General features: G+C 40.8%; 5 protein-coding genes across 16 annotated transcripts; 2 read left to right on the top strand and 3 right to left on the bottom strand.

Annotated features, from left to right (window-relative positions):
* Window positions 1-1,243: 1,243 nt before the first annotated feature.
* On the bottom strand, window positions 1,244-15,636 carry immp1l (inner mitochondrial membrane peptidase subunit 1). Of its 3 annotated transcripts, XR_009925358.1 has the most exons (7): window positions 12,865-12,891; window positions 7,347-7,457; window positions 7,159-7,247; window positions 6,852-6,978; window positions 2,287-2,524; window positions 2,031-2,141; window positions 1,361-1,371 (listed from the first exon to the last, which is right to left on the bottom strand). XR_009925358.1 is itself a non-coding variant. In XM_062421733.1 (6 exons), the coding sequence occupies exons 2-6, from the start codon at window positions 7,449-7,451 to the stop codon at window positions 1,285-1,287; spliced, it is 519 nt and encodes a 172-aa protein (XP_062277717.1). In that variant the 5' UTR covers window positions 7,452-7,457; window positions 15,578-15,636; the 3' UTR covers window positions 1,244-1,284. The 3 variants fall into 3 exon arrangements, 2 of the variants coding, with proteins under 2 accessions (XP_062277717.1, XP_062277709.1); XM_062421733.1 differs by lacking the exons at window positions 2,287-2,524; window positions 12,865-12,891 and adding an exon at window positions 15,578-15,636 and having other exon boundaries at window positions 1,244-1,371; XM_062421725.1 differs by lacking the exon at window positions 2,287-2,524 and having other exon boundaries at window positions 1,244-1,371; window positions 12,865-12,883.
* A 116-nt stretch (window positions 15,637-15,752) lies between these two features.
* Window positions 15,753-68,064, top strand: elp4 (elongator acetyltransferase complex subunit 4). Its single transcript, XM_062421750.1, has 10 exons — window positions 15,753-15,941; window positions 17,357-17,392; window positions 21,863-21,984; window positions 24,365-24,499; window positions 25,945-26,081; window positions 28,652-28,736; window positions 31,970-32,158; window positions 36,010-36,118; window positions 38,498-38,604; window positions 67,278-68,064. The coding sequence occupies exons 1-10, from the start codon at window positions 15,764-15,766 to the stop codon at window positions 67,404-67,406; spliced, it is 1,227 nt and encodes a 408-aa protein (XP_062277734.1). The 5' UTR covers window positions 15,753-15,763; the 3' UTR covers window positions 67,407-68,064.
* Window positions 68,065-72,911: 4,847 nt separating this feature from the next.
* Window positions 72,912-86,637, bottom strand: pax6b (paired box 6b). Of its 7 annotated transcripts, XM_062444731.1 has the most exons (13): window positions 86,625-86,637; window positions 83,764-83,817; window positions 82,822-82,845; window positions 80,269-80,399; window positions 79,917-79,952; window positions 79,601-79,831; window positions 79,040-79,205; window positions 75,685-75,843; window positions 74,955-75,037; window positions 74,715-74,865; window positions 74,159-74,271; window positions 73,724-73,865; window positions 72,912-72,997 (listed from the first exon to the last, which is right to left on the bottom strand). In XM_062444731.1, exons 1-13 carry the CDS (start codon window positions 86,635-86,637, stop codon window positions 72,912-72,914), a joined length of 1,389 nt encoding a protein of 462 aa, XP_062300715.1. The 7 variants fall into 7 exon arrangements, with proteins under 7 accessions (XP_062300715.1, XP_062300556.1, XP_062300867.1 ...); XM_062444572.1 differs by lacking the exon at window positions 86,625-86,637 and having other exon boundaries at window positions 79,616-79,831; window positions 83,764-83,788; XM_062444883.1 differs by lacking the exons at window positions 79,917-79,952; window positions 82,822-82,845; window positions 86,625-86,637 and adding an exon at window positions 77,220-77,229 and having other exon boundaries at window positions 79,062-79,205; window positions 79,616-79,831; window positions 83,764-83,788.
* A 23,853-nt stretch (window positions 86,638-110,490) lies between these two features.
* Window positions 110,491-117,441, top strand: rcn1 (reticulocalbin 1, EF-hand calcium binding domain). Of its 2 annotated transcripts, none has more exons than XR_009925359.1 (7): window positions 110,491-110,954; window positions 111,873-112,066; window positions 112,167-112,345; window positions 114,887-114,947; window positions 115,403-115,602; window positions 115,919-116,079; window positions 116,208-117,441. XR_009925359.1 is itself a non-coding variant. In XM_062421762.1 (7 exons), exons 1-6 carry the CDS (start codon window positions 110,734-110,736, stop codon window positions 116,024-116,026), a joined length of 963 nt encoding a protein of 320 aa, XP_062277746.1. In that variant the 5' UTR covers window positions 110,491-110,733; the 3' UTR covers window positions 116,027-116,071; window positions 116,208-117,441. The 2 variants fall into 2 exon arrangements, 1 of the variants encoding a protein (XP_062277746.1); XM_062421762.1 differs by having other exon boundaries at window positions 115,919-116,071.
* A 7,721-nt stretch (window positions 117,442-125,162) lies between these two features.
* wt1b (WT1 transcription factor b) lies at window positions 125,163-132,785 on the bottom strand. 3 transcript variants are annotated; one of them, XM_062421778.1, is made up of 9 exons: window positions 132,110-132,785; window positions 130,083-130,205; window positions 129,448-129,547; window positions 127,889-127,969; window positions 127,466-127,574; window positions 127,189-127,336; window positions 126,596-126,685; window positions 126,121-126,213; window positions 125,163-125,952 (listed from the first exon to the last, which is right to left on the bottom strand). In XM_062421778.1, exons 1-9 carry the CDS (start codon window positions 132,516-132,518, stop codon window positions 125,831-125,833), a joined length of 1,275 nt encoding a protein of 424 aa, XP_062277762.1. In that variant the 5' UTR covers window positions 132,519-132,785; the 3' UTR covers window positions 125,163-125,830. The 3 variants fall into 3 exon arrangements, with proteins under 3 accessions (XP_062277762.1, XP_062277781.1, XP_062277771.1); XM_062421797.1 differs by lacking the exon at window positions 127,889-127,969 and having other exon boundaries at window positions 127,466-127,571; XM_062421787.1 differs by lacking the exon at window positions 127,889-127,969.
* Between the last annotated feature and the right edge of the window lie 8,915 nt (window positions 132,786-141,700).

A 141,700-nucleotide genomic window follows, 5' to 3' on the forward strand; every position in this document is an offset into this window, starting at 1 on the left:
AGGGCTTTTTTGTGGGAGTCAGCAGGCTGATGAAAGACTATATCACAACCTGCATGGTTTTTCCCTCTGGTCAGATTTCTATAAAGTTTCAAACAAAACTGATTTCAATTCTGCTCAAGGCTTTGTAGCAAATGCGTGCAGTTGTTTTTGAAATTGTGTAAGCATTAGGTTTTGCAGTTCACTAGCTATGTAAAGTGCATTATTTGGCCTAATTAATATCAGTTTTACTCAGATTGTTGATTGAATTATTTTGGACACAAAACAAGGACGAGCCTTTTCATCCCTCCACACAACTGCTACATTACATTTCCTCTCGTCTTTACCATGCACCTGCAGTCTTGGAAAAATCATGTTACAAACCTGGTTAAATGTAAATATGACTTAGGAAGGTTTCTTGGGCAGAAATTGAGCTGTGTAAAGCGGTTTTCTCTTAATACTTCACCCTGATTACAAAAACATGATGTCTGGTAGGTACAGAAAGCTGACAATAACTCTGTGTCTTCAGTACACGTAAACGTACTGAGTGTGAGATTCAGGTTTAGTTCCACACACACAATGTATTCAGTGGTGAGTGTGGTCCTTACTAAGTGCTTATTAATATTGTATGTTTAAATGGGAAATGTTAACATTTTTTCAATTGCCTTGGCAGCCTAATGAAATATTAAACAATATGGGAGCTTTTGTTTTACCATTATACTAAGAAAGGGTAAACATGAAATTAATAACATCTTTTTTAAAGAATGAGACACATACCTTCTGAGGTTATAGTCTGTACACTGAGACAGTTATCCATGTTTAAAGCACAACGACAGACATCCTGAATTATGTGGTTCAGGTTAACATTTACATTCAACCTCAATAACTAGTAATAAACCAAGTAGCCATCCATGTGTATGAACTTTTAGATATGATTTGGTCTTTAATTAATTTATCTGAAGTTTAATTATTTGTGTGTCTCATTACCCCATTTATCCCCAACATAAACCATGTCATCTTTTCCTTTGCCCACTCACTGCCATTAGCAGTTCCACAGAGACACAGCTTTATTCGCCGCTCATGCAATGCTCTTCCTGTAGTGCTACACAGTTACAGCCAACACACCATAAGACACAGACCAAAAGGCCATGTCAGTCAACAGGAAACAGGAAAAATTAACCAAGGCATATTGTGTTGTTTTTCTCAAAAAAACAAAAAACAACTTTTACTACTACTTTTTTAAATAAATATTTTTATTTAAAAATGATTGAAATCCAAGTAACAAATGGTACATACAAACTGGATGAGTCAATCTGAGTCTGAGTCATTCTGAGTTTTAATGATCCGTCTGGTTGGGCTTTCGCTGAGGGTCCCAAAACTATGTGGTGGCCAGAGCTGTACAAAGGACAAAGGGCACAGAGAAAGAAACAGTTAAAAGAAAGACACTGTAGGAGTCACATATAAAAATAAATAAATAAAGGACCTCCATTCATTATGCAAGACACTTCATCATTGTTACTGTGACAACTTTACTTCCTGGACACATTTGCTAATATGGCTTTTAATGATGTGTTTGACTTCATAAAAGATCTTGTTATTTCATCAGCTGTCGTAATAGGGCCTCCAGTGGAGTGCCGCTGTCCAATCAGATGGACAGAAGGTTGGTTGACCTGTTTCCAGGGTCGTGGTTGCTATGACATCCAGTGACATGACAACACAGCAGAATGAAAAGCTAGACAATATGTTGTCCAGGCTTTGGTCAATCAGACACACTTGCTTTGAACTTCCAACTGACTCATTTCTTTCAAACTGTGCTTCAAATGGCCATACTGGACTATTCAAAAATCAGTCTAAGAAAAAAAAACAAAAATCATGAGTGGCTTGATCAGTAGCTCAACACCTACGATTACAGTATCCATATTGGAGGAACTTAATCAAAACTAGTTTCCTGATTTTGCAGAACACATCTTAAATTCCATAATGTGAATGCACTCAGTCTTTATGTAGGTTTGAGGACTTAAGATGCATGACATATAGTCCACCTCGTAAGTTACCTTTAAGCAAACACGCCCTCGGATGAGGGCATAGGGAATTGGGCCATAGCTCCTTGAGTCAGTGGAATTTCTAAGGTTATCTCCTTCAAGCCATACGTGGCCTTTTGGAACCTAGAAAGGGAAAAAAAAAACCACAGACATGTAGAACGATTGAACGACAAAGGAGTCAAACAGAGAGAGAATCTCTAAAATTATACCACAACTTAACCTTTTTAACATGTAAAGAAATTTGATCTATTATGAAGTGAGAATCTACCTTAACCCCACCTCCAAACCCCCAGCAAGTTGCCACAGCCATCCATCCCTCCTCAGCCTATCTTAACGTCAACCTGCCTGTCCCTCTTTAACCCCATACCGTCTTAGGAGAAGGGTCATGGGTAACAGGCAGGGTCGGAGGGATTTAGAACAACTTCAAACGGGGTCATTAGGCTGTTGGCTGAGATCTGCGCCCCTCTTACCCAGGGAGGGCAAAGCCAGAGAGGGGCCTGAGATAGCTGGGTAGAGAGAGAGGGATAGAGAGACAGAGACATGGTGAGGGAGAGAGAGAGAGAGAGAGACAGAGAGAGAGAGAGAGAGAGAGACAGAGAGAGATTGAAAGAGAGAGAGAGAGATTGAAAGAGAGAGAAAGAGAGAGAGAGGGCTAAGCCGCGGCTAGCAGCAGTGTCCAAGGGTCTCCACCGCGGTCCGACCTGCCAGTGGGGCGGTCATCCAAGCAGGGTCTAATTCACAGTGACACCAATTATGATTAATCTCATCACTTTAGGAGAGTAGGCTTGTCAAGGCCCTAATTAAGTGCGCTGTCCCCCCTATATGTGCAGACAGGATCAACAACACATTATATTGTCATAATGGGCATCACAATCCGCGAGTCTATTTTTGTGTTGCCTAACTTTTTAACGGCAAAAGTCCTCTGGAAGAAAGAGGAGAACGTGAAAAAGATAGAATATTATCAACACTGAGGTGACGTCACTTCTTCGCCTCTGCTTGTACTCCTTATTCCCATCACCCGGCTTCTCTGATTGGAGTCTTCAGTCCTACTGTGGGATGCTGCGTTTCGTTTCATATTCGATAATTGAGACAGATGATGTGACATAATCAGGAGCCAGTGACATGTTGACCTAACATGAGGTAAACAACTCACTGAATAACGACGACACAAATGAATATCATTAAAGGAGTCATCTGAGAACCATATGTCAGCATGCTGGATTCCCACCATTACACCTCATTAACATGGTAACATATGCTGGCTCCCAAGCACAGGAAAAAGAAACACCACCGTTTGTCATCTGCCAAACCAGAACCCCTGTTTCTCCTCATCTTCCATTTAAAAACAACAACATCTTCCCTGTACTTATCGAGGAAACCTAGAGGTTTGATTAAGAAATTTCAAGAATTCTGTTCTGAATTTGGTGAAACCGCCAAAAAAGGGACAACCTCAACACACACCTAATTTCTTAAAAAGGAAGAAACTTTTCATTGGCTGCCTTAACATCTCTTCGGTTCCGTTTATGATCTGGCCACAGTGAAATCCCTAAGAGAGCCAATAAATCTCATCGACAACAGAATAAGAAGGGCACTTTGATTGAACTCTTATTAAACCCAAGCCTGACCAAGGGCAATATTACTTTAAGGATATGTCAATATTACTTTCAACCAGGCGGTGGTAAGTGAGAAAGTGAAGAGGTCTGAAACCTGACCAGTAATACTGTGGCCAGCACGAGGATGAAAGCTTATGCATATCACCTTGCAAGTCGCAGGTGTGTGAACAAAAAAAACCCCACAGTAAGTCAAAGGCAAAGCTAAGAATTAAACCCAGATCACCGTGAAGCAGAGGTGTAACCAGCTAATGCACCATCCCCAATTCTGCTTTTCTTTTCCAAAGACAACTGCTATTTCAAGCACCTGACGCAAACAGCAGCAACACACAGATTTCCAAACACACATAGACCCAACACTGTGTGGTAATATTTAGATTTGCAGTCACTTTGATCAGCTCTGCTGGCAGCTCTGGTATTATGAAAGGCAGAGACTGCACTTGTCCTGTGGATGTAGGCTGAGATGACATCAGGCATTGTGTACCTGTCAGAGACATGTTGACAAGCACTGAAACTGGAGCTCTCCTCACTATGGAGGTGTGTTGTTTAACAGCTACACTATTATGGTGTTCATTATGTTAACATGATTGAGGTGGTGAATAATGTTCAGCATAAATAGATTCAGGCTTATTGACTTTGTTAGATTAGGTGACTTTGTGTCACATGTATCTGACATTCAATACGGTGTTCCTCAAGGAAGCATTCTAGGAAACTAGAAACTAGAAACATAATTAGACACCGTAATGTAAAATATCAGTTATGCTGATGATACACAACTATATGTTTCTCTGTTTCACCAGACACCCCCAGTTCTTTAAACATTGTTTTTTTCCTGTCTCACAGATATCAACATTTGGTAAAACTTTTTTTTTTCAAAAGAAATGACCAGAAAACAGATCCCACTCATAGGTCCAAAAGCAGAAAGGCCAAAAGTAAAGTCAGTGTTTGTTAGTCTGTCTAAGCAAATTAAAACACGTTACAGATTTGGGAGGGATTTTAGACTCTGATCTTAATTTTATTTGCCATTTTAACATGGTAAACATTATTTTTTTCATCTAAGGAAAAATGTGAATGTTTTAACTCAAAATGAAATATTGATACAAGCTTTTATTACAAACTACTGCTTGATTGTAAAGACTCTCTCTCTCTCTCTCTCTCTCTCTCTCTCTCTCTCTCTCTCTCTCTCTCTCTCTCTCTCTCTCTCTCTCTCTCTCTCTCTCTCTCTCTCTCTCTCTCTCTCTCTCTCTCTCTCTCTCTCTCTCTCTCTCTCTCTCTCTCTCTCTCTCTCATCTCTCTCTCTCTCTCTCTCTCTCTATATTAGGGATCAGGTGTCACTGTTTTGACACAATAGCTCAGACACAGAAATGATTCCTAAAAGGTGACAGGGTAAAAAAAGGAGGTGATGACAGACCGCCTTCTAAAATTCATCTTTACAGGTCCATCCCATAATGCCTCACACCATCCTAATAGTTAGACACAAACATACACATCCTCAGGGGGAAAAAAATCCCTGAGAGTGGACAAACATTTATGTGAGCAGCGGGTATTTTCTCAGTTACCTCAAATGTTGTCACGCAAAGCCAGCGATTTTGCTCCTGGGTGTAAAAAAAATTACTGGGGCAAAGCACACAGTATATTAGGCCATATGAAATTTAAAAAACATGCTTTGTGACAATTAGCTTAGTAAACAGTAGCTTGCTATCTGTTTTTTGTCAAGCTGACAACAGTAACAGTTTCAACAACCAATCCCAAGTATAGCCATATGTCCCAAAATGTTATTTGAATCTTTAAAATAACCAATTTAGGTACTTTTTCAGCAGTATGTTTGACAAAAATCACGTTGAACTGTTCCATCTACAATGTCTAAATGCCTAAATGTTGATTAGCTGCAATCCAAAAATAGTGATACATTTATCAGTTTTATTCATTAAATGAGATGAAGCCTCTCTTATATTTAACAAAATGAAAGTTTTTACTTTTGGATTAAGCTACATGGTTTAAAACCAGAGAAGCAGATCCCTGTGATACTGAATGGTACTAAGTGGACATTAAAAAAAGGATGTAGGAGTGGAAAGTTTTGAAGATTTGTAAAGTGACCTGAATCATATTACCACTACTACCAAGATATTGCCATCTATTGACCAGCATGAGCAGCAGCCAAATATAAGTGAATGACAGTAAAAGAGTATCCAAAATGAGTGGAAGTCAATGAGCATTATGCTAAAATTGATGACCAACCTAAATTTAGTAGTTCACCACCTAGTGGCAAGCTGCATCCTGCCACTATGGTCTGAGATTATGAATCACAACACAAATGATGTCACCTATTACAAGTTCAGTTCTCTATATGTCGAGGTGAATCTAGTAGAACAGAAAACCCCTTTATTTCCCATTTCATTTGCTGAATGACACTTTCTGGCCTTATGCTATGCTTCGCTGAACCCATCCAACAGTCTGCCCATAGTCTATAAAATACACAATCAATTCAAAAACATGCAACATAAACGCAACCTTTGGTTTGCAGATGTACACACACACACACACACACACACACACACACACACACACACACACACACACACACACACACACACACACACACACACACACACACACACACACACACACACACACACACACACACACTTCCGCCCACCCATCAGTCTGTCCACTCGGCTGGCACTAACTCTAACAGGCTTCAGAGAGATTGCAGGCCTGAGCTGTGGGCGTTGGGGAGAGTAGTAATAGAAAAGCAATGACAGTGGTTTCACCAGCAGAACCCCTGCTCACTCTCTGGTTTTATCACTGTTCTGAGGAAATATAGGTGTTGTCAAAAGCTGATATTTTGACCAATGACACAAAATGGATGTGTGCAGTTGAAAATGTAAACAACTATGAAAGTCTATAGACTGCGGTACACACACAAAGAAAACCAACAACAAACTGGGAGACAGTTTTTCATTATACAAAGAGATTCTTTTTGTCATTTTAGGGTGAAACAAACTATCAAGTGTTTTGTTGTGAACAAATTCTTCATTCATTTGGTATTTCCCTGTATCCTTTTAACCTTCTTTTCTTCCAAAGAGACTCTCCGAATTGAGGTTATTGAAAGCCAAACAGTAGAACTACCTGACTTGGTAAAACAGGTAATCACAGAATGTATAAGAAAAGCAGCTGAAAAGCAGCAACAAATATAGGTATTGTATGACGTAAACATACTCACGTATGTGTGGGTCTTGAAAAGATCCAATGGGCCACTTGTGCAGATCTTGTCACCCTCCAACCCAATTACTCTTTTACAAACGTTCATATTTGGGTCAAATGGACTTTTTGCAATGACTATATCACCCCTGAAAGAAAATATAAACACAAACACTTAATCTGTAACATTTCAGGGTGCATTGATTCTCAGACAATACAAAACACCTTGCAGTGGATCAAAAAAGTGAAATATAAATTGTGTATACATATTCCAACATGGCTGCTATGTCTTCTTTTTGCTTGCAGCATATGAATGTACTGGGACCCACTTTTGTATTTTGCAAAGATGACGACTCATCCGCTCAGAGAAAACTACATCATGGTTGACAATAGTGGGTTCCATAGATGGACCAGAACACTGAAAAACAAACAAAGAAAAAAACAATTATGTCATATACAGACGAGTTCATATAATTTGAGAAAAATGTAATCAGCCTATGAACTTAATAACACCAACCACCACAAATTCTCCAATGTATTCAAAGGCACAATGTGCAATGCAGCCATACTGGACAGTATAGCCCACAAACCCCAACGTCTTCCCAAGCACACGGCGGAACATCTCCGTCTGCAGTGCACAACAGAGCCATAGGTTAGGGCACAACAACAATATACAGACAGTAATTGTCAAATGCTTCACACATTGGGATGAGGAAATGATTCAGCATTACATCCATTTATGGTAGGCTTATGTCCTTTGCAGGATTTCTAAAAACAAAAAGATATTCAGGGTTTAATTTTTAAAGGTGTGGACAAGGTTGTCACAGTTGGCCTACTACTCAGATGGCACTCTCCCTGGTGTTTCATTCTCAGAGGCTCAGCGGCCAGTTCACACCAGAAAAACTGCCCTGAACTTTGATCCTTTGTAGGATGGACCAATCAACACCTCACTCTCAGGTGACGGACAAACACAGAAGCTGTGACACTTTCAGCCAAGCAGCCCTGAACTGTCTACAGCTAGTCACTGACACTGCGATGCCTCCACTACCACCACAATCATTAGAGCGTTTATCAACTTCTGTCAGCACCATAGAAACACAAAGACACCATCAGCACCCATCCACCTGCCCTGCAAACACTCCGTCCCACAAACACACACAAGGGCTATCCATGTGTCTTCTGAGCAAACATCCCTGCCACACTCAGGTTATTGACTTTCACTCACACTGCAACCCTTATGGATGGACAGAAGAAAGTAAGTCAATCTTTACACACTGTCACGCACAGTGCGTACGCACTGCGCAGGCACACCTGCACACACACATGCATATTAACTAATAGATTGAAACTGTATGTTTAGAAAAGAATAGATGCTGCTTCGCTTGGAGGTTAGACTGCACTTCAAACATTTTTAGCTTTGCCTGCTGTCTGGCCAGTCCACCACAGGGTAAAGAAATCTATTTTCTCCATCTCCTCTATTCCTTCTGTGTCTTTCCCCCTTTCTCTCTCCATGTCTTCTCTCCCTCCCAGGGTATTATTAACCAAAGCAAGCAGAGCGGAAACCAAAACCCCAAATCCTCAGAGCTCTGGGAATGACTTCCCAAAGATGGACACGGATTAGACCCCCAATTTCTCCCTTGCACCACCACCTCCATCCCCTTCTCTCCCCAGGTCCCCAACAGACCGGGTGTCAGGTGGCTCTCCCAGCCCTGCCAAAGGTGTTACCCCTAATCCCATTATCCCCCTCCACTCTTCACACACACACACACACACACACACACACACACACACACACACACACACACACACACACACACACACACACACACACACACACACACACACACACACACACTCTTTCTCATTCATGCCAACTATATTCCACCTATTAAACCTTCTATCTATTCCTTCATCCCTAGCATGATTTGTCTCTCTGGCCCATTCACCATCCTTTCTGATCCAAAAACACCAACTCCATCCTTTCACCTCCCTGTGCGCTGCTACTGTGCTCTTCCCTCTGTTCCCTGATCACCCCTGGCAACCCTGTGCTTTTTGCTGTCACATCGAATGACAGCACTCAAACAGGTGAAGGGGGGCACATATATTCTCAGCACAGGGCCCAAATGAAGTGCCCCTTTCCAGCCGCAGCTTGCTCCGATGTCTTGTTCTGTTCCACAGGAACTATAAACTCAGTCCTCCCCCAGCTGGTACAATAACACCTCTGGCCCTATAATTCCTCTGTTGGGAAGCAAGTGGTCTAAAGGTTAATGTGAATCTCAGGTCTGCACTAAAGCGTCATGTTCAGCTCTATTTGTCTTGTGCTCAGCTTCCTCCACCAGTGTCCCTCTCATTGCAGTACTGTAATGCACTCTCAGACATGATCTCACATGTGCTCCTTCTTCTACTAGGCTGGGGATCAGGAATCTTTGCTAGCACTCATTCGCAAAGCACAGTGGACAGCCTCCCGTACAGCTGACTTCATATCTCTGTTTCAACCCCCCTCCATTCCAGTGTGCATTCATCATAGGTAGGGATTAAGGGACTTTGCATAACAAGATCACACGGCCAGTGACTGATATCAAGAGAGTCCATATGCAGCCGCCTGGTTTTCTGAGGCACCCTCTGTCATTGATAGTGTGTGTTTGTGTGTGCGCATGTGGTGTGAATGTGCACAGACAATAGCATTACCTATGTGTTTCATATAAAAGTGTATATGTGAGCTGCAGTGACTCCTTTGTGATTCAGTATGAGGTGGACATCCACAGAGACATCTGATTGGATCTCTATTACCTCTAATTCCCCCGAGCAAAGAGTCAGACAGCACACACTATCTCTTGTCCCTAATACCCAGTGCATGTGTGCGTTGGGGAGTACCAACATTAATTGAATGCTGTATTACAGCTGTAAATTAACACAAAGTCTCTCTGTTAATCCAGGATTACAGGCCAAATATGTTCATGGGAAAACAAAGAAAGTCAGCGCAGCCCTCTCAGAACCATCTGTGGCCACCGGCCTCCCATGGTCACAACACAGTGCTACAGTGGGGAAAAAAAGGGGATCCCAAATGAATAACTGCTGATAGAAACACCTCATTGTGTGTTTAACTCTGTGATCCTCTTACTGTGGGGGTACCATTCCCTCAGAGCACAGCAATCGCAAGGAGATGAATGAGAAAAAAAATTGTTTCAGTCATGAGCATAAAATACAGCAGTAGCATGATTGCCTATCAACTGCGTCCACCCAGCTGTCAAAAGCATTTTCAGTGCACAATTTGAGATAAAAAAAAACCTGAATGAGGTATATTTCTGTCATCTGCAGGGTTGACATGAATAAAGAGGCTTCCTCAACAACACTATGACAGTCAAATCCATGAGAAAATGGTCTCTCAAAAGCACTGCATAAGCATGGAGAAGCATTGGGAAAGTTGTAATTGTTCTTTGTTGTAAGCAAATGGGATGCTTCCTCAGGATCAAAACAATTAAATTACTTTGGCAATATTTTATGTGTTAAAGACATTGCCATATAATTAGGATTGGTGGCCAGTGCGACAAGACATAACATGTTTAAGGTCGTAGAAGAAAGATAACTATTGCTCATGTTAATCATTGACTTCATAAAACTTCATTACTAATGTAGTGTAAGCTATATACTGACCAACATTCTGCTTCAAATAAGAATTAAAAATTGTAATTTGCCATTCCTGAGTTTTGCTGACTTCATATCGGAGTGGAAACTCAGCTAACAAAAAAACAAACAAACAAACAAACAAAAAAACATTAAGTGAAAGTGAAGACAATACAAGCAGACCAAAGTTGTAACTTATTGAGTCTATAAGGAAATATTCAAATAAGAATTATAGCTACTGGTCTCTGGAGATTTGAATCTGCCATTGGCTGAGTAGTGTTAATTGATATACATGGCCAGTCTATTAGACCCACAAAGAGAATCTCAATCCAAACAGCACACAAGGGCCTTGCAGTGGACTCCTTACACAACTAAATTAGGAAAACATGGGCTGAGAGAGAGCTGGGCAACAGGGGGGCTAAGAGGCTTACAAGCCCCATGTCAGATATTCTTCTTCTCCCAGAGGATCCCAGATGGAAGGGAGTCTGGAGGAGCAGGCAGCACCAGCGAGGGGACGAATCCCACCTCTGATGTCTTCTTCTGGGCAGCAGAAGGCAGAGGAGGGTGGGGTTTAAGTCCTGTTGCGCATAGCTTGATTTGATCTTAATGTGAGCTATAAAAAGGAGCAGGTTTGGCAACTGGGGGGGTCTGTTTCAACTATCAGTCCAATCAGAGATAATCCTGCTGATTTAAACACAGACACCTGGCTGGATGGAGAGTGACAGATGTAAAAGTCTCAGTCACAGAGATGTATGTCTAGCCCCAGTCTATCTTAGGTCTCCCTTCTATCAGAGGCTTAATTGAAGCGACTGATCTCCATATTGCTCTTTTCAATGTTGCTAACGGCAACACAGCCGTGAAACAGCTGAGCGAGGTTACTATTTGAGAAGCTGAGGTTTTAAACCTACAATCAATGGGTCAGCCGGAGTAAATAATAGCCAAGTGATATGAATACAACTGCTATGAATTGAAAGGAAGTGTGGGTTGACAGAGTCCCCAGCCAATTACATAGAATGGAAAAACTTGCCACTAAGCCTTATTGTACTGACCACATGCGTATATGTGGTGCTGGCCTGGTGCTGAGAGAGTTGAGAGATCTTATCTGATGTTGTATCAGATTCACAAAGGAGTCAGTGTTCTGCTTTGACCAGCTCATGACAAAGCCTGATATATTTTAATATTAGCTTATGACAGACACCTCAACCTAAATGTAAACCTATGATTTTTAAGAAAGGGATGTCTTTATTTGAAATGAGCATGTATTATGTAATTTGTATTATATTTACCCTGTAGGTCAAGCTAAATATGGCCTTCTGAATTTTAGCAACATGTGACAAAAAAATATCAGGCAACCATAGCAATCCAAACAATATGGGATGTTGAGACAAAATTAGCTGTGTACAAAGCCCATCTTAAGCTTATTGTTCTTTTTCCCTTGGAATATTACTTTGTTTTCAATGCTAACAAAACAAATATGGGGCATGCTGATGATAATCTTGCATCCCCCGGACACAAGAAGTCTACCTCTTCTCGGAGCTCCACACTGATGGCAGAGTTAGAGTGAAGAAACCAAAACAGTCTAACCAGGAAAGGTCTGACATGTTATGACTGCTGCCATTATATAGTTCAATCAGATACAATGCCTGATAAAACTGACAAAAACACAGCATAAAAACACACATGCACAGATGACACATTGAAAAAGAAGGGAAATTATGTTATTTTTGTAAAATTAGGCTGCTCTGTTTATACTGCCTCAAACTGAATTGTGCTACAAAGTCCAAAGGTTAAATTGGGATTCAAGAGAATTGGAAATTAGGTGACTGGCACAGTGCAGAGGATGTGGAGAAGTTTCCACAGCAATGTACTAACACACCCTGCACGTTGCACAGCTGAAGCAGGCCCTCTTCCTTTCTGAGATGCAGGTCAGTCAGTGCATCTTATTTGTCTCATATAGGCTTTCCACAATGCCCAGTGTTGTCAGTCATGATATATTCCCTTGGTCTCCTGTCAGGACATATAAATCTCAACAGTGCTGTCAAAACAGCAGGACTGCCTCTGCTGAGAGCATTTGTAAAGTGAGCAGTTGGGCGATTGCTTCCTCTGGAGCCTTACAGTATCCTGTGATCTTGTGCTGCCTCTGGCCTCTCTCTGCCACAGAGAGCTTTTTTTTTTTTCTTTTTTTTTTTACAGCTGTCTTAAGAATTACACTGATCACTCAGCAGTCAACCAGTTTTAATAGTGGACATTCTCCAAAAGAAACTGGCCTCTCCCCTACCAGTTCTTTACCTAATCTGATACTGATACCATGTTCTCAAAAAATGTGCATGAGGTTTTCATCGTCAATAGACCTTTTAAACAGCAGGCATTTTGACATGTCATGGTAGGGAGAGCACAGGTGTTACTAATACCATTATCGATGGCTCAGTTCCATTCTAGTGTCTCACGACAGTGCTGCAGTGATCCAGTATCCAGTATACCAGGACCCTAAAATTAAAGCAACAAAATAGAATTCAGACATAATTAATTTTATGATGTAATTCTGTGCTTATGATATGTCAAAATGTCTTCTGTGAAAAGGCCTATTAGCTGCTGACCAGAGTCCAGCATTGCATTCAGCGTTAAAGTACCTAACCTCCTTTTACAAATTCACATATGTATTCAAAGCATTGTGCTTTTGTTACTGTTACAGATCACAGAAAGGCAGTCACAATGTGCTCAACTATTTTCAATAGATTCTATTGTTGTAATACTTGATACAGTGTTTGCATTTTGCCAACTGCAAATTCAATATTTCCAATATTCTTAACAACATATACTAAATACAATAGTATGTTTGCTATAATTATTTCTGGACTGCTTTTCCCCCAAATGATACAGTATCAACCATTATATAAAATGCAGAACATTTTCATTTTAAACAATGGTATTGTGTGTTGTATGTTTAAAATAGGAAAATCAATGTTCTTTTAACCATTTCAAGAGGACTCAACTTAACCTAGTTTAAATCTACTGAATTTCAGGGAAAAAGTCTTAGCCATATGAACATATTTCAGTTTAAAAATAAAGATAAGGAAAATTCATCATTAGGCTACACTCAGCAGAATTTGTATAAAGATGGCTCACTGAACGCTGGAATAAACTGTGTTGGTGTTATTGAATCAAGAGTAGTCTGATTAGGCAGTGATCATTACTCACAACTTTAAAACTTTAAATGAAAATCATAAAGTGCTCAAGCTCACCACAAGATGTTTCTATAGCTATTTCTAAACTGCAGTGGCTTCAGACCTACACTTACAGTGCTGGGAGAATTTCTCCCCTCACGTTTACACCTGCCGAGCTCTCCAAGCTGAATGTGATTGGGGGAAGTGACACATAGGGCTCCACAGTGACATTCAGTGTCAGCTTATGAACGACTAAAGTGTATACAACCACAACATACATACTATGTATTGACTTGTAGAACAGACACATGAAGCCGCCCCATATTATGATGCAACTGAGATCCATGACCTATTTATCGCATTACATTACATGACATAAGACTTACTATTACCTTAGGATATAAGTTATGAGATAGACTTTGACAGATTAATTTGTTCTTTCTTTACAAAGGCCATGCCTTGGCAAAGATTGAATAAAATAGATATGGAAAGAATAAAAAGAGAACAAATTGTCAATGCAGCTATACTGTATAGTGTATTTAACCCTGTTTCATGTCTCTGCACTTTCCACTATCAAATAAAGGTAAAAATGCCAAAAATAATCTGTAGTATATTGTGATAACTTGATATTTCAAGGAGTGTTAAGATTTAATTTGGACATCCCATGAAGTATAAATATAACCTTGCTTTACTCACATAGAATTAAAGGCTAACTTATGTACAACAACTTAATACACTAGTTCAAATAAAAATACATTAGATAAGTGAGATAGAGATAGAGATGTAGTAAGGTGCAGGACTGTCCATGGATGTTAAGTGTGGATGGATAGTGTGCATTCATTTGACAGGTTTAGTTACTTTTCAGAATAAACATTTAAATAAAATACCACATGATGAGTGTATAAACACTGTATTGTTAAAGATTCAACCAGTAGTTCCGAACCTTTTTGTCTTGTGAGCTCTTCTATAAAATCAGTGTGTTGTTCTACCTCAGGTTTCAGACATTATGAGTTGTTAACAGTTCCTACAAAGAGGCATTTCTCCTCTATGTCTCACATGGTTTCATTTTATTCAAGGCCCAAAATATACAATTCTCCAATATTCTGAATTCTGAAACAGAAATCCAAATGTATAGCAGGACTGAGTTTCTTCTTCTTCTTTCATCTCCCACTAATCATCTCACGATCCTGCATATTCAGCAAGGGACCCTCTGGTGACTGGTGGGGCCTGACCCCTAAGTTGGGAAAAACTGGACTAAACTAGCTAAGTGTATACAAGGTTGTTCAAACTAACCAATAAAATGCTGGTTAGTTTGATTCATTTCTAATTCATTGATTCATTAGTATTAATAATGCACTTTAATAAACATATTTAATACAATAGTCACTGTGGTGGATTTTCTACACAACTATTAATGTTACTTTTAATACCTTAAGCAAACTTTGATAATTATACTTGTAAATGCAGGGCTTTTAATTATAATAGAGGGGCTTTTTTACGTTGTGGTATTTCAGCTTTTATTTGTGTAAAGGATCTAAGTACTATGTTCTCCTCATTTACACCCACAATAAGGGTTCTAGTCTATCACAGCAGTACAAGAATAGAATAGCCTCCCATTAGATCAGTCATTAGCATTAGGTACGTAAGGTTAGTGACCAATCATTATGTCATGTGTCATGCATAGATAAACAGATTTGATTAGCCAATTCTATTCTGCTAACTAAAATAAACATGTGCTGTGACTGCAGTGATTGGAAAAGAAAGAGCAGATTTTGTCAAACAATACTCAGGTTCTGTCATGTTATGCAATGAAAACCGACAAGGTCACACAGCTGCACAAAGCCAAGCATCGAATAACTTCTGGTTATTGTTGAACGTACAAGCGCTGTTTGCAGACGGCAGGAGATATAACTATCAGGCGACAGCAGCTAACTTAGATGATCAGGAGAGTTTTACTCACCTGCTGAATGAGGGATTCAATGCTCCGACCATGCAGTTATCACAACAACTGGACCTTCCACCTGACAGCTTCGACAGCTGGCTCCGTAACAATCGCTTCCCTCATTGGTCGAGGTTTAACAAAGTCCTCTCTGATTGGACGACACGCTCCAAAACATTAATGAGCGTCACACGCGTCACAGCCAGTATGGCAGCTCCCGCGAACCGTGTGTCTAAACCCTCCGGTGAACGTTTACCCTTCAATACTACGAGTTTTCAGAAGAAAACAAGGAGCAAGTTGTTATCCATACCCGGCACCAGACCTTCGGTTCAAAATGGACAGCTCTTAGTTTCCACCGGTGTCACGTCACTCGACTATCTACTCGGTCAGTTTAATGGTAGCTGCACATGCTAACAGTGTTTTCAGTGTGACGTTAACGAGAAACACTGATTTTAGTTACAAAATATGTGTGTAACGGATTCATATAAGCACAGGGATGAACTCGTGATAGAGCTGCTAAACTTAATATGTGATGTTTGTCTGTATAAAAGAACCAGTGTGGTGTCTTTTCGAATATCAGGAAACAGTAGAAAAAGATTAGACGGTCATTTGGCTATTCAAAGAGATTGTGAATATCTCTCTACTGTCAGAGACACCACAAAGACAAATTTGAGCACAATGAACTCTTAGAATAATAGAAAAATACTCCTAGGAGAAGGAGATAGGGCATATCTTGCTGCCCAGTGTGTATCAACATGACACATGCCTGAGGGACATTGAATTACCTACACACACACACACACTTGTACAAATACATGCTTAGGACATACTTTATATCATTAATATACACCTACTGGCCACTTCATTAGGAATACAATCTAATGCAATCCAATACAATAGTTTTTTTCACATGGTGTTGTGACCACCAGATTGCAAACAATCAAATTGTTTAGATGACAAAACACATTGGGCATCTTGTAAAATTATGCGAAACACATTATCCCAATACTGACCCCCTGTGCACATTTAAAGGGATGATGATACTCTTTCTGGCTTTCTGGCCATATTTTAATGCAGGCACATTGCAGGTGTCAATTAACATTGTAAAGCCAATTTGGGCTTTTCGTCTTAAACCTTGCATATTTTGCTAGTTATGATATTGCAGATTCTCATACAATATATAACTTTTTAACATATATCTGGCATATTTCTTCTGGTGATAAAAATTGAATTACCCTAATAATCTATAAGTGATATGTTAAGTTGATATGGAGCTCTGACGGAAATGTAACATAACTTCAATGGATGCATTGTGACATGCCTCAATTCTTTTTTCTTTGATCTGTAAATCCTAAAAGGTTTTATACAACTTATTGTGTTGTAACTAAGAAAATCAGCAGGTGTGGCAACAGCTAAGATGCCATCTTTCCTGTAGCTCAAACCTAATACAACCAGTGTAGTCTCCTGCCTCCAGCCTTACCCTCATGTACTGGGATAAAGGAACATGGTCTAACAGAACCCAGTGACACTCTGGGTTAAAGAGAGTCATTGGAAAATGCTATTCAACTTTTGAAAAGGTTAAATGGAGCTCAATGTGAAAACACAACATGTCAGGTGTCTTCAGATTTCTTATGAAGGAGATGAAGAGACAGCAGTGGAGGCTGGGGGGTAGAGCAAACAAAACAGCAGTTGATCAAAGGGAGGCTCAGCGTGTTTCACATAGATTCACAGTAAGACAGTCTGTTTAACGTGTCACACTGATATTATTGTTTGTTGTTGTTTTTTTGCTCTCACAAACAGGTGGCGGGCTAGCAGTTGGAACAGTGCTTCTAATAGGTGAGCCTATCATTTGACAAATTGCACAGTTGATGGTTTACAAGTCCTATGAAATGGTAGTAGTTCTTCCTTAATGTGATGCATTTCCTGTTGAAACAAGTTGTGTGGGCAGACAAACCACAGTGTGAAGGCAATCTTAAATTACAATCAATCATATATCAGTTATGAAGAGAAAGGCACTGTGGTTGGACATCCTTAAAGCCTAGAAGGCATGATTGTTAAGAAAAGATTGTGGTGACTTTAGTTTGACTTTTGAGTTACCCTCACTAGTGCAGGATTAGATCATCGCTGAAGACAGGCTATTTTCCAGGAAGTTCAAATACACATTTTATTTGTTACTTAATAACACATATTTGTAGATAATCTATGTATATTTCCTGATTAGTCATGTTGCAGATACTTTCCTACATATTTATCAGATGCCAAATTCTTAAGTTGTAGTTTATTATAAATGAGATTAACTTTGAGCAAATAATACACTTCAGGATGTTACACAACCCGTGGTGAATAAAGTGTGTGTGAATCCATCGTACACAGCATACAGGAACACTTAACTCTTACTGAACTAGCATTTTTGGTCTTTTGACATCATAAAGTAGTTTAATGTGTATTTATCATATTTGTGAAAGGATTGTCCCAATATCTGAAGCCATGGCATATCAAGTCAGATCAAGTACATCTTTATTTATAAAGGCCAATATCACAAACCTCAAATTTGCCTAAGGGGGCTCGAGGCAACACAAACTGGTTTACAGGGGGATAGATCATACAATTACAGTCCTCAATTCTTTTGTAACTCTTTAACTGGTTGTATAGATTAGAAATGAAAATGCATTAACCTGTCAGTGAAATATAGCTTAGCCTACTATTCATATTCAAACCAAAACAATAATGTATTGCTGCAGATGAATTTAGTCAGACGTTTCAGCGTCTCACAATGAATGATGCTATCGTCTGTCTGTTCTATGGCTCTTTGTGGCTACAGCACAACACTGTCTAGCAGAATGGCAAATAGACTAATGACCTCAAGGTCCCTAGTTAGAATCCCAGGTGTTCACACTTCTGCTGTGATCCTTAATTAATATGCTTCTCTGCAGATGTGTTGTTGAAGTTTTCAGAATTATATTCAAAGCAAGTGTTTGCTTTTTTTTGGTTTGTTTTTTCTCTCTGGACATAAATGTCTTCCACTGTAATATTATTATTATTATCATTCATCATAGGCTAGGCTGTATGCACTGGTAGACAGTAAGGTTAAGGTAGTCCTGTTTCCCCTTGAAGCTGTAATTTGTGTGTAGCCAAGGCCTATACCAACTGATGATATTGCTTTGCCCTTTAATTCATCCCCCCAATCGATGCAGGAGTCAGTGATTACACACTAATGCGTTCTTCCCTTCCATTTTGTGAATCAATGTACGGTTGGTTTCATCTGGTAATGAGAGACACAGTAAAGGTGAAATGCGTGTGTGCTCTTGTGTTTGTCTCTGAAAGAGTGGTGTGTGTGAGTGCGTGTGTGGGTGGGTGGGATGGAGGGGGGTTTGGAGTGTGTGTTTGTTTGTGTTTGTTTCAGGCAGTCGTCTCCTACAGTCTGCCCCTTTAGTCGTGATGGCCTGTTTGTGAGACACAGACATAAAATTATCAGACTGGTCGTTGTCTGCCTTTGAAGTGTCTTGAGCTGTCCATCCTGATTTGTCAACCAGAGGGGGATCAGGCTCAGTATGGCTTCTGTCTGAAGATCTCTCATCTCTCGTGTTTTTGTAAGAGAAGGAACAACGCTTCTCGGGTCTTATTATGTTGACCATGTATGGTTTCGTTCCATTAGTGTAAATTCATGTGTTTTTACTTTTATGCACCCAATATAATCACTATAAATTTAAGCTTAATTGTTTACATTTATATTTCACAGCTTTTTAAGTTAAATATATTAAGTCTTGAGCATCATTTTCATTTTCATGAATACCATTTTGAAATCAGTCCATTCTGACAAACCAAGTAGGCCTTTAGTGTAAAACATGTTTAAGAATAGCAAGCATATTTAAGAGACATATTGAGAATGAATAACACAAAATGATTTCAACATGAAAAGTTCTGCTCTTTAACATGAAATGAAAAACACATGAACCCTGAAGTTACTTAATCACAATTATAAACACTACTATAAAGATGGATTATATTACATGATTACATGCACCATGTACCACAGACTCAAGAGGAAAACCTGCATAAAACATTAACACAATAATAACATGATAATAAATGAAACTGCAACAATAATGATATGGATAATTAGCAATATTTAGCTGTGGAATAAACTATTATATCTGAGTTCTCGAGGTAACATCACACACCTAACACATCATCGAAGACGTCTCAGTTGTCTGCTCTGAAGTGACAGGTGCATTGATCAAAAGCACTGAACACTTTGTGCCAGACACTGACAAACTGTTTTGTTGAAGAGGAACAGCAGTCCCAATTTGAAGCTTAACAGGAGAGATTTAACAGAAATATGGGGTATATGTTTCAAATTGGCATTAAACCTGATATAACCACCTTTTGTATCATGGTTTATTGCAAATCTCAGCTCCTTTTTCATTAAGTGACTATTAATTAACCTGCCGTGTAGCCTAAATACAGTTTGGCTGCTCTGTAGGAATAATAATACTTCATAGACTAAAGTCTCATACAAGGGGGAAAACACTGACCTAGATATTTTGTCTCCTCCCCCAGCAGCTTTAGCAGATATGATTCAGGACTCTCGCACTCACACTCCCCTGTTTGAAAGCAAATGAACCAGAGGCGTTTCCCCCTTCACCAAACTTAAGTCAGAATAAGCAAAAAAAGAAGAAAAAAAATCATCCCATGACTGTCTAGAGTGACTGATCTACCTCAAAGATATGACCGTCCCCCACCCCCTGTTGCTCCTATGCCCCACCACCTCCCGCCTCCTCCCCTTACCCCCCGCCTCAACAGCCTAATGACTCCTAGAGGTTCCATTTGTAAGGCTCCCATAGAAACACAGCCACAATAGGTCCCATCTTGAGAGGGCCCATCTGGGAGTCTTTGTGGGGCCTGCTGAAAGCCACAAAGGCCTGCTGACCTAGAAACCCATCAATAAGAGAACAGGGAGCCCCACCGACAACAAATTGAAGAGCCATGGAATTTCCTGGGCCATCCTAAGTCCGTAGGTGAGGACATAGTCCAGGAACGTGGGAGGGGTGAATTCTCCAAATGTTCGAGGATGACATGTCAGGATGTCATTCCGAAGCTGTCGACTATGTGTCTGTTACCTTAAACTGTCACTGCTGCCTTTGTCCTTGTGCCCACTGTTTGTCATTGTGTGGAGAGGCCTATGAAATCTTTACAAAATGGTGATGGTGACAGGAAGCAGCAGTAGCATGCTGGGTAGAGTTATGTGTCCTGCTCGGGGGGGTCTCATGGTGATGATGCTAGCTTTTTTTTGTGGGTTTGGGGTGTGGAATGGCCGGGTGGCCGCTTTGTGTTTACTGAGAAAGGCTACCTTTGGGAAAATGTGTTTGATGTTTAGAATCATTTGCAAGACCATCCAATTCCTGAAACATTCCTCAAGATGAGACTACATTCTCCATTTGCATTTAAAAGTCTATAACTAAACTATTTTTTTTTTTAACCTACTTTTATGTTAATGATTCTCTTGAATAACACTAGACAAACAATAGTGAAATGATGTTATTGCCATCAGAGTTCAGGCAAAAGGCAGATAGATTCATGTGAGCCAGATGTCAGGGAGCATTTTGAGGACAGACACAATCTTTACATCCTTCTGTCTCCCTCTGTCAGTTGGCCCGGCAGCTTGGGGTACCTTTGCATTCAGTGGGACGGGTCAGGTGAATTCTTAAGACAGGTGTCTCCCTCATACCTCTGCTGCTGGTTGGGGGTATGATAGGTGAAAATGGACAGAAATACTGTGAGACCTTCACATGAGAGCTGAAGATGTCATCCGCAGTTTGATAGTCCAATCATTCAGTAACATCTATGTCCATGTGCCATGTCGATTGCCATTTCATCTGTTCCCTACAAAAGGTAGCCAGAACGTGGTCCTTACATCAATTACAGTCAGCCACTGTGATGTGGTCATGAACTGCTGGACCTGTGGTGTCTCAATGAATGGTCAGAATAGACAGACAAGTCCAATATACAGTATGATGGACTTGTTGATGCTTGTTAAAATTATGTGACCAGATGGTGATATATAGGAAAGATGTTGTAGCTGTTTGATTAGTTAATCCTTTCCTTAGCCCCTCTAGACATTAGATATATTTCCCTGAATGACTATTTTTTCTGGTATGTTTGTGTTTGAATTTTACACTTTAATCCTGTAAAGTCCTTTTTTGTTTGCTTTGTTTGTCTGAAAATTGCAACAGACAGAAAATGAATTTTTGAAAGGATAACAAACAAAACTAACACACTTTTGTTGTCCCTTGTTTCTTATTTTAGAGGAGGACCGATATGATAGCTACTCTCGCATGATCTTAAAATACTTCTTGGCAGAAGGAGTGGTGTGTCGACACGAACTCTTCGTCGCAGCAGCTCAAGATAACCCAACTGACATCTTACAGGTATGAGAGGAGGGGGTGTCTGCTTCTGTATGCTTTTTGCATGGAAAGTTGTTGTTTTTCAAGGTACAGATCTAACACACAAACAATCCACATGAAAGCTCATATGGCCTCAATATGTCTACTTTAACAGAATGCTCACTGCTTTGTAGGGCTGTACCCAACTCAGAATGTTGTCAGTTGAATCATATGTGGCTGTACAATACAAAGATTTGATTTTTCATTAGATAAGATACATATTATCTGGCATTTTGAAAATGCATTGGTATGAGTTTCAGTGATGATTTCAACCACATTCAAAGAGTCAAATGCAACACAGTCATGGCGACATAGTTTTGAGTATTTGAAAATCAATAAAAGACAGCTGCATATGATGCAAGATTTGAAATGCAGGGTATTTGATTGCTGTCGGGCTACAACATGGATTTGTAGGAATGAGACACGAAAAAATGAGGCAAAACACATGTATTTCTGTTTTAAATCCAGCACTTGTAGCCAGTGTTTATCAATTTCACCTTAAACAATAAGACCAATGGAAAATACAAAAAAGAAACAGTTTCAAATAAATTCAAGTCATTGTCCGTTATGACGTATTTTCTTCAACAGCACAGGCCTACTTTTTGATTTCTCTTTAAACATAAAAAACTAATGAATAAATCTAAACAAGAATAAATCAACAAATGAAATTTTAAAGATTGGATTGGATTATTTTTAGATAAACGTAAAAACAGTAGGCCTGAAAATGTATAATATAATAATAATAATAATAATAAAACATATAATAAAATTACAGCATTGTCAGCTTTGAAATAATAACTTCTTGTCTTCAACAGGATTAAGCAACTGTATATCTCTTTGAACATAAAAGAAATAAACAAATTAAATACTTGCGATTTAAGATTTGACTGACAAGAAAAAAGACTGCTCTTAATCGATTGTGAGGCCTCTGACAGATGATTAGACTTGTCAACATTAACAGGGCAGCCCTACTGCTTTATTAGATTTTTTATTGTTTCAAGTAGTACTGATTTATAAATGAAATATACTGAAATCCACAAACATTTCCTTCAAGCAAACTATACAACTGATGTGCTGTTACTCCACGACAAAGAAGACGTTTTGAAAAAAAGAAAAAATGTTGTTAACCTTTTAGTCATCAGTAAACAGGAAATGTTGCCAACAGCTTTTTTTAGAAGTCTTTGTCACAATATATTCATCCACTATCACTGTACAATATTGTTTTACACTGATCACACCCATGATATAGCTGGTATTGTAGGTGCACAGCTTTCCCCAAGATGTGTCAGGGTCAGTGGGGGTATCGTAGGGGTCGAGGGTGGCATGGTTGTGGCATTGTTGAAATGTTTCCCGATGCATCACTCTGTGAAGAGGACCGTAGCCCCAGAAGCTGACTGCCACCCAGCATACAGGAGGTTGGGCCCTCTCCCACTGATTGATAGTGGGAGGGGTCACAGCCTCACCCTCTCTTTACATATCAAAGGTTTATTAAGAGAGGGGGACTCCCAATGGGGATATATCACATCATTTAGTGTTTTCACAGCTACATTCACAGTATGCTAATCTTTAAATGCAAAGGTTGTAGTTTATGCATTACGTTAACACGGACACAAGAAACCAGCTTATTGGAGGAAATCAGGTTAAAGCAGGAAATTGGAGAATGCATTCACATGCGCTGCAATAATGTGGTGGCTTGAAAACCCACATTTACTTGCATCAGCTAATAAATCAGGTTATCCAGCCACCCCTACCTTGGTTGAATTAAGTCTTGTAAGAATGTCTTTTTTGTTTGAAACCTGTTGTTGCTGGTTGCACAGTGAAAGAACAATTATCTTATTAGTGAGTTCTGAGTTTTCTCTTATTAAACATATGGGTCTCAATTTTACAAATCTTGCCTAAGGTTCAGCCGTAGAATCACGTTAAGTTTGACTTATTTCAGTCCCAGTTTTAGTCAAACTTTAGATCTAATTAATTTTGATACAAGGACACACTGTTACAAGTGGTCTTTGATGCCTCAGCACTGCTGCCATGGCAATACTTTTCCTGAAGTCTTTATTATGCACGTGTTCTTCAAAAAACACCCATTAGGAAGTTTATACATGGCCAAGAAATCAAGATTCTTCAAGAAAAATCTATTTGTTTTATTGTGGTTGCTTTTCGTTTACCTAACATTTTGTTAATATATCATTTAAGAAATCAGGTTCCTGCTGAAAGCTAACGCTTAAGTGCATGTCCGTTATGCACTGATGGATAAGATGGTACTTTCTTGTAACACTGACAAATTGCATGATATTACACAGCAATAAGGATAATTAAAATGCCTTTCAAAATCAGCATATTATGTTCACTGTATCATTTTGTGTAGGAACTCCCTGATCCAATCTTGGACGATGTTGCTATCCACAAACCAGTGGAGCAGCCCAGGCTGTCTTGTGAACCTCATGATAGTTTGGATGCCATGAAGATTGCCTGGCGTTATCAGAATCTTCCAAAAGTGCAGGTAATCAGGTGTACTCATTTGTCACTTGCATATGTCTGTTATTATATTGATTGCATTACATATATACAGTATACATATACAGTAGACTACAGGTAAAAGCGCTATCATTCTCATTTTATTTAAATTGTAACGTGTGTCTCTGTTAATGACGGTATGAGAAAGAACAGCACTGGCTCTCTGGATTTAGTGGTTTGGCAATTGTCTCCACCACTAAATCCATCAGCTTCCAAACTCCTTTGTGGAGTGAATGAGGCCTCAGCCTCTCTTTTCAGAGCTGGACCAGATTACTCACACTTAGCTGGCAATAGGTAGTCTTTTCACTGGTCCCCAACCCACATATACACACACGCCTGCACCCCTGCTTAGCCTGGGAAACAAGACTACTTTGCAGCCTGTGCATTGACATGTCTGCTCGTTCAACCCTATGACCCAGACCTGCGCCTCTGTCTTCCCCCAAATCCCTGCCTTTCCCCCTGCCAGGGTCGGCAGCCCTACACTCTTTCTTCCGCTTTGAGGAGAGTTGACCCTCCCCTTCTACTTCTCTGCAGTCTCCCCCCTTCGGTCTATAATCCATATCGCTATGTGGATTAACAGCACACAGTGTGTCCCTGGGGATCCTCTCCCTCTTTCTCTCTCCCTGGAAACTTCTTTATATCTGTGTCCTTTCCTCACCTCTCCCCCTTCCCCTGTAAAATCGTCTTTACAAACCACTAGTAAGCCCCACCAGAGGATTTGCATCCCAAATTCACCCCCAGAGTCAACGCTTACTTTCCCCTTACACACACCTCTCCTGGCATAGCCCACTGTGTCACTCTCCCGATGAAGACATCAGATCAAAGGTGAGGCCGTCAAGGCGGGGATGGAACGCTAAGCGGGTTGCCCAGCTCACAAAGAGAAGATGAGCCCCTGACCCCCCTGCCCTGCTGACCCCCTCGTCCCGCCAGGAGAGGGACACACCGGGGGCCCTAATCCAGATTAAGAGTAGATTAAGGGCCCCTCTAACAATGGAATCCCTGGTTTCACCGGGATAGAAGAGGTATAACTCTCTCTTTCAGCTGCAGGAAAACATCCGCCTTCCCCTGCGTCCCTGACACGTTTGCTTTCACAGCCAGAAGTGGACATTTATGTGAAGAAATGATTAAGAGCGTGGTCGTAGTGGTTATTTAACTTCTCTGCTGTAGGAATGTTGAGGAATGACCCATAAACAATGCAATTGCATTGCCATAGTATTGTGAAGCACATGCATTTAACATATTAGAAAGACAAATAAGATTATTTTCCTAATGAATTGCTCAGTTCTCACCCACAATCCTCAATCCACATTGTTTGCTGTAAAAAGTTGAAAGCAAGCCAAAATTATTTTTAAATGCTCTTTAATTCTCTGGCTTTAGTGTTATATATGTAGTATATGCTTCAATGTGAGCTTGACTTGTTGACCTCCTCAGAGTGCCCTGGCATCCTCGTCCCGGTTCGGGCACTACTATGACGTCTCCAAGACGATGGAACCAGAAATTCGCCAGGCAGCCAAGTGCCACCCCTTTTACCTTCCAGAACATCCCACCCAGTCATCACCCACACACAGGTAAAACGACAAGACATCATCCACAGAACGCATGGAAACCAATGAGACACCTTCTGCAGAACACAGATACACAAACACGACATCGTCCACAAAACACAGTTGCACAAATAAGACACCATCAACAGAACACAGGTGAGCAAACACGGCATTGTTCACAGAACAGAGGAAAACCAACAATGTAGGCAGACCAACATAATCTAAAAAGCGCATATTAAGCCTTAAACAAGCATGTGCATTAGAGAAAAGTTAACCCAAGAGGTTTGAGCTCTACATTAACTTTACTAGTATTATGTGAAGCCCTCTGCATTAGATAGTTAAGAATTTAATAAACTGTGTGCATTAATTAGCGTAGCAGAAAATAATTAGCTAATTAGTTTTGTACAAATGGTGACTGAGGCTCATTAAATTGTTCAAGAAAAAATATTTTTAAAAATCCGTCATTACAGCTAAAATCATCCAAAATCACTGTGTTAATTTTGCTGCTATTAAAACAAGAGCGTAAAGCCTCTCCAGGTTTCAACATATTCAGATACAAATATAAGAAAGCCTGGTTTTTAACCAGTTACATTTATATATATTGCATTATTATTGCCCTTTAATCAGCTGATACAAGTGAATGATCCACCTTCTATGCTGAGTAGCTTGCCATTGGCCAAAGACATTCACCCTCTTGGAAAGGTTGCGTATGTCTATTCAAATAGGGGTCTTGTTTGCTCAGCGTCTGTTTGATTTCTCCAGGGTTGAGTGTACTTAGGGTTCAGAGGTCATGCAGGCTCTTTACTTAGAGAGTGCTGCTGAACACACAAGGGCACACGAAGGCGCACTCACACACACTGGGTAAATACAGCAATCTGGACCACAGAGGATGTGGAGGAGGCTTTATAGAATCTCTCTTCCTTTATTTCAGCAAACAGACTGTTTAACAGAGCGCCAACGCAAACACATTAAATATTGTAGATCAAAGCATCCATTTTCACTGGAGTGCGCAACATTAGTTAAAACTGTACTAAATATTGGGTCAGAACTTAATGTATATTCCCAAGGAACAAATAAAATAATGAGAAATCTTCTCTGTTTATGTATGTAGTGCACAGCGTTGCACTGTAGTCAAGTGAGTAATAGTGACTTGGTGGTACTGCCATGCTGTTCGGGGATCTGAGTGGGTTATAGATCTTACAGACATTTTGACAGCAGGAAACTACACCTGCACTGCACCATTGTGCCCCCATCCCCGCCCCAACACTGTCACACACGCACACAAACACACACTCAGCACATTACACATGCACATGTGCCACACAAACTCTGAAGTAGGCTACTCCCCCATGCACGTGTCCACAGCCCCATGTTGATACCCTAGCTGTTAAATTGCTCCGTTTCACTTGAAGGCATAATTGGCACAAATTGCTCTCTAGGTGATACATATCCTGTTGTTTAAGACCAAGCATCCCCCTTCTCTCCTCCTTTCTTCCCTCAATGAAAGAGGAACATTGAGATAAAGAAGCTTCCCTGTGTATGATCCTAATTAGCCAACGCACTAGCCCCTGTAGCTAAGCACCTAGACCTTATTGGTACCTGAATGAGGGGTGCTCAGTAGGGGAAGCTGAAACACAATACCGTCCTGCACAGCCTCTTGCTCAACTGCATGTCAAACCATCCCAGCCCCCTACCTCCGAACAGGGGCACGGGCAGAGAGGCTAAGGAGGGTAGGTGTCCCTCTTTCACCAAACCAGCTCTATCATTAGCCCCAGCGGGGTCAGGAGGCACCATTGTTGGGCTGAATAACTGAAATGGACTACATGGATATACTTGGCAAAAGTGTAATCAACACAAGTGCGTATTACTGTTCTTTATGCAGGGCTATTGGCGTGTGACCAATCTATGTGTATTAGCTTTTGTAGCCCGCAGGTCGAATTGACAACTGACATAGCAGCCTACTGTGACTCACTACAGAGTGGTCATTACAATAGTGGAGCGTTCTTAAGTGGTGGGTCTTGTGTAAAAAGATGGGGTTAACATTCCTATTGGCCATCCTATAGGCACAAAGTGGGCTCAGCAGTAATCCATCCCTTGACTGATGCTAAATGTTGCTCCGATAGTACTGTATGTCCTTTGTCAGTGGTGCACATCTTACCCCTGATTAAACACCAAAATGCTGTTCCCTGTTAATTTTAGATATCAGCCCATTAACACCCCCCTCCTCCTCCTCTTCACTTATCATCTTTGTGCATATGTGCGTCTCATCTGTCTGTCTGTCTGTCTGTCTCGGCACAATCAGATCCTCAGGGAGCTGACAGAGAACCAGTCATGTTGTAATTTAATCAACCAAATAAATTAATTGGATCTCTTGATATGGATCATCTGTCTGCTTCAGTGGCTCCAGAAAAGCACAGTCAGGAGGAACATGCTGCAGTCATAGAGGATTAAGCTACTGCGGTGATAGGCTTGGCCCAGATTTATCAAAATGGTTTCAATTACAGTTTACACGTCCTAAGTAACCCTTTTGTTTTCTCTTTCTGGTTGTCTCCTCCACTATGTCCACATTCTCCTCGATCCTGGGTTCTTTCCAGTCCCATGCTTGAGTCCTACTCTGCATTGCTGAAGTCTCTTGAGGACGTCATACACAGGGAAGGCTTTGATGTAGCAACACCCATGGTAAGAGCTGGAAATGAATGGCTGCTTTGAACTTATTTCTTTCAGCTTGGTTTTGAGATATTTTACAACTACTATTTCTAATCATAGTTAAACACATCCTTTTTACAAACAACAATCATCCTGGGATTTGTTGCAGTAAAAGGGGAGATAAAGCAGCTTAACAGAAAAAATGGCCTCTCCACTATTAACATTTATTACCCCTGCAACACACTCAACCAACTGGGTTAAAGTGGAGTGTTCAGTTTCATAAAAGATGGCATATATTTTGTTTATTTATTTCACTCTATCGCACTTATCAGTCCAATTTGAGTACAAGTGTCAGTTTCCATTATCAATACACAGTCTGTCAATCAGGTCCCTTCTTAGTATTTGTGGACTGATTTTTGGTTTTGGAATGAAGATTGAAAAATTGCACTGCAAAAATGCAAAGAAAAAAAAATTGCCCCGCATTCACTGAATATCAGTGATGGTAAACTCTATGACATGCTGGTACCAGTGTGTTTAGGTCTCAAATGTAAGTATGTAAAATAACTGCTATTAAAGGTGCAGTGTGTATAATTTAGCAGCATCTAGCAGAATGGACCTTGGAGAAACAGAATACAATATTCATTAATATACTTCAATTAGTGTATAATCACCTGAAAATAAGAATCATGTTTTTGTTACCTTAGAATGAGACATTTATATCAATATGGGGAGCGGTTCCTCTTCAATGCCAGTAGCCCAGAATGAACAAACCAAACGGACTAACCAAACACCGGATCTAAAGAGCCTTTCGAGTTTTTTGCAGCTACTGGAGCTTCTTCCACCTGCTTGGAAGGGGGGAGGGTATTCAGTTTGTGGCAATCTGCAACCTCACTTCTAGATGCCACTAAATGCTACACACTGCGCCTTTAAGCCTAGTCAATTTATTATGTGCTAAAATTATTATGTGTGATATGCATTAAGGGAGAATTTAAAAAAGAGGCCCTAGAACAGCATCTGTGACCCCAAGCTCTTCTGTCACATTCCAACCACCACTTCACTCGTGTCTGTTTACCTCTCTCTCACCTGCGCAGGTTGGCCTCACCTGTGTGTCCCAGCTGTGTGTGTCTTACCTTTGACATACATGTTTTTAATAACCCTCAGTCCTCTACAGAATGCCAGAAACATCCACGGTCCTGTCTGTCTCTCCTGACTTTCTTTTTTATGTTTTCCACATGGCCAAATGTACTTCTGTTAACATTATGTGATGTGTGTATACATACATACATAGCATATAAAAATACAGTAATGTAATGTAATTACATATATACTGTGTGTTTGTGTGTGAGTGTGAGTGTGAGTGTGAGTGTGAGTGTGAGTGTGTGTTTGTGTGTGTGTGTGTGTGTGTGTGTGTGTGTGTGTGTGTGTGTGTGTGTGTGTGTGTGTGTGTGTGTGTGTGTGTGTGTGTGTGTGTGTGTGTGTGTATGTGTGTACGTACGTACATTCAATGACCCCTCTGCTCGTCACCTGGAGCCACCTCTCCCCCTGTCACTCACATACAGGATTTACCTCCAGTACCCCCCACCCTCCCTCCCCAAGCGCTGTCACTCACACGCCAGATTAACTGCTGACATCATTAAAGCAGTGTGGCTGCCTGACATGCTGTTGGCACAGTCCAGGAATGCAGACCGGCACAGAGCGACATGGGCACTGGCACAAGAATGCCCAGTATGGGTGATAGTCAGTGTGTGTGCGTTTATTTGTTATTTGTGCAATCTGCCATCATGGGCTGCTAACTGGATGCCGATTTAATATAAGATTGTTTTGTGTAAATAACAGATTTGAATGAGAATTAATCTCCCTAAGCATATTTTTGGAGTCTTTTGAGATGAGCGGGACAGAGGGTGGCAGCCGGACTGTGAGTCTCTGCAGAGATTATGTGGTGATTACGTCGTGGTCCCAGTCTGGCTGTAGTCTATACGGTCAGCCTCTGGTCCTTGGCTGGACTCTACTGGCACTGTTCCCCGATTTTTCTATAGGCTAAACTATAGGAGTTAAATTTGGCCTCTCTTGCTGATGTTGCCACAGCAACAGTCATGTTACCACGCCCCCCCCCCCCCCCCCCCCCCCCCCCCCCCCCCCCCCCCCCCCACTGGGCTCCAGTCATAGAAATAAATTCTAATTTGGTGGCCCCCTAGACCTGTGTTTGCAGAGCCTGGTAAACAAAGAAAGTGTATATCTAATAATGACAAAGACACGTACACACACACACACACATCAACTAATACTTAAGTGTAGTAAGGTATGAGATGCAACAGTGTCGCAAAGGAAGATAAATGTAGAGTACAGTTTGAGAGTCCTCTCTTGGGAAACTATGAGCCAACTGTGAAAAACTCAGAAACAATGGGGTTTATTTTTCTTACATGCCTTTGTTTCTGATGCAGATCCAAACGAAGCTTAGGTCATTCTGTTGGGAGAGGAAGTGATGGGGAGTGGGTCAGAGGACATTTTGGGAGGGTTGAGATAATGGAGGGGGAGAGATAAAGTGGGCAAGGAGAGGAGAGGTTGGAAAGAAGGAAAAGTGAGCAGATTTTAGGCCAGAGCTTTGTTAATTACTCTTGGCTCTCACCTTAGTAATCAGGAGCCATCCAGAAGAAACTGCAAATAAAAGGCAATTGTAGTAAAGGTTAAAAACCTCTCACAGTTTTGGACAGGTCCTCCATTCTCTCAGTTTCAGTGATATATATCCCACCGCTATTTGGCCGCTTTTTCTCTGTCTTCATGAGAGTGGGTTACCGTTGATCTCTTGCGGTGGGGTGGGGTGTTTCAAGGGAAGGCACTCCACCCTTACCCAGGCCCCTTTGGCCGCAGAGAATCGCTGTGGTGCCAAGAATGTGTTGGGGTTTCTGGGTGGCGGCCATATTGGAAGCCTGTCTGACAGGTCCATTGTGCCTGTGTCAGATGGCCTCTGTGATTGGGCAGTTGTGTCCAGTCACGTTTGGGCACTGTGTTACGATCGTCTGTGCTGGTGAGCAGACTGTCCAGTCGCTCTCTCCCAGAGTTTGGGAATACTATCCAAAACAGCAGCAGAAATAATTCAAAAACAGCAATCTGTTAATCTTTATATGCACTGCATGAAGTTGAAATTAAATCAAATTACTGTATGTCATTGTGTTTGTAGATTTGTGTGTTTTAGTAGAAAATGACATGTGTTTTCACACAATTTTAGTGTTCCTGAATCCTCCTTAGCGTCTTTTTCTGTGTTGCAGTCAAACTCGCGTAACATCCTACGCATTGGGCTCCACTCTCTCGGCTCGGCTCTGTGGGGTGATGACCTGTGTTGTCATGACAACCCAAGACATGGCCACGCCCTCGCCACCTTTCTCTATGGACTGCGAGCTTTGCTGAGGTCATCACTGGCAGTTGCAGTAGTTACTGTGCCTTCACATCTTATCCAGGTAAGATGATATTTGAAACATAGGCGACAAGTTTATGAGTATCAGTGTACTAAGAAAACAACTCATCAGCAACTACTGACTGGCCTGAGATAAATAGTGATAAATGCACTTTTATGTGTTAGTGTGAAACAGTTGAAAAAAGTTTGTCAGTAGTTTCTTATTAGTATTTATGTGTATTATATTAGTATGGGACTTGACATGCAAGAGTTACAAGTCATAACTGAAGAGTATTCTGCCCTCTTACCTTAAATTGCCCCCAGATGGATAAAGTTAAAAAAAAGTTTCCAAAAAAGTTTTTAAAAATAAATCTAAATGAACTTGAATTCATCAATAGCTGACATGATTAGAATTTTGTGTGTGAGTTTATGTTTGGCGAATGTGCATTTACTTTGCATCATTAATTAATGGGGCACAAAGTTTGAGGTCTTCTGTAATGGGGCCTCCTCTTGACTGTGTGGTTTTGTGTCACCCTAGTATGACTCAGGCCTGCGAGTGGACTCGTCCTCCATGCATCACTCCCCCAACAGACCCATTCGAGTGCACACTTCACTGAAAGGCCTCTAATCTATGTTTATTTGTTTGGGCTTTAATTACTTGAAACTACACAATGAGAGTGTGTGCCTGTGTATGCATTTTATTTTCTTATGAATACCCCTCATGGTTGTCGTGTGTGTCACTGGGTGTGTGTGTGAGTGTGTGTGTCTTTGGGAGGGGGGCTATGAGTCCGTGTGCATGCGTCTGTGTCCAGTCTGGCCTCTCAGTGTGAAGGTGGAGTCATCTGCTGAGGCATATGGCAAACCACAGCCCTCCCCCAGACAGAAGACCCTTGAAGCACACTCACCAGAAAAGCCATCTGAGACTTTTTACCAAAATGTTTTTCTCACCTATACTTCAAACATCCTACTTCTTTAAAGTCCTCGTTCACACGAACATGGAAGCTGCACTATTAATGGTCCCTTTATGCAAAGATATAGGTCGAAGCTTAACTTTCAGAACAGCTGTGTTGTCACAACATGCTCTGGCTCCAGGCCTATATGCTGAGCGCACTGCGGCCTTGGCCTAGTCAAAAAAGGTAGAGTGGCTAACTAGCAGATGTCAGCTGTGGTGGGAGCGGTCCCCCTTTCCCTCTCTGGTCTGGCCTCCAAACCCTTAATCTGTCTCCTCCCCCTTCTCCACCCTGGGGAGAGAAGTGAATGAGCGGGGGAAGAAGAGGAGAGGGGGAAATTTTGGACTGAGTCAGGTGTTTGGTGACTACGCCAACATGGAGGTAATGGAAGGGCTGTTAAGATGGGTATCTATGAAATGACCTTGTGAATAGTTTAATATGACATTATTGTTAAAAGAATAGATTCTACCTTATAAACTTGATAAACTGATGTTTGAAGTAAATGACAAGTTTGTCTGGTATTTTAAGAACTGACATGTTAGTAAAAGCTTCTTTCGGCTTAGATAATTAGCGTAGTTAGCTGAGTGTGGCCCTTGGAAGACTGTCTAGACTAGTGGCAGTGGGCAAGCTGGCCGAGACTGCACTGGACTCACTATCCATTATTGAGCAGCTTGGGAAGCTGAGCAACTCACTGAAAGCCTCCTCACAGCAGCCCAGTGCCACAGTCCATCTGAAACATTAATTAGGCTTGTCCTACCCTGGTCCTCCTCCATCATAATATCTCCTGCTACCACACCCATCCCCACAAGTAAACACCCACACAAACATGAAAAACACTGTTTTCCCTAAAATGCATCTGCATATACACCTCACCTGCTGCTCAGACTAAGTGGTGTCCTGACCTGCGTATATATTTTGACTGAGGGTTTGAAGTGGTCAGGCTGAGTTTTTTAGGCCTGTAGTGGGGATACTATAGACAGCCTATTCACAACTATCAATATTCAGTTGAACTTTTGACCTTACATCTAATGAGATCATTCTTAACCTTTGGCTATGGTTTTTAATATTTTATATTTCACAGCAGTTGTAAATGTAAAATAACAAACTTGAGAATACTTGTATTATATGTTCTGTAAGGTTATATTTCTGAAAACAAGGTTTATTAGCTTATTACCTTCTTTCACTGTTGTTTTGTGGCTGTTTATTTCCAACTTTAGTTTTTCCATGGCTGTCACATTGTTTAGATATTGTAAATGTTTTTTGCAATATGCATCCAGACCCAAGACATATAACCAAGTCAAGGCAATCATCCTAGAAACTACAACTGTCACATCCTCCTCTAAAAAATGGAGAAACTGTGTCTTTATTCCCACATGAAATCAATTTTTTGGAGAAACTTGTGCTTCAATTTCTAGACACAGAAGTGAGGTGCATTTATTTTGTCTCATATATAGTTTTTGCAATCCCAAGACATTAGATTGACAGAAAAATCATCCCTGCTTTGCTCAAACATGTATATGATATATTAAGTTTCGGGTTGACTCTGGGAGCATTGTTGAATCCCACATATGCCACCCAATTGTTGAGCATTTGCACACACAGTTACATACACGAATACAACATTGACCCAAACAGCCAAACAAAACCCACTGAGCCAAACTACTCTGATCAAACTTGGGTTAATCAGTAATTGGTTATATGAGCTTACCCAGCCAGGATAAGATATTGCTGGGCTCTCCCTATGAACTGTCAGTCAGTGGTATTCAGCTGATGCTCAGGGCATTCAGAGGATTTATATTGATGAAATAAGAGCCAATTGAGTCAGAAAGGAATTTCGTTGAAAAACTGAAACAACTCTTGTTTGAGCATCTTATCAATGACAGATTAGACTAAAAGATGATGTACAGTCGAGGTTAGTGTATCCCTGATCACCTCCTTAAACTGAAGTAGCTGTGGGTCACAGGCAAGTGTACTGAGCAGCTCTATGTGGACACTTTGGATTCCTCTGACTTTTAAACTTTTGAGTCTTTGCCAAGGAGTCTCATCTTTGTATTTAGGTAAGCAGAGAAGAGTCATTATGGCCTGGACACAGATTAAGTTTTAGTTAACCGTGTCACTCACACAGCTGCCATTTGCCACACTGGACCATTAGGGTTTTGAATAATTTGTTGTAGACAAACTCTTACACTGACTTTAATTGCTGCATGTGAGTGACCTCGAATACCCTGTAAGTGCTGGTAGTCCTGACTGGTGGGATATGCATACTTTAAAAGTAGGACAAAAATCAAAAGGGAGAAGAAAGAGTGGGGAAAAGACATGAAGGCATGAAAACTGCATTAGGCAGTGGCAGCCAACACAGAGAGAAGGATGTGAATGATTCAAGAGGCAAAGGGATTAATAATGCAGGACTCCCTCTCTCCATCCCAATGTCCCTTTCTCTCCCTCCCCACCACTCTGTCTTCACTCTTTTGTATATTTTTCCTTCACTCTTTCCACCTACTGTATTCGCCCCTGATTTGTCCTCTCTGTGGTCATGTCACTCACCTAACCAGTAGGGGGAGCTCTCTTCATCAAGCCTCTGCTGCTTTCTCCCACTTCCCCTCTATCCTCCCCTGCTGTGTGCAGGTTTGACAATGTGCACCAACTCTGAACCTCTTTCCAAAAAAATTGTTGGATGAAGTAAAATCATTTCAGTCTGTTGTTCATTGGCTTTTTCAGTGAAACTTTTTTAGATGTGTGTCGAAGATGTATGTCCATTTGCATGACCTGACATCACCTGTGTAACCCTTAAACATGCCCTCTCCTCTCTATACCTCATCACCCTCACCCAAGCCATGGGCAGAAATGACCTGGCCACGGGAATGATGACCTAATTTAATTGCAACACTGATGGCCCGTCAGGAGGCTTTTAATTACCTGCTCATGTTTCTTTCTCTCTCTCTCACTCACTCTCTTGATCCTGCAGAACAGAGCTCTAATGGGCAGCATAACCAGGCTATGTGACAATGCCATAGCCCTAGAATCATTCAAAGGCTCTGAGAGAGAGACCAACCCACTCTACAAAGATTACCATGGTAAGAACACACACACTCGCTTATCTTTCTGTCTCTTTTCCATCTAATACGCACACACATACACACAGGCAGTGCATTAAGGCTGGGGCTGGGCTGTGGATGGAGGCAGGGCAGCCCCCTTGCAGGCCAGGCTGTCAGTGCGCGTTAGTGTGCTGCTGCTCAATCAGACGTGCTCCTCAGTAGACAGGCCGGGGGGGATTCAGCTGCCACGCTGTACCCCCTCTCCCTCGCACCCTCACCCACTCCTTCCCTGCCTCCCTCCCGCCAGCAGAGCCTCTCTCCCTCTCTCCCTCTCTCCCTCTCGCCTCGCCCCCTCTCCATCCCCAGTCCCATACCCCTGAGGCTCTGGAGCAGAGCAGACCAACACTGGGGAATCGATATTCTCACCATCACTCTCTCTTCCCCTCTGCCTCTATCTCTCTATCCCTCGCTCAATGTCTCCATGGCCAGCATGCTCTGCTAATAAATGGAGGGCAAGGCTTTCAGTAGGGGAGGAGGACATCGGTAAGGGACGATGAAGAAAATGGAAAAGAAGAAAAAGGAGGGGAGGGGATTGTAGTTTGTGTCTGCTCTCCTGGTCCTCCCCATCACTTTTCCGTTATGGTTTTACCATTTCCTCTTTCTCCTGCTTGCTTCCCTCTTTTCTATCACTCTATCACACTCTCCACGCATAAAGGTCAGTTTAAGCGAGTGAGGTATTTTTAGCTGTGCCTTTCGAACTCTCCCACTCACTCTTGCGCTTTTCGTCTCATTTCCCCCCTCCCTCCTCTCCTCGGGTTAGACAGCCCTGGTTGTGACAGATGAGGGGATGAGGAGTAAAAACATTCAATGGCAGATTTTGGTTTCATCCAACAGCATGTTTTATTTAGATAACACATCCCATAGTGATCACATTCCTCTGCAGTGTAAAGGCAGGTGTCATTTAAAGCCATTCAACATAGTAATATTGCAGCGTTTTCATTTAAAATAAATGATTTTATATGACAAAAATGTTCTTCAGAAATTGCAGTTAATATTATTTGAATGTTTTGTTCAAAAATATATTTACTCTGTGTTTTACCAGCCAGGGAAACTCTGGTTGGGTTATGAAATACATTTATGTGTATGATTGTTTTGATGTGTGTTCATGAGTGCAAATGCATCTGGTACGAGTGTGACAGTGCGTGCGGATGCGCGTGCGTGCGTGTTTGCGGCAGCAGTTCAGGGCTGCTCAAAGCATGCTGGGAAGCCTGTCACTGCAAATCAGGCAAGGGGAAATCACCCAAGTGCACAGAGGAGAGAACCCACCATCCCCCACTTTCTCTGTCTGTGTCCCTTTCTCCATTACTCCCTCGATCTCTCCTTTTTTCTCTCACGCTCATTTATACCACCCCACTTGTACAGTACTCTTCCAGTTATATGAAAATGTAACTCTGTGGTAATAAAAGGAAATGAGGAACAAAGAGTATAAACAAAGCAGAGCTTCCTCCGTTTGTAAGAAGCTCTAACTTGTATGTTTATTTGTTGTCCGCTTTTGATGTGTCCCAGGAATAGGTGGCACATTTTCTTTACTGACAAAAGAAGAGAGCAGCAATGCTAATGTAGAAATGTTCACATATATCCGGTAACAATTAATTTCTGTGGTAGTGTTGCCTCATACACAGATACTTTTCATTTCAGTGCAATATCACCACGCATAGTTTTTCGCTAGTGGAAACTAAAAAAGTGGGAACTTCATCTACTGAGATGAGCACAGTTTGCTTAAAATTAAAAAATTAAAAACATGTAACACTGATTTAAGGACAATATTTTCAAAGATTTTGCATTGTGTCATTATCAGGTGGATCTTTAAACAATTCCTTGTAAGGTGCAAACTATACTTTTGTCAAGTGAAAACTAGTTTAAGTAAATAAGTGCTCCCTTCAGTCATCATTACATTTCTTTTTAATGAAATTTAGATCTTAATTTCTTCTTTTGAATTTTTTTGCAAAGTAATAAACAGATAAATCATTCATTTATCAAATTTAAAGAAGATGTCAGACATTATTCGAAATCTTTTGTCATTTTTTAAACAGTTGTCCCAGTACAGATGAGAGCATCTTTCTGTCAGAAAAGATGTATGGAGCATTAATAAAGTTTTACTGCTGAATTTTGCGTGTAATTTGGACAGAGGAAAAAAATGTCCTGACGACCTAGTCTTCTGTAGGATGCTGTTAACAGGATTTTACACTCACACAAGAAAGCCCAACTCAGTCTAGCATAAGGTTGCTTGTTATTGTCACAGTATAATGTACTAGAAGCACATTGTTGATAAGACAGGAATGTCTTACTTGCACTTTTATTGTAGTTTTAATGTGCTTAACCCTTTCAACTTGAATCTGCTTTCTCTGTCCTTCACAGGCCTGTTACATGTGCGCCAGGTACCTCACCTGAACTGTCTGGTGAGTCAACTCCCTGACCACAAGGACCTGGCTTTTAAGCTCAAGAGGAAACAGTTCAGCATTGAGGTATGTTGTCAAGGTTACTCAGCACAGTCAGGGTTTCTTCATAAACAATACATAGTTGTCAGTGGTTGTACCCTCTTGTTGTATTTTTAATGCTATCTCTCACTCAGATTTTTTTTGTTTTGTTTTGTTGCCCCAATTTTATTCCTCTAATGTATTTTTCCTAACTTGCCATGTAACCATTAACCTAAAATAAGAGCTCAATTTAGATGCAAAGCAATTATTTATTAAGAAAGCCATTACATTTGTTACCTCAGCGTTTGCTCTGCTCAGAACATAACAGCACTGAAATTAAGTGCTGATGGTAATGAGGAGTCTCTCATGTTAGCCAGGCTCTGCCAACCTGTGTTTACTTTTTTCTGCTATTGGGTGCAAAAAAGAAAGGTGAAGTTATTGATTGTACACTGTTGCGGCCACACTTACCGCAGTGTAACGTCAACAGCCAACAGAGAGACACAAATTTCCATCTATATTGATGAATATGAAATGAAAAAATACGGCAGTTTAAGTGATAGCATTTTTGATAGAAATAAGTATGAAGTAAGTTGTTGTATAATAGCTTGTGTAATAGCAACAGCAACAAACAGCGTCATGTTAAACATTTTAAACCATTTTAAGCTATCAAGGAAAAAGGCTATGTAGATATTGCTCACTTTTTCTGGCAGGTCACCTTATATTCAATCCTCAGCTGGCAACAGTCATGACCTGTGGGGAAAGAACAAGTATCAAACAACTTGTTACTGTAATTAGTTTCAATGACAGTATGATATCCAAGGGGCCTCCACTGAGATATCTTAGATCCACCGGAGTTAGGACTGAATCAAGAATGGGCGATGCACCAAATATGCCTTCTCCTCAGAATGGTTAAAATAGTTTTTGTATCCTAGCTTAAAATCTTTCTATAAGCTTGACCGTTTTGAGGCTGAGGCGCATAGGGCATATACGGTACATGGCACATGATTGTATGGCCTCTCCATTTCTTCATTCATTTTGTTTTAGGATTTCTCATCCTCTGTCTCTTTTTCTTCCTGTCAGAGATGCATCCATTTTGCCCATGTCACATCATCACTCTCACTCAGAGTAATCAATCTGTCACTGAACTACCACTCTAGAGACAAATTAAGGGGCCCTCCTCTTAGCTCAGGCTCATGATTGGTCCTCATTACATTATCATTACCTTATCACACCCTCTGGTCCTTGGCGCTTAGTGAGTCCTATTGTCTCAGGCAGGAGGTGAGGGGGAGGAGAGTAATGCCCCACCCCCCCTTAAATCTTCCCTGCATCCTACAATCAACCCCTTCCTATTTTCTGCCAGCCTTCACCATCCTTCAAACCCTTTCTCCTGCTTGCATCGGCCTTCTCCCCCTCCTTCCTCTGACCCCATGAATAGGCCACTCTAGTTTAGATTTATAAGGTCCATAAAAGTCAAGGTGGTTACTCTCAATGGTCTTTTAATTAGGCCTCTGTGTTGGGCAGGCCAGGGGGCCGAGGCCTAGAGCATCCCTGTAGTTCTGTGGGGCCTGGATACTGTGCCATATATCCCAGCAGTACATTGTTAGGACCAAGTTTTGTCTGCCTCCCTTGTTTAAGGAGCTTTATTGGAGGTTTTTTTTTGTAGAATTGGATCAATATTCTTGCATTACCCCCAAAATAAGTTAGCATTCAAAAGAAATGTCCAGAGAAGACTTTTCAGAAAATGGGTGTGATTGTTGAGATAAGAGAATAGATAATATGAAATGTCAATCAAATTCCTTGGCCATGACACAGTATTGTGTCAGGGAATTTCCCAGAGAACATTGTATCGTATCACTAGTCATGCATCAAATCAATCAAAACACAGATTAGTCATTGTAATACGCTAATACATTCTCGTGGGGTGATTGGATGTCATTCATTTGTATATCACCTGAGATGCAGCTGTCATAAAGGTATGAGTGCATGTTGGCACTGTTTTCTCGTTTGCAGAGACATTAATTTAACTTTGTATACCTGCATATAAGATTGCGCTCAGATCTACCGCTGAGCTCTGACTACAAGGTTCAACGTATACTGTGTTTGACCCATTGGTCAACCACCTCGGTGGGCTGCTGATTGACACATGAGATAGTGATTGGATTCGAAACCCAGTGTCTGACGTGTGACAGCCCACATCGTCCCTGCTAATCACCTCATTTACTCAAGCTACAGGACTCCTCTGCCTGGGGCCACATAATAGACCATTCTCTCACAGTTTCTCCTCCTCAGTCTGTCTTCTTCTACACATCAATTGGGGTTGTTCTAGACCATCTCTCCTGCTGCATTCAACTCTTAACCCCTTCCATATTTTGAATCTGAATCTGGACTAATTTGTGATTTGCTGGTGATGAATGACAGCTGATTGACAGCGCTGGCTTCCCACCATTTGGTTCAGGCCGCTACATGTCACCCCACCAAAGAATATAGAGTCATGCTGTTAACTAATTTCTTAACTGCTGATTGACTCACACTTCCAACACCTCAAGAATGCGGAAAAGTATTTGTTTGCCAGCACACAGAGTACAAGTTTTGTTAATAAAGACACACTCTCGTATTTATTTGTAATAATTAAAATGTTCTTAATTTGACCACTTTTAATGCATTCATACCCAAGAACACACACACTCAGCACAATCACTAAGATTCTGCTGTTTCTCTGCTAAGGTTACCATGGTAACTTCTGACAATTCAGAGAGTTCAAGCCACGGTTGATGAGCAGTTATTAGCCATGATGCCTGAAGCCAGCATTAACCCATGGCCCTGTCTGAGCAGGTAGAGGAGTGTTAGGTGTTTGACAAGATTAACACATACACATAGACACATACACAAACATTTCTTACTCCCACACACATAAAGATATTGACATTCAAAAGGTGGCACGGCCACATACTTACTGAGAAACGTACACACGCACATAAGTGACAGACTCTTTCTCAATATGCATAAGTATGAGCACTTTGCTGTTCACTTATATTAGGCCAGCACAGGCTTCTGTCACTAGTTTAACAATGTAAGATGCTTTGAGGATGAAGCTCTGAAGAATGTAGATGGTATGCAGTTACATTCTTCTTACCTTTGTTTGACCCTTTAAACTGACAGGCAATGTGCCTGTGGGGTACTGGGGTGCCAGAGGCAGGTCACAGTGTCAAATACAGTATAAGATGGGGATTTGTGTCAAATTAGTCTTCTGGTAGAGGCAATTTGGAGGTGTCTGTAGCACTGACAACCTCACTCTGGCTGTTCTGTACACATATATAGGCTTTGACGTGAACTTTTGTACTCCTTGAAAATGTTGATTTTTATGTTAATGGTTTTTGGTTTGATAGTTTTTGGCAGTTTAAAATTATCATTGAAGAGAAATATAAATGGAATGATGGGAGTATGGGGGACATGATGTGATAAAGGTTCAGGGCCATGTTTTTAAATCTAAGATCTTGCAGTGCCTTCATGCTGGATCCAGTTTTTGATTTGTAAATACTGTTCACTAAATATTACAGAAGAATTACAACTAAGAAATTCTGGTAAATAAAGAAAAGCTTCTTTAATTGATATAAAGACAGGTGACAAATTTAAGTAAAACACAACACAAAGTTACTTAATAAGGAGTTGGGCCACCGCGTGCTGCCAGAACAGCTTCAGTGCACCTTGGCATTGTTTCTACAAATCTCTGAACTCTACTGGAGGGATGAACACCATTTTTCCAAAAGATGGTGTTTTGATGATGGTGGAGTGCTGTTGGTCCAAAATCTTCATTAGGTATTCAGTTGGGTTGAGATCTGGTCACTGCGAAGGCCATAGCAAATGATTTGTATCATTTCCATACTCGTCAACCCATTCTTTGACACTTGTGCCCTGTGGATGGGGGCATTGTCATCCTGGAAGATAACACTGCCATCAGAATAGACATGTTGCATCATAGGATAAAGGTGATTACCCAGAACAACTTTTTAATGATTTTCAGTGACCCTTCCCTCTAAGTGGACAAGTGGACCCAAACCATCCCAACAAAATGCCCCCGACAGCATAACGGTGCTGCGGGTTCCCCTCGCTGAAGGGGTCAAGCATTAAGACCTCTACTGGTTTTTCCTTTAATTTGTCACTGTCTGTGGTGCGCTGTTGTATTTTTAAACCCTCACACATCCAACTGAGCACTCAAGTGTCTTGAGTTGACTAATGACAGGAACACTCAACAAACTGTATGCATGATAATCTCTTCATTGCCACCTTTCATCCGACATGATTTGAGCTCAACATTAGCCAACAGAGCATATTTTTAAACTGAATTAAGGGAAAGCAAAGAGGGAGCAGAAAAGGCGATGAAGATGATGATGGCGCTGAGGAGAAGAAGAGTTAAGGAGAAGAGGAAGTCTAACTCAAGTCCGAGGGAGGTGTGTAGAGTAGGTTAATGTTTCTTGGCATGTCCTCAAAACGTCTTTAAGACAGCGCATGTGTCTGCCCCCTGTTGAAGCCTGTGGGTGCCGAGGGAAGGGTGTTAATGGACCTACGTGAGGAACAGAGCGAAGGCTCTGTGAGGAGGGGGGAGGCATAAGCGGAGAGGAGCAGTTAAGTGATTCTCAGGTCAGGTCTAATTAAAATGAGGGCTATTCCTCAGAGGCACCAAACCGTCTTATTGAGAGAGAAATAAAAAGAGAGGGAATGAAAGAATTGTGGAATGCAGAATGAGTTAGACAGAGACTCAGTCCTCAGGGCTTGTTTGTGTATTTGTGTATATGTTTGTTTATATTCCATGCCTGGATATATCTGCCTCCCCATGTCTCAAACAATGCGTGGTACTAAAGATCATAGAAAAGCTGATGTTGAAAAGAACTCATATGGAGAAAGAACTGAACTGGGTCATTCAATATTTACTTCCAATAGAGGATCACAATGATTATTCACAGCCTAAGAGTAAACTAAATACAAACAATTTCCTTACTGGATGTCCTGAACCTATTAGTAGGCTGCAAAAAATCCTACGGTTCTCTGTACATCAGCCTGTGTTTCCTCTGTCTGCCCTGGGAATCACAATCAGTTGGGAATGGACCTTTTGGAATAATATTTCCTGTGAATAATTTATACGTCCTCTCTTGGTGCACACCAGCCTCTGTTGCATATTGGAATGAGGTGTTCTTATGGTTTGTGCATGTATTAGAAGAGAGAGAGAGAGCTCAGTGCAGGCCAGTCAGTGGCACGCGATCGGACGCCTCAGCCGAACAATATTCACAACATACATCAGATTTGAATCTATTATTTAACAGGGTTTTTTATCTATTCGGCAAATGTGCTTGTGTGTTTGAAAAGGCCCAGCTTGTACGGACTCTGTGCTGTTTATTGGGTGGGTGGGTGGCTGGGTGTGGAAATGTGTAAATCTGTGCATGTTTTTTGGGTTAGTTTGTTGTGGCATGATCCAAGTGATTCGGATTTGCTGCATAGACTTTTTAATTCTGATCTTTATTAAATCTGTTAATTGATAACATCCAATACTCTTCCCCTGATGCCAGATTTCACAAGTTTTATGGCTGGAAGTTTAAATATGGTCGCTACAGTAGTATAGGTCCGCAGACATGAAGTCAAAGTAGCAGGTGCATAGAATATGTGCTTGTCCTGACAAGGTCAAGGTTTGCAAATCACTATGGGCACTGACTGAAAACAGTCCAAAAGGAGTTTTTTATTGTCAAATGCCTACAGAGAAAAAGCAGTAGCAGTTGTGTTTGCTGTAGTTGAGTCAAAGCTTTGTAGGAGAATGGGATTTGGGACTTGGCCAAATGTGCCGCCCTCTATCCTACATCAACACAATGCTGAAACATTGTTCCTTGCTAACGGACAGTATTAAAACAAAACAAAACAGGGCATATGTGCTGCTCCTGCCAGACTGAGTAAGAGTGTGGTCTGCCTGAACTCGTCCTGGAAGTGAAGCTGTTTCATCAGTGAGCAGTGAACCCTTAACATGGTCCATGCACCACTCAGCCCCCATCAGACTAGACCAGCCACACTGGACTCAGACCTGATTAAAGTAGCCATAGTTGTCTTCAGCTCCCATTAGGGAGAGGGAGGGAGAGACTGTAACTTGCATGCCACCCTACATCCATGGGGTCTTGTGGTACTATAGGGTATGTGTAAGTGTGTTCAGAGAAGGCTGCCATTACCATAATGGTAGTGACTGCAGAACCATAGCCCCCCTGGTGCTTATAAACTGGGTCTTCACTGTATCCTTGGCTTCTGTTTCATTGTGTTGTTATTTTCTAGGCTTTAGAAAACACTGTCTAATTTTGCCTTAGGTCTGTGCACTTTTTGTGCAAGATGTAAAACACTGTTAAAACTGGTAAATGTGTTCACTGTGATTCCTCTGCAAAACATCTAATGTTTTCCTCACAAGCATAATTCATGCATCAGTAGTTTCTTTTGATTCTTGGTTGTGTAACACTAATACTTGGACTAGCATTTTAATAGAAACAGTTTAATAAACATGCAGCAATGTAAATGAATAGATTTGTTGAGTATTTAATTTGAGACATTCGTATAATTATTCACCGTGCACTTGATAGGATATCTTAGAAATTGCAATCACATATAAAAATGTTACATATCAGTATTTGAAAGGTCAAACACTCAGTGCTGAATAATCCAGATAGTCAGTGATCTAAACCGTTGTTTCTAAAATTGCGCTTAAAAGCAGTGTTGATATTATCATTCAGACTTGTGTAAATGGTGGCGAGAGGCAGAGGTTTTCTTGTTTTGAATGAAACAGTCTGCTCACTGCTGTTGGTCTACAGAGAAAGTTAAAATTGCCGTCCTGGGCACAAACAGTTCCATGGTCGGAGTGGTTCAAAGGTGGAATGTTGATCCGGAGTAGGAGCATCAAACTCAGCTTCAGTCCTAAAAATAACTTTCCCACACTCTCACCGTGCTGTGTCCTGGGGGGTCAGGAGAAGTGTGTGTGTGTGTGTGTGTGTGTGTGTGTGTGTGTGTGTGTGTGTGTGTGTGTGTGTGTGTGTGTGTGTGTGTGTGTGTGTGTGTGTGTGTGTGTGTGTGTGTGTGTGTGTGTGTGTGTCGCTGCTCTGTAGTTGTTTATGTAGTTATTCTGTTGTAATATGACTACAATACTGTTTAACTTGTCAAATGTGATTCTGTCCACACTAGAATTTCATATTGTTTTCTAAAGATGTGTTTTCTGAAATGGTGAGGTCTCCTCTTCTTTCTCTTCAATAGTTTGGAAGGCTATAAAATTGTGCATTTTTCATCATGAGGTTATCATCATCATTGGAGTTAGATGGATTGACAAGTTTTCATAGATATGACCAGATGCCTTATTGACAAATCGTTCTGTTTCTGTTGTCAGAGGAGAAGTGATTGATTGCTAACAGTACACTACTGTTGCATTTTGACGCTCAATGAAATCACCATTTTATACAGTTCAGTCAGCTGAAATCATAAACATCATATGTCATCAACAACAGCAAACTCCTTTATGACTCACCGAATTTTGATCACAGAGAGATATAGCGGCAGAAAGGGGGATCCTTAACAATAGTTCAGTTCTCAGTCATGCCTATGACAATCAAAACTAAACATTTCAGAAGCTTGTTTTTCCTGTTATCACTACAAAGTGGGTCCAGTGTCTTTGAAAAGTTTACCCACATTAGGAGATAGTCTTGGAGTCCATCATTTCTAGACTCCTCACGACAGAATATACATGATGTGCTTATTTCATTCATCAGTTTGCCTCACAAAAAGCAGGCTTAGTGATTCGTGTTCTGTTTGACACTTAGCTTTTTTCTAAATGCCTTCTCAGTCAGCAATCCCTGAATGAGTCCTTGCTTGACGAAAACAAATTGGGACTCTTGATCCCCTTTTTTTTTCTCTTTATCTCCAAGCACACCATAAAAGCATTTGTTTCAGCTAATCATGGGAGCTACTTAACCCCTGCTACTGTGAATATGGTTGTATTTAAAAAGGATTCACCCAACAGTCAACACAGAGTTGTTTAAAGTGGTGTTGGCCATTGAGAGATGTTGGCTGGCAGCTGAATGTTGCAGTGCTCATGAATTTTATGAGGGCAAGTGTCCATGTCCTTCAGAGTTCACAGGTGGCTATTGAAAGGCCTGGCTAGATGATGGAGGATAGTTAGGACACATATAGAGCCCTGAATAGACTTTAATTACGCTCTGTAGATGAGTCAGAGGGCCATTTGACGGACAAGTCTGCACTTCAAAAGGCAAGTTAGAGGGCAAGGTGATGGCACCTTATCGAAAAGTTTGCAACCTGATCCTTTAGTTGAGGTCACATAAGTCAGTGGTCTTGTGTTTATGTAGCAAAAAAATAATTACTTTTTTTGTGCATTTGTGAAGTGTGTGTGTGTGACTACCAAACACACATACGTGAATGTGTGAAGGTGGGGGAGGCTTTGGGTGGGAGAATACTCCAGTGTGTGGCTTAACCAAACTCTCCTTTTGTCCCTAACAATGATGAGTGATGATGAGTGACAGGGGTGTTAGGAGTGGGATCTGGGGAACAGAATGCGCCTAAGCACCCAAACTCAAACAAAAGGCAGCAAAAGGTCAAATCTGAGTCAAGCTTCTTATGTACTTGCATATAATATTTTATTAACTGTTGTTGAGGATCACTAAAATTCCTAAAAACAGTATTTTTTGATGCATTACAGTCTTGTTCATGATTTTTTTTTATGGTTTTATAATAAAAAATACAATTGAGTTCTGTAAGTTATTGGTTATAAAAAACTGGTAGTCTCTCACACTGAGCTTCTGATACACCTCCTGCCTTTTCTTTGCCCTCATTTCAAACTTTGATAACAAGAGCTGCCGCAAGACGCTCTCTGTTAGCATCCTTTCCTTCTATTAACCCAACCAAAATACACATCAGTATATCTCCTCTATCTAAAGCAAGAAAAAAACATGCACAGTTGTCCTTTTGTTACACAAAAATCTATACATTCTGCTTAAACAGCCCAACTACACACACACATACACGCACATGCACACTTACACACGCACCCACACACACACACATACACACACACCTCCTCTCATCCCCCCACACACACATTATGCCCTACTGCTAGCTAGGGATGAGGAGGACTTGCGTGCAAGTGTTTCCCAAGAGGCAATTGTAGACTGAGGGTTCTGAGGCCTGGGGATGGCTCTAGATGGCGGTTAGCGAGGAACCAGTTTTTTTTTGCCTGCGCTCCTCCTTCCCCTCCCCCTTTCTGAGTTCAGGCAGTGATCATAATGGGGGGTGACAGCTCACCTCTCCCTAGCGTGCCTACGGTGCCTCGGAGCGTTAGACACCCCCCCCCACCCCCCCCATAACCCCACCACCACCCCCCAAGTCCCGGAAGGCCACAAAGGTTACTCCATATGTTAGTCTGAGGATTCTTATGAATCTTTTTTTATTTTATTTTTTTCCTCAGACAAGTATATTTATTGTCAACTCTATAAAGGTTTGTCTGAATCAAATCAAATCCAGGGACATTTCTGTTTTCTCCCCTCATCATGAATGTATTTATCCTGGATGGAGTGTCTTTCATTGTTTTATTTTTTTATTTTTTTATTTATTTTTTTTTTGCTCTGTCATCCTCTGCCCTCTGTTCTTCTGTATGAGTTGCGACTCAGTGGTGTGAAAAGATCCAGGGCCTGGAGTTTCACATCTATTAAAGGCTTCATGTTTGGAGAGGGAAGTGATCTGATGGCCTGATGTTCTACGCTCACTTACACAGACTGTTTGTATGGGGACGTCATGTACGCTCGCTTCATCATCCTCTGTGAATGTGTGTGTGCGCGTGCATTAAGTGTGTGTATTTGTGTGCCTAAGTTTAGCATGCATTTAATCCTGGCCATGTATCCTTAAATGCCATTGACATTTTGTAACAGTAGTTTTGTTTAAGTGTCCTGAGTATTCTTTTCAAAATCATTTTTAGTTAATTTTATTTGACAAAAAGTACAACAAAAACACCTGAGCTTAACTGCTAAGTTGAAAAAGTTTGAGGGAATTAAGTACTGTTTGTTCAATTGAAGGTGTGAAGGAAATATTTTACATCAAGGATTTTACTTACTGGGAGACTTCATTTACTCATCAGAAATAACCTGCTTACCTCAACAAGACAAAAGATGTCAATGAACGTCCCTGCAGATAAATCTCAGGACATGAAAGTCAACAGCCTTCTTTGATGCACATCCACACACAACACTCTGACATTCAGCAGTCATCGCTTGAGCTTTCGGCATCAACCAAAGTCCTCAAAGGAGATAGAAGATGTAATGCACAAGATTATAATTAAATCAGGACTGTGAATTTCTTGCACCATGCAATAGATTGCACATCTTGGTGTGTGTGTGGGGGGGGGGGGGTGAGTTGTTGTAACAGTGTTGATGCTTTTGCAAGTCTTGGATAACTCGCTAGTGGAAATGTATAATGAGTACTGTGGGTATTGAGAGGAGGGTTTGCGTGCTTAGATGGGTAAGGAATAGAGCACAAAAGCATGTGTAGTGGTGAATATTAGAGTAGGTAGAGTGTTAGCAAGGTCACTCTGTGTACAGAAAGAAGTGCTTTTCCTTCTCAAACTCACTTGCCTTCTCCCTCTTTCTGTCTCCCTCTCACTTTGTTTTTTTATTTTTATTTTTTTATTTTTGCCAGACTCACCCTCCCTCCACTCCTCTTTTTTTAATCATAGTCAGCTTTTTAAGAGTGTTGCTCTGTCTACATTCAGGGCCTTTTTTCCAACTTAACAGCCTTCACATTCACCCTTTTCACCTCATTTGCTGCCAGACACAAAGTCAACTTGACATCCTATAAACTGGTGCCTGTTTTAAGATGTTGTAATCATTGTGAACATTCAAGCTAAATTCAATTGCTGAACCTCATTTGCCCCCGCCTTCCTCCACAAAAAAAAAGAAAAAGAAAAATAGGCAATCTCATTTCGATGGTCAGATAGAAGTGCACAGGCACTGCTGTGGGAATCAATTTGCAAGGTTAGAATATGCGAGATAAGTGCCAAAGGGGGTGTGTGCAGCTTCCCGGCATCCTTTCAAAACACCCTGCAGGCTAAAGTGGTATCCCAGCCACGCCCCACATATCACCCCATGTTATGTTTTTGGACCCATCCTGCATCTACTGTACCCTGGACATGCAACATTTTTTAGTCTTTTCTGTTTTTTTAACCACAGCACCCCCCGATCTTTTCTCCATGTACAAGCCTTTTAACACTTCTGGCCTTAATGGCAGCCTACACATCAGAGAGGAGGCACTGGCCTGGTGTAATCTGACTTGTCTTAATTACAGGCAGTATCCAGTAATAGGCTGCTTCCATAGATATCAGCCATTAGAGCAGTGTCTCCGACAGGAGAGGCCTGATTGGCTACGAGGTAGGTGATAAAGAAGCCATGCCTCATTTACCTCCAATTTTTTTGTTCACACATCCCTGTATTAAAGTCAAGCGTGAAGATGGCAAAGGACTGTGTTAAACTGATTTATGTGCTCTCCTATGTGTTGGTAGCTAATCTGCTCCTCCTGATTGCATTGTCAGCAATCTGCTCTACAAGTAAATGATTTCACTGGATGGAAGTTGTTCCAGCAAAGTTTGAATGTTGAAGTTTTCATTAAATGCTCGCTTTTCTTGAGTCATTTAAATTGTTATGAATATTGCATTCCTTTGTTGTGAGTTTATAGGATCCAGCCCAGGCCTTAGGCTTGCCTGTGTAGTTCAGCTCCAAAACCTCAAACCAGCAGCTCTAGTCAGCTAATTAAACCAAACCACAACAAGTGTCCTTAAATAGACTTTACAAACGTGAACAAATAGTTCTTCATTCAGTGAGCTTTTATTGTTCACTTGACTATCTATACCTGACTTATTTTCTTCCTTGCCCACAAGTATATACACGCCCTTTCACTGACTTATCACTGTCCTGTGTCCTTTAGGAAGAGCTTGGATACTAGGATGTACACTGAAATGATGACCAGAAGGATATTGATGATACATTCACAATCGTCCCATCTCACTCATTCACTTTACCTTTGTTAGTACCAGAGCAGCATGTGACCTGATGGCATGATATGTTTGAGTAATTCCACATATCGCTTCACCATCCATTTCAAATGCCATAAAACAAAGTGAAACCATTAAAGATAATATACCCATTATTAGTATGGAAATTAGAAATGGAATGCCATAGAGTATTGAAAGCTTGTCATTTGAGTGACAGTTAAAGACACTCCTGGTTCAGTGCACTGTATTTAAGATATGTTTGATGTTTTTCAAACTCCATATTTGGCACATTATCCTTGGGTGGCAGCTCACACCTTGTTGGTATTTAAGACAGATTTCAACGAATATTACTGGATTGTGGTGGCGGTTGCATTTAAGGGTGCAGCTCACTCATAACAGGGAGGTGTCGTCTGCTGACAGATCACTGTCTGGATGAGAGAGCACAGCAGCATCCCACCTCATTACCGTAGCAACACACCAACCGAGGGACCGACACACTGCTCGCTGTGATTAAGATGTAAATTTCCTCTAATTGGAATGTAAATTCATACATTTATATGAAGACGTCAGCTGTCAGATTGCAATATTGTGTCCTTTTTTCTCCCTCTCCCCTGTTCCCTAGGCAGGGACTAGGTGCCTGTAATCTGTATCATACTCCCGCAGCCCATCCTGGGATTTGCCGTTTGTTTAATGGCAGGCCCATTGTCTTTCATCCAGCCCGTCATTGTAATGCTTCCCATTCATGTTTCTGTGTTTTGTTGCAGTCTGATTTGCTCTCGCTACCTGTGTTTGTTTCCCCATGCATGGCTGAGCCGTCAGGCCTTTGGGGACGGGGAGGGACTTTGAGACGGGACTGGGGTCATTGGGTGGCCGTATTTTGTGTGTGCATCGATTACTTCTGCTGAATGTTCCTCAATGCAAATAAGTCTGCCACTTTGAGAGGAAGCACATGTATCTGAAGTAATTAATTTTACCCTTGAATGCCAGCTGTGGTGTTGGTGTGACGTGTTCCAAATTGAGCTTTCTCACCAAAAAGGTGTTAATTTAGGGATTTGGCAGATGAAGTAAGTGTGTTTGCCAATGGAAAAGGCCCATATAAAAGGGATGTGTCGTTTTTGTCCCTGCTAATTCTGAGATTGTGTCATCATGTGGGATTGTGTGATTACATTGTGATACAGGACATTGAGACTGTCACTTTTAAATCAACACCATACAAAATACTTAAACAGGGATGAATTTTATTGTTCCTGGGTCTCATCAGTGTCAACTTTAAGATCTGATGATAGAATACTTACGCAAGTATTTTAAAACTACCCTTTCAAATGTCCTTTTGTGTGCATGTTTTCCAGATAAAAAGCTAGATAAAAAAGCAGATAAAAAGTTTCGCAGACTAGGTGGGACACACAGTCTGCACTACCATTGCATTTGAGAATGAACAAAAAAATTGAAGACATTGAACAATTCGGGAAATTTCTACTACTAATTGGGAGAAAAAATAGATGGTAAAGAAACAAATAATGCAAATATTGTTAAACTATTTGGAGTTTATTATATTATATATGCAGTAGGCTTACAGTTCAAACACTTAAGTAGACTTTAGAAAGGATACTAATCCTACCTTTACACAACAACTTGTACCGATACCTGTTTGAACAAGTCATGCTCCTGAACTGATCACGAGTAAACGAACAATAACAAAATGTCCCATCATGCTCATACAGGAATAAACAAAGTCATGTGCAGAAGGAAGTGATGGAGGGAGAATATTTTGGTTATTATCTTTCCTTATTGGCACCACTGTTATTTACATTAGACCACTAATGTAAAATCATGATTAACCTTGCACTGAAATGATTTTAAGGTCACATGTATAGCAAAACTTGTGATATAAATGTTCAGATGGTAATCACAGTGCTGCAAGTCTGATATGTATCAGATTTACGGAGCATTCAGGTTGAAAACAGCACTGTTTAAAGAAAATGGAAGGGGCTGAGTTGGTGATGCTTCAAGTAAAGAGGAGACAGTGAAAGTTATTTCATCAAGTTAGTTTGCAGAGCATACTGTACAGTAAGCTAAATATTCTCACAATATTAGACAGCAGCCACATTATTATCACATTTCTTAATGGTTTCAGAGCTTCAGTCACTGGAACTGTAGACTCACAAACCACAAACACACGGTTGTGAGTTTGTAAAGTCATTTTCATTTGTTGTGTAAAAAACAGACCTGGATGGCGTGCCAGATCCTTCCCACTGAACATGTTGTGATGAATACAAACAAAAGCAGGAAGATTTCTTTTTGTTTGTATGTTTGTGGACTGCACAGATCATCAGGCATCTTTGGGTGTGTCCTCGAGGATCCTGCATATCTCCTGTACATTCCTCTTAGGCACAGGTAGTGTGTGAAATCTCACAGGTCACGCAAACCTTTCCGTACAAGAGGCTCAGATGCTGGAGTTCGTTGTTGGCATGTTTCCCAGGGCATTTCCTCTGTTTTTCACACGCTCTCTGGGAAAGCGTTTGTGCTGATATATTGAAATGTGTGTTCATCTGTATGTATGTGTGTGGGTGTGCCTTACAGACCTTAATCAAATAAAAACATAAACCTTAAAGACAATGTGATGTGTTCACAGTATATCAGTGTGCATGAAGGGTGCTGCAGGATTTGACAACAGCATGTGTAGGTGTTACAAGGAGCAGGAAATTAAAATCATTGGAGCTCCCAGTAGGAACCTCCAGGCCGCGTCAAGCAGGGAAGAAGCAGAGAGAGGGACCCTCTCACATTGTTATAAGGGCTGCAGGGCACACTAGCTGAACCTGTATAAAAGACACAGCAGTTATTGAAAGGCCACATGGTTTTCACAGACCATGCAGTGACAGAGCTTAGAATTCCCATGAAGTCTAATTTCAGCTAAGGGGGGGGTTGAGCTGTACACTAGGAATCCTGACTATGTTGCCACAGCATGTCGACACTACTCCACCCACCTGTGGCACCAAAACTACTCGGCATGCCCTTCCTCAATTAGTCCTCCGTCAGTAAGGAATCTTAATAAACCTGCTCTTTTCACTTCCATTCCATCCATCACCTTCTGTTTATTACACAGAATCAACGGCGTGGAAAACTGACACGTTCCCAGCCGTTGTTTCTGATAACCAAGAATCTGCCTCTGGTCAGGTGAACTGGCCGCCTCTCGTCATGTGGGTTATTTTCAAGTTCGGGATGTGTTTATAGCCTTTCAGGGATTACATGATGAACCCCCCCCCCCCCCCCCCTATACAGATGCTTATACAAATCTACCCATCACCTGACTATTGAGGTGTTAGCGGAGGAAGTGAATCATTCTCCTGTTTTGCCTTTGGGTGTTATAAAAGTTTATTTAAGTTTATTTATTGTACAAGTTGCTTCTTCATTGAGATTTAGTAACGCATAATTAATGACTTTCAGCATTTTAATCTTTGTAAAACATTATCAGTGTTGATAATATTGGATGAAGAATATCATTCCCTAACCAGGCTTGGCTCACCATGATCCAGACTCAACGCTCTCTTCCTCTGTAGGACTATAGACACGGCACAGACACATGAGAGGAGTGGTAAAAAAAAAAGGAACTGGGGCAGAGGGAGAGACAGTCAGAGAAAGAGAGAGAGACCATTTTGTCCCCCAGGTATGACAGAGTCACTCATGCAGAAAGATCCCACATGGAGGGAGGTGGGAGCAAGGGGGGGATGAAGGAACTCTTGGCTTCCTCTCCTCGCTTATACCCCCCTTCCCTGAAAACACATCTGTCTTCCTGTCTCTGCCACACACCTTTTCTACATCCTTCGCTCACCTTCTCACTCCTGTAACAGAAACTTTGAACTTTTGACTGCTGAAATAGTTTTCTCATATTTGTGGGTGGCCATAAACTGTATTTCTTGAGTGTTTCTGGTCAAATTGTATGCCACCTGCCATATTTAGTCAAACTTTTGAGGGATCGAGCTCTTTGGCCACGAGTGCTAGTTCGTTCTCTTTTTAGCCAATGTTCTTTGGCCTTTGGACACACTGCTTACCGTTACCCCAAGCGGTCCGTCTTACATGCAAATGTGTCGGCTCAACAGCGATCACCATTTTAGTCCGAGGCAGAGCTATCTCATGGCTGCATGCATTAAAACAATTAAACTTTTCCCCTCCCCCGCCACAACAATCATTTGCAGATGTGTTGGGTGAAATTTAGCAAGAAATTATCATTTTCTGAATCACTTCACTCTGCTTGCTCTGTGTTTTTTTCATTCTTTCTCTTTCTCCGTTTTGTCTTTGAGCTCTTTAAAAGACTTGGAGCCCCCTGCATGTTCTTCTTTTTGCTTCCTTTCTCTGTACTTTTTTTTCATCATTATCCAACAGCACTTTTCTGTGCGTGCAAATGCTTTCTGAACGGCGTCCTTTCTTCCCTTTCAGGCTGGATGTCATTGTTGCTGCCTGTGGGCTGGGTGTATTTATTTAGGGGTAATTGGTGTGTGGATGAGTGAGGTAATGAGGTGCATCCACACTTGGCTGCTCCCCTCCCTGAGAGCCTGAGACAGACGTAGCCTAGCTGGGCTTCGGCTTGGGCTGTACCACACTGCTGTCTCCTCCACACAAGCCAGAATGGCTCTTTCATACCCAGGTGGACAAACACAATCGCTGGGGCTGATACCTCAATGAGGCGTCTGCAGTTTGAAGTGGTGTGTGTGTACATGTGCATGTGTCCATGTGCTTGCATGTGTGTGTTCATGTGGATGTATTTGTGGGTGGAGAGGGAAAAAAAACATTGCTTGGTTGTTTGCCTGTGTCTGTCTTGAGTCCTTGTTTGTCTTGCGGCTTGTGTTTGTATAAGTGATTTTCCCTGTGTGTTTGCAAGTGCATGTATATCAGGCTGAGTGGGTGTTCAATGGAGCTCAAGGAGGACCTTTGGCTCTCATAGCCCCCTGCCAACCTCAAACTGCCCCTAATGTCCTGCAGAGTTACCTAATGATTTCACTTACACCTCCCTTATCTGTCTGGCCCGTGTGGCAGCAACCGTCTGACGCTTCAGCCTTTACATGCCATTTGCTGCCTCATATCCTGTGAAATTCAATTGCACAGCACCAACTGTAGCCAGAGTAGGGGGATCTCCCTTTCTCTCTCTCTCTCTCTCTCTCTCTCTCTCTCTCCCTCTCTCTCCCTCTCTCTCTCTCTGTGTCTGTCTGTCTGTCTCACTCTCTCGCTCTCTCTGTTGTACTCTCCCCCTCTGTCCGTATTTGTAAATACAAACGTTTCAAACAGTTTCACCATCACACTTTTTTTCACATTATCTCAGAGCAACCTTGAGTTTTAGTGTTTTAGCACTCTAAAGTGACACTTTACTTCGCCACTGTGTGGCACATTTTGAATGAACCATAGAAGTTTTAAACCAGAACGCTTGGATGTTTGAGGCCGCCCACAGGTGTTCAGTGGATAATATTATGCATAGATTGTTTTGTTGTTATCAGGGTAATTGGTGTAGACCTGCCAGCCTTTGATAGACACACAATTACTGTATGTGATGCATAAGTGGACTCATTTTAGGGCAGGATTTTGAGTTGCTAATGGTGCATTATTCAGCTTTTGGTCTGTCCCCAAAAGTGCTGGGCCAAATCAAACACGCCGCTCCAGGGTAATTGAGGCCCACTCCGCACCCCCTGCAGTGAGCAAGGCAGAACTGTAATCCCCTGACAACTCTGACTTGGCCCCAATCTGGCAGGCCGCCCATTTCCCAGCAAAACGCCTAACTCTGCATCGGGAAGAATGAAGAAGCTGATGGTCACATTTGGAACGCTTTCCAATTTTGTTATTCTTTTCAGCTCGCCAGCCTTCTGTAGCCATCTCTGAACTTCTCCTTACTTTTTATTTTAAACTATAGTTCACAGAACATAATTGGACAGTAATTACACGCCATCAAATTAATATGCTTACTCATTAGTCTCTTCAAGGTTTTGTGGTTTTATGATCAAAGGTTTTTGACAAATACATCTAATCACTGAAAAAGTTTCTCTTGTCTTTTATAACAGTTGTACCTTACGGGTTTTCCTGAAGCCACACCACAAAATCAAAGGCTACAATAGTTAAAGAGATTTTCAGCTACATTTTTAAATGAATTTTGGACTTAAATCCAACCATTCTGTTAATGTTGTCAGATGTAGTTCTATGAAGTAAAAAAAAAAAAAAAAAGGTTCTTATTTTTCTTTTGATTGATTACTTCACCAATCAACCTGCGTGTTACCTGCAGATGCACTCCGTTCTGGCATATAGCTCCTCAATCCTGCTCCAGTCGGCTCGGTGTTGCCCTTCATTCCAAAATGTTGGAGCAGTGGTGGTGAAAGATTTTGCATAACACGTACTGTTTTGTGTCATTTTGCAAGGCAATAGAATGCAAATAATGTATTTAATGTTCAATGCTTGCACCCTCAGGGAAAATTGAAGTATTAAATAAATCTATTAAAGCACATGGACTGTGATATTTCACAAAAGTCTATTTCAGACATTTAATATTAAATATTACATTTTATAATAGCACTTGTGATGGAAATTCAACATTCTTAATTGTTTTTTAACAAATCTTTAATGGAGAAATTAAAGATCCTTTCTTAATTGTGTTGTAAATTCATTGCTACAATTATTGTGAATTTTTTTGTATCATAATTTATGTTTTTTGCCGTTGTTTTAAAATCCAAACAATGTCTCCCGTGCCACCTCCTATAGGGGTCATCACATGCATTTAACACTGTCTCTCTGATTTTTAACTTTAGCATGCATTCTCCCCAGGCCCTGGCTCACTGTTTTAATGGCTTTAGTAATGCGTCACAATTAACACTCAGCCTGCGCTCTAGGTTAGGTAATGGCTGGTGTGTTTCAGGCTAAATTAGAAAACACAAAACAAAAATCTCCATCACCCATGGTGCTTCTAGGACCTAGGGGTAATGGGGAAAATGGAAGGTGGTGAATTTTTTGACAGGGCAGCCGAGGTGATGTCTCATTCCCTCTGACATCTTGAACACCCTAAAGGTGGCTTTGCCAACAGTCTACCCAGGAAGCACCTCACCTAGCTGTGGCTAAATTTACACAACCACCTGCCCACAGGGGAGTGTACTGGAGATGAGAGCAGAGGTGGAGGTGGAGGTGGGGTGGGGGTGGAGGGCAAACAGGATGAAGGAGAAGGAGGGGGCAGGAGGCTGAAGTGTGTCTGTGTGTCAGTGGTTAAATTCATATTATGTTTAAGTAACTGGTTCTTTGAGATTTTAGATTTTCATCCAAAAAGTTTTGCTGTGTCAACATTTATATTAACTATTTTGTCCCTCTTGTTCCTCTGTACTGCTGAACATTTGCATCAAAGAGGAGACAGTGAATAGGTCTGATTTGGGTTAAGAGTTCAGTAGATTAGTGTCCACAGAGAGCACATCAGCTTTCCTCTTATACCGGTCCACTGTGTAACTGTGAAAGTATGTGTCAAAAATGTGCACCAGAAGTTCCTGTGTGTCTCATCTTACTTAACAGTTCCCCTTGCAACTTCCCACATACTCTGTTGGAACAGGTTTTTAAGTTTAGGGCCTTGACTGGGTAAATACTGAACCATTTGCTTCAGTAAATATTTTTTAATGGCACATGCACTTGTGTAAAGTCTGTTGGGTACACCTAGCCAAACTAATACAGTCTAATACAACAGCCCTGATATAATGTCAAACCTAAAAACGATCTACTTTTGTTTAAATATTTTTTTTCTACTTTATGTTCATTTTGAAGGCTATAGTTTTGGAGGCTGTAGTTTATGATTCTGTTGAATTGCATTCATTGAACAGAAGTTATATACAGTTATATATACACTTGTTTGTTTGTTTATTAGGATCCCCATTAGCAATTGCAATAGCAATAGCTACTCTTCCTGGGGTCCACACATGTATGAGAAAGTATGTTCAAACTTTATGTTCAAAAGTATGTTCAAACTTCTGAGTGTATATTGCCAATTATTTTGATATTGCCACATCAAATTTTTCCCTTTAAAACTATATATTCACGCTTTTGTATAAATGTACTCAATGGCTGCATATATTGAAGCTCTCAAGATGGACAGTCAAATAGAATAGTAACAATTCTAGATGCTCCCGAGTGGCAGAGTTCAGGCGTTGTGCCTGTGGGCTGATGTGGAGTGAATGGCCTTAGAGGCTCTAGGCTGGTCTATGTGTGGCCTGGCTGGTCCAAGTCAGCAGTAATGACTGGCTTTGGCCAGCATGCCTGTTAATGTGAATGGGGTTACTCTGGGCAACACCTTTTCAGCTGGGTCCTATGAAGTCCCCAGTCTGGTGGTCTTTGTCCGCACAAGGGCTGTCCTCTCAGCAAAAAGGGCTCCTTTTTTGTGAGGACTATCAACTGGTGATGGATTATACCCACCCCCCTTTATTCATCCGGGCAGACAAACAGACACGGATGCATGCAAACATACATACACTCTCACACATGCGGGCACCCACAAAGACACCACAAGTGTTACAAGCACATCAGTACATTATCTTACAGACTGGGTCATACAGTAGATAGTCAAGATGCATGCATGCAGATGCACGCACCTTTCTTACATTGTCATAACATTGAGTGCTTTTACCTTTAATTTACTGTCCCCTTTACACAACGTAGACATAATGGGGAATTTTCTTTCTATCTTAAATCACAGAGAAAGTGTAGATTTTCTTGTCATTGTTAATGCTCGCTTCTTTAAAATTATCACATAGTTTCTGTCTACTCTCTTCATACAGTAGTAGATGATCCTGCACAGGCAAGTCCCAGTGAAAAGCAATGGCCTGAGTGCAGTGGCACAAATGTATCTGTGTTCTAATATCTGTTTCATCTCCTTTACTGAGTTAAATGTTCTATATGTAAGAATCAGACATTCCTTCTCATTAGTGACTGTTAAGTGATCTGCTGTCAGCATCCTGTTACTCATGCTTGCATGCATGCTGTCATGTTTTTCCTCCCTCACACTTCTCATAATAATATAAAAGATCTTTAACATTGTTCTGCTTCAGCAAAGTATCTCTCAGTCCCAGTCAGTCAGCCCCTGATCTGCTTACGTTAAAGCACAAAAACAACTTGGTTAAGGTAAGGGGAAGATCATGGTTTACATTAAAATGTTCACTTGAAATGTGGTTGCTACTTCCTTACATTTAGGCATCCTTCATCATCATGGCAACAGTAAATACCACCTCATGGTTGGTACAAAAAAAAAGCCCAGACTCACAGTTGGAAATAGGAAGCAAAACGGTAAGAAAATAGCAGTCTCCTGCAGTTATGTTCAGTTTTACCACTTTTTGCCATCTAAATAACTATCTAACCAGTCATCCTGCCTCCTCCTAATGAGGAAGAAGTCATCTGAACTCTCCAGGTCATAATCACTACTTTGTTTCTCAAATCTTGTTTTTGATGACTGAATTTACGAGCTATTGGGTTTGTTTCTTTGGGAGGACACGCTCCAATTCTTACACATAAAACCTTAAACTGAAAATATATTTTTTGGCTTCTCCTGGTGTCATCGAGCAGGGAATAAAGCAGACAGCTATGTCTTCCATTTGGTTCCATACAATGCAATAAAAAACTAGGTGCAGGAGTGTTACTAGTAAATAAGTGGCTAGAGATGAGGTTTAGTCTTGTAATGAGAGCTCTATTATCATCCTGTATGACACTTGAAATATATTTAAAACAGTGGATAATATTTTGTCATAATGTTTTGGCTCTCATACTCTTTCCAGTTCTGATGTGTTCCATTCAATTCTGGTCTTCTGCTTGCACAACAACAGACTATTCGTCTGTGAGAATGATCACCCCCACCCCTCCCAAGGGGTCAGCCACTTACCAGGGATGACACAGTAACCTCCAAACGACCTTTCGCTTTGCCAAATGTTATGCCTGTAAACTGTGTGAACTCATCACACTGCACAAGACAAGAGAGAAGTAGGGTTTTCTGTCAGAGGGATGACTGTGTTTTGGAAAGCTTAGTTGCACTAGCTTGCTTTGTGCGCTTGTGTTGTACCCCTGTGTGACACATGCATAGGCAAGTGGCACTGTGTGTCTGTCTGTCTGTTTTTGTACATGGGTGTGTGCGCTTGTAGACTGAGTGCAACACAGAAAAAAACATGAATAATACATGATAAAATATCCTTGGTAATGCTTTTGTTTTTTGGTGACTGATGTAAAAGAGACAGTTAGTTGCAGGGATCGCAGAGGATTAGTTTGACATTGTAGGAAATAAGTATACGCTTATTTTTTTGTTGTTACCATGAGTAACTCCAGGAAGGCACTGCATTGTGCACATAAATTCACATTAAACCACAACTTCTCATTTTTATACTTCAGTTTTGTATCAGACAGGATATAATATCTTGATTAATGAACTTTAGATGTGCTTCTAAGTTGATGATGACCTGGTGCGTTTCCAGTCTTTATGCTAAGCTAAACTAAGTTTCTTGGGTATACGTGATAGTGTTATCAATCTTCTCACCTAAATATTGGTAGGAAAGTGATTAAACATATTTCCATATCCAAAAGGTCTAACTATTCCTTTAAGCCATTATCTAACATTGTAGTAGTATTTACACAGCATTTATAATTTGTTTGATTTCTCATACTGTTCTGCATTGTGGTATGATCATTTTGTTAAAATGTAAAACCTCCAAAGCGACCTAAAATCTTTATTATAATGAAGAAATTTGATACTTTGCCAATAGACTATTGAATTGTGTGTTAAACTATATCCTTCACTTCAAGTTGTTGTTTAGCTGAGTGCTGTTTTTTGAAATGAGAGATTTTTCCAAAGTGTGATTATTATAGCGGGGCATCTATATAGCACTAGAAAACCTGCTCCGACCAAATGTGTCAGTGATGTTTTAACCTGAGGACGTTTATATCATAGTCATGGTTTGAGGGGTAAAATGTGTGTTTGAGGGGTGGACAGTACAAGAGGTCCCCCAGATATGCTGTCATAACCCATGCAGCCGCACTCTTTGCTATGGGCCTATCAGTAGTGAAAGCAGCACTTAGACATGTTTGTACTCTACGCCCTCTATCCCTCTCCCTTTCTCCCCAGGCACTATGTCACTCCAGGGGTGCACCAGCACTGCCTGGCTGTGCCCAAGTCCATAACACCAACTAAACCCCCCTTACTACCCACTACTAGTAGGGTCAATGTGCCCTCGCCCCCTCACCCTGCAATGCCCACGGTCCATACCAACACTGCCCTCCAAAGAGAAACAAAACCGAACTGAAAAGAGACGGAATGGCCCCACGCTGCTTCCCCTGTCAAAGCTCTTGACAGGCCTGAGCAGAGGCCCCCAGAGGAGGGCTCAGTTGAAGATGATGACGACGGAGATAACAAGTCAAGTTGTTGTGTTACGGCGCAGTTACACTTTGGCCCTTGTTTGTCCATTTGGTTATTCAGAAGCATCGCAGAGCAAACTGATTCCCATGCATGTCATGTTTAGTAACATGACAGATACTATCAAATGCTGTTTTACATCAGCCCATGGAGCGTGAAGGGTAAGTGAGGAGCTAGCTATTCAAGAGAGCAGGAATAAGCATTCCATTAGGTATTAAAAAACCTTGAAATATTGTCAGCTAGTCAATTTCCTGTTTGGACATGCTCACTTTTTAATGAAATTCAGTCAGTTATTAGTCCCTTCCCATTATTTCAGTGTTTGGGAATAATTACACTCAAAATGCTTACTCATCCTTCTGCCTGCCTGCTGCCTACTCTGTCAGATGCATTAGCCATGAAGCAGAAGAGGTGATGTGCCTCTGTCTGCATCTGTCTATTTGTCAGTCCGTCTGACTGTCTCTATGTCTGCCTCTCAGATTATCTTGGATCAGGCAGCAGGTGACATGGCAAGCAGGTGACCATCACCCAATTACCAAAAAGAAACCTGAGACTTAGTTCTCTCTTTCACTCTTTTTATGCCACTCTTTCATTCACACAACACTCAAATATACACTATTTTCAAACAGAAAGCATGACAACAAGGCCATGTAAAAGCTGCAGATGTACATGAGGGATGCACCCATCCTTACATTTTATATCTAAATGTAAATGTATTTTTTAAGAATTTGGCTAATGCTGTATTGGTTGTATTGTTTTAAATTCCTTGATTGTCAACATCACAAATTAACAAAACAGAGGGCTGCAAGGAGCCGGCCCAAAATACTAATATTTGACAATAAAACCCATCAAAAGTGAGAAATAATGGGGAATATAAATTAAATAGGATAAAGGATTTTCAACTTCAGAAATGGCAAACTGTGGGATGAAAACTTCCCCAGTCAACGGGTTATTCTTAGGGCAAGGCCAGGGATCGTGTTGCACTCTTTGTTACCACCAAAGAAGAGGAAGGTAGAGCTTCTTCTCAGCTTTTGTTTGGTGCAGGTAGGCTAGAATTACCAAAGTGATGGGATTTATGCTGGGTTGTTTCTGCATTTTTTTCTTTTCCTTTTTTATTTTGGCTTGGTAGCAGAAGTGTTCTCTGAAATTGCCAGTGTAAATGTGATGATGGTTTGCTTCTCAAATAGAAAAGCACATCACCTTATTATGTGGGTTTTGGTGTGCTGAAGTTAATACTAGTTCCTATAGATTCAGCAAATGATTTCCCACACAATGCAGTGTAATTTTATCGGTGTGGGGGATTATGGCACTGGGAGGTGATTTAGCTTGGTTTAGCGACTGGATAGACCAGCAACTCTGGGAAATTTCTACCAATTTCAGCTGTGAAACGTTCTACTACCATTTTGACCCTCGGTCGGTTGTAGAAATGGGACTGGAAATGGAGGACATTGACCTGGTGTCATGGACAGACGTACACATTAGTTTACAGTGGCTGCACTGCAGCTGTGCTGCTCAGGGAAATGGAATTGGCAAAAGGTATCACCTCTAATGTGACCACTGTCCATGAATACTGGACATGTGGTATATAAATCCATTCAAATTATGTTTAAAAAAATCTTATTGTGCTCTTCTGCATCAATAGAAAAATTGAAATGTGTTATTCGTGCATGACAGCATATAGCCAGATTGCTTAGTTGTCATTTCTCCTGTGATTGTAATGACTTCAGCTTAGTGATACAATGTTCAGTTTCTCTCATTTCACTGACTTAATAGAGCTTATAATATGCTGACCAAATTACAACAATGATTGTGTTAAGTCGGTGTTTATGGTAAATATCGTGTCACTTCCATGAGCATGTTCCAACATCAGCTAATCTGATTTGAACAGCCAGACCAGTCGTCATGTGTTCCAACAAGGTGTTGGGTTTCCCATAGTTCTAAGCTGTACAGTGACACGGCCATTTGAAAGTGTGGCTAAAACTCTATGGAAGAAATGACTCGTTAAATTAGCACCTAATACTCCAGTCATTAGCAAGCCGTTACCACCAGTGGAATGCCTTTGATGGTGCTGCTTTGTGTGAGCGGGTCCGTTTTAAGCTCCAGTTGGAAACATTTGCCCATTTAGATCTTGGAATATTATACACTTACATTACACTGGAATACTCATAACCAAAGCCTAAAAGAAATATTTAAAAACAGTGATTTGGTGCCTTTTCTGACCAATGAAACACTGGTTTGATCTCCATGAACAACTGCTGCTGTATGTGGAGATTGTGAACAGCTAGCAGCATGAAACACTGTATTCCTTAAGAACAGGGTCTTTGGGGTGTTTGGTAAGCTGAGGGGAATTGTCCATTGTGGGGTGATATTAGTAACCCTCTTAGGCAAAGCTAGTCTGTGGGCCGGCCCTGAGGGCTCATTTCAAGTGCTTAGCGCTCGTTTGGAGATTTGTCACCCCTCACCCTGTTGCCAGCATGGCCCCAGCCCCTCTGGCTGTGGAGCGGAGCAGAACCACAGACCTTTACCCCTGCCCGCCACCAGGGAGGGAACACTGACATCACAGCTCCAACACACATACACACATACTCGCACTAACATTGTGGCACACATCCATTTTCACAACCCCCCCACAGCCAATGGTCTATTTTCCCGCCGTCCACTCCCATCCAACACCCCTCCCACCCCTTCTTATTTTTTTCCCCTCTTTCTCCACCCTCGTGAAGGTTGCCAAGCAGCAAAGAAAGACTTCTCACACACATACACCCCACTATGCCTCTGAGGGTTTTCCGGATGTCCTTGTTTACATCATGGAGTGTGCAGGTCGTCGGGAAGCAGACTCTGAGCCTCCCTGACTATGTCTGTCTAAGTCCTAGGCTGACCTCCATTCATTTGGTGTCAATGCAAATGTTCATGGAAGCCCTGCAGTTGGTCCATCACTGCTACATTAAGTGCACTGCTCTTACATCATAATTGGGTGTTAATTTTCTAAATCATGGTGAACATATTTTTCTTGAATGGTCATCATGCAGATTTCTATAAAAGTTGTTAACTTAAAGTTGGATTGAGAATAAAGGAAGTTGTTAATGGCCCAGATAACGAATAACTGGTATCAGCTCTAATATTGGCTGTCACCGATGTCCGGGATGGTTGCTGACTGTTACCAGGCTGTCTTTCCTCTCCGTGTGTCAAACCGATCGATTGGTTTTGCCTGCTCCTCCCTCCAACTTTGATGTAACCATTGATTGTTCTCATCTGCCCCTGAACTCAAAGGTTAGAGGAGCTGAGCTGCACTTCTGGATTGCTTTGACCTTCGCTCCGCACATGCTCAGTGGGCTCATAGAGCCCAGAGCCAAACAGATACAGTGTAGCCAGGCCCGTGGGTGCGTGACAGCTAGACAACGGTGTGATGTCTTTTTTTTTTTACTCACCCACTGAGGATGATGTATATGTGATTGATTTTTCTCCTACCCCTCTCTCTACCGTGTTTCCCCTGCAGTGCACTAAGCAGGACTGAGTCCAGGCTTGATCAATGCATTGTTTTTCTTTTTCAATCACACTCGAGTGAGCTGAAGACACGAAAGGTTACACAGGTGAGGTTTGGCAGGGGTGGAGGCAGAGCTTCTGGAAGCCCCCTCAAGGCCAACATAAGAGTTTGCATCGATGTGTGTGTGGGAGAGAGAAGGAGTCACATTTAGAGAGAAGTTTAGCAAATTTATTGTGTTTCAAACAACTTCCTAATTCTTTATGTGGTGCCACATGGCTTAGTTTATTCTCATTATGTATCTTATGTCTGTTCTCCTAGTGGGAATCTTCCGTCCATGCCCCTATAAGTCCTGTGTAACCTTACCTTAACCATTCTACATTAAATTATAGGTCCTTCACAGTGTCTCAGTAGTCACCTGCCCCAGATAATCTGCTGGGCTGCATAAAGACTGCTCCTCTTGTTTCCTCTACTTGCCTGACAAACAGTCCTCTGACAACAACACAAAGGAAATGTGTTCAACGAAAAGGAGACCTCTTGAGCATAACGCGCCTCTAACCTGGTAGCCACAGTAGCACAAGGCTTCATATCAGACATGAACATCAGCGATGTGAAAACATTTTGCAGTTTAGACTCAGGTGTTTCGGTGCTGCTCTAAATCCCTGCAAAAACAGTATACTGCAAAGGGTGGAAGTAGTCTACCCTAAAGGGGTAAAGAGTATTGCGTAGTTCTGAATTATCTCTTAGACGCTGTTAAACCCTGTACCCAAACACCTACTCATTAAGAAAAAGATAAGTATCTGTGGGAGTGGAAGGGCTCTCCTAAAGCTGCATGTCTGGAGGGGGTAAGGATGTGGTGGGCAGGGGCGGTTTAGAGGGCTGGGGTGGGGTGGGAGTGCAGGCCAGTGGGTTTCAGATGTCATGGCCGATTCTTTCAGGGGCAAATTACAGGGTTTAACTTCTCTTGTGCCCAGGATGCCTTTATTCTGATTTAACTTCCTCGATAGACGCTCCAGCATTGCGCTACTCAACACCATTGTAGGGCGCACACTTGACTCTGGACATACTTCACCTCCTCTCACACTCTCAGCACCTCTTCAAGATTTTGTTCATGGAGTGCCATTGGCGGCCTTACTTGCAGCTTCTGAAGGGAGCAGTGTAGCCCCTCTTAAGCTTTATAGTAGTTAGCGTGTTGGTGTTAGGGGGCTTTACATGAGTGGCCCTCATTAACCTCTTAGCGTCTTTGTGCTTTGAGTTGGCACAGGGCTGCTCCACAGATAAGCTTTACCATGAAACAAGTTATTCAGCTAAAAGACTTGATTCTAATGACTCTGGTATTAACTGAACATAATCATTTGTGCTACAAACACAGTAAAGCAATCAACGCAAGTGCAAACTAATTTAGACTTTGCATGCACATTTGTGTGCACGCACATGCTCTCTCACCTAACCTCATATATGCATGCTCATGTGTTCCATACACAACTTCTCAAAACACCCCTACCTCCCACACACTCACATGCACATATTCCCTGTGAGCTGTAACAGACCTAAAGCTCTCTGAAGCATTTAGCAACACGCTAGCAGGTTTACTCTACTCTGCCAGCATTGAGGGGAGTGCTGAAGCATCTAATGCAATTTCAACCCAACATGGATCTCTGTGCATAAACATCACTGAAGTGTACTATCTACAGTATGTTGATCCACTGTTTTTTTCCTTTTTTTCATCATACAAGCTGATCTAATACTCTGCTCTCTCTCTTTTTTTCTTTTTCCCTTTTTGATATCTGCAGAGACTGCATTTGCCTCCAGACTTGTCTGAGACTGTGAGTCGTGTGAGCAGGGGGGAGCTGGCAGGAGCGACCATGGTGGCCTCAGCCTGTGGCTCCGGCACTTCCGGCAACAAACACCTGGATTTCTAGAGCTCCCACACAGTCGCTACGGGCAACTAACACCTGGAACGCTGCAGCGTTGCCCTCTTTACCGTGGTGACCAGGTTGTTCTCTCGCCCACGTAATGTCAACTGCAATAACCCTGCCAGCCATTACCACCTGCCAACTGTCCCAGCCAGGGGTGAAGATCTAAACATCCACAGTACCCCTCCTCAGAATGGACACATTTCATCCTTGTTTATATCAATCCACACAGTATACTCTATATCTTTCTGGCTCTGACAGCTAATAAATGCACATTCAAAGTTGTCAGGAGAAGTTCATTAAAATTGTTATTTGTCAAGTTTTTGTCACCCTTATTTACATTTTGTCAGTGTTATTTGCAATGAATTTCAGTCAAACAGTGTATCAAAATGTTAAGATAAAGGAATAAAACTGACAGAGTGACTACTACTTAGCCCAGTTAAACACCAAGATTTTTCTTTTGCCTCTGGGGACTTTGTTTACAAGTAAAGTGTAATCATGGTATATTTTTTAGTCTTTACAGATTCTCATTTCTGGTAGACATTAAATAATTGACCTGCATTCTCCTGGGCTTACTGTAGCTCAGCTCCACTATGTACAATAGTCTTAAAATACAATTTTGCTTTTGTTAAGTTAAACACAATCAAATAAATTTAAAGTAAACCACAAATTCTCTTCATTTAATTTTCATTTTTACTTCATGACACCTCAACACCTGCTCTGAAAACAAAGGTAGCTACCAGTGAGATTGTGAGAGGATGTAAAGAAAGTGTGTTATGAATGACTGATCTCTGGTCTGCCTCACTGGTTTCAGGTTCTAATAGAGATGCTTCCATCTGACCCTGAGATTTTGCCGGTGACGTCTACCTCCAGTGAGCTGGAGAGCTGAGCAGGAATGTGGGCAGAGGGTAGGAGAGCTGGATTTGGGTGCAGGCTTCACACCTCATCAGGCATGTTTGCTGGATGAGTTGCTTTGCCATGACAAGCCCAAAAGAACAAATTAGGTCAAATGGTGACATGGAGAAATATAGAAAAAACAACATGAAAAATTAAATATTTCATTTCAGTTTTCCTCCGTCTGCTGCTGACGCCAGTTTGAATATTTTTGCCTGTAAAAGCTGGCAGTATTGGTAACCATCTGCAACACGTGTTGGGAGAGGGTAGTGTTACCTGACAGTTTCATGCATGAATGGATCGCTCTTATGTCAGGTGTATGAGAAAGAAATGACATACACAGGTCCGTTATACAGGTGAACAAAAGCTTGTGTTGTCAAGATAAAAACTGTTATCCAAGTTATTGTTGTTGAAGAGCTGACATATTCAGGGTACACTTTTATGGTAGATTAAAATAAAATACATTCATTTTGGCATTTGTTTATGTCACTGTACCACAGGTATGGTTGTTTTTACACTCGCCATGTCTCCGTGTCACCTCTGTGCAGATTCACTTTTTTTTCAGTCAGTTCAGAAAGTGAATTATTTTCCAAGTTCTGAATCTCAATTTCTGTCACACACATTATTATGAATTAAGATCCCCCTGTTTCTATGTACAGGTACATGTAGATTTAGAATGTAGTGAATTGATGCCACTGGACGCACACTGGACCAAGGGTCATTCTGCATATTGAATTTACATAAATTATACACATAACTGGACACATATATCAGATTAAGTTATCCAGTTTTTAAAAATTATCTTATTGGTGGAGGATTTATCAGGGTTTTGCCCTCACTCACAGTTGGTTCGATGGAGTAATACGATGCTGCAGGTAATGACTGCCCACACATGCATCTTATATGAGTCAGCCTCTTTTAGCAGTAATTCAGGGTACCAGGGAATCAATTAATTTAAACTTCTGAGCGCACAATAAATGGAAAATTTACAATCAGGTTGAGAAAGCAGTATTCTCTCCTGTGGGATTTTTAAAAGCAATGTGCCTCTTTAGACAGCCTCATCCCCCCAACCTCACTCTAATATTCAACAAGTAGTTATTTAGAATATAATTATATAATTGGGACAAACCAGACAGGATTGTATATGTTTTGTTTGGTTTTTGGTGGGAGGGTTGTCAGCTTTCTTACAAATCTTTCTGTATGACTTTTTGCTCAAAACTCAGCAACAAAATTGTTAATGACACATTATTGTGTTTTGAGTTTAATAACATGAAGTTAGAAGCGGAGGTCAAAAATAGGTCAGCATTATTTGTAAATGAAGTTTGTAACATAATATAACATATGTATAACGTGAAATAACATAAGATGAACATTAAAAGCTGTTTGTACACTTTAAGAGACCTACCTTATGAAAGCATCACATGGCCTGTGGCAAAACAGAACACCATGAGACTGAGTGCAGAGAAGACACTTTTGTAATTGTTCCTTTTAGCAGCTGCAGTTTATGTCCTATTGATGCCTCACCAAAGCCACATGTGTTTTACTACAGTAGCTTAGTAGTAGTACTGAGGAGTCATATTATTGAGTGACCTTCATATCGCAGCACTAAACCATTCAAATTACTAAATGAATGGTAATCCTCTGCAAGAAAGTACATTGAAATTTAGGTTTAATAAAGCAGACCTACAGCATGTTTTGTGTCCGAGTACATAATGAAAAGACCATACCTGTCATGGGCTATCATTTATTGACTGACTTTCGAATGTTGAAGGAATTGTTCCTTCAAGTTTACTTACAGCACTCACTCTCACACACAGCACAGAATTAATCCGCTGACACTAACTAGAGGAGTGTCAGCCTCAGTGTGCTGCTGCTGTGGAGAGCCAGATTCAGATTTTCAGGTCAGAATCATTGCGTCTCATCAAAAGACAAATCAAAAAGTACAAAGTTCTGAGGAACTTTTACAGAAACTATACTACTAGAAATATTGCTTGACTTTGTTTCCAAGTGAGAATTACATTTAAACCTTTTTATCCCAAAGCTGTGTATTATTTAGACCTCCACTATTTGCAGTCTTTCCTGCATTTTGAATCTCGCTTTCATTCTCTCTCTGTAATTATTAATGTTCCTCCTCTGTCTCGGCGCAGTCGTCTAGCTTGTTCTCTCTTCCCCACCCCATGCGCTCAAAACAGTATTCTTCTGTCTGTGTGATAAACTGGATTACATGAATAGAGAAATTGCATTAGCCCAAGAAAAAATCCTCTTAAAAAATCTGATTAACCTCCAATCCACAAATATTGAGTGAGATGTGTAATTCAATTAATCAATTTAGGAAGTCGTAAGATATTAAGTGCTGTCTCATGCTGTGCGAATGTTACCTGACCTCACTCTCTCCTAGACGTCCTCTCCTTTTAGATGGTCTGTCTCTAACACACCCCTCAAATACACACACACTCACAACCCCCCCCTGCTGAGGCAGCAAGTGAAGCAAAATAACTCACTCTGCCACACAATCGCTCCTCTGCCTCGCTCTAGGCACTGACTGCTTTATTTCATGACTTTTTTTTCTCTTCCCTGCTCCCTCCTCCTCATTGGTTCTGTTTTTTTTCATACCATCGTAACTCTACTAAAACAAGAGCCAGTGATGGTGAATTGCTTGACCTTTCTCATTGTGTGGCGTTGTTGTGCTATGTGGTCGGTGTCAAGTTGGTTCAGCCCATACATCAAGTGAGGTGTGTTATTTTGGACACCTTTGTTTGGTGGGAATTGGAAGTGTTGTGCGTGTATTACAAGCCCTTGCACTGGCATTTGTCAGCATTAGATTTACAAAAGTTCTGTTAGCTTTGCAGCAACGATGCAAAATGAAGAAGACTGACACTGTATCAGACGCAGCATTGAACAGGCAATAAAGCTTTCTTTAAGACACAATTTTACTGTACAAAATGTTTTATAGTTTTCACAAAATACATTTAGAAAGCTCCATTTTAAATAAAATTAAATTGAAATATTTAAGAGACAGCGTGTAGACGTTTTTATCTCAGAAGCATTGCTCAGACGTAAACCCAGTATGTGTCCATGTTCTACATACACACTGAAATAAAAATGCAAAACTCAAAAGAGCATGACAGATGATGCTAGAAAAACCCTCCCATGGTCTTCAATTATAAATAAGGACTGCGGGGTTAGACTGCAGTCTTACAAACTCGAAGCCAATGTAATTGAACAGAACGTGTTTACAAAAATTTTGCAACACAAGACTAATATCTTTTTTAAAAAAAAAATTGTGTACTAGATGAAATACAAAGGCTTTGGTCTGTTTTACAATCAACAATGATTAAATCTGATATGTACTTGTAAACAACTGCCAAACACTTAAGTTTAAAACTCTGTCAAGCAATGTTTAATCATAATTATAGGAATTAAATATTTCTAGTTGCACAAATTTTTTTTTTTGACCATAGGACACTATAATACAACTATACCTAAGAGACAAATTGTACCTGACCCTAAAGAAATGTATTTTATGATGCATGGAACATTTATAGAATATTCTCGGGGTTATAAATGAAATCAACTTTTATTGGTGAAATCTTTCTGGAAGATTTCTAGGGAAGACAAGTACTTTACATTTTGACATAAACAAACTGTATTATATCGAAGACGCAGTCTACCATTTACAGACTACAGGTTTTTGTCTTACACCTGTTTTCCACATTTAATGTTCCTCGTGGTAATCTAGAAGTCAATCCAACCACCAAAGCAGAGGTCCAAGTCGTGTTGCATGTCGCGTCGTCTTTGCACGCTTTTAGCTGCTGATAGTGATCCGTGTCTAATAAGCCAGCAAACGCAGGCCCAGTCAGGTCGTCTGATCATGGGGGGAGTCGAGACCACAGCCTCAGTGGGTGGATCGAGTTTGAGCTTCCTCTGCTAATATCCATTCGTAAGAAATAAGACCAATAAATAGTTTTTGTTGTTTTTTTTGTTTTTCTGTTTTTTTTGACACAGTAAGAGTCTTCCCTCCAGCTTTTTCGTCTTTAATGATATGCAACAGCGTCCAGAGACCATGCAAAGGCTGGTAGAAAGTCTCGATATAAGCAGATTAAAAGATAGTCATGGCAGAATCTCTCAGGTTCTCCTTTCTCAAACAAACGCAAGACCAACATGGTTTTCTAGCAGTCCATCTATCAGTACTTGATCTTGGTTTTTCATATTAACATACAAATGGCCATTTACTAACACACCAGAGAAAAAAGGAAACAATGACTGAAGTTGGAAATAGAAAAAAACATAAGTTTTTGTTCCATAAAAATTTAACACCGGGCACTTTACAGAGGTCCATTTTTTTCTGTCTTTCCATGTTCCCTCTTCCAAGTCCTCGTTTGAATGTGCCTAGAGCTACAGAACAGCACACAGTCCCACTGGAAAAACAAAGCCCAGACGTCCCAAAGTTCTCCCAGAGTCTCTCTCTTCCCTCCTCCTCCTCCTCCTCTTCTCCTGTCCTTGCCTCTTCTCAACCCTCTCTCGCCTTCTCTACTCTCCTGTGCCGTGTATGTGTGAGGAGCACTGCCGGAGGGCGATGGTGGAGTGGGTGGTTACAGGGTGAAGTAGCTCTTCTCTCTACTGTAGTCTTGACCAATACTGAGACATGTCAGGCTCGCTCCCTGGGACTTGGACAGGGACAGACACTCCAGGAGAGATGAGTCCTGCCGAGACAGAAAGAGAAAGATGTCAGTAAAACCAAAAAAAAAAAATGCCCCCAGAAGTCAACATGCTAAATTAGATGAATGTATGCACCATGCACAGTTAGTGTGACAGCTAACACTAGTTAGCCTTATAGCAGAGAGCATTGTGCTTTAACGCTTGCAAATAGGTAGACGAGTAGTGGAGCTGCAATGAGTCACAATGCTCTGCACATGGTTGCACAGTAAAATGCTTGCAAGCTCGATAAATTGAGGCTTTAGCAATGGCATTTAAACAGACAGAGTACAACAGCAAATGAATCAAATTAATTAGCAATTTAGCACAGAGGAAATGTGGTTATGCATGATTAACTCTTCATGACTATAACCGGTATATATGGCTCTCAATAACAGCATCCTAATGGGGTGGAACTAAACTATGGGCTGGAGTAGTGGGATTGACATGATGGCTTAGAGCAGCGGTGAAATGAACTTGGTTCATGCAATTGCAGGAAAGGAAAATGATATGAAATATAGAGATATTGATCCAGAGATGTTTAAACCATTAAGTTTCTCAAATAGACAGAGAGGAAAAGGAAAGTTGCTGCAACAGATCATGAATCAAAGATGGCTATGTAGTACCCCCTAATTAGAAAAGGTGGCAGATACTTTATAAGACGAGTCAAAGTTTGCACGGTTTGGTTAAATTAATTCCCAAGCATGTTGGTAAACAATGAACTTTCTGCCTACCTGTTGAGGTGGTACCAGAAGTGGTCATTGATTGGCTGTTCATATGTGCCTGCATATGAGGGGGCGTGTATGTGTCGTAGCTCCGCCCGTTCACAGGCGGACTGGTAGGCAGCATGCAGGAATAAGAGGAGGTCTGGCTGGGCTATAGATGGGGAGAGAATGTAATATTAGCTTAGCCAACCATAGTTTTCAGCTCAGTCTGCTGTAAACTCTCATAGGCAGACATATCGGATTTAATGTTATTCATAATTTTAGTTCTACTTCTGTTCTTCCATTAAAAATCAAATTTAAATGGTTTTTGTTTGGCCTGAAAGCACAATTTAAATTACTCATTGCGTGCACTCTTACAATCATATCAAACATGTTAATATATTGCACTTTAAAAGCATATCCTTAAAAATGATTGATTACTGCGGATTATGCTCTTTTACTTACTTGCATAGGTAGATTGTTTGCCATGGTGAAGCTGGGCATTGGGGGTAGCGCACTGTAGGTGTTTGTGAGTGCTGAGTCAGGTCTACCCAGCATTGACCCCGAGGTGAAAGACACTGTGGATGGAGATGGGAAAAAATGTGGTTATAATTTCCAAAATGAAAAGGCTGGTCTCATTAGCGTTAAGCAGTGCGTGCGTGAGGTGACGCCTTATTTGACAGGCTGATGGGCCCGGACAGATACTGTACAGTGTGTGTCTCAGGTGATTGACTTGTGAGCATGAGCTTCAGCTCTGCCGGTGTGCCCTCATGCCTGATTCGGTAATTACACAGATAGTCAGCTGAGAAGTTTTGCTCAATCATCCATCAAAAGCAAACCACTGGTGCTTCTTCATGTGAACTAGAGCGCACAGCCAGCGAGGCCTCTTTCCCCCTTTTATATGAATCTGCAGACTGTCTCATAATCATATTTAATAATATTTTACATTGATCTTATATAACCTGAACTCATGGAATTCAGGGTGAAAATGTATATTACAAGTGTGACAAATTAGACCTACCCGGTGTGGTGGGCTGTGGGATGGCCTGGTAGACACTGGTGCTGAAGCTGCTGCTGATGGGAATGTGACTGGAGGAGTTGTTGGCCTGCCGGCGCTGGTTCCGCAGCTTCTCCTCTCGCCTCCACTTTGCTCTTCTGTTTGAGAACCATACCTGCAATGGAAACTTGGTGTTAGTTTTCATACATCATTTTCATTTGGTAACATTTGAAAACCCCTTACAAAGACATTCTGTTCACTCACTTGTATTCTTGCTTCGGGCAGGTCGATTTTTGCTGCTAGTCTCTCTCGTGCAAACACATCTGGATAATGGGTTCTTTCAAATTCTGTAATGCAGGAAATCACACATAAAAAAGTTAGAAAATAAGCATGAAATTAATTAAAGGCTCATTTTAATTTTGCAGGGCTGTCAGGTAGGGCTGGGCAAAATATCATTTTTATATTGATATATGGACATTGTGATATGAGACTAGATATTGTCTTAGATTATAATATCGTAATATGGCATAAGTGTTATCTTTTACTTGTTTTAAAGGCTGCATTACAGTAAAGTGATGTCATTTTTCTTAACTGTCCAGACTGTTTTAGCTGTTCTATTATTTGCCTTTACCCACTTTGTCATTGTATCCACATTACTGATTATTATTTATCAAAAATGTCATTTTGTAAATATTTAGTGAAAGCACCAATAGTCATCCCTACAATATTGTCACAATATCAATATGGCGGTGATATTTGATTTTGTCCATATTGTCCAGCACTACTAACCTGCTAATAATCTATTAAACAAGTAGAGCTATGTGACAGATTTATCACAATAAACCATAAATGTAATAGCCTCACATAGGGATTTTTTTATTTATTTAATATATACAATATAATTTGTATTAATAATAAAAGGAACATTGTGTTAAAGTAAAAATAATTAATTTGGTGGATATAAATGTATAAAATTATTCACTAGTTATTCGACCTTTTTCCAGTGCTTCAATTTGCTCCTGTGTGAAGGACGTGCGATTTCTCTGTAGCTTTCTCTTTAGCTGCAGCCGCATCTGTGTCTCCTCTGAGTCCTCGCCGTTTGAGCTGATTGAGTTTGTGTTTTCTCCTGCACCGTCTTGTTGCTGGCAACCATCTGCAAAAAAATAGATATTTATAAATATATATATAATGGAAATATACATTCAATTAAGCTAATTGAATAATTAATTTTCTGGTTTCATCGGCCCGCAGCTAATTGTACAGACAGCGGTGCAACATCATTAATTAAAGCCCATGTCATGGTTGATTTAATTCAAAACCAGAGGAATGATTGTAATTTCTTCTTAATGTTGGCGGATTACAGGCGACTCTGCCTGCGTGAACAAGGAACAATATCAAAAAAAGGTTTGCAGTTGAACTGTTTATAAAATATTGTGGGAAAAACAGGCTGGCGAGGGAAAGGCTCCGCGTACTTATCGCTTCTCAACAATGGCGTGTGTTCTCAAAAGGTTAAGAGAAATGTGACAAGATGTGGTGAGCCTCTTTTCAGAGCCTATGAAATGTATTAAAACCCCAAACTCTCTAGCCCCCTTTTTTTTTTTAGGGCAGAGCAATGCCTCAATGGCCGTTCCCATATGGGCGTTGGTATAGCCATTGAGGTGACCACCAACTTCTGAATAGGAGAAGACGCTTTTCAGAATGATACAATGCCTTCAGGAGTAAGGGAAACCATTAAACTATGGACACAGCCAGGGACGAGCAGTGAGCCCTTGGTGGGTGTAATATATGGGAGGGGGGCTATTGGAGGAGATGACAAAAGGATCCTCTCTCTCTGGAGGCGCACAGGCTATAGTACTTTGGCATTGTGCGCACGAGGATCCCAGTCAACAGAGCTTTGAGTCCAGTGTGTTAACCCTTATCCACTACCATCATTAATCACGTCCCCCGGCCAGCTACACGCCAGTCAGGATTTCTGTCTTCAATTGGAAACAAATGAGAGGAGAGAGCATGCAACCCCCTGAACAACCAAAATAAGGCCAATCTATTCACTGCTCCTGCTTGCCCAAAGGCCCCTTCAGTTGCAGGGCGAGGCTTATCGACTAATGTCTGTCTTGTTGTTGGACATCATTATCACACCGAGAAGTTAATGCGAAATTAAGCAGGGGGTGCGTTGATAGAGAGTGGTTTATGTAATATCTCGCTGGTGCCTGTCTGGTTGAACTCATGAGGTCGCATTTCACTTTTTTGTATGCAGAATTTGTTTATGTTTTTTGAACGGATCGGCAGAGGTTAGAGAGTAGTGCTCATTGACACGAGGTGGAATAGGTGCAGGAAGGTTTGTTGACATATACCAGGCTCATGTGCATGCAACCCAAAATATGAAGTTTTTGTACGCAAACTTTAAGTCAAGTTTAAGTTGTTTCTATGATGTGGATTGAAGGACATGATGATGCACATGTTGCATGGAATTCTGCTACAAACTTCCTGAAAAAATATTTAGTTTGTGTATTTGTAAAAGTCTTGGTTCACTCGAGGAAACCTGATGCCACATGTTTCTCCTGCTGCAAAAAAAAAGAGGGGAAAAAAGAAGAAAGAAAGAAAGAAAAAAGTCTTCCTCTATAGGCCAATAGTTTGTATCCACGCTATTTGTTTCTTCACTCCGGATAATCCATAAAAAGGAGTGAATGTGCAGCTATTATCCGTCTGCCAGACCCACTGACGCTAGGATGGGATTTGTTTTCTTTATAAAAGCGCTGGGAAATAAACTCATTCTTTAGTATCACGATGTCTCAGCCAGTGAGGCGGAAAAGCAGCAGAAAAAAAAGATACCGAACCAATTGCGGCACCTTTCAGCCGTTGAGACCGGATCAAAACACTCTTGAGAAACCGCTTAAAACTGAAAGAGAAAGTGAGAGACCAAATCCTATAGACGGGATTTAGAGCCATATAGCCAGCGAATGAGAATGAGAAAGAGATAAAAGACGAAATCGGTGAGGAGTTTTTATTCCTGCCTCTTTGGATAGAGTTGTCTTCTTTGGGGCCCTGTCACTCTCCATGTAGCCTTTATATCTGCTTACTCGGCTGTCAGATGGAAAACATATTTTCCTTCTTCTCACACAACTGTTTAATCTAAGCACTTCTTTGATTTAAAACACAATAGCTGTAGTATTATTTTTTTTAATTATTATTATTGTTATATTGGAATTATAATTGCATATTATCCCAATTGAATAATTAGGTACCAAGATAATTCATAATAATTAATAAAATAGGAAAAACAGTAAAATAATAATAACTACGGTATAATATCATAATACACTATAAATTCATATGTGTGATTATAATAATATTTTGAATAACAATATAATTAAAATTAGTGTTTGTATTTTAAAATAACCTTAATCATTTTTAGTTGCTAATATGATCGCTTCCGCTTTACTGCTTCTTAATAACAGCCCCACGTGTCCAAATGGTCATCAAAGAAATGCAAATTATTATTTGCTAAGACTGAATTCCACCACTTGCGTTTCCCCTTCTCTCGTGCATGTAAAGCAGAGACGACGCTCACTCGCGACACTTTGTTTAATGAATGAATATTTCACGTGAAAGGTGGGTTTCTTATGAGAACAAGAAAAGAAGAAATATCCGCAGTGTTTTGGCCTCCAGTTGGCTGACAGAAACCCTCTGAAGTGGAACATTTCCATAGCAGCCTTACCATCTCCACACTCCTGCATGTTGCCATAATGAGAGACAAAGCCCTCTCTAATGAGCAATTACACGTAGTGCGGACCGTTCCCATAACCAATCATTGCGTGTGAAGGAAAACATTCCTTTGTACTAATATCCCCGCACACAGCTCCCCGGCTCTGCCTCCCCATCAGGAGGGGAGGAAAATGCAGGCTGTTGGATGGACACCTCTGCTGAAAGGACAAGCCGCTGTCACGCACATCCATGTCTGGGACAGTGGAGGCATTGAGACTGCATGCATGGCCTATGCTAGCTTCCTCTAATCGACTAGTCTTAATTGGGGGTCTTGTTCAGGGCATCAAAGCATTGCCAATACAATACCTTCCTGCAAACAGAGCCGTTGACCGGAACCACTGGAATAGTAAGCTGTAAAACTATTCATATATTTGATGGTGACCTCTGTTGAGTTCACAATAATTTCAGTGCGTCTACCCACAAATACAGAGTGTTTGTTGGTGTGGACTGACTATAAATATGACCAAGTCTGACAATCCAAGTGAGGGCCAAATCAAACTTTGCTCGGCCGGTCGGCCTTCTTTAGGATGCATTAACAAAAATGCGTCAAAGTGTCTTTATTGCCACTGTGTGATAATGAGGCTCACCTTGGTTGGGCTGCCCTGGCACTGATGTTCCGGGGTACCAGCCGGGCCGGGTCCCCCAAGTTCCTGTCTGACCGTTGAGCATTCTCAGCTTGTCATACATGCCATCTGCGCCCATCTGTTGCTTTTCACTAGCCAGGTTGCGGAGGACTCTGTTTATCGATGACACCTGAATGACAAATTACATATGATTAAGATTAGGATTAGATCTCAGATGGAGCAGTGTGTTTGTACACCGTGGGCAGCGGGTTCACAGCGCGCGCACACACACAAACACACACACACACACACACACACACACACACACACACACACTGCACCTTATAATAATTATAAATGTAGGCATGCAGGAAGATGTTCCTGCAAAGCGCACAAAATGGACAACGAGCTCTCTTTAATTGACTGTATGTTTGGGTGATCATATATGCAGTAATGCGTGCCCCACACTTTGAAACGCACTGTATTTAATAAGACTGAATGGTTGGTTGCCCATCTCCCTTTCCTCCACTGCATGATAAAAAAAAGTCATTTCATGTGGCAAATTAAATCATGCACATAACTTACAGTCAATACACTTACACTGGGTATATTGTCGTTGGTGCAGATCCCCTCCGACAGAAGTCTGTCACGGATCTCCCACGCGAAGATAGACGGACACTCTCGCTTGTACTGCGCGATTTTCGCGACCACCTCTGGAGTGGCGACTCTGGGCTTGCTGCCGCCTATCGCTCTCGGTCTTATGGAGCCCGTTTCATAATATCTTCCCAAGATCTTGCTCACACAGCCGTTGGATACCTGGATAGAAAACAAAAGACACAATTGACATACATTATTTAGGACTATTAACGGAATTTCTAAGATGGCGTCAAATAATTATCACCTTTTCACTGTCCAGCACTTGGACTTCATCATGGGTCTACAAACACAAAAGATATGCCTTGAATAGTATATTAGGCGTTTCCTACAATAGGTTTATTCATTATAAGAGCAGGCAGATTACTTTCCTTTCTCTCGGCCTTAGTACATTTCCAGTTCATAAAAATGATTCGATTAATTCATAAGAATTATGTTGACTTAAGACGATCACACAATGCAACATTCAGGCTCAATTTCATAGGGAAATCATACCATGATGTCTTGCATATTTTGCACAATTGTTAATTTAAGTTAATTTAAAGTTAAGTTTAAATTAAATAGTCAGTTTTCTGATCAGAAAGAAACATGCTTGTCACCTGCAGTATCCTGGAGATGTCGCAGGGTCGAGCACCACTGTGAGCAAGTTCAACTATTTTCTGCCTGGTGGAATCCGGCAGCGGTCTACCATTAACAAACACACCACCAAGCTGGTTTACGCCACTGTGACCTACATGGAGACAAAAGCATCGCAGTCATCACACTGTATAACCAATTCAATTAAAACATGTGTGATAAAGCAAATGATTTTCATTGAATAGTGAAAAGAATTATGTAAGCGCACAGGATAACCGAGTTAAGGGTGAGACATGACGATAGCATACACAGGTAAACTGAACTTGTCTTCAAAAAAATGAATTCTCATTGTTTTAAAAAAAATAGTGTCTTAAACCTAAGTGCACTGGTTAAAGAAGTTTTAAGAAATTGTCACACCGCTTTGTACAATCCCCACTGCGCAGTTAAGTAAGACATGCAGAACATAGATTAAACATCAGTAGGATCAGATAAACTAAACCAAAACATCTCAAAGTCTTATTTCTAATAATAAACGAAACAACTCGGTCGCTTCCCTGCCCTCCAGTGTATTCTACAAACCTTTTATCAAAACAGCAAACTTGGTTATTAAACCATTCGCACCGTTATCCATCCCCTCAAGTACAGCTGCGCATCTCCAAGACTAGCACCTCACTCATAAACTAACCTCGAAATAATAACCAGCACCAGCGACAATCACATAAAAAACGGAATTAATGTATTAAACGAGCTTTCATTTAAAGGCACAGCTTTGTTTTGTAAAGTAACGGTAAATCGACAACTCCTTTCTATGGTAGTCCTTCAAAACGCACTATAATTATGCACCAACAGGACAGGCACCACATAGGATACTAGCTGTAAAATAACAGACTATCGTCTAAAAGATTGCAAATTATCCGTAAATTGTTCTATGGTATCTCTCTAAAGCACAGAATAAACCCGCAAACCTGAAGCCAAATGGGAGAGCTGACTCCCCGGAGTGCCTGAGCTGCTCTCTGTTTCTCCGCTCCCTTCCCCTGCGCTGCCGCCCGGTACATTGACTCCGGGAGCAGAGGCTCCTTAGCAATAAATAAGCTCCAAATATAGAAGAGGGGGAAAATATGATGAGCCTGCCTGACATTTGTCTTTAAAATAAAGCTAGCTGCACGTCAAGTTTGAGCTTAATTTCTGGAAATAGGCGGAAGTCGCCTCGGATCATGCATGGGAGGCTAATTGAAAAGATCAGTTGGAGCACTTGTGGCAGGCATGTCACTTTATGACACCGCTCTGCTTTTGAAAATCGCATCGTCACGACAAATAGTAGCATGATAAAACGACCCTTTCTGTCTGCATTTGGATATCACTCAGACAAAATTGGACGCAACTCGTTTACCCTCCGAGGGAGACTTCGTTTTAAGGTGGCCAGGGGCTACGCGCGGTCACAGAAACGAGGACGCGCCTGGATTCTTAACATATTAAAAGTGACATGCAGTTTTTTCCCCCCTTGTTTGTATTTGACAACAAATGCTCACAGCCACTGCAGTCCTGTTGTGTGCAAACGGTGGGCGTCTTTACTCTGAAATATGTCACAGGACTGTGCTTTAAACTGCAGCCTTTATTTTTAATTAAATGATCCAAAGGGCCTGCATATACCCCAGTGAAAAGAAACCTGTTTAACGGAGTAACATATCTGTTTTGGTCGCTATGTGTAATAATCTTCTGGCGTGGATCTGATTGATAGTAAATCCATTATCATCCCTCCTGCTCTTTGGTAATTCCAGGATTAAGTGGAATTAATAGACTTCTTACACTGAAATTGGCCTACCCGCATTAAGCAGCCCTGCTCTGCGGGGTTTTCCAGGGCTGCTCCATCACCTTTGATTTATAACTATCATATAAATCCTCCGGATCGATAAAACCGTCAGATAAGGACATCACATAAAAATCAAACTCTCCTAAGGTTAAGTCTTAATCATGGCACAATTCCCTCAAGTGCCAAGAGTCGATCTCGCCCGCTGGCGCTGATTATGCGCCTTGTATTCTATTGCAAGTCGACTAATAGGAAAACATATGGTGTCAATTTGGACGCTCCCCACCATATACACCCAGGAGTTATTAGCACAAAAGCCACAGAGGCCGTCGCGACCTTTAGACAACCCAAAGGGCCGGGCCCAATGATATCTCCTCGGCAATTCGCACCAGACATCACACGCCAAGCCAGGGGAGCATCCCATTAACATCAATCCGCAGCAAAGCAGGAGCACAGGGTATTGTACACAGCTTTGATAAGGCCCCATCATCTCTATAATGGACAACTGACAAGCAAAAAAAAAAAAGAAAGAAAATCCTCTGCGCAACCGAAGCGGCCTGTAAAATTATGCGTTCATGCCGCCTCCAGTTTGTAAAAGTATTTACCTTCATACAATGAATTACACCACTGCACATTCAAAAAGTCCACCCAGACTGTCATGTGGTCCAACATGGGCTTCAAACATATTTTGACTAATGCGCACAGATTACAGCACAGACACGGTCATCAAGGTATATGGAGAATAATATAATAAAATTATTCCACACACCTTCATCACAGATGTCATACACCTCTTGTCCAGCAGCAAGAGAGAAAATGTTTCATGTTTATCCTTTTTGGTTTGAACACACCAGCAATAAGACAATAATTCAATTTATGGGCCAGTTTAAAACACAGAGGGGTATAAGCAACTTCATCTACCATGTTATATTTCATTTTCTTTTCTTTTCTTTTCATTTTTTTTTTTTTTTTTGGATTGGCACCCACGACAATATGGTTGTTAATATTTATCTTGCGCTGTGAGCTTAGCCTGCACCTAACAGTGAGGCCTGCGGTTATAATATGAGCATTTTCTTTCTAGTTCATGCTGTCTGTCCGTGAAGAATATGGACTAATCTACATAAGACATTATTGCTATTCCTCATGTTTCATGCAGGGCTCTTCTCTACGCAGATAATCTTGTATGCAGCCTGGCAGCCAGCTCTAACGCTAATGCAGACGGCTGTGCAATTATTTAATACCAACTCAAGCAGAAACAAAAAATCTCCCTCTCAACCCAACCCCCTCTATTCTCTCTCTCTCTTTCTCTCTCTCTCTCTCTCTCTCTCTCTCTCTCTCTCTCTCTCTCTCTCTCTCTCTCTCTCTCTCTCTGGAGCAGAACGACGTGTGATTAACTTGTTCAATAATAACTTGCCTACCTATCATTGCAACAACAAAAAAAATAATATAAAAAAATAAATTAACAGCAATGAAACGACCATCAAATAACTGCGAATATTTCGCCCCTGCACCTCAAAGTCATGCATATTTATGCATGTACATTACATTTCCTCCTTTGCCTCCTTTTAAAGTGCTCCTAAAGTTATTGCGCTATAACAACCAGTGCATAATGTCAGTGGGTGTTGCTTCCATGCAACCACATTTAACTTGCGGTTGTTACCAAAGTATCCAAACACATAAATGTTCAAAAACAAAAATAAAAACAACTTACTGTTCTGCATCATTGAGGCTACGCCAGACTCCCACGTGGCTTGATTGTGGTATTCTAAGCGTCACAAGGAATCACAAGGAAATAACAAAAAGGGTTAGCATCAAAACATACATATTTTTTTAAGTTAAATTATTTGCAACATTTGAATAAAACACTAATACAGTTTCTCATCTCGTTCGATTTGAATATTTGCGGATCTGGTGCTTAAAACATGATAGATGCATAATAAATTTCACATCCTCAGTGTATGTATGTATTTCAGTATTAATTAAACTTGCCTGGAAACAGAGTTGACTGTCGACTCTATTACAATTTAGTCAATCATCTGCCGTTTTCACTACTTAATGTCTCCCTATAGGACAAAGCAAAACAACACATTAGCACAGCCACAGCTATACTGATGTACTTTAAAGCTACTGTATCTACATTAAGATTCACCTAAATGTTGCTGCCAAGCACAGAAATTAAAAGTGACACGGGACAACATTATTTTAACATCTTAAACTGTTTCCGAAAGCACTTGTCAGGATAAATGAACCCTAGCAGCTTATATTCGTGATATTGGGCCTGTACGTTTTCTTTTTAGTTCATATAAAGAAATCAACCCCTCATCGTCTCAGTAAGGCTTCTCTCTCTATTTTTTTTCCCCAAACTTGATACCTCCCCTCTCTTGTGTAGTCTATCGTGGAAAGTGTACAGTGACACACGTTGTCTACTTCGCCTCACTGCTCTGCAAAAGTCCAGACCAGGAGGGGGTACAAAGCTGGTGTACAAAGCCTGCTGGACTCCCAACAATGCACCCCCTTTTCTGCCTCCATATACCTCAAACCCGGGCGAAAACTCGGCCTCTGCGACTAGAAACACACAGCTTCCCCACTAAACACACCAACAAGTTCAGATTAATACAAAGAGCCGGAGGCATGCATCCCACCCCCTCCGGGACCATTCACACACACACACACACACACGACCGTGACCCCCGGTCCCGCTAGTATGTGAATGTGGGTTTTGTTTGCCTTGCTTTTTTCTTTTCTTTTCTTTTTCTTTTTTTTTAAGAAAAAAAAATGTAAAAAGTAATTTCTTGTTATAAATATTTGGTGGTTATTTTGTGCTGCTGGTGCGGGTTGTAAAGCGGGTTTAAAGACACAACAGCACAGTAGGGCGCTCAATTGGAAAAGACAAATGCATTAAAGAAGCTATTGAATGGGGAACAGATAAAAAGGGGGCCAGAGAGGGAGAAGTCTGAAGTTTTCATTTTCTCCCTCCATGCAAAGTTGTGTTGTGTGCAGAGCAAAATGGCCTAATACCGACAGGCTGTGTTTAGTCCAAGGCTGGTTTGTGAGATGCACGCATAAGGCCGCCATTGCATCTGGAATGTAGCTTTCTTTGGTGTTTTAACAAATAGGCTGCTCGGTCATTAATCAAATTCAGATTCCATCACACTGGCCTACATAGCCCGAGTTAGCCTGTTTGACATAACCTAAAATTACCAAAGCAATTCATTCAGATACTGTTCTTTTAGGCTTAAATGACATGATTTTTAATTTGATGTGGATAAAGTAATTATTCAACTAATTCTGACCAGGCTGAAAATATACTGCAGTCAGTAGCTTTTAAACCCTGTATGGTCCAAGTGGTTAATCATTTATTTAAGGTCGAAAGCTCAAACGTTGTTGTTCCCGAGGTTAACTACGGCCTAATCTGCATTTCTTTTCCTTTAGTAATCCGTAACAACAATGTCTTAATTCAACATGCTTATTCTGACCGCTGGATCCTGCGCTCACAACATTCATATGCAGAGATATTCCATGTAGGCCATGACTGCAATGGCTCCGCTGCAAGCTAACAGAGAATGTACACACACAAAATGACTTCAAAATATGTTTGCATATTATATATATATATATATAATTCAAATATATATATATATTCATCAAATCGAATATATATATATTCGATTAAATCGGTTTAATGTCAACTGTTCATCTCAACAAATGAATTAATAGGCCTGATGGGTATTTGCTATCTAGTCTTTTTTTATTATTATTACTTAATTGTTTAACTTTTATTTTATATATAATAAAATAAATTATTATATTAAGTTCAATAAATACATGAAATGAATTCATGTCATTTATTTGACATTATAAATGTATGTGTTTTGGAAGAATAGTTTAAAAGCAGCAGCATCTTTATTATCTTTATTTTACATGAAACATTACTTCACATGATCGGCCTGTCCAGGTTGTATCTGATTGTTTTTACCGCACAGTTTTAACTGCTAAAATTGAAATGTAGTGGCGCGCTGTTATTTAAGGAAGCAAAAGCAGCTTATAGAGTAAAAAAAGGGTGTGAAAGTTGTATTTTCTGTGACACAAACAAACACGCTAAAACCGGCCTCCTCCCGTTTCGTGGAGGGGTTTTTTTTGTGAGAGGCGCTTGGGTGACTCGCCTGCATGAATCAATCTGACACCTTTCCTCAACGGGTCATTGCGCCCCATTCTCCACGATGATCACTGTCCTGGCCCAACGTGACTTTTTACTCTTTGCTGTCATAAATAAGCGGTAAGCTATCAGTAAGGCCTATAAACACAACAACAACAAAAAAAAATCGAACAGATAAAACAGACAGAGACGCTAAAGGCTGTTCGCACTTTTGGGAGAGTCCAAGTCAGAAGACATACCTCACTGCTAAACCTCCACCTACGGCCGAGAATAAATTGCCAATAATAATAATAATAATAATAATAATAATAATAATAATAATAACAGCTAATAATAATTATACTATAAACATATTATATGTCCCAAACAATAACTCTAATTGAACAGCACAGGCAAACTTTTAGTCAGGATCTCACCTTTTTGGGGCATCCTGCGTTGTTGTCAAAGTCCTTGGCAAACTACAGGCTACAGCCTAGTTCTCCACACCACAGAAAGGAAGAAAAAAAAAAGCCGACCAGGATCCGTCTCTTTCCGGAAGTTTAGAAGAGGGAAAATTAGTTTCCAGTGGTCTTCGGCGGAGACGGAGGGGGATATCCCTGCGAAGGAGACAGAGATTGACAGTGAACTCAGATGTCAGGACGCACGGAGTTTGGCGAGGATGTGCGCTGGCGTGTGAGAGAGCGAATGAGAGAGTCGGAAAGAGAGAGAGTGGGGAAGAGAAGAGAGAGAGAGGAGGGAGGGAGGGGAAGGGAGAGTAGTGGTAGAAAGAGGTGGGGGTAAGAGAATGAACACACCTATGCTGATTGGTGATGGAACAAGTGTATTAATGTATGTGTTCCTGGTCTGCTGTGTGCGCCTCGCTTCGCCTCGCCTCCCTCCGCTGCTCTTCACTGGCCCATTAGCGCGACCCGACCTCTGTCATCATTCCCCATATAAACACTTCCCCCTGCACCACAGCCAAAGCGGGAAACGGGCCGAGTCACAGCGAGAGAGAGAGAGAGAGAGAGAGAGAGAGAGAGAAGAGAGAGAGAGAGAGAGAGAGAGAGAGAGAGAGAGAGAGAGAGAGAGAGAGAGAGAGAGAGAGAGAGAGAGTCTCGTCTTCCCAACCCACTAATCAGCCCACGCATGCAAATAAGCCTGCACTCACTTGCTGAATATTTCCCTACTGCAAAGCAACTGCCTCGGAAATGCCCATTGGACGGGAAGCTCCCTCTCCCAGGCTGAATTGGGTCCTCACAGGGAATCTCGGGCATGTTCAGCTCAAAACCTGAGGCTAGCTTGTGTGCTGCGAGGGGACGGAAACTAGCAGTGGAGATTCCCACACGTGAATCGTAACACCGAATTAAAATCACAAAGAGCTGCAGCGTGCCTTTAATCAAGCAGTCGGTGCTTTACGGACGCGATTAATGTTATAGTGGCGCATGTAATTATGCTGTGGAAAAGTCTTGGGACACACTGCTAAATCTCGCCTCTGTTTTTTATTTGTATTTTTTTTATTTATTTATTATTATTTTATATATTTCTGCATCCAAGTGTGACAATTTACACTTAAAAAAAAAGACAATGTTCAAATAACCTGCACCATTTTTGTTCTTATTTTAAGCACTGATGCTAAAGTCTCCTTAACACACAAATGAGCTCTATAGTTGCTGTAAAATAAATAGATAATTAAATAAAATTAGAAATCTGAAGTCCCCCAAAACATCCCCTTAAAAGAAACTTTGCTGCTTGGGAGTATGTAGTTGAGTACGGGGGGGGGGGGGGGGGGAGGGGGGGAGTTGCTCTTTAGTTTTTAAAGCTCCAAATGGAAACATGTTAACTTTGTGACGACGCGTCTTTCACATAAAAACATCCACAAAAAAAAGTCACCACGTGCTTTTGTTGATTCTTTTGGGTATCACCTTACCCCTGAATAGCCTTACCCCTCCTGTCAACAAGAACGCCATGCGTAAAGAGCGCAGCCTTTAGGCAAGCTCGGGTGCTTTTTATGGACACATTTTGCGAGCAAGGCGACGTCACTCCTGCGACCTGACAGCAAATAGCACGCGTAAATAAAGTAAAGCAAATGACTGTGTAGCCATGGCCACACGCTCCCCGAACTGCGCTGGTTGAATGACTGGCTATTAGCGCACACCTCAACGCACCCAAAAGCAACCCCTCTGCGCCCGTGTTTGAGCATACACTCGGAGCTTTGGGCAGCACCAGTCTCAGCACTGAGGAGCCCCGCCGCTTACTCCAAAGGAGGAGAACCCAAGGGGAAGAGAATGAGGGTTGTATGGACGTGGAAGCCAAACTGAAGCAGAAAAGGGGGTGCATGAAAGGGCAGAGCGAGAGAGGGAGGAGAGGGACAGGCATAAGCAGGGGGAGGGGGAGAGAAATAGCCTTTTTTTAAAGGGATGGGAGGCCATGAAATGAAGTCATGGAGGCCTACACTTGACTTTCTTTGACATGTGAAAAGTAGGAGAAGTCAGAGCTCATCAATAAAACACTTTGGAGGTGAAAGAGGGCTCCCTAACAACCATCGCATTCCTGACTATGGGTTCAATGAGTAGACAAACGACGCTGCCAGAGAGAGAGAGAGGGGGGGGGAGAGAGAGAGAGAGAGAGAGAGAGAGAGAGAGAGGAGAGAGAGAGAGAGAGGAGAGAAGAGAGAGAGAGAGAGAGAGAGAGAGAGAGATGAGAGAGAGAGAGAGGGACAGCCCGGCTTGAATGGGGCCCTCAGTGGGCCGGCGAGATAATGAGCTGAGAGGACCAGCTCAAACTGTCACCGAGGGTCCCGCGGTGAGGAACAACACTTTTTGCCAATACTCCTTCATCAAACAACCCGTAAACTAAACGAGCACATTCATCTGTTTCCTCCTTCCTGCATTGTTTCTACTCACTTAGACTGGTGGCTCAGCCTATAGGCCTACCGTGAATGCTCGCAGCTTATATCAGCAAGAGGGGTGGGGGGGGGCGCAAACATTTTCACGTCAAGGACCCCCCTATTAGACATGCATTAGACCACAAACACCCCCTCTCTTCTTCCCCCTCCCTCCTCCAGCCACCCGATAGGAGTTTGTGTTATGAGGGAACCTCTTGTTGGTTATGATTTACTGTAAATGAATGGACATACATACACATACATTTTAACGCCTGTAGCTGCATTTAATTAAAGGTAAAGGAACAGTCTGTCAAAGAAAAAGTATAGAAGAAGACTTAAGAAGAGTCTCCTCATGTCGGTCAACCATGAGTGCATGTGGTTTGGACAGCTGTATAAGAGCTGTTGAAGCATCAGCCTCACTGAACAGCCATTGTTTTTCAGTTTTAAGTAATAAAAGTGTCCTTTAATTGTCTGATTTCAACACACAGGTTGAGCTCAGTTGTGACAAAAATGAAACATCTCTCGCATGAGATCTCTGTTGCGGAAATCTCCACCAACCATCAGTCTTGTGTTGTAATACTTATTTCTTGTGGTTGTAGCCTACCTTTATAATGCAAATGTTATTGCCACTCACTTGCCACAGACTGCAGCTGTCAGAAAAATTCACACCACTAACCTGCTTCGCTGAAAGACAGATTCCCCGATGAGTGTGTCAAGTAGTTTTCTTTGGGAAACAATACCTCCAGTAGGTTATTGATTTCTTTGGTTAAGCTGTAAATCCGCTCCAAGAGCTAATTCGTTGTCTCACTCTCCAGAGATTTTTTTTTCTCACAACCTTCTCTGGCATGTCAATTATATAGGCATACAGCTTTATCATCAAGATTATTTGAAACTATATTTCCTATATATATATTTGTCAGATTATGTGAGGTAGTCTGGGTGGGCTGCAGAAGTCTGCGAAAACGGGGTAGGCTGATGTTGGGAAAGCAATTAGCCCAATTCGGATTAGCAGCAACTAATGTCACAGGCCTTGAAAAGAAAGCCTAATCTGGTCGCTATTTTCCCCTGAGGCAATGTGGTATTTGTACCCCTCTAGAAACTTTAAATACAAAAAAGAAAGAAAGGAAGAAGAAAAAAAACCGTAAGGGGAGGGAGCTGGAGTGGAAACAGTGACATTGTTTTTGGACAGGGAAAGGATGTAGTGGAGGGTAAACCCACCTAATTAGATCGCTTTTATTTGGGATTACAGTTTACCCTTTACAGGCTGATATAAATCTTTATGAGACAAATGTATCAGTCTAACGTGCAAAAATCGTGTAACTGGTGCTGCAAAGTTGCGTTTTTATTTCTGAGAACCTGTTTTGACTTTTCAAAATGTATTTAAAAAAAAATATTTGTCTTCTTTTGATATTTATTTGCCTTTGTGATTATCTCCTACAGAAGGTCATCACCTTTTCCTAATGGTGATATCTGTGAAGGTCTGTTAGAAAATGATTGAATGCTGTAAATAAAGGATGACATGAGCTGGTTCATGTAACTGGGGGGGAAAAGAATAGGATCTATATTCCCTTAATTCTTTTGTTAGGGGGGGGGGGGGGGGGGGGGGGGGGGGGGGGGGGCATTAGTTACTTAATTGCTTCAGGAACAACACCAGTCCCTGTTTGTTTTGTTTTGTCTCAGGACACTGCTGCATGCACATTATAAATGCGGCCTAACTGTCCCACAAATTCCAACTCTACCTGCTGCTCATTAAAAATGATCATTTACAGGCCTCACTTTTTAATATACTTTCTTATGCAGCTTTGAGCAAGAAAATTAAGGTTTTTTTGCTTTTATTTCCACTATTGTTGATGATATTACAATTATTTGCTGATAATTTAAAGAGTATTCTTAGATATTTTAGTGATTTTATCAGCTATGAAATTAATTTAAAGTAATTAAAATTACATTTATACTTCTATTAATACCACTAACAATAATAATAACAGTTATTATTGCAACTAATATTATTATTGAATTTCAAATTATATAATAATAATTATTATTATTATTATTACTATTATTGTTATTATTATTAGTAGTAGTAGTATTATTATTATTTTTATTATTATTATTATTATAACAACTAGTTTATTTTATAATAGGAGTAAACACCGAAAAAGTGTGTTTAAACCTGTGTTCTCTTGGTGAGAGGACTTGTCATTCATCAAACAGCCTCGGACTGTCAGATTTATTAACTCTGAAGAGATTCATGGGGACGTCTGTTGTTAATTTACATAAATCATCTGCAATTTTACAATGTGTAATTCTGTTTTTATCAACAATAATTAAACAATCACATGCTTGTTTGACTTTTGGGAACATTTTTCATTAATCTACTGCTCTTTTTTATGACACATGCAGCGAGTCCCGGAGCTGATGCTGATGCCGACTTATTTCTCAGCACATTAAGTAAATAAGAGGAAACATAACTCTATAATAGTCCTCATCCTCCTTGGACTAAAGGCCTAAAATGCAGAAACTATCAAAATGAAAGTTTACATGCCGATAAATAAACTGTATTTTCACTCTGTTTTAGATTGACCTCCTTCTCCTCTACTGTTTAAAAGCAGGATGTATTATGAGTTGTACTGTAAATAAGTGAATGCAAATTTGGTTTTCATACAGTCTAATTCAACCTCCATAATACATGCTATTTATTGATTTTTTTGGAAAGACGTGGTGGAGCAGATTGGGGATTTCTCGTGTAGCCCTCAGAAGGTCTAACAGTCCACAGAAGCCCTCTCCTGGCAAAAGGCTGAAGGCTGAGATAAACACCCGGGCTAATGGTGTCACAGCGCTGCTCGGCAAGCGTGACAGGAAGAAACACTGGACCCAAACATACAAGCGCCTGAACCCGAGGCATCCAAAGACTCCCAGCTACTGTTTACAAATCACATTGTATTATGCTTACCAATGGAAATTAAAATACATTTCTATCTGGAAGCATATGTCGATAAAAGAGAGATTAAAATACAAAAATATAAAATCATCTATAAATGTATAGTATAAATATACTGGCCTATATAGTAGGCCCAGACCGAAATCACTTAAAAAAAAAAAAAAAAGTCGCACATGTCATTTCCCTACATGCTACATTGAAGTTAAGAATTTAAGACTTTTTTTTTTTTTTTTTTTTTGGGAGTTGCTGTCAAAACTTTTTAAAATATCTAATTTTACAACATGATCCATAACTTCTTTAACTTAACGCAAACCAAAATATCAAGGTATTTTCAGTAAATCCCACGGATATTGGCAGCGCGATGAAGCGCAAAACTGCAGCCTACAAATATTCTGCTGATGGACAGCGTCATTTCCAGCGCTCTGATGGATCGAGTAAAGCTGAATAGATCCCGTCCATATTCAGTTTACTGTACAGGTCCAAGCCTTTAATTTCCACAGCGTAAAGCTTGCAATAATAGCCGCTTTTAAAGGAGTGACGTGCGCTTAATTCCTCAGTGAATATCGCTAATTACACGCTGTATGCGCGTGAGATAAATGACAACAAAAACCAAGTCAGCTCGCTGTGTTCAACTTTGTGTGGGTGCACACCTCCTGTAGGCTACACAGAGTAACAAGCAAGCACTTAACCAATAATTTTACCTAACTTTGCGCATGCTACAAGCTTACAATCAACCAGCATGCACATTCAAATTTGTGCCTCGATTTCTCTACACCTTTCAAAGTTTGGGGAAATTTGTTTAAGTGTCGCGCTTTTGCAGCGTTTACATATTATGATGGGTTCTCGTGATTTCCAACACATCAGGGATTTAAACATTAAAAATAAACTGTAAATGATGTCCGTCCAAACTCACCGGATGAGAGTCAGCAGGCGAGTCTATGACCGGTATCCTGTGCGTAAATATTCGCTTCTCTCCTCCCCGGATCTTTTCCTCCGTGTCACAGCGACAGAAACTTATAGGTCCCGATTCAAAATCTATCTACCTTTGGATCCGTCGTGGAGTTGAAATGTCAATGAGAGTGGGGAGAAAAAAAATCAGCGGCTCTTTTACTGGCAACTTTCCCTTCAGCATCAGACTATAGTTGGCAGTGATTGGCTGGAGCGACGGGGCGACGTCATACTTTGGACAGGACACAGAGCACAGAATGGGGAAGTGCACACGGTAGCCAACATGTGGAGAACACCGGCCTGTGTTTCTGTCCCAGTGTGTCTGCTGTGTGCACGGACTGACAGCTAACAGCTCACTCTACAGGGGAAACTTCCTATCTGTCTGTTTTGGTCGTTATATTTTATTTTTATTTCATTCCGCCATCTTGTCCGAAAATGTCCACAGACGGACAGAGAACAATTTTTCACTCTTACTGTGTGTTGGTTTTCTTATCTTGTTTTTTTGTGTTATATTTTCCTCTTTAAAGAATCTCAGGGCAGCGTCAGTATTCAACGATCTGCTCAAAAGCACTTAGGCAAAGATACATGTTTTGTGCTGAAAGAAGTACAAGTTGGGACAGGAGTTAGTTCAAAATGATCTTACTTAGAGAAATAACTAGCTATGTTCTGGATGTGTTTTTCATTTTAAGAATAAAAATCATCCGTGCAGATATGTTTTATCCTGAAACGGAAAACACAGCAAAAGGAAGCCACATCCAATCAAAACATCCATCAAGGATCTAAACGACCTGCTTAAAGTTTTAAATGGCAGAATGTGCAAGATATTCTTAATGCAACTTTAGATTAAATCAAACATTTGTTCCATTTCCCCCGAACAGCTGCCTCTTTTAAGAGTTATAATATGACAAGGGTATTAAAATGCAAGAACGTAGTGTTTATTTTTCTTAGCTTTTTTTTTTTTTTAAATATGTGAGCATGCTCAGTATGCAACAGGTGTGGATAGCACAGGTGCAGGCAAGTCCCACTCAAAGGACCTATGAAAATGCCTCATCATGATGTATTTGGGCTGTAGGCCTGGACTCATTTCGAAAGCTTTTGTATTACAACACATTTTGGCACAGTCCTGCTTCAAGGATTTAAAAGAAGTAATCATAAACAAGAATTATAGTGTAGACAAGTCGCTAAAAGATTTTTTTTTATTTCTACAGCCCTATAACAAATGTCATCCGTAACTCATAATAGGGCTTTAGCTTCCCTTTTACTAAGGCGGGCTAAAAGCCTTGAAACCTATTTCACAACCTCTGATGTTTGTGTCAATTTGAACAAGACGGTGAGTAAATGGGCAACCGCGCCGCCGCCTGTCTCTCAGGAAAAGACCGGGGCAGCGCAGGTACAGGCCAGTCAGGACTGGCTGTGTTTGGTCCATTATTTGGAGGAACAGCCATTAAGAAGCCTTGATACTGTGCAACGCAGCAGGGTGCTCGACATCCGCGCTGGAAACCGCACGGCTTGGTCCCTGCTTATCAGGCTGTCAATAAAACGAGATGGGATACAGCGGTCGGGCCAGGTGCTCCCTTTCCCTTCCCACACAGCCCCGCTCTCCAGAAGCAGATCAGGCGTAAACGCAAATCTGTCCAGCCGGTTTTCCCTCTGCCGTCACCACGCTGCTGCACAACGCCACCCTCTCTCCCTCTCCCTCACTCACACACACTCCCTCACTCACACACACATACACGCGCACACGCATACACACACACACAGACAGTTTTTTCAGATGTTGTTTTTTTAAATAGAAGTATGGGAACTATTTTGCAACTCAAATACTTATGACATTAAAATATATGCCTGTGTGCATCCTAATCCTCACTGCTCATGATGTAGTGAGTACATACATTTAAATCAAAGTTAGATATTTCATTGTATTCCCCATTTACATGTTGGCGCAGATATGAAAAGGCCAGGACAATATGAGTGAGTTTTAAAAACTAGGTAAGCCTTGAGCAAAGCTTTCGAGGAAAGTGCCAATCTCTTGTTCGGTCCGACTGATCAAATTTAAAACAAATTGTGTAATGATCGACCTCCCCTCTCTAGCCATGCAGAACATTATGTCGCCATAGCCTACGCCTCATGAGCTTATTGTTTACTGTCGCTGTAGCAGACAGAGAAAAATGTCCAGGGGACCGAGCACGTTATCAGAAAGCAGAGGGTGCACGCAGAGTTGACGCTGCGTCCAAGAGAGGCATTTCATCCTTCTAAATTAGGATTAATTGCAATGGAGACAAGGAGGTAAGTTCTATCTGAAGTTCAAGTTTAAACTGTGCTGTGGAATAGACACTAAATTTGATTCAAACTTTGTTATTTAATCTTGAAGTTGTGGACATTTTCTTCTTTTTTCTCGTCAAAAATAACACTATGGGTCTATATTAGTCTAAATAATGAGAAAAAGTTCCAGTGATTAGTCGATCTGAAAAGTGATCATGGAGTGGGCAAAATTGTGAGGCCTGTTGCTGCTGAGTCTGTCATTCAAACAGCAGGCATGCAGTGTGCAGAGATGTTTAGATTGGTCATCTGATATCTCCAATTTAAGATACAGTGTCCAAAAAGTATATAGCCTAATTACCTTCCACACAAACACACACGCACATGCACACACATGCAGACCCATACTCTGCGTCTCTCTCTCTCTTTCCCCCTGTGTGAAATGTTTTAATAAGCCCTACACGCTCTGTGTGCAGAGTTTGATTTGTTTTCTCTCCATGCTCCCCGGCCCCGGATCGAGACATTAGCCGAATTCCCCTGGGGTGATTGGATGCAATTTGTCCGGAGTAGACAGGCACGTCCTGGATGTTAGGAATTCACTTTGGCTCAACGTGACAAGTCTGACTTCGATCTACAATTGCATCTGAAAGTGCAGCGAGCGGAAAGATCCCATGCCATTAAGTGTTCTTCTCCCCCCTTTCTTTCTTTCTTTCTTTCTTTCTTTCTTTCTTTCTTTCTTTCTTTCTTTTTTTCTTTCTTTCTTTCTTTCTTTTTTGTGTGTGAAAATAACAAGATCCTCCATTTGCTCACAAATAATCACAACAATTCAATTTGCGACACCTCTAATCTGCTAGTGAGGCCTGCGTGTTGCGCTAAATGCGGGATGTAACGGCGGTGGGGCAAATGGTCAGTCCGCCGAGTCAGACTGGAGGGAGAAAGTCCAAGCAAAGGGATATTATATCCCCAAATCTATGACCCTTTAAATTAGATTAAAGATTGACAGTGGGCTGGATTTTTTTTAAGCGTAAGACTGACACATGCCACGCATACTTGCCTGTGATTGATTCTGATGCTACGTGTTGGCAACAATAATGCTGCTGTTTTGCGCAGGGCTGAGTAGGCGCATTTATCACTCACTTGCCAGGAGTGGCTGAAGTCAGTGTCCGTGTCGCGCTGTGAGCTGACAGGGGAAAATGGGAGCTAACGAGGTTGTCAGATGTCCTGACAAGACAAATGAGAGCGCGTCACTCCCTGCGCTTTAATAAGATTTAATGGAAACGTATTGCACCGTTCAAAATAAAGTGTTACACATACCGGGGTCTGGCGGCGACGCAGTTAATTACGCACGGTGAGGTAAATTACGCATCAGCTAAAGGGTGTTGGCCTGGATTCAGAACCATCAGAGAGGACTGTATCTATATAACACCTATGATTTGTAGTTAACATACCATCTAGACCTTGAACATTACGTTGCTTTCAACGAGTAATTAGTCTAAAGCTGACAAACAAACAATTACATCAAAACTGACTTTCCAACATGTGTTCAACATCTTAGCAGAAGTTGGGATGTTTTTTTCATGTAATTATGTGATCAAAAATCTGAGAAATCCCTGAGAGGGTTCCCTGAGCTTTCATCCGGCAAAAAAGATATTTACTCATCACCTGTCATGGGCCAACAGATCAAAAACAAAATATCTTTAATAGATTGAAATGTATAGATCTTTCTTGATGCGTATGTAATTAGCCTATTCTTAAGATTTGTTTCACCTTAAGGCCAGAACAAAATATAAAATAATAGCATTATCTATTCTTATACAGTAGCAGTGTCTTCTAAGCAGTGATCAAAACATTTGGGAAGAAGATGGGCTCTAAATCAGGAAATCTGTGGACCTACTAATATTTTTTGCTCCAATGTGTGTGCAGAACACTAAGTAAATTAATGTAGATGAAAACCTACTCCTGTCACCTGTCACTACCTTTGAAAACAGTCTCCACGGTAGAAGTTTCCTCATTACTTACACGTAAGGCCTGTAATCTGGGTGATTTTTTGTGAATAACGTCTAGTGCTGCGGTTGTGCATTCTTCTGTGTAATTCATGGTGTGCGATATAGCCAACACACGGTATGGTAGTTGTGGTCATGATACATAATCCCCAGGGCAGGGCTGATGCTGAGCTCAAACTAAACCGTGCTGCTCTAAAGAGACTCTTTAGCAGTGCTGCATTGTAGGTATTAGATCGTTTATACCGGCTGGATCTCTATTTGATTACATCTGTTTCCATGTGTTCAGTAATGCATTTTCCATTTTCTAAAGCCCTATCATGATCTGCTATAGCTTTTTATGTGTACTCATAACGATAAATCATGTGATGTACTATCAGCTGACAATGAATGACTGGAATCAACATGTTTTTTCGTAGATATACAAACAAGCCTGACAAATGTCGTAGTCAAATAAGCTGGGAAAACAAGGGCCAATATTATCACAAAGACTGAGAAGTGTTGTTTCCCCACAGCATCTTTAAAACTGACATATTTTACTCACAATGTTGAATAACATGAAGTAAAATCACAATGATCACTGTATATCAGAGCCTCTCTTCAACTATTATATGATGCGATTCCTCACTTTGCATAGACGCACAATTCAATATGACTCAACAAGCATGGTGAGTGACAGGTGACGGGGATGGCATTTGTACAGATCTCATTCTACCCTGCTTCTTTCTCTCCTGGTGGAGGGGGCCAGATGTCCGCGTAAAAATAGACATAATTTCACTAATGCCATCACCTGGCCTCTGGCACTTCTCTGCACGGTCAGAGAGGCCGGAGCACCTGCTGCAGAGGAGCAGCGCCAGAGGATCCGAGGAGGAGAGGTAATTATACTGTCGGCACCGCTATGCACTGTCCAATTAGGATAAACAGAGAACCCGACAGAGACTCTTTTGCGCGCAGAACTGCAAAAATGTACAAATGATTACGCACAGGCCAAGAGAGGAGACAGAACATAAAACAGCAAATGTGGCAAACTCAGCGCAGATCTGTGTGATATAAATGGGTGCAGCGCCACAAACGCTGTACGTGAACTCACACAGATAACTGGGCTATGTAAAACAACACACACTAAATCAGGCAATAACGACGACAAACCGTCTGGAAAATGGACGCACATAGTGCAGCAAGAAATCACTTCTTCCTCCCTCCCTCCCTCCCTCCCTCTCTGTGTCTGGATGACAAATCCTATCCTGGAGTAAATATTTTGAGGATAATTGAACTGATTGTTATTTGCAAGTTTCTCTGTCTTGAATATAAAAGCGGCGGTGCCTGTGCGTACTCACAATGACTTTCAGACCATTGGCAAGATATATTCATAATGTGGCGAATCTTAAACCCCTAATATGCAATTCTGCAGAATATGTCATAATGCATTATTGATTTTGGCATTTTTATGTGTTGTTTTTTCCTCTGCATATCGCAAATATTCTTTTAACACTGAAAATATGAGTTACATGGAGATCCAGAGGTTCTGAAAGGTCATGAGAAGCTCGTCGTTAAAATGTGACATAAGCTGACCTCGTCAACGCTTTAAAGAAAGCTCACTGAAGCCTGCCACAAAATATCACTGAGACCAAAAGGCGAGAAAAGGAAAGTAGCGAAATTTGTGTTTGACAACATGTTTGAGACTTATTCAACCAATGTGTACCTTGAACATGATTATTGAGGACTACTCTAAAAAAATAAAAGCTCGGGTCACCGCTTCACTATTGATCTTATTCATTCCATCCCTTATAGGCCGGTTATTCAGCAGTACCCCGCTGTGGATACACATTTCAGCCTATACAGTGTTAAGCCTGTAGTGTCTACGGATAGACTCTGTATAGACCACGAAACGTTTCTAAATCTAATCACAAACGAACCGTAATTAGACAAGTAATTACCGGCGTAATTAACAGCCTCTTTCTGCTCGCTGTGCTTTGATATGGTCGGGCAGGGAGCTCGGCGCTTTGTGGTGCTCACAGGCGGCAGCAGCAGCAGCGGCAGCGGACAAAGTCTTTATTATTATTGCTGGAAACCCATCTGGTAATAGTCTTGCCCGAGACCTCCTCCCCCCTAATCAAGGTTTTAATTAAAGACGGTTGAGGGCCATGGAGAACATGAAGGCCAGTAATTAAGACTAACATTGGACCCTAACAGATGCAACCCTCCTCCTGCGTTAGTGGAAGAAAAAAAAGAAAACCTCACAAACCAAGACGCACAGTCGTTTATGCATATGTTATAACCCATAAATAATTATTGTTTAACTGTGATTGGCAGTTGTTGATCTTCATAGTACATAAAAAACACGTAATAAAAACACTTATGAAAAGGCCAGGACATCTTTCCTTATGTACCTTGCACCAGGTTTAAATAGTGTCAAACATATTTTTATGTCATAGTTTTGAAAGGGAAGTGAACTCTATTCCTGCCATAATGAACCAGGTACAGTCAGGTTGTAGTTGCCACTAGACAACACGGCATTTACTCCGTCATTTGAGATCTGAAGCACATTTAGTAGAGGGAACTCGATGCGGGCTGGATGCGTGTTTTCATATTTCTTTGACATGTACTGCTTTGAGGACAGCTGTGGGGTTTTGTGGCAGGAGAGGGCCCCCGGGCACAGTGATGCCTGCACACTATCCCGACATCTGAGGGTCCAAACAGTACGGAGGAGTGACAATATCATCATTATCAACACGCACATGATTTCGGTAGGATATCGAGCCTACAACTTGGCACCACACGTTAGCCTAATTTCTCTTTAAAGCCGCAGCGTTTGGATATTCAAATTGACCCATTCTTAAACTTTTTTATCTTGGTAAATATTTATCCAAGGTAATGACTCTCTGCCCAAGCTGTCAGTAAGATTCATACATGAATACGATTACAGAAGGTAAAAAAAACCCCTCTCTTTGTTCAGATATTATGCTGATAAGAGGAATTGGATACACGTGATTGATTAAAAGGTAAAATACAGGTTTCAGTTTAAGTAGCCTACCAGAACAATACAATAAGCCAATGATCTTAAATATATCTTCGTCCAAGTAGTTTAACCAACCATGCAAAAATAAGACTTCATTGAATATTTCATTAAAAAGTGCATCTGAAATATAACTGCTGAGACCTTAAGCTGCTGGATAATACCGACCACGTTATATAAAAATGCAATGAAATTATGTCACGTGATCACACTCGCTTCGATCAGTCCCCACTTATCCCTCTTTTTCTCTCTCCCGTACGCACGAGCACGCACACACTAAGAGACTTCCTCTATAAGTTGAATTGTGAAAGTTCAGACTCGCCCCTCTTCAGATGGGTAAGCAGATGGGAAGACGTTTAGCCAAAATCCCCCGCAAAGTTCCCCCTGCCTGCTCAGCTACCACTGGAGAGGGTCTATACGAAGAGGTTTGCACTTTGGCTTCTCGACCACGCCACATTTCCTTTAACAAATGGCAAACCTGATCCAAGACTCAGACCCAGGAGAGGTAGTCTTATAAACGACAGAGGAAAGAAGGCAATACCAAGTGATGTTTTGTGGTTTTGTAATGTTTTGTGATACAGAACCCGACACCTTTGCGCACACAGTGGACGGGCCATGCTCTGAAGTACATGTAATTATGGATGGGAATAGACTGTTAATCCAGCAGACCATTTTCAATAAAAGGAATACACAAAATCAAGTAGATCTGCAGTTCTTATTGCGAGAAGACCCCTATGCTTACAAAACCATCTTCAGATGATCACAGGCAGTAGAAAACTTGGCCCGGGTGCTGCAGCACTTCTTAGCCCACCGCCAAACCACACTGTGCTCCATCATCGCCACTTGTGGAGCTTTTCTGCCCCCTAGCGTCGAATCTCTCCTGTCACCCCTGTTATTATTGTAGTCGATTTTGATGGTGTAACATACTGCTGGGTTAACTTGAACATTGTTGAACAATAGTGCCTTGGCGCAGTGTGTATTCAGATGAACTGGTGGACATCTTGCTGAAAGACTACTTTCACTGTTTGAGTCCACCACTTTTTTCATTTAGTTGTGACATTTATTAGAATGCACTGAAAGAAAAAAAATAACCAAAAAATAATGTTTTTTTTTTTTACTTGTCTTAGTCATAGTCCTGCTTTACTTATGACTGGCCACTAAAGAGTTTCCAGGTTGATTTAAAAACATAAAATAAGAAATATATCAAAAATATGGTTGTCACACCATAAACTATGTCCAACACGGTGGAAAAACATAAATGTAACTTTATCAGTATCATCATAATTAATTATAAGACATAAAAAGGGTTTTCTGTCTTATACCTTGGAGTTGTTAAATTAAAATATTTATCATGCTTATTTAAAATCTTGATTGGGTTCATGTAAACATTAACATCTTAATAACTGCTGCCATATTTTGATGTTTTTGCAGTTATTGTCACATATTGTTCAGTGATGCAGTTAATGTACTGTATGTGTGTAGTTCCCTGTGGTGTCAGTATGTCAGTCCTCTCTGAGTTTATGTTGGCACACACTATCCGTCAATCTACCTATAGAGGCTTTAACACTGCTGTTAGTACCCCAGTATTTGGCCTTGCATGGAGTACTTATAACATCTTAAAAGTACATTTTTATCAATTGTGGATGTGTTTAACTTATTTTTAAGTCAGACTTTTCTATTTACTCTTCCTGAGCTCATTATGATCATTTTGAGTATAATAGAAAAAATAAGTAGACCTAATGTAACATTAAAACTTTCAGTGTGAGGTTATTATCCATGGTCTATGTACATGAATTATAATTCACAAGATCCATAAAAAAAAAAAGTAATTTTGGAAAGCATTAATATATAATGAGTATTAACAATGCATGACTATTAGACTTTAAAAATTAATCTGAATACACACAAAGGTTGCCATCTTGAATCTTTGGGCCAAGTCCAAAGAAAAACTTACATGATGTGGGGGAAATCACTAAGAAAAAAACATTTTACATTATGCACAAACTGTTGTGTTAGAGTCAGCCATGTAGTGGAGAATATAACTCTACCTACATGAAATTTTATATGGGTTTGACCTAAGATACAAAGACAACCATTTTTGTGAACGTATAACTGATTTTTTTTTAAAATTTTGTGGCCATTTGCCTTACTAGCCCACTTTTTCTTTTCCACTACATCACCAGTTACAGGAGAGCAGTCCTCCAAAGCTCTCTGCTCCAGGTACACAAGAAGGAAACAGGCAATTACTCATAATATCCCAGTAATGTTAAAAGAATGAGACTTAATTTTCCATCTGGTTGCATTGAGAGAAATGTCAAACGTATTGGATTGAGACCGTTGTTTTAATCATTAAGGGAGCACAGTAAAGGTTGATGAAGAAGTATTAAGGTTTTGCTGCTCATGCATAATTTAGCCAATTCATCAGATGAGTCTTTGAAGCCAAACTATTGGCTTCCTGGATGTGTTTTTGAATTGTGGTTTGTGTGAGGCATTATACAATATACAATATCTTGTTGGCCATAATATCTGAGTATAAATTGTAACAAATGATGAAAATTTGAAAGAGATTATTGATATTTTGGCTTAAAAAATACTGTAGCTCTTAAATAAACAAACAGTTGTACTCACAAAGAAATTCCCCTTAGTCTACTGCAGTATTTTGTCTTGTAATGGAAATGTGTTTCCCTTAGAGGATCTCTGTCTTTCCCTTTCTCTCACTCTCTCTATCTGTGCATGGAGTGAGGCTGGCATTTACTTGACAATTTCTTCCTTTAAGTGCAGGCTTTAAGTGCAGTGTTTTTATCTACACCTAAGATAGCTACGGACCGGGACAATTTAACAGGCAATTTAACTGACCGTGTGTTAGTGAAGCTGTCTGAGTCCCACTCTCTGCCAGAGCGGCATGGCATGATGGATGTAGGCAGTCTGGGCTAGGTAAAAAGACACACACACGCACACGCACACACAAACACACCCACAATCCTACTGAATACACAGATACACAGAGATACACAGGCACACTGCCCTGCCATATTTTCCCAATACAAACGCATATGGGCCCATCCACAGCCAGCCCCCTTCCATTAAGTCAACATCTTGTGCTGGCGGTTGGAACAGTGCGGGGCTGGAGTCAGGTCGTCCAAATCCGTCAATAAGAGGAGGCAGAGGCGTTTGTCATCCTCCTCTCTGGGCACCATCCTCCTGGAAGAGAGAAAGGGGGGACAGAGGGTGGTGGAGCTACATAGCATCTGGCTCTGGTAGCTCCAGCTGCAGGGAAAGAAGGGGACAGGAGCTGTGCTGCAGCCCAGGGGAGACACTCTTTCTACAGCCAAAACCACTCCACCACCCTATTGGCTGGAAGGAGGAGAGTTGGAGTTTGCGGGTGCTGTCGATAGCCTACGATGAGGATGAAGACGATGTAGTTCAGACGAAATAATGATATTTAGTTCCTTAATTTCTTCTGTTGTAGTGTTTTAATTATTATTCCAATTTACTTACATTGCTCTGAGAAGAATTAGGGCCCGTAGACTATAGAGACAAACCTCTTTACATCACATTGTATTGAGGTCTTTGTGGCAGTTCTCCGCTACAGAAGCATGCATCCTCTGCAACAGAATAACCCTGAAGCAACAGCACAAAGGCTGGGAAAGGCATTTGTGGCATGTGCGCATACTGCGTGCGTTTTATTTGAACATGCCACAGCACAGAGAAGGTGTAAGGGAAGTATTGCAATCCCAGCTGACTACAATATTGGACCAGAGGAAAATGTCACCCAAATGATGACCCATAAATCACAGGCCACAATCACGTAGCCAAGGCCTAGAGACAGTCTTTAGCATCTAGCGTCAGTACACAAATGATGTTTAGCCAGTGGCGGACATTTAGCACCAGACTCCATTGCCTCCCAGGGCGCTTTGTCACAGATCTATGATGATTCAGAGCCTGGGACGGCATATTTAGTATTATCACTTAATGTCCCAGTGCGTTCCAGGGGTTTGTTCTCAGGCAATATGGTTCTGCTGATTGAAAGAAGAGATCAAATTAGATGTTTTGAGGGAGGGGATGAGAAGTCGTCAGAGGGGCAACACATGCGTTGTTCTCTTATTGCGAGTATGACCTTTATGAGGGGAAGATCTAGGGGGCTGAGGAGCCCCTTTCCTCAATCTGAGATGTCCTCTGGGGTTAATTAACCCCATTCTTCCATTAAGCCTCTGGAATTTGCATTTTAGATTGGAAGTCTTGCAGGAGTCTCATGCTCTTCTCCTCTGGTCTCTATCAGGTGCCAGCACTTCCTGTTAGATTATAAAGACATTCTGCCAGATCTATGACTTTGTTGCTGGACATGACTTTTTATGATTTTTTTCATTCATATCAAAGATGACTAATTTTAAATTTTGTAAGCAGGTATTATATATAAGGTATAAGAGCAAATTGCACCAAAATGAAGAAAGAGATCAAATTTAGTGTTTGTGAACATCTCTTAACTTCATCCATACATGCCACATTGGCCTTTGTGAAGACACTGTTATGGTTAGCCGGAGAAGCAAATGAAATTAGCTGGACAGATCACAAGCATCTGTTTGATGTCACTAATGATGTGTCAAGGGGGCTGCCATGTGCTATTGTTCTGATTAGCTATAAATGCATGTCTGTATAATGTGCTAAATGTCATATTCCCAAAAGAAAGAAGACAATTTTACCAATTTTTCCTGAAACTAGACCATCAATGTCAATCACGAGCACGGCCACAGAAAAGCCAAAGAGTGCCAGCTCACACAACAAACGCTGGTCCCCACAGTCTCATGATGATGGTCCCCAGACAGTCTACCAAAACGGCACCAGCTAATCTTCTTTTCATGGTCTTCATTACGACCTGTCGGGACATAAATTGACAGTAAATTGCCATGTTTATTAACCCAGCACTAAAACAGCATCCTTAACTGCCCTGCCCCCCTCACGCAAATGTTAACGTTTAACAGTGACCAAGAGGATCAATTAAGATGCAGCATAAAATGATGCTGCACCCAAACAAATCCTCTCTTACACACACAAATACACACACACACACACATACACACACACACACACACACACACACACACACACACACACACACACACACACATACACATACATACAGGGCCTCACATCCACAATTCCACCTTAATATACCTCCTCAAACATTATGTCCTCTGTTGATGACCCCCTTTGAAGACCTATTCAGACAGACACTTGCTCGCCACATATTTGCAGCTCGAGTAACGATGGGAAGGGCCATGCTTCATGGAGCACTGCATCAACAGAGTCTTGAGTCTGAGACTTGCTGCGGCCTTTGCCATATAACACAGTAATTACTAGATCAAATCTGTTCAAATTGAGGCAACGCTGTTCTGTGATCCCTCCTATACTAATCAGCACGCTGAGGTATGGCTGTGTGACTATAAATTGCTGACTTAATTAAAACCAGGACCTCTCTGTCATCTAATTACAGGGAGAAAAGGTTATTGCTTCAATGCAATTTTCCAAATATGATTCCTTCACAGTTATTAAAGGCTCAGGCGTCGTTTATTGTTTCAGATTTTTCAATATGGAAATGGCCCCGGTGACAGACGTAATGACTCGGGGAAAACGCTTCATCTCGATAGTGGCCTGGCATGGCCATTTGTCTAAGATAAGTGGAGCGGACAGGAACGGGGAAATGTCATGGGAGGCATCCCATGATTGCCTCCACTTTACAGTTGTCATTAAACAGAGCAAAGGTTTCTTTTCTCCCATGTGGCAGCAATGAGAAGTTTATTAATCTATCCAGAATAGTAGGGGCGGTGAGTTATTATAACTATGAAAATTCACAAGGGAGAGGGAAATTGTGGAGCGGAATCGCGTGACGACAGTCTATATATTCCTTGTTATTGTTCGTTCAAATCAATATTCTGCTTCAAGTCCTTGACCGACCCTAAAACCTGAAGGGAAACAGTTGTAGGGAAAGGGACACAAAACTCATAGTGATTATAAAAGCTCAGGGAACTCCTAAGAACACACTGCAACCCCAAACAATTTGAAAAACAAAAACAGTGGAAAATTAAATAGGATTTAATGAACTTTGTAGGAATTATAGTGCATGAACAAAATGAAAAGGAGTAAATTAAAATATGCCAATGACACAACAGTAGATGTGTTAAATCCTCTCTCATACAAGGTAGACCCTAACCAGAACCCAACAACTTGAGAGAAAGATGTTAGCCAGTAGTCTCCATGTATTTAAGTGTAAGATACCTTTTCGGCACTTTTTAAATATATTTTCTGTATTGAATGTCATTTTTATTCTATGAGACACCAAACAGGGCTACTTTATTACGATTGTCATTTCTAGATTAAACTTCACACATTCTCTGTGTCTCATATTGTCTACGAAGTTCCTCATTTTCTCATTCCTCAACATTTAAATCTTGTTGATTTAAAAAAAAAATCTGTTCTCTGTCTCAAAGCTGCAGTGGGAATGCTTGAAGCCAAACAGGAAGAACACAATTATTGTCCTCTACCCAGTACTGCAGCTCAGTTGGTCAGAGCATCAAACTCAATTTTGAGCAAAAACAGCAGAGGAATGTCTTATTAATATCCACAAGATTCTGGCTACATCTTATTTATTGTTCACCATAAACAGGGATACATTAGTTTAAAAGATTTAGGGGACTAACTACACACAAATATTGAATGAACTGTGGTAGGAGTGATATACAGTATGACAACTAAAACATATTTCTTCTCAGGTAAATACTTTGTGTATCACCAATAAACAAACAAATCTTTTGGTCAGATTCACTTCCATAAATCTTAGTTATGTAAAAGCACTTACATATTTACATGTTCCAATCAGTACTTAAACTATGACGTTTGTGTTGCAATTTTTTGTTTTAATCAGTAAATTAGATAAATTCAAACTGGGACTGTGAGTGTGGGGCAGGAAGAGGCCACAACAGACATATCCTGGACACTAATGCTGTGTGTCTCCCACCATAGGGTTTTCTTAATTACATTAACCAAATGCCTTCTGCAGTGTGTGTGTAATCTCATGGTTAACTGAACACCCCTGTAGCTGCCTGCAGCCCCCTCCCTTTCTTTTCCACAGTGAAATATTCATGCTGAAAGCCACTCTTCCCATCTACTTTCTCCTTCCAACATGTTAATGCCAGGAATTGTGCAGCGATGCTACTGTTGTCTGAGATCAATCCTAACTTAATAACCTTGAACATAGAAGCTTCACCTCAGATACAGCATCTATCATCTGTTCTCGAGCCAATGGAATTGAGTAAATTTGAACCGTAATGAGACAAACACCACAGCGGAAGCCTAAAAATATTTTTTAGTGTTAAAAGTATGTCTAATATCAACAAGCATTTTACTTGAATATAGCCTTGACTTTATAAAGTTTGTGTCAGATGTATCTCACTGGAAAAAAATACTTTTGTATTTGTTCATGTCTGCACAACACACTGATTTGAATTGACCAGGCAGGACTAATTTAAATACATTAACTATTCATTAATTGAATAAAGAGGCTAGTTAGCCCCAGGGCCCTTTTATAATCATAAACTAGGGTGTACTATTTATGCAAAACAGCAAAGTGCCATGTGCTGGCTTATTATGCTAATGATGAATGGCAAAATACATGTTTCTCCTGCCCACGAAGGAGGATTAGGCATGGCAGTGTCAGCAAGTTGTTTCCAGGGTACAGACTCTGCTCTTCCACATTACAGCATGTTGAGATGCGTATGAGTAATATGATTCTTCTAGTCTTCTTTGTGTAGATATGATTGCAGCCCCTCCCCATGTAAACTCTGTCTTTCACAAAACATCATGTCATAAGCGTGGATTCAATAAAACTGGACCACCTTCACATCCTCACACTGACTTTTAAGTCTTTCAAGTTTTGTAAGTTATACTATGTTGATTAAAACTTTACATCCACTGTGGGAAAATTCACAGATTACAGATAGTGACTTGTGCTTTTTTATAGGTTTAATACCAACGAGGGATGCAACAATACAACTTTCTCTCTCTCCTGATACCGTGACCCATAACTCAACTCAAAATATCTGCCAATTCTGAGTACTGATCCAATACAATGCTCTCTTTCTCACAAATGTAAAATCACTATATCACACTGTGGAACTCACTGGGATCATTTTATGTACAATAACATGAGACCAGAGATTGTTTGTCAGTCAACAGAAAATTAATCAGCAGTTCTTTTGAATATCTGATATTAGTCATTTTGTTTTTTTGTTAACCAAATATGGCAAACATAAAGGCGGCTTCACAAACATGTGGATTTGAAGCTTTTCTGTGTCATACATGAATCTTTGGATTGTATAAGCTGTTGTTTATCAGACAAATCAAGACATCTGAAGACCTCACCATAGGGTCTTTCAAAATAAAATGGGCATTTCCACTATTTTCTGGCATTTTATAGACAAAACATTCGATCAATCAAGGAAATTGTCATGGATTTATCAATAATGATAGCAAACGTTATTTGTAGCCTTAATATTGTCATTATTGGATTGATGCATTCCATATTTCTGACATGAGACGTTCTGTGATGACTACCACAATTTGAAAAAGATTGTCAAATTATGGCTTAGTGGAGATGTGAAAGTGTAAGTTAATCGTAGCTCTACTTTATATATATATGTATTGTTTATTCATTTATTTATTTCTGTTTCACTTGGAGTTATTTCATTGATAAATTACTAAATTATTGGTCCCGTTTTTAGCAATTTGATGTCTTCTACTCACCGGGATTCCTTCATCTTGGCTCTTTTCACAGGACCATAACAAATCTTAATAAGTGTTGGACATTTTCGTATCATGCTTGACATTTACGAAAACATGACGTTTGTGATTTCATGTCCTCCTCCACATGAAGTCAACTAAACTGCTGTCCAGGAAAAAACTAACCAGGTTGTAAGACTCAGCCAGCAATGCAAAACATTTGGCAGAGATGTAGCTGATATAGCAGCTATTATAATGACAATGATTCTTAAAATTCTCAGACTTGATAAACATTGCTGAGTGTTACTCTGTCTGGATTGCATGGTAAATGTATGCCATTGTACTATGTTAACACTTCTATGTACACATAATTAACTATGAGAAACAGACACCCTTATAATTGTTCTTGTCTGTGGACTTCTGGATTATAACTTTACCACCGGCAACTGAGGTAGGCAGATATTCCTGAAAAACATGTGTTCTTTGGGATCTTGGTGTTGTCGAGGATAAATTTCATTTTGTATGTCAATAATACAATGTTGTATAGTGACTATAGTGAAGATCCACTTGAAAAAACCCTGATGTGTTTTGATTGTCTGAAGCTGATGCATTGAGTTGACTTTTCAAAATGGAGATTTTTGTTTTGGCAAGGTGCTTGGCAGAGAACATCATAACAGGACATTTCTCACATGTAAACTGTATGCTCTGAAGTCTTGTCTTTAATCTGTGGAACTGTACATCATGACTTGTGGCCATCCTGGTTAGTATTGTTTTGTGCTTGTAAATCCACATGAGCTGGGCCCCTGAAAGGTGCAGCACTCTTAATAAAACAATCATCAAATACTTCTTCTCCAAACACAAACATTTGCCTTTATATCCTTGTGAGGACCCTCGTTGACATAATGCATTGCCTATCACCTTACCCTTACTCTAATCATCACAATTTAATGCCTAAATCCAACCCTTACCCTGAACCTAAACCCAATTCTAACCTTAAAACCAAGTCTTAACCCTCAGATTGCCCTTTGAAGTTGTGAGGCCACAGACACACACACACACACACACACACACACACACACAATGAACCTGTGTACAGACCTGCCTAAGAAACACCTATGGGTTTTTTTTTTAGGTTTTCAACTTTGTTTGACATATTGCACACTACAGCAGAGACAAGATTGTACAGGGTTGCATATTTGTGGGTGACAGTGCATATGCAATTCTCCCAGTTGCAGAGCTGTAACAACTGCATGGTGGCTACGCATTTTTGAATAGAGTTTGCGCGTCAGCTTGCAACGTGGCGCCTGAACTCCTCTCACGTATCGGACATCCCATCGACCAATAGCAGCGAGCCTTTCAGCGCATGAGGCTGCGCCCTCTCTGAAACGAGCGCTGTGATTGGCTGTACGTAAGGCGGCAGGAAACCCCGGTTTGGTTGCGTCCTCTCCTCAGGAAAAGGGACAGGAGGATTGAAAGCGTTTGATTGAAATCTGTAGGTGCTCTCAGCGGACCTGTCTGCCTTGAAGTCCTCCCTGCAAGTTTGGTTAGTTTTGATGTGGAGCTACACCGCTGCTGAAAGGAGACAGAAAGGATAGTGAGAAACGGTACGAGCAGTCTAGCTTGCTACATAGCCTGCTTGCTCATTGTGCAGTGTAGTGTCATACAGGCCTGTTTAGTTTAGAAACACTGTTTTGGCCTCAGAGAGCTCAGTTTCATCCCCTGACTGATGGACGTCTTCAACTGCGTGTGTGTTGTGCTTCTTTGCACCACCATGGTGCACGGCAAGCCGACGTTAAGAAAAGAAAGAGTCATTCATGACTCAGACCTTAGCAAGCGAACCGAGGAAGACAATAAAAGCTTCCAATACGACCATGAGGCCTTTCTTGGGAAAGAGGAGGCCAAAACATTTGATCAGCTCACCTCCGAGGAGAGCAAGGACAGGCTTAGGTAAGAAAACATGATTACTCTGAACACTCCCGGAGCATATGAGCTCGTTTTGAAATCGGTAAACATTGTCAGGCTGCGGGTCTGTCGTTGTCAGTCTTTTGTATAAATCACGCACTCCCACTTCTCTCCCGCTGAAGTGTGTTGCGTGTAACAGTTCAGGCTCAGGACATAAAAATTTAACAACACAAGTGCCTAAGAAAGATGTGCACGCCAGCAAATCTGCAGAGTTAGACAAAGCGACCTTCACCATTCGCACACACTGCTTGCCATGGGGTTAATTGCTTTGCCTAAATCTTAATTATGGATCACAATTAAATAAGCATTTGCAGGTGATGAAGTTTGGATAAAGTTATGTGGCCGTAGGCAGTCCTCTCACAGTTGTGTGTGTGTGTGGGGGGGTGGGGGGGGGGGGGTGGGTGTGTGTGTGTGTGTGTGTGTGTGTGGTTCATCAAAGTGTTTGACTGCTGGGGTGACAAGTTGGCACCATGTAACACATGTTGGCTAAAAGGGGGCTTCCCTCCAAAGAAAAGTCTTTCCTGTAGTGTTGAGAGTGGGAGGAACCCTGTAACATCACAACGTGGCAACCCACGTCTAAGAATACACCATGGCTACACTGCATTTTTCACTAAAAAGGGATTGCCTGCCCCTCCCAATAGAGTAGCCCCATTGAAGCCACGTCTCGTAAAAAAGGTTCCACCAAATATTTATTTGGTTCTTTTATTTTTGCCTGCTGGTAACCACAAAGTGTATTTTGGGTTGAAGGTGAAACAGCAACTGTATAACTGCAACTTTGTAATTTCTCCATTAGAGTGAGACACAGCACATACTGTATTTGCTTCCAATTTGAAGCTTAACCATCATGTTTGGGTTTGAAAATAAGTCTAACAAACGCTCTCCCTCTTTATACTTTCCTAACAGTAAAATAGTGGACCGAATAGACAGCAATTCAGATGGCTACATCAACACCGCCGAACTGAAGGCCTGGATAAAGCGTGTACAGAAGCGTTACGTCTATGAGAATGTAGCAAAAGTGTGGACAGATTACGACCTGAACAAAGACAACAAGATTTCATGGGACGAGTACAAACAAGCCACATACGGATACTACCTCGGTATGGGTTCACACGTTTGAAGCACACTGTGTCACTTTTTACTTTTATTGCACAGCTTTTTATAAGTGTGATAGTAACTGATGATTTTTACCCCTCACAGCCAACCCGGAGGAGTTTGATGACGCAACAGATCAGTTCAGCTTCAAGAAGATGCTTCCTCGTGACGAGAGAAGGTTCAAAACAGCTGATCTGAATGGGGATTTGGCAGCAGACAGAGAAGAGTTCACATCATTCCTCCACCCTGAGGAGTTTGACCATATGAAGGATATTGTGGTTCAGGTAAGCCTTCTGTAACCACATGGTAGTTGAATGTGATTAGAATGGTGGCGCGTTAGTAAGACTAGTCTGTTTTGTTGTCTCATTCAGTAAACCAAGAGCGTGCTGAGCAGACAAATCACATTCTACAAAGTTAAAGTTTTGTGATTTGTCTGTCCTCTAAATGTTATTTAATTCCAGAAACAGATTTGAGTGTCTATTCAACATGTTCAATCTAATGGACCTCTTAGATAAATGTGCTACATTTGGATAACACCCAAATTAAATTTTAACTCGGCCCGGAAATGATTGAGTTTCTATATTTCTTTTGGAACAGGTCCAGTGGGATGGACTGACTGTCCCATTTAAAGACTCAATCTTTAAATATAAATTTGTCTTCGTGGAACAGTTGCGTGGCAAATGCTTGCAGTGATGCACTATGCTTCTGTGTTCATAAAAGTTGTACTACCCATTTGACAGAGTTAATTATTAATCGCTCATTTTTATGATGTCACTGAATGTTACCAACTGATTCTGAACTGTTCAGCCAGTGGCACCTTTTCTGATTGTGGTGAATCTGGTCCTGGTTAATAACTGTTCAGTCATTTAGTTTTCCCAAAGACAGTCATATTTTTCACACGGCCGTGCAACAGTAAGATGTAGACATAGAAGGAAACATATATAGTCATTGAAAGAAAGAGACACTTTACAAAAGGACATGATTGTAGGCTAGAGTAATGGAGCTCCTGGTGCAGGTTGAGGCAGGAACGTGAAATCTCATCTCACTGAACGTGAAATCTCGCCAACTACTCACCTTCACAGCTCACATGACAGAGCACTGTTTAAATGTCAGGCTTCACATATCTGCTTAAAAACACTGGGGGCTTTCAGTTCTTTTTCACAGCAAACATTTCAACACGTCTTAGTAGGAAAATAACTCATTGATTGATACTGTTGATAACATCTAACATCTGTTTTGTGTTTCAGTAAGCCACAATAGTGTGACATCAGGCTAGCATGTAAGACCCTGAAACTGAAGCAGCTAGCAAGCATTCATTTAATTTTTTGCACCTGAGCTTTTCTTACTGTGACGTGTCAAAATGTCTTCTGTGGAAAAAGACCCTGCCCAACACAAGCTGACTTCCTGACTGAGCAGAAAATCTCTGTTGATGTCAATGTGCCAAAGTCAATGGTATAGTAGGTTTGGGTAATATTAGAAGTGATTGACAGAAAATTAATCAGTAGCTATTTTGATAATCAAATCGCTGTAGACACACACACACACACACACACACACACACACACACACATACACACACACACACACACACACACACACACACACACACACACACAAGTCAATAAAATACTCCAATTTCGCTGGTTTCAACTTTATAGATGTGAGGATTTGCTACTTTTCTTTGACGTATGCAAGAATGATTTGAAAGGGCAAAACAAACTGATTGAAGGCATCACATAGGGCTCAATTTCATAGACCAAATGATCAACTGATGACTCAAGAAAATAACTAACCATTGAAAATGGTCACAGCCCTAGGTTTGATAAAAAAAATCTCAATTTTATTTCTGAATAATCAGCGGATGATATTTCTTTTTCACGCTGACTTGCATTTAATGTTTTTTTTTTTTTTTACAGTGTGACTAGTTAAAGATTCTTCAGTGAACTTCAGTGAATCAGTTGTTGCTGTTTTCAATATAGTTTAATGGGATTCAGACCATGTACTCATTCATAACTATTGTGAGAGTAAATGTAGGTCAACTTAAGCTATTCATAATCTCTTTAAGTCAATACATTCACTTTATTGTAGCCTGATTGTATAGTATTTTTTCATAATAGCAAACTGTGACAAGAATGTTACAGACTGAACATGTTACGTTACCCGTGCTTATGAAATGCACAGATCCTTCAGACTGTCAGTTTATAGTGGTCTCTAGGTTTCATGTTTTTATTGAACATCCCTCCTTGTTTGCACGCAACCTTTTACAGGTTAAGTGAGCATAGAAATGGATAGATGGATGTTCTTATTTATTATTAGTCAGCTATAAGACCACATAAGCTATGTGGACATGAATAATTCAGCAGGGTTCAGAGAGAGGGTCTTACCTGCAGGAAAGGATGCATCCAGTGATTTGAAGTGTGTAGCTGTGTGCATGTGTTATGCTCAGATGCATTGCACTTAATCAACATGTGTGGTTGTAAACTAATGATCAGCTCACACGGCAAGCCTTTAAGTAACCATTTAGTCAAATTCACACTCTGACAAATCCAGGATATGAGCAGGTCAAATATCCATCAGGGTTTTTAAAAAAGTGTTGGCTAAAAGCAAGTGTGGAGCATCTTCTAATGCGGAGGGTTTGGTTTCATCAGCAGGGAATCCTGTAATTGTAGTGTCAGTCTGCCAGCTCAGCTGTAAACTGACCCTCGTGCATTCACTCATACTGCCTGGGGTGACATGTTTCTCTTTTATTACTCAAAGTGAAAGTTCCACTATTGATGGCCCTTGTGTCTCCCTTTAATGACATCATTAACTAATTTTGAATGCAGGAAACCCTGGAGGACATTGACAAGAATGGCGATGGGGATGTGGATGAGGATGAATATATTGGTGAGTGTAAGCAATAAATTAATTTAAAATAGATTAAAACAAAGTCAGTTGTAGAAATTACAGCTGGAGCATTAATGCTCAGTAATGTGCTGTTCAGTAGAAAAATACCATAGAGTAACAATTAGTAATACAAATAGATGCATAAGAATACAATAAACAGCAACTTCAAAGCATGACTAAAAGGTTTTAATTTTTTAACAATTCATCAACAGCTTCACATTGTCCTCAGCTCTCATGGAAGACCACTTGTTAGGAAAGAGGCTGAAAGAAAAAAAGTTTCAGTGTTAGTCTAGTCTGGAGAATAACTTGCTTGAGGTTCCCAGATGTGAGAGATCCCAAACATTCATAACTTAACTTAAACGCAGATTAGCAGTACAATGTGGTTTATAAACATAAACTTCCATTTTTATTTATTTGCATTCCTATTAACATAATACTTTTTTTGTTGTTTTTAGCTGACATGTTTGCACATGAGGATGGAGGTCCAGAGCCAGACTGGGTGAAGACTGAGAGAGAACAGTTCTCTGACTTCCGAGACTTGAACAAAGACGGTAAGATGGACCCGGATGAGATTCGCCACTGGATTATGCCCCAAGACTACGACCATGCCCAGGCCGAGGCCAGACATCTGGTTTATGAGTCTGACCAGGACAAGGTACAATGTTTTCCAGTTTCATCAAGATGCTCAAGCCCTGTTTGTTGTCATTTTGTGTATATAATTGGGAAGGTCAACCTGGGACCACTGTTGTTTTTCCAGAGCCCCCCTACTTCCCCTTGTCTCACTGCAAAATGAATTGCCCTCCAAAGACATATACAGTTGAAGTTGATAAAGTTATACAATGACGAAAACAATACATTTTTAATTTTATCCACAATACTATGGCCATAGGCTGACATTCGCGAATTGTATCAACTTGTTTACGTTTTTAGCACATGTAATTTTTATTTTCTTTCTTTCTTTCTTTTCTCAGGACCAGATGCTGACCAGAGAAGAGATCCTTGAGAACTGGAACATGTTTGTGGGAAGTCAGGCCACCAACTATGGAGAGGACCTCACCAGGAACCATGATGAGCTCTAAGCTCGTAGTACAGCTTCTGACGTGTGTGTGTGTGTGTGTGTGTGTGTGTGTGTGTGTGTGTGTGTGTGTGTGTGTGTGTGTGTGTGTGTGTGTGTGTGTGTGTGTGTGTGTGTGTGTGTGTGTGTGTGTGTGTGTGTGTGTGTGTGTGTGTGTGTGTGTGTGTGTGTGTGTGTGTGTGAAGGGTTGTTGAACACCTTTGTCTTTCAATGACAGAATCACAGACTCTTGCATCTCCGCCCACCACCACTCCATCCTTCCTCATAATAGTTGGACAGATGTCAGTGCGTTGGATTTTAAACCAACACAGTAGATATCAAAGTACAGGAGGGATGAGGGTTGGTCCTACCACTAACACTAAGAGTCCATATCGATGGTTCTGTTTCTGACATTCAGAAGTAAAGCCATTCCCAGTGGACTTACTTTCCATCGATGGTGCCTTCCAGCCGCATCGGCAACTCCACTGCCTCAGAGATCTGTGTAGATAGTCTTTTAATGAAACCTCTCAATGCTGAATGCTGAGGTTTACATAAACTGTCCAATACAGGAACAGTTTTTGATAGCAATGTTAATGTGAAGCTACCGCTCAGAAGATTTATTCTGATTTTATTTATTTATCAATTAAATTCTGAACTTTAGGTCTGGGAGGAATACAGTGTTAAGTTAGACATCTTGTTTTTAACTGAAGACACAAATGATGTTTCTTCGTTTACAGTTTTCCTGGCCAAATTATTTTAATGATGTTTTTGAATTAGTTAAATGCTTTAAGAAACTGTTGTCAAACTGATTTTTATTGACATGGTCTTTGCACGTGTTTGGTTTTAGTATAGCCTGTGAAAGATTTTTTCCATTGTACTTACTGTAGTTTGTAATGTATTTATTGGTATACCTGAAGCCAACAGTATGCTCTGTGTTCAATTTTTATTGTCCTTTGCTTTATCTGAGCTGTACCCTTTTAAAGTTGTCAAAATGTGGGTTTGGTTTGGAGAATACTCCTAAATACATGATCAATATGTAGAAAAGTTTCCTTTCCTCACCTCTCTCATAACTCCTTGCTTTCTATTACATCACTCAAAGGTCATCTGCTATCATCAGACGCACCATTTTTTTCTCCAAAACATTTGGCATTGTATATATCAGCCAAGTGTTTAGTTTTTTTTAACATACAACTCATTGTCGAGAATATGTCCTTTGGGTTTTTTTATGTTTTGTTTAATGAATAGTCTGTGTGACGTGCATATAATTATGCAACTCATTAAAAGAACAAGAACAAAACTTTAGGGACTTCTAATGTTATGATTTGTCAAGTTAATGTCACTCAAAACCTTTTTATTCCCCTTTTCCTTTTGCATTAATAGTCCACATTATAAATGAGCAGAAACCCATCAACATGTCTCTTATTCCACACTGCACATGCTCATCAATTGTGTCAAAATAAACAAAAAGAAAATGTGTATTTTGTGTGTGTGTGTTAAGCTGCAAAACAATATTGAGATGGGATGAGGTTTGGGGTTTTTGAATGCTAGACAATGATTTTTTTGTTTTGTTTAAAGTAAGAAACAACAGCAAGTGCATGAGAAATATCATAAGCAATGAGAAAGAAGTGCAACAATCAACAGTGTTCAGGTTAAGTGCTGAGTTTTCAGGCATTTCTTGAATGCACTAAGAGAGTCAGCAGACCATATGGAGCTGGGTAGGATATTTCACCACCGCAGAAACACTTTTTTTTTATCAGGCAGTGCTGATATTACCAGACGTTCATTTGTGGACTGGAACAGATATATATACGCCCTGATGGGTGACTTAATGCATGAGGCTGCTATTCCATTTGTTTCCAAGCTTTGAACTTGATGCAAGCCGCCACTGACAGCCAGGGGAGGGGGTCGAACTTAGGTGTGTCATGAGCTTGTTAAGGTTGGTTGAACACCTAATGTACAGCTGCCTTCTGAATCCTCTGCAAAGGCTTAACAGTGCATGTTGGTAGTCCAGTCATGAGGTGGCCAGCACATGGACTAGTAGTTGTACTGTGTACGTGAGCCTGTGGTGGATTCAAACTTGTATAGGTAGTATGTTGTTTTGCTAGTAGTGACGGTTTCTGAAGAAGAAGATAAAGAAAATGAGACTTTGGTTGATTGGGTCTCTGGTTTTGTGCCACATCCTCTCTGCTGCCCTTTTCACTGTGTGGGGGTCTCAGACAACTAGGGACTGGAGTGTGTAGCACATGCAGACCTGGAAAAGACAGGGCAGAGGGTGTTGAGCCATGTAGTAAGGGTGGCACAAGTGTATCTGTGGCATCATGTAATAATGAGAACTGATCAGGAAGAGGAAGGAAGAAAGGTACAAGGAAGGAGAAGTGGGTGGGAGAGAGAGATGGGGATGACAGAGGGTTGGGTAGGAAGGGCCATGGAGAACTGGACAAAGAAGTGATCATATGTGTGTAGTGTAGCAACTAGGGTGTTTTCAGGGATATGTGTCAAGATAAGGTCAAGCTTATTGCCTGCCTTGTGAGTGGATGGGGTTAGGAGAAGCTCCAGGTTAAATGAGGTTAGGAGGGAGAGGAACTCAGCATCTTGCAGTTTGTCAAAAATGGATGTTAAGGTCATCCATGATGATGAAGGGACAACCATTCTCAAGAATAGATGACAGCCACATGTCCAGTTCTTCAGTTGAGTTCCCAAATTGGCCTGGTGGACTATAGGGACATATTAGAACAGAAGAGAGAGGTGTGAATTTCCAGTCCCCTCCTCCCTGCCCAGATGGGAAGTGTGGGAGAGGCAGAGGGGGCAGCTGGGGTGACAGTGTTGTCTGGGTGAATCCAGGGGAACAAGTGTAGCACCAACAAACACTCATTTGTTCATTCATGGCCTGCAGCAGTGAGATTCCAGCCTCCAACACATAATACTTTTAATACCCTTGCAACTATCTAGACTGATACACATTTAACTAGTTTCTTCAATTTTCCCTGTTAAGCTCCTGCTCTTACTACTCACACTCAGTCTACCTCTGCTCACTGGCAAAGGACTGTTTTATTTAAGACAATAAGTAGTTCTTTGTCAGTCTTCCTTTTTGCCAACTTTATAGATTCTACTAACACTTGCTATGAGTTCTTATATGTTTGCTATAGTGCTTAAAGCTTCACATGGACATACTATAGCTCAGGTACTGTAGCTGTCTTAGATGTAAGCCATTGAAAAAGTCTGTATTTGACTTTTTGACTCACTGAACATCAGGAACAAGCGGATGCTCTTAACGCCATTCGTGACTAATTGCAGTCTACACACTCAGGCCCACTTCACAATACAGATGGAGTTGAACTGACTTGCCGTTGCTGCTGGCTGTTGCAGTAAAACTCTCAGATGTAACTGAGAAAGCAGCTCTGCCACCCAGCCTGTCCCCTCTGCCTGCTCATGTGGAACATATGGATATATGTGTGCCAGTTAGCAAGACAAGTCAAGCGGGACCAATGCGATAAAGCTCATTAGGAACAAGGGACAGGGCGATGTATGTGTGGGCTGTGTTATTCTGTTGTAATGTAGGACCTTCTTCAAACACCCTCAGACCATGACTGCAGAAGCAAAAATGTCTGGAAATCTATTTTTCAAATATTCAAGACTTGTTTAATATTTTACTTTTATTTGAATTACTTTGACTTTTGATGTTTGAATAAGAGCGTGACTTGACAAAAACAATGATTATTTCATAACGAATTTTGTAGGAACGGTTTTCAAAAATCTGGCGCAGCTCCACTTGCACAACAGCATCCAAGAATATAGATTTATTTTCAGATGAATTAATTTTTTGTTCATCTGACAAAATGCACCAGATTTGAGGAACATTCAAAGTGGAGGTGTTGCCTGTAGTGGCATCTGAAGCTTTTGGTTATTTTTGGGTCCTAATAAAAACCCATTAGATAATCTAATGGTTGCAGTGTTGCCTCGCTGAAGAGTGTGGGGTCAGTCCTGCATCATACATTTGAATAATTGGGAGACCTAAAACACTAAGTAGCTCAATATACTTCCTCCAAATAGCATATGAGGTTTGTCATGTGTCAGTGTGCATCTGTGTGTCTGTGGCCAATGTGTGAGCGAAGGTGGATGAGTATTAAGCGGTGCACAGAGATGTAAAAGAACCAAATGGACTCTCTCTGAAGATTGCCTTGCGGTCATGTTTAGCCTACCCCTCCTCTTTATGATGGGTTCCTAATCATTCACACTGGGGGAGTGTGTGTACAGTGATGCCTTCAGACGGCTCTCATATGAGCGTCTGCGTGGATCACCCCCTCCACTGATAGTAATGAGCCCTCTGGGTGAGAGCAGGGTGAGAGAGGAGGGTCATAAAGTGTAGCATATTAATGTCTAAGACCATGAGCCTCCCCATCCAGGATCATTTTCATTTAGTCTTGTCCACCAACGATCTCCTTTTAAATAGCTTTTTTAATAGGAGTCTGCCATTTCCATATCAGAAATTAACAGCAGCAAAGCCAAAATTAAACTGCTGCATAACTACACAAGGCACCCCCCCACCCCCAACTCCTCCTCCTGCTCCATTCTGACTCTATCATCATGATGCCCTATTTTAATCTGAATATCTCTGCGCTCCCTCATCCTTGTCTTTTATCTCTTGTGTTTGTTCCTTCCACCCTGGGGATAGCCCAGGGTGTTGTTTGTAATGATCTTTGGGACATCTGACCCATCCTGTGCTCAGGCTTTCATAACAGGATTTCTGCCCATTATATAATAAGATGCACAATAGCAAAGAAAAGAGTACTATCTCTGTTCATTATCGAGCTGTTTAAGAAAAACATTTTAGATTTATATGGCTGAATGGGACCTTTATACAAAAGATAGGCTTTCCCTTTCTCTTCTCGTTGGAGGTCAAATTATAGTTGAAATTGCTGTGATCTAGACAAATACATAACTGCATGAACTCACAGAAAAAGAGAGTTTTGTTTCTCTATGGTACATAACATTTAGAATAATAGCATTGTAATTTGTTATCATTGTCATCATTGTTATGGGTGGTTATATACAACTTATCAGTATGCAAGTAGTTATATACAAATATGTTAAAACTAACTGTAAGCTGTATATTCATTAGGACATGATCTTAACTAAAGGAATAAAGCCCAGTGTGTGCACATCATACATATGAAGCAGAGCGATGCACCTTCCACTGAGGACTATAATAGGCCAGTATTTCAATTCTCATTATGTTTAAATATGACCCAAAAAAATACAATATTCAGGATTTCTCCACAACATCTTTATTCCTGGCAGTGTGTGGTATAGCAGAATTTAGTGTAGGAAATTAATATTTGTGGAAAATGTAAAATAACAGTTACAAGTCAATATGAATTTAGGGACACTTTTAGGTCAAAATCCTCTTGAAGGGGGGTGAACGACATTGAGTGAACTTAGATTTGTTCTGTCTATGTGCAAGTTGTATGACTGTATGTGCGTGTCATGTGAATGTAGGCTAATTCAGTGGCTTGCATGTTTCTACTTATGGACAATGAAGCTTGAAGGAATCCATCAATCTTTCATGTCATCCCAGAGGATATGGTTATCCCATCTCTTTCCCATCACAGGACTCTACTCCTCCTAGTGGTGACAATGCAGAACTTACTGTATCCAGGCAACCTCTTTTCTTTTTAACAACTGCACTTATGCTGGTCTATCATCATGAGTTTTTATGTGCCTATCAACGTGGTGTAGATAAGGAATCGGCCATTAATGACTACACAATTAGAGAGAGGGCTTTAAAGAGCAATATATTTCAATTTAGGAACCATAAACCTAGTGAGTTGGTAACTAATTGTAACTGCCTATGGAGTAATGGAGGCCTTTTAGGCTGGGGTCAGGATGACTCAAAATCAGTTTCAAACAGCTTTTACATGGCTGCTTTGCTGCTCTAGTCACCAACTCATTCTGACAGACCGCTGCATATCTTTTATGATATATGCAGAAGGAAAAACTTTTCAAGTTTTAATTAAAAGATGGGCAAAGTGCCCCACAGTAGTGGTGTTTTGGAGTTCATGACAGTGAGGGTGGAGACCACGCTATCCCAGTGAGACTGATATCTTTGGACAAAACGCCTCTCTCGCTCCATTTGTCAACATTTGTCTCCCTCTTTTCTCTGGTCCTTTCTCCCTATGTCCCAGCATCTGGATACCTCTGGGATGGAGGGGAGTAGAGGGGAGACTAGACCTTGTTTCATCCCTCCCATTCCGCTGTTCCCCAGGGGGCCTTGTTTGATTTGTGATCTTGTATCTCACATGATGGGGACTCATCTAATCCTGTTAGAAGTTAACATCTTCCAGTGGAATGGAGGAGACAGCAGGAGGGAGAAATAGAAGATGAAAGAATGGATGGGAAAGGAGAACTAAAAAGCCATTTCTACCTCTATTGGCTGGCCCACATATTGGCTTAGAGTATACATTTGTGTGTGTTTGTGTTTCTGTGCCTGTGTACCCTCATGGGATGCTCCCGACTGCTGCCTGCATATCTGACAGACTCCTCTCAAGGTGTTTTACCCTCTCTGTCTTTCTGTATCTGCTCCCTCTCTGCTCCCTGAGTGGGAAAGTTTACCCTCTAGGCTCCATCTGAGCTCCAGGCCCCCAAGGCCTCTGCATTCCCAAAGCTCCTACACACCGGAGCCCCTCAGGCTCCCTGCTATACCACAGGGAATACCCCCAAGAACCCCTAGGCCCCCTCAGACTGCGGAGCAGCAGCTCTCCACAAGAGAGCTAGCCTGAGGGGGGTGGGGGGGGGGCTGTCTGGGAATACAACTAAGAACATGCTTCACTTAACAGGCAAACAGTCCCTGACAGCGCCTCCTGTTGGTGCAACATGGTTTTTGCACGCAGGCCTCCTCCTAACCCCGTTAAGTTTCCTCTCTGGGGCCTTGACCTTGTTAACAATCCCTTGGGGCTCATAGAGGCCTCTGTGCACTACATGTGCATTGACCTTTACAGTTCCCAGAGGTCAAATAATGTCTTTTTGGCCCAAACAATCACAGCAGGAGCTAGATGCTGATGTTGGCTACACCTGGGACTTTACTGAATGACATATTGAAAAATAATTTCTCCTTATCAGAGTATCAAGTAAACGTGAATTGATGGTATAGACAGCCAACTGTTTTCAACATCTCAGAACATGTAGAAAGTCAAGGTTGGAACTTGGATATGTGGGATGGACTGTGCTTAATTCCGGGCTTTGATTGTGACAGTGACGTTATATCACACTTGCATTCAAAACGAAACATATTTTGGGAGTAGCTTGCACGTGGATATGGGGGCTGTGAAGCTAGCAGGCCTGCTGTCCTACAGATGTCTTGGGCTGTGCATTACCAGGTGTACGTCACCTGAGATTACCCACGCTGACACCCCTTAAAGGCTAACAGCCAGCTTTACAGATGAGGGGGCATCTGGTGGCGTGTGTGCATGCAAGTTTGTGTGTGTGTGTGTGTGTGTGTGTGTGTGTGTGTGTGCGTGTGTGTGTGTGTGTGTGTGTGTGTGTGTGTGTGTGTGTGTGTGTGTGTGTGTGTGTGTGTGTGTGTGTGTTCAAGTATTCAGATTGGCGGTAACATTTGGCAGAATGGGAGGGAGTACAGAAATTGGTTGTGTTATCAGATATTACACTTCCTTCCAGCCCATCTCCAATCAGAAACTTTCTCAATCAGTTCTACTTCCAAGGAATGAAGATCCAGCAGATCAATGTAAGGTTTGAGGTCAGTGTCTCTTTGAGTGTGTGTGATAATGATGGTGATAATGATTGAGGACGTTTAAAGCATGAGTTCCTTATGCTCTTTCCACAGCCTTGGCAGTCTCCAGTTAAGAGTGAACTGGAGTGAGTAAAATGTTCTACTCCACTGTCCTTCTGATCTTCCTCCGCTTCCCAGCGCCCCTGCAGAGAGAGAACAAAGGGAAGCACTTCTTAATCAAAGTGCATTGGATTAAGAAGCAGAACATCACAGAGATACTACCTCACAGCCATTATGTGGATTGGAAAACAACCCGAATCACCACTTCAAATGAGCAATCTGTGACCCTGAAACAGGAGAAAGGCATTTTAGTCTTCATGTTGGTTTGGCAAGTGTCAAGGTTTGCTGTGGAAATGGAACAAGTGGTGCAGATGTGGGGGCACATATTGTATATATGTGGTGAGTATGAGTGAATGCCTTCAGTAAATGTGTACTAGGGTTTCCATGTGTGAACATGTAGCCAACAGCTAAATATACCATGCTTGTATGTGCGTGTTTACATTGCTTTCCCAGGTATGTGACATCATTAGCCCACAAAGCCGTGCAACAGCTCTGTGCCCACATTGACTCATATTTTATTAACATACCTGCTGTAGCTGAATTATCCTTTTTCTTATAGACTTGCACACAAGCTGACACACAACTCCTTCTACATCATGTATATTTGATGGGCCAGGGCATACTCTGAATGTGCCTTCCTGATTCTCACTTTGGTTGATATTACCATATTTATTGTGAACACTCTGTATCACTGAGGGCAACACTGAAGTGGACAAAGAGTATTTAAAGATGGAGTTGTAAAATTATAAGCAGCATTTTGGCTATCACAATTGGCTGTCATACACCAGCACTTGTTCAAGTCCCATTTGTTTGACTGAAAAGACTTATACTGCCATCATGTGGCTCCAGGATGTAAAATGCTTCTCATAACTCCAAGCTCCAATAGGGACTTGAAGTGTGTGTGCGTGCGTGCGTGCGTGCGTGCGTGCGTGCGTGCGTGTGTGTGTGTGTGTGTGTGCGTGTGTGTGTGTGTGTGTGTGTGCATGTTGGGGCCCAGCGCATACAGAAGGGGGCAATCCACAAAGTACAGCCAGCTGACACTGAGGTATGTGTCTTTTCTAATGAGATTTATTGGGCTCCAGATGTTCCTAGTTATGAAGATGTGTGTTAGAAATTTAGGGGGGTGAGACCTGCACCCTGTCAGAGTCACAGTGGGGTGCTGTTTTACTGTCTGTCACGCCCCCACCATCAGCACTCATAGGTGGCCTCTTAACCTGACAACACCAACACTCTCTCTACCACATAACACACACACACACACACACACACACACACACACACACACACACACACACACACACACACACACACACACACACACACACACACACGCACACACAAGCACTCACTCGTACCCTTGACGATGTGGATCATTTTTATACATTTACAAAACATACAAAATACAAAAGTAATGTCTATAAAAGTAAGCAAATACACCACATATATACAACGTTATTAGGTGAGTATCATCATCAAGAATATAAAGATGTTCAAATTGCCCAAAGCAAAAAATAAAAAATAATATGTGAAAAATATGTGTTCAAATTCATGGACAAAAAGTGACACATTGTCCATTACCTAAATCCAGTTTACATGGTCCAGCACATTTTCAAGGTGACACAATTTTAGCAATAAAACAAGAAGCCAGTGCAAGTGTATTAAAGTATCAAAAAAAGTGAATCAACATTTTCCTCATCTCATATTAAATGCTTCTTCTTGGCTCAGAAAGACTGTGCTATTTTACCCTTTCAAAGTCCAATAAACAAAATGAGTGCTAGTTGAGGTGCATCTTGAAGATCTTGTGGATCATCAGTGAGTCTGTTCTCCCGAAGTCTCGTGGCTGAGGGAGGCATCAGCTGTGCTCACCACCACCGCAAGTCTGGCATGGCACCATAACCCATGACCAGGCTCCAAGTGTCTTTCTCTACTAGCTGGCACAACATATTGTCACCTTCCTCTTTGTCGTCCTCCTCCTCCTTTCCCTGCTCAGATGGCAGGCTGCAGCTTGGTCAGGTTCCTCTGGTGCATGCTGTGGTGGCGCACCAGCTCGTCAGAGCGGGCAAACTTCTTCTGACAGTTGGACCAGCGGCAGGTAAAGGGCTTCTCACCTGACAAAGAGGGGACGAACAAGGAAAAACGGAGGAAAATCATTGCTTTAGAGTGAATTCAACTCTTGGAATGACTTGCTGTGCATGAATCAACATCAGAGGGGCCATCTTTAAAAGAGTATCTCACTGGGAGAAGAATGCAGAGGTAGAAAATAAAGGTATACGCACTTGTTTTACCTGTATGAGTCCGAGTGTGCGTCTTAAGGTGGTCTGACCGTGAAAACTTTCTCTGACATGTCTCGCACTGAAAGGGCTTCACTCCTATGTATAGTGTTAAATGGTTGGACAGAAACAGAAATAAGAAGAATAGGGTGAGGCCAAGGTCAAAAGTTTCAATTTACTGGATTGGATTGTGCAATCACCATTTGAGACTGAAAGCATTACAAATGACATGTTTAGGGGTAGATTTCGAAGTTTCAACACATCTTTGAGTCTCTCTCATTTAACATACTTGTTTTCCATGTTGGCTTATATATTTAGGGAAAATAAAGATGTTGCCCACTTTTGACACACTATATGTTAACAGCAACGCAGTAAACATTAATTTGTTGTTAGAGATAGTTTCTTAAGTTGTATATTGTACAATTTGAAGTGCAGTAAAAGGAGAAGTGAGAAAGGGAACTCATACAGCAGTGTACAGTACCTGTGTGTCTGCGCTGGTGTCTCTTCAACTGATCTGAGCGAGAAAATCTGCGGCCGCAGTCTGTGAAATCACATTGATAAGGCTTCTCTCCTGCAACATAAGTCCCCAAATCATCATCATTATCAACATTATCATCATCATGGTTAAACAAATTCCAAGCTGTTTAGATAATTGGTACCAGATATACCCCCAATATTGCATATTCATATCTCTCTCTTCCTTTATGCACCATCAAAATGCCAACATCAGGCTAGTTTTGCCTTTTATCGATGATGTTGTTATGAGCATTTATGTTATTAATCTTGGGAAAGTCGACTGAGCATACACAAACTTTATCAGATTTAATAAAAACATTTGTCTCTCCCATTTTAATACCACCACCCTAATGTTGTGCATTTCATACTTAACTTCAACAGTCTGTATGAATCTAATAGATAGATAGATAGATAGATAGATAGATAGATAGATGCAACTTTATCGTGATCAGCTGCTCTCACACACATAAACATATATTCAATATGTTTATGTGTATTGTAATGTATTTATTTATCAACAGAAGCATTTTTAAGCCTGAGTGAGTAATCATATCTCACCTGTGTGTTTGCGGCCGTGCATCTGCAGATGTGAAAGTTTGAAGTATCTCTTGCTGCAGCCAGGATAAGCACACACAAATGGACGCTTCTCATTGGCGTCTGATGACCTCACAACCGGAGGAGGAATACCAGGTACCCGTCTAACATCCTTTGAGAAAGAGAAGTCAGAATAGAGAGAGAGCTTACTATTTGAGATGTTCATATTGTATATTCATTTACTGTAGTCTGTACATTTATTTGCATCTGTGTGAGCATGCATATGTTTTGTTTGACTGACCTGAAGTCCTCTGAAGACACTGTGTGCATGTATGTGGTACTGGGCACTGACGAGCATGGGTGGAGGCGGTGCTATGGGTTCAGTGTCATAGTTAGTTGCATGGCCACTGCTGGGCAGGAGCAAAATGAAAATAATTAATACACAAACAGTGAAAATGTTTGGTGCAGAATTAACAGCTTCAGCATAGCAAAGGTTTTGATAGATTTGTCAGATCTATTTTCGCAAAAGCTTAAATAAGTATTTAAAGCATATAGAAATACAAGACTGCCCACAATCACACATTATTATGTTTTTCTCCACTATCTGACTTCCGTAGGCAGTGGGCCAACAGCCATCTGGTCAAATCCTCCTCTTCCTCCTATTCTGCACCATCACAAAAGCCGGTTAAGACTCAAGGATTGTTTTTGTTTTTTTAAAGCTCACCTCTTCATGGAAGATGCAAGACTGTTCATTTGGTTCCATGTTACGCACTCCAGCTGAGATGCCATTTGGTACAGGTTATCACTGAGTAAAAAATACAGCACAGTCATGAGCACCAATATTTCTGTTAAAATATTGGATTTACTTCTATTTTTTTTAATCTGTGGATTAATTTTTTTACAATATATGTTAAGACCTTAAATTACTTGTAATGTATGGCAATGTGTTACCATACATTAAAAGATTAATGAACAGGATTAGCTCTGAGAAAGATAGAGAAAATATGTTTTTGTTTAATCTTTCTTACTTTATTCATCCTGAAATTCGAAAACACGGCAAAATGTATGATACTGTGCATTCTTCCTGCTACTTTTCTGCCCTTGTATGGCTTATAAAGACATTTCATTCAGGGGGAACTCCAAATGGTTCATTTATTAGCACATCCTCTCCACCCACCACTCTCCTCGCTGGCTTCATTAAGAAACATGGGCTCTGAGCCATTCTTTACCTTGGCACATCACGCTTGTGCACACACACACACACACACACACACACACACACACACACACACACACACACACACACACACACACACACACACACACACACACACACACACCTATAGCGCAGAAACACACACACTGGGAGATGCGATTGTGCACTCTGCGGGGGTGAGTGCCTCCGTGCCTAGTACACCATGGACCATTGCATGACATCACCCTGTCCTCAGTATCATTGAGGCGGGAAACAGTTTCGGGGGAATTCTGGACAGCATTCCTTGAGAAGTCCTTGAGGGAAGCATCGCGATGGCTCGCTAATCAGCTCTGAACTATGGTACACTGTGGAAAGACTCACTGATATCGGACATATATACACTGTGTGTGTGCATGTGCATGTCTCTGTGTTTGTTTGAGGGTTTCCAGTTCATGCCATGAGCTCTAACAACAGTGAAGTCTTCCCTTGTGTTATCAGCTGCTGTTCCAGTATTTGGGTTGCACATGTTCCTTTTCTCTAATAACATTGCAGGGTGGCATTTAAAGAATTTCATCCTAATTTACCCTTAGAGATGTTATGCATCCAAATGAAAACAAGTTGGAAACACATTCAGAGATTAAAAAAGCAGATTCTCAGCCTTTAACTAACCCGCACCCCCCACCCCCCACTAAATTCTCACTTTCACTGAGCTTGTCTTTTTTACTTTTCTCCTCATTTTTCCGCAGGGTGGACGCGCAGACACATCAGTAGTAGATCACTTAGTGTTTGTTTTGGCCTGCAGAGCAGCAGTGGGCAGCACTTAACCTCAGAACAAATTAGTATTCACAATCCAGGCGGTGCAGAGGCAGACACAGGGCTTAACATAGGATCAGAGAGAGTTCACACTTCTAAAAATTACTAGCAAGTGAGTGAGCTGCATGTGGTGTTAGTGGAAAGAACCTGACATTAATCAATGAGTGAGGAGTCTGAAAACTTTTGGGAAGAGTGGGGTTGTTCCAAAAGGGGACTCAAGGCAGCAGGAGTCAAATACAGTAATAATAAATGCATGCAGGGACAAATAATTGTACCTGTTGTAGTTTCTCAGCAGCAGAGCTTGGCTGCTCGGACAGGTTTCTGAAGGATTGTGACAACCAAACATGGGAGGAGGAGCCGGGTACTGCTGGTCAACTGCATATAACAAAATATAAATGTTATCAAAGCTCAAGCTGCATGCTTTCCATTCTCCAGCAGCTGTTTATATTCTCATTGTATGCTCTGTCTCTCATGTACACTTATAAAAATATACTTATAATATTATTACAGCTTCATTTAAGAGGTAGACGCACAGCTCCTCTTTTCAAAGAAAGAACGGGTCAATCAGAAACAGTGGTCCTTTTCAGGTTCACATAGTATATTAGTCCCCAGATAGTTTTTGACATTCCAGCAGAGTCACATAAAGCTGTTTCCTCAAGTTGTCATTTCCAGAGTCATTAACCATATGTTTAAAGAGCGAGAGGAAGAGTGTGTTTATGTATGCTTGCGTACATGGCTGCGTTTGGACGGCCCAGACAGAGATGGAGAGAGAGATGAAGGAAAGTGGGTGAGAGTGATTTTCTTGTGATATGAAAAATGACGGGTTACTTTATATAACCTTGCTTTGACATGACAGTCTTCCAGTCTCTGAGTCAATTTAGTGAGAAGACGCCAGGATGCAGGCAGTTACCTATGTTGTTTAGTGGTGACTGTGTGTCTTCGTGTTTGAAGGACAGACTGGAGAGCTGAGGGTTGTGGTGAGATGGAGTGTGACCGTAACTGGGGTTGCTGTCAAAACCCACGGCTCCATAACCTGAGAGAAAACAAAAAAGAGAAGCAATGGAAAGTTAAAATGATTTTATTTGCCTGGTCAAGTCATTAGATTACTGTCTCGCAAATGTCTGTAACATTCTGAAAGTCTCCAGTATTTGATCAGTTATCTGAATCCTGCTGGTAGTAGCTCTTAGTCCCTGGCAGGGTTACCACAGAGAGACATTCATCAAACTACTAAATCCTCTTTCCTTGTAACATATTCTTTTTTCCCCCCATTTATCTTTGGCCTTGTGGTTGCAATATTTATGGCAGGTGGAAAAAAGAAATCTGGCACAGACAGATGTGATGAGCTACTGTAGATTTTTCTCTGAAAAAAAGGTTGAGGAGTAATGAATTGCATGTATGCTAACTAAATTACAGTTAGAACACTGAAAAAAATTGTAACAGCGACTCAACACTTGTATAACTAGTTATTTGAGCGCTATTCATTAGGACAGCACAGCATGTTAAAGCCAAATGTTATATTTGAGAAAGGTTTGTAAAAACTAAATGATCATACGCACTTATGCAATGGGTTTGCAACATTTATTGCACGTACACATACAGTATTCAGGCTGCTATATACTGCGTCATACCAAAGAGGGATGTTGAAAAGCTTCTGAGAAAAATGACTCACAAACTCTTACTTAAATCTGTGTAGCCTGTTGAGCATTTTATCACTTCATCAAAAACTAGTTTCCACAAAGCAAATAAGGCTCACTGCATGCTGTCTCTAACAGTCACATCACCAGACACACACACAGGTTTAAACCTCTGACCTGAGTAATGAGCCCCAACAGGCAACTGGCACAAGCTTTGTTTACAGTAAAGGTACAGACATCATATCTATGTTAACGCTACCCAGGAAGGAAGAAAATTAAGTTTGATTTTGGATTAAGGTTCCAGATAAATAACAAATTAAATGTGACAAGTCCACTATGATTAATCAACCAATCACAAATGTATCAATGGAAGAAATAAGGCAAACTTATGATTCATGTGTTCTATTTTTTCACAGGGCGAGCAGCCAGATCTCACTTGCTGTATGAGAGACTCTTCTGAGGAAATCCTTCTGAATTCTTCTTTTTGTTTTTTCTCTCATTCTAGCTGAGGAGGCTGCTTGGCACGGCAATTGTGGTCATGTGGTCATTATCCTAACAACAGTAAAAACACATGTTTTAAAAAAACTTTCCATGTAATATGCTAAATTTGTATATGCCACTAAGATCAAACCTCTGCTCAAAGTAACTTATTCACAATCAGCTGCAACCTGAGTGGGCTTTCAGGTTTTGTGTGTACTCGTAGAGTACTTATTTTATTTAATTAACTCTAATTAAGTGGGTGAATTTGAAGTTTAAGTAAATGCAATATTATAACCATTTGAAGGTTTATTGCATTTGACAAAAAAGAATGACAGAGACAGTGTTAAGGCCTGGTGTGAAAATAAATAATCTACCTTATTATCTGTTCTTAATTATCAATTCAGCGCAATGAGTAATTTAAGCTGATGCCATAACAGTTGTTGATATTATGCTGCTAACTGAATCTGTTCATTTTGTGCTGAACAGCTTTGTAAACATCACTGTAAAGGAAGTGTAACCAATCTATGCCAGAGTGCTACCAGAAAGTTGTCCTATTCCTGACAAGGGACAGAGTGACCCGTTAGAGCACAAAACATCCTGTTCAGACAAAACACTGTTGACAGATCCTAAACATGTACATATACATCATGAGCACATGTCATGCAGAAATTTAGAAAAGACTCTGACTTCTAATAAAACCTGGACTTTATTGATTGGGGTGTAAGAAATGACAGCTTCTCATTTTACACTTGCATAATATTAAACTGATAAGAGAAGACAGAGTTGAGGTGAGTGAGATGAGACTTGGGATGTGCATGCTTACCCTGGTTCCTGGGTGCAGGGGGGCTGTCCACACAGCCAGGCAGGTAGGTTCCATTGGGAAAAACCCCTGCAGTTGGTTCTCCAAAGGCCCCGACCCGACAGGGGCCTGAGCCTGTAAATTGGCCTGAGAAGTGCACTGTGAATGCCCCAAGTCCACAGTGAGGGTCCTCTATAGGGTCAGTGGTCCCCCAACCCGGTTCCTGCTTGATGAGGGAGTGGTGGGAGGGCAGGGAGCTGTAGGGAGAGCCAGGATGGAGGTCCAGCAGTTGAGTCCACTGGCCGCTGCCAACAGACATTCCGCAGCCACCACCAGCTCCTGGTAGGGAGGGCACTGGGGGTCCTGGAGGTAAGAGAGTCAGATCTCGAACATCTGACCCCATTGACATGGCTCCACACGGTTCAGTCAGCATTGGGTTGCAGATTGAGAAAGTCCGAAGACGTGAAGGTACTCCAGTAGAAGAATCAGCTGGCAGATTAAAAAAGTCACACAGTAATAGGCACACTCTCCAGCAAATACAAATATCAGCAGCCACAGTACACTAAGAAGCCATCTTTCCCACCTCCAGGGATTAAGTCAATAATAAGAAATAAATTAATGATGTCTTGATAACCAAAATCTGGGTGCCAAATCTCCTTGAGTATCTGCAGCGGGGTTGGAGTGGGAGTCTGTGAAGGTAACAGTGCCTTGTCCTTCTGTCTCAATAATGTCTGGCTTTCCTTAGTCTCCTGAAGGCTCAAATACTGCGAAACTCATTGGACAGGGGGAGGAGCGAGCATGTCTGAGAGGAAGATGACTCTCTTGCCTTGCCCCAGCCAACACACACTGCACTTCTGAGTAGATTCTGACTAAGGACATATTTGCATGAGCGGGTGTTTCTTCTTATCCTGTGTCCAAGTTCAAGTGTTGCTCATAATGAATGTTTGTGTTAGCGTGTGAGAATGCCTGCAAGTAAGAAATGTTTCTTAACTTCTCTGAAAATGAAGAGCAGCACTGAAGTAAGGGTTTAAAGAATGGAACAGCTTTTTGACTTTTAGTAAATAAACAAGCAATTGTCCTCATCATGCTGATGTCTACGTGTGTTCGCACAAATTGTTTCTTATGGTCCATATATTTGGAACATTTTGATATTTAACTTCCAGTGTTTGTACATCAAAGAAAATTCTGGATATCTGAACATGTACAATTCAGTAAAAATTACATACGTTCAAAGCTTTGCAAAAAAAGATTTTTTAAAAAGAAAGCAAAACTGAGAGGTTTTGTATTCCATAAACTATTGACCACAGCTGACATTAATCATTATTTCTGACTCTTCTGACTCGTGTTTTCTGAAATGTACCAGACTTTCAAAATAAGTTAACTGGATGAGGCAACAATATCAACAAAATAGGAAAAAGTAGATGAGTCACAAGAATAAAAAAAAGTGATTTTTTTTTCATTATATTGGATCAAAGTTTAAAAATTGCTAGTTTAAAAAAACACTGGGATATGCTGACTGGTTAAAAACAATTATTTAGCACACACATTTATTATTCAGAACAACATGTAGAAAATGTGGAATGAATTCTCCCAATTTGGAAATAGCACTGTTTGGCTAAAAGCAACTCATACATACTGCGTGGCCTTGGAACACTGCCACATCACACAAGCGGATAATTATTTATTAGTAGCGGAGAGAGGGAGTTCAGTGTGTGTGTGTGTTTGTGTTTGTGTGTGTGTGTGTGTGTGTGCTCCAGTACTTAAGAGATCGAGGTTTTGACCTTAACTCAAGCTTAACTCAACGTGAAACTACACAGGAATGCAGTGAAATATGCTTATAAACTCAAGACAGCTGCTGTGGATCTTTTAACATTATAATATTTGTTTGATCAGCTCCTGGGTTACTCCCTTCATTAAAAGCTTAAAACAGTGACAGTTTGTTACAAATCAGTGCCTTGTAAAACATGCTACATTTGGGTGGATTTAATTATGGTTGATTCATAAGACGATCCCACCAATCTTGAAAACTGACAACAAATTGCACCTCCCATTGTTAGTATTATGTACTACAAAAGTCACTAAAATATGATTTAAAAGTTGTGAACAGTCATTAAGATTACGAAGTGATAGGGAATCATACTGAAAATCTTGAAATGCAGATTGTGTACAGTATATGAGCTGGACATGTTCATCATCATACTTATAAAAAAATATTTTCTGGATATTATATGACATGATTATTTCTTTATGAAGGATCCCCAGCTTGTCTCCTCGTAATCTCTGTTTTTCTTTACTGTCTATGTGGATATTTTTAAAATTATATTGTACAATGGTTCTTACACTCCAGAGGACAGGAGCGAAAATAAAAAGTAACTTTTGTGATATCTGTACATTCAGAACTCTCTTTACTCTTGAATTAATGGCCAGCTGGACAGCTTTGTCATTTAGACTGTGATATGGTGGACAACGATACATTTCCCACCAATTAACTAATTTTACCGAGTGATTTCATTCATCTTATGATATCATGTACTGATTTCTATAGAGCATTAAACATCCACTGCACATTTGAGATAGAAGACCAGGGACAATGAAGTGAGGTGCAGAGTGTTAGCCAGTTCCTGTCATAACCATCTGGAATATTAATCTAGGATTCCAGTGAACATGAGTGACCCCTAATTCAACTTACAAATAAATGGTGATGCAAGGGTGTGGGGTAAGAGGGACATTTGAAATGATAAAGAAAGTTATTTTACAGAAATAAGTTTTCAAGAAAAGTGATGATCGGGTGTCAAACTGCTGAGGTGACTTAACGTAGACTGCTGTTGTTGTGTTCTCTGTCATTATTGCACAATGTCACTGATGTATCCTTTTATCGTCACTTGATTCACTTTTTGTGACTTTCCTGAGTAAAGATCAGCTGAAGGATTTTTTGCTGCAGCTCTGCAGATAGTGCAGTATTTAGTGTAATGATCACAAAGTGACTGGGTAGTGAACATTCAGACTGCTGATATCTGACAAGCAGTAACAGTAGCTTGATAAAATGTTTAAGACAAACCTTCCATCTTAGGTTTTATTTGCTATTTTGAGGCATATCATCTCCCATGGGTATGACATTGATCTTGTACTTCATTCCAGCTTGTATTTACCCAGTTTTTGCACAATATATATAACAATCTTACAATTTGAGCATATCTGATGACATGCAGTACAAGGTTCATATCTAATACAAATGCCTCTGAAAGCTAAATTCAGATCTTGCTGGGTGGTTTGTGGTCATGGAGAAGATGAAGTGCTCTCTGACTTACTCTATTCTGGGAAATAGTGTAAAGGCAAACCCGTATCCCTGAAGAACACCCAGACATTCAGAGGATGTCCATGTACTGTAGCTGACTTGAAAATGGTAGCATAGAAAATTAATTTCTCCCAAAACAATTTGAAAACCTTCCGTGGTCCACCCACTACAAACAAACACAGACTAAAATAATTTACTACATGTACAAAAGGTTGTGGCACAACTGAAAGTATCTTGCCAAAAATCAGAGAAAGAGGAATACAAAAAAAAAGCAGTGCCTCTGAGCCAAGGCAAATGCTGGATGTGCCTTCCCCCGTCTTTAGCGGGTATTCATCAAAGGTGACGGGGTCAGGAGAAAACAACCCTTTCAGTCCCTATGACGGATGGCAGTCCCCAAATACACCCATTCTTCAGATCAATCTGTGGTTAACTCAGGGTTTAAAACAACATCAGCGTAGAGAGGAAGGGAAATGGTCAATACTGCCTCTGACCCTTAGCAAGAAATACACAAGACCCTAACTTTCTACAGCACGATGAGCAAAAGGGAATTTGAGAAGGTTTTGGATGGATGAAAAATTACACAGATATGTGACCTGGCAAGAAAAAGAAACAAGTTTTTCCATTTTAATAAACATCTGTGTTCGTGATACTGCATCTTAAGATAGACAGGTTATAAAGCTGTTTCTTTTTAAATCGAGAGCGCTGAATGAGTAAAATGATGGCTTATAAGGCTACACTTTAAATATACAAATAATCAGGTTCAAAATTGCTGCAACATGATCATCAAAACAGCCTTTGAGAGAGAAAGAACTGCCAAACAGGTGTTATTTTGATATGCTGACAGTGGCATAAAAAGGCCCAGTCCTTCAATTCTCTGTGTGGGCATGGAAACAAGGAGATAACAAGCCCAACAGCAGTGTGCTGTAATGATTCATCATTTCCCCTCTATCTGCCTCTGGCCTCTAGAAAATGGTTACTACTTAAAACATAACGCAGGCAGAACAACATGTCTTCCCTTGCTACTTTCTCATCACAGCCGCTTTGTGAAAGCAAGGCTTCAGCTCTTTTACTTTGAGAGCTGGATTTGCGAGATCATGACATCAAAAGATTACATGAGAATCCATCTTGTCAGGCTACAAGTTATGCACTTGTTGTGACCAATGTTGCAAATCCAACTGCCTTGCAAGGTAAGATGCTGATAGACAGTGATAGATATATGGTTCATCCAATCACCTGCCACGTATTTTTTAGATAGATAGATAGATAGATAGATAGATAGATAGATAGATAGATAGATAGATAGATAGATAGATAGATAGATAGATAGATAGATAGATAGATAGATAGATAGATAGATAGATAGATAGATAGATAGATAGATAGATAGATAGATAGATAGATAGATAGATAGATAGATAGATACTTTATTGATCATGAAGGAAAATATTTTTTATAAACTACCTGTCCTTTTCCAAACAGTTTCCAAGCGTGACTTCTCAGATGGTTCTGTGTAACAAACCATCCGCTGTGTCAGGTTACCTACTCTGTCAGATAAACACAATCTGAACATATAAATTCATAATCAGTCACAGCTCTCTACATTTAAGAATACATTTGTATGCGTTCATATTATGTATGCTATTAATTACTGCTGAAGACAATACCACATTTTGAAAACAGTATCCAGTGCTTTAAACAATGTAGTCATTGTTCCCTCTCCTCTCATGCAAAACAATCGCTAGTTTTTAATTCTCTCTCATATCAACTCTGAGCACTCTTCAAAGAGCTGGATATCAGACTGGAGATAAGAAACAGAGAAGAAAGATCAGTGGGAGAGGAGGCTTTTTCAGAGGGTTCATGTGTCAGACACAACACTGCTACAGTGATGTTTCACACACCAGTACTCCTTCATCTTACTGGTCACCTTTCCCCTCTCTCCCCCGAATTCATGCTCTCCACCTGCTCATTATCAGTTGTTGCAGAAGCTTATACGTTCATATTTTAAACGAAGGGATAAAAACACTCAAACTACTTCATAATGAAAATCATCCCAGAACTTGAACGCATTGCTAGTTTTAAACAAATCTAGCAACATGTGAGCCTGTCTGTGTCACTCAGCCCAAAGCGCATTGTTTCCAACTGAAGACATACATCTTTAAAAATGGGCCACAAATGTAAACTTTAATTAAAAAAAAAAAAAACACCTGGACACTGAATGTTTTCATGAAAAGCTACTCAAACAGGATTATATTGATTTAATTGTTCAGTTGTAAAATTCTGTTTACATGCCTGGAAATATATCTATTCATCAAAGATTACTTACAAAAAACAAAGGTGATGTTGACCTTTCCCAAATTAAAGATAAACATGATAATTGTTATAAACAGCATATAGCAGTATAAATCAAAAATATTTCCATGTTATTATATCACTATACATCCTACTGATGGATTTGCATAGAAGTTGTAACTGAAATGTAGACAGTAAAATTGCTGTAAAGAGGAGTCAGCAAAGAATATGAATAATTACTAAAATCATCAGTGGCTTATGACATGCTGTCATCATCAAACTAAACATCAGAGGCTGGAATAAGACGACACAGTGGGATGACCTTCATACCTTGAATTCTGAGGAATTTTCATTAGTTTCTCTTCTTTTGCATATGCATTTTAGAACTGAAATCCATATGTCAGTGGAGTCAAAAGTGTGTTGTTGAAATTTGCAAAATAACCTATGCCTCATCCCAGCAGGTGCCCATGTGTCAGTATCAAGGCCAGTCTTAATCAGTTATTTACAGTAAACCATAACCTCTTCCACTCTACTGTCACACCCTAACAGCTGTGGACAGGGCGTAAGCAGTCATCAGAAAATGTTTCAGATATCTCTAGTGGTTAGTGTCTGTTGTCATACCCCTGAGCCTCATTCTGAGGGCTAGACACGCAAACATTTAGTGGATGACTCAGTGATGAGAAAGAATAAAAATGACCACAATCAGTACTGAATGTTAACCTCTGACACTTGATTTAAGGGAAATGCAACTTTCCAGCAACTTTCTCAATCCCAGCAAGACAATATACTTTAGGTCTGGTGTTAATGAAAATAAGGAAAATAATTAGCAAAATACTTTTCACGCTACACCTCTGTAGGTTAGTTCTCATTTTTAGATTAAAATAAACTATTGTACATTGTAGTACAGCATTTCTGAGAAATTACACCAACCATTAATCTTTTGTCTTGTGTATAAGCAAATACAATCATTATTCAAAATGTTTTAATAGTTGTCTGTTCTCTGTCTTCAGCATCTTATTCATCAGTGCTAATGAAACAGTCTAAATAGTATCTCAAGAGCAATGGGTCACAGTTTAACATGTATTGTATTTCTGAGATCTGGCATCTATAGCTTCAAGCCAAATATTGTGCAACGCATCCCTAAATGAAACAAATTTGATTCTTTGTTTGACTGTGCCTTTTAAACTCTTATTGCTCCTCCTAGCCTGTGAGTGTGTGTAATATAAACACACTCTGATGACAAGAGACCACTTCATCATTAAAAAAGCCCCAGTCCCACTGCAGTGACTCGATCTATCCAGACAGGAACGTCAGAATTCCTGGAAGACTGTAGCGCTTTTTTTTTCTGCTGCCATTAGGTTGAAACAGAGCACACACATTCCACATAGGGGGGATTAACGACCTCAGATACCTCAACACCACAAATGCAGAGTTGCTTTGATTGATTGCTGTGGTGTTTTGTGTGATATGAAGCTCGTCATTAAGTGATATGTTAAGATAACAGTGGTATTCCACGTACCAACCTTCTTTTTCTGCTCATGCTCGAGTTTAGCTCACACAGTACAGCCATGTCATAAAATCTGTGAATTTGCAAAAATCAGCTTGTGGTCAGCATAGGGCAGAAAGACATCAAACCAATATTTTTTTATGGTAGCTGTTAGCAAACAACTACCAGCAAACACAGAGCAACATAACCATTCATTTGGACTTGTACTTTTGGCCATCTGATTAATGAAGTCCAGTTTCTCCACCAAATCTTGAGCAAAATATCTCAGCCATTAGTTTGCAAGAGGTATGACTATCTTCAACACTTAGTTGCTACTTTTTCCTCTCTACCATTTGCTGCTTTGCAGGTACAATCCATAGATCGTGTAGTCTGGCCAAAGGTTGAGGACGATGACAGCAAGCCAAGAGTTATATACTTACATACTTGCACTGTCTGTAGAGCACTATCAGGCTAACACTAATTGAACCATTTGGAAATGGCTTTTGGTTTTGGCTTTATAGGAATAAGTGTCGATAAAAGTAAAGTCACCACAGGTTAAGGTTTTGGTTTTGTATATTTGTTTGCTTGTTTCCTGTATTTGTTTGTATGTGTGTGGGGAAGGTGGGTCAGCCTATAAGTAATTAACAAGTAATTCGCCCTACATAGCGAAGTAGAGAAGTTACTCATGCGATGCATCCTGACAAGGTCACTGGCTGATAGATGAGCCTGAGCAAGGGGATTTTTCAGAGATTGTGAAGGCAGCCAGAACTGTGGGAACCAGACAATTAGTGGGTGGACAGTAGGTAGCCATGTTGGATATTGACCATGAAACTGGTTTACATGGATACTCATCACTTGGCTGGCTGACAGTTAGAGACGAGGCACCTGGGCTCAACTAACTCTTAACACACGGTCATTTATCTTTAAGGAGGCTGAGCAGGCAATTTGCCAGTGGTTTAGGAAGAGCTATTTCCAATTATACAGACATGGGTGACATCAGTAAAGACATGGTAACCAAATAAATATTTCAGACCTACACATAAATATAAACAAATTACAAATGGCAAAATGGCAAATTACTGTCATATTTCTATATGATCTGAAATATAGTCAGGAACAATACATTTGTTCACACCATATGTCTACCAATAAAAGCCAACACCAAGGATATCATCAATTTCCCAGAAACCAAGGAAACGGTTTGTTTTTAGCTTGCTGCACACTCATTTTCAATCCAATGCTGTTTGGATGTTTCATAAGATTGTGACTTGAAGAATTTTCCTTAACTAACAGAGAAACATGACTTCACCTCAACATCACCTCAGCTGGAGCATTGACACATAAGAACGAAATGTTCCATATTTGTCACCACAAGATTAAGAAAAAGACACGGAACATCAATTTTTTTCCTCCAATGGTAATATGATATAAGTGATCTTTGGCAATTTCTGTAATCATTTCACAGTCAAGTGGTTGCCTGACAAAACTCTTCTACTGAATTCTGGACACATGCACTAACAAACCACCCAGACATAAGTTACTGAAAATATTGGAAATGTCTGCTTAGATAGGTTAGATTTAGAATGATATACAACAGACTCAATCTCAGTTTAATACAAGTACCAGGTACAGTCTCCTTGGAGTTAAAAGCTTTACTGCAGTCTAATATCAATCCTATTTTCAGGATATGCTGCCATGAATATTATAAAGGCTATTAAGCAATATAACGCACTGTGGCATTTTAAAGCACTTTTAACAAGACAAAAACAATGTCTCACATGCACCTGGAGCTTCAAAGCCTCCAAAACTCTTATTCTGGACTTGAAATACACCAGGCACTTGACAACAGCTGTTAATCAGATAATGGAAGCCTAAGAGTTACACAAGCACACTTGCAGAGAAGCAGCTATAAATTATTTGCCATGACAGCATATGAGGGCAGGGAGAGAGTGAGGGTGGGATTTGGTACCAGGCACTTGCCTTCCCAACAGAATGACGCATCCTATGAACACTATGGTGAAATACTCCATCAGCCACTTCCCCACAGTACACTGTTTTAAGATATTAATGCCGCTGAACGTAACAGAGTTCAGTTCCCTAACTGTAACTGCTAAGAGAAATATGTGACACATAGACTTTCAAGAAATTATGACATGGTATGAAGTATCTCTGTAGTCTATGAATCCCCGAAAATACACATATTTCTGTGACAGATGAACTACTGTGGAACACTCCACAGTATCTTCACCCTGGGACATAGCCTGCACAACACCTCAAATGTTAGTAACCTGACTCCACAGTTTTAGGGTGAACTCTTGCTCTATTACCCTCTTCACTTCACTCACCTCAATCACAGTGTGACCTGCCGTTGTAACAATACACAGGATCCCACTTTGTACAGATGCAGCCCAACACACGCACCCATGGGTCAGCAGGGGTATGGTGGAAGAGTGTTTGCCCTCTGACACTGGCAGTGTTTCCGGGTTGGAAAGCTCTGGGACAGACCTGCTATGGTGGTCCACGCAGATGGACTGCAGCTCAATCA

The sequence above is a fragment of the Scomber scombrus genome, chromosome 1 (assembly GCF_963691925.1).
Source record: "Scomber scombrus chromosome 1, fScoSco1.1, whole genome shotgun sequence".
NCBI lineage: Eukaryota > Metazoa > Chordata > Actinopteri > Scombriformes > Scombridae > Scomber > Scomber scombrus.

What these genes read in the sequence shown, in the direction of transcription:
- immp1l (XM_062421725.1), bottom strand. An exon ending in ACATTGGAGAATTTGTGGTG is followed by an intron (nt 7,248 to 7,346) that starts GTTGGTGTTATT and finishes TTTGTTTTTCAG; the next exon opens with TGTTCTGGTCCATCTATGGA. An exon ending in GAGGGCGTGTTTGCTTAAAG is followed by an intron (nt 1,372 to 2,030) that starts GTAACTTACGAG and finishes TCCTTTGTACAG; the next exon opens with CTCTGGCCACCACATAGTTT.
- elp4 (XM_062421750.1), top strand. Translation starts at nt 15,764, where the DNA reads ATGGCAGCTCCCGCGAACCGTGTGTCTAAACCCTCCGGTGAACGTTTA. An exon ending in AGAATCTTCCAAAAGTGCAG is followed by an intron (nt 24,500 to 25,944) that starts GTAATCAGGTGT and finishes TGACCTCCTCAG; the next exon opens with AGTGCCCTGGCATCCTCGTC. An exon ending in GGAAACAGTTCAGCATTGAG is followed by an intron (nt 38,605 to 67,277) that starts GTATGTTGTCAA and finishes TGATATCTGCAG; the next exon opens with AGACTGCATTTGCCTCCAGA.
- pax6b (XM_062444731.1), bottom strand. An exon ending in ACATCTCCAGGATACTGCAG is followed by an intron (nt 79,953 to 80,268) that starts GTGACAAGCATG and finishes TTGTGTTTGTAG; the next exon opens with ACCCATGATGAAGTCCAAGT. An exon ending in CCAGTGTAAGTGTATTGACT is followed by an intron (nt 79,206 to 79,600) that starts GTAAGTTATGTG and finishes TTTGTCATTCAG; the next exon opens with GTGTCATCGATAAACAGAGT.
- rcn1 (XM_062421762.1), top strand. Translation starts at nt 110,734, where the DNA reads ATGGACGTCTTCAACTGCGTGTGTGTTGTGCTTCTTTGCACCACCATG. An exon ending in CACATACGGATACTACCTCG is followed by an intron (nt 112,067 to 112,166) that starts GTATGGGTTCAC and finishes TACCCCTCACAG; the next exon opens with CCAACCCGGAGGAGTTTGAT. An exon ending in TGAAGGATATTGTGGTTCAG is followed by an intron (nt 112,346 to 114,886) that starts GTAAGCCTTCTG and finishes TTTTGAATGCAG; the next exon opens with GAAACCCTGGAGGACATTGA.
- wt1b (XM_062421778.1), bottom strand. Translation starts at nt 132,518, where the DNA reads ATGCTGACTGAACCGTGTGGAGCCATGTCAATGGGGTCAGATGTTCGA. An exon ending in GCACGGCCGCAAACACACAG is followed by an intron (nt 126,686 to 127,188) that starts GTGAGATATGAT and finishes CTTATGTTGCAG; the next exon opens with GAGAGAAGCCTTATCAATGT. An exon ending in ACACCAGCGCAGACACACAG is followed by an intron (nt 126,214 to 126,595) that starts GTACTGTACACT and finishes CACTATACATAG; the next exon opens with GAGTGAAGCCCTTTCAGTGC.